This window comes from Pongo pygmaeus, chromosome 15 (genome assembly GCF_028885625.2).
Source record: "Pongo pygmaeus isolate AG05252 chromosome 15, NHGRI_mPonPyg2-v2.0_pri, whole genome shotgun sequence".
NCBI lineage: Eukaryota > Metazoa > Chordata > Mammalia > Primates > Hominidae > Pongo > Pongo pygmaeus.
Genome location: NC_072388.2, coordinates 41,767,604 through 41,911,782, shown reverse-complemented (window position 1 = coordinate 41,911,782; position 144,179 = coordinate 41,767,604).

The following is a 144,179-nucleotide window of genomic DNA, read 5'->3' as shown; positions in this document are numbered from 1 at the left end:
ACAGAAAAGGAAAGTGGTGTACAGAAAATGGAAGTGAGGTATAGAAACAGCTAGATTGATTACAGCTTGGCATTTGACTTGTTTGAATACGGTTTGAATTCTTGGCCACCTTTGATTGGTCAATATTCAGTGATTGGTACAAAATTAATCTACAGTGTGTTTGGAACTCCATTTAGCTTTTAGTTCACAATGTACAAAGAAACCTTTAGTCTGAACTTAAAATATGTAATGATACAGCTTTAGGCTAAACTCTATTTAACACTGCTTACTTTTTAAGTGCCCTTAGACTGTATCATTTTGGACAAAATGTCTCTACTGTTGACGAAAAGAGTCAAACTAAAATATTCGAAGAGATTTATTCTGAGCCAAATATGACTGGCCCATGGCCCATGACATAGCCATCAGGAGATCCTGAGAACATCTGCCCAAGGTGGATGGGGCACAGCTTGGCTTTATATATTTTCGGGAGACATGAGACATTAAATAATATGTGTAAGGTGTATATTGGTTCAGTCAAGAAAGGCAGGACAACTCAAAGTGGGGCTTCCAGGGAATGGGTAGCTAAGAGACAAATGATTGCGTTCTTTTGGCTGTTTGATTAGCCTTTCAATGAATACACAATTTACATGTGACGTCGGGTGGGGGGTAAAGGAATACTCATTGATGCCTTAATCTGGCTCAGTGAATCTGCATTTTTACATAAACAATAGGGCTGAGAAAGCAATTAGATATGCATTTGTCTCAGGTGAGCAGAGGGATGACTTTCTGTCCTACACCTGTGAAGATAAGCTATCAATTTACTTTGCCAGGGTGAAATTCAGCAAAACTATTTTTAGAGTTAAAATCTTGAGGCTCACAAGAAATTTCCTTAAAAAAATGGGAGGAATGATTGCCTGATGCAGTTTCCAGCTTGACTTTTCTCTGGTTTAGTGATTTTGGGGTCCCAAGATGTATTATCCTTTCATACTACTATTTTGCATATTGCATTAAAAATACCATTTACCAATGTTAAGTACTGGGTAGATTTTCTCCCTAAAATTTGATTCAAGAAAAATTGGGACAACTAGACCTCAATATAAGGTTACCACATTTTTATGATTATCTCAAGCTCTGCACCCCAGTGATAATCCTCATTTCTCTGTTCTTATCTAAAAACTATAGGCTCCTTAAACATTACTTTTGTTCACTTAAGTTCTCCTGCATTGTGGATTTGTAATGTAACATTCTTTTCAATTGATTTGCCTGTACATGATAGCTTAACTACATATACCTGTGTTGTTTGTTCAGCTGTCTCCTCCGGGGCTGTTAGATTTTTCCTGGGTAATTTTGTTTTATTTTAACCACACTCTCTAGTGACAGCAGATGGCAATGTCAGAGGAAGATTGTGGAGAAAATATGAAACAATTAATTTACAGTGTTTGGAATTATGCTTAATTCAGCTCAGTGTCCCCAAACTTAGGTGAAATCAAAAAGTATAATTATAGTTGATTTATTGAGATTTATGTACAATAACAGCAACAATTAAGATATTTGTTTGGCTGGGCGCAGTGGCTCACGCCTGTAATCCCAGCACTTTGGGAGGCCGAGGCAGGTGGATCATGAGGTCAGGAAATCGAGACCATCCTGGCTAACATGGTGAAACCCCGTCACTACTAAAAATACAAAAAAATTAGCCGGGCGTGGTGGCGGGCACCTGTAGTCCCAACTACTCAGGAGGCTGAGGCAGGAGAATGGAGTGAACCCGGGAGGCGGAGCTTGCAGTGAGCCGAGATCAGGCCACCGCACTCCAGCCTGGGCAACAGAGCGAAACTCCATCTCAAAAAAAAAAAAAAGATATTTGTTTTTTGATCTGTTGAGAAATATGTGTTGTTTTTTAAAAAGATAGATTAAAATATATTCTAGCTGTTATAAACCTGCATTCTGAAAATTCTACTCAGATTTATACTTTGTTATTAATATAACACCCAGAATGTTTCCCTAAAGTAGTACCTGAGCGATATTTTATGTACAGGTCTGTCAATTAAACTAATACACATAAATTAAAAACTAAATACTTAGAACATACTTTGCCTTTTTGATAGTCTCTATTTTGTTCATTGTTTTAATAACATAAATTGATTTGAAATTAGTTGATTTTTTGGAAAAGTTATTAGATAAAATATTTAGGTAGAGTACAACCAAAATAAGGCAATGGTTTTATAAAATTGCTAAAGCTATATGTCTAATGAAACAACTGTAATATATGACTTATAGGTTGCTATACTATAACACTAACATAAAGTATCTATAAATCCTAGATCAATGTATTACTTTTTTTTCTACTTCATACACAATTTAATCACAATAAGGACATATTAGGGCAGCTTGGAGCTATAGGAATGTCAAATAAAACTAATAAAATTGATATTTCAGAAAGATTCATTTGTAACAATTTGCTGGGCAAGATAAATAGAAACTAAGAGAAACAGGGAAGCAAGAGAAAAGATATGACTTTATTATATTAATTCAGGAATAAATTGATAACACTATAATTTTGACCTCCCTTCCAATATTTTCACATCAAAATATACTACCTCTGCATATTTTTCTCTAGTCATAGTTTTCATGAATCTGAGTACTGTTTAAGATCTCCCTAAATTTTCTTGCTCACTATAAATTTCAGAAATGCTTACAGGTTATATTTTCTTCCACTACTTTAAAATTCTCCCCCAAGCTATGACCTTATTTTTAAAAATTCAAGACCACTTTTATCTGTACTCCACAATTCCCAGATTTTAGTACAGTTGACATTTGGCAGTTTGTTCTTAAATCACAAAATAAATTATTCAAATATTGCACTTCTTGTAGACATGGGTAATTATGTCCAACACCAAATCCTCAAAACTAAAGCCCAAAGCAGGCTATTTCAATAGCATAATGGAAAGATATATAGAACAATATCCATTTACATTATATTTAGATTGGGAATTTGATTATCGGTTATAGTGGTACCAAAATGTTAAAGGAGTCATGTGAGACAAGGCGTATTTATCTACATACAAATAAAAGTCTAGGAAAGAGATCACTAGTGTAATGGCTTATTGGTTAACATCAAATGTATTCACTAAAAAAGAAAAGACTCTACACATCATACATTGAAAGAAATAAAACATAAACTAAATGTAACAAATCATAAGAAAAAGCCATACTGGGAAACAAACCATGTTATTTAAAGTAAATCCAATCTTAATTTATTTTTATGTACATTTGGTTGAACTGCTCACTTCATACGGACATAGTATCAACTTAGTGAATACTAGAGCAAATTCTGGTAGGAGTAAGTATGTAAAGACTTTAGGTGCTTGACTTGACATAAGCACAATTACACCAACAAATACAAACTTATTTTTAAAATAAAATAGTCAATTATAGTGTTTTCCCTGAATACACATGATTTTAGTTTATCAAAGTAGTGACTGACACATTTCTCGATGGAAAGGTAGAAAATCTCATCGCTGTTATGAAAATATTCCCAGCAAAATGTGTTCCCAATTTCTTTTCAGCAAAATATGTATTGATGTATGATTTTAAATTTAATGAAGTGTAGAAATTCTTTACCATTGACATCACCATGCTGCATTTTATCATTTACTACCTCCAGGCACAAAAGCAATACCTGAGACCCAAATGTCCATTCTTGGCTAACACTGCCTTATGTAACTAACAACACAAATATGTGCACTTAATATACTTACCTTAAACCAGAACTCCCAATATAAAAATCAACTTTAAATTTGTCAATAATTTTTTTAAAGCAGTGACAAGGTAGACTTTCATTTAAAAATAATTAAAAAAACTCTTCTTGTTATGACGGTTTTTGAGATAGTACAGGTCTACTATCTTTCAGTGTGAATTACTGCGTCCTTCTCTCAGTAGATCTGGTAACACCTCAAGATGTAGTCAGCTCTCATTACTCACGGTAGTTATGTTTTATGAAGTCACCGTGAACATGGAATTTAAAAATATTGAATGACTGCTTCTGGGAAAAAGCAGGGTTAAGTTTATGCAAGCCTTGAGTCACAACATGTTCCTCAACCAAAACGTCATTTGTGTTATATAGGTTAATTTGCCTATGTCCTTATTAAACAAGGCAGTATTTAATTATCAGCACTGAAAACCTGCTCTTCCACCTAATCTTCCTCCTGTATAATATTTATCAGGCATTCTAAATTATTTTCTGAAGTCTCCAGATCTGTAGAAACCACCCTGTCTGTTAAACCTTCAAGTTTAACATTTTTCAGAGTGTGCTGCTTTCAAAACATGTAAGACAGTCAGCATTGGCCAAGAAGGATTTAGCGTTTTCTTGACCCTGATTAACATGACTGTATATACATATATATATATTTGGCTTTAAGAATGACAACAATGCTGTTCATTACACATTTTTATATGTGTCATCTCATGAATTTACAAATTTGGCAGGTTTTCCATCTTTTCCATGTCTTTCTCATGCATTGTAGATGTTATTTTAGCACTTTGTGGATCAGCCTCATGTACAGATCAGCAAATTTCCTCTTTATTTTTCTGGGTATACATAGTGTTGATTTACTAACATTGAGATAACTGTCAACAGCTTATAACTCATGCCTGAATGAAAATTATCTAACATATATTTTCTCCATATGGCACACATGGATATACATGAACATTAAATAGCACTTTAGCACTATGCTTAGGGACCGTTTTAAACAGCAAAATCACCAACAAAAAGCACAAAATGTAGCACCAAATAGACTGTAAAAAGGACACTTGTTTAAAGTATGAAAACTAAAACAAGAAGGCAGAGTGTTACCTTGTTCAATTTCAGTTGAGAATAAGAACATTTACTGATTCAAAATTTTTGAGGTTTTGAGCATGTCTACAAAGGACTGAGAAAATTCATGAGTATTGATTTTGAAGTTACACATAACTTTTAGTGAGTGGGCCAATTCACAGAATCCATGAATAATGAGGATTGACTGTATACAGGTAAAGCAATGTCCATACTAACTAGAACGTCTAATACTCCAATTGAATTATCTTGGGAGGAAAGTGTTTATAGTGAATAATAAATATAACATTTATAATTGTCTCTGTTTTAAGCATTTTAAATTCAGTTTTTAATTAAATCTTTATAACAACCCTATATGTAGGCAGTATTGCATCCATATTTTTTGAAGAAACTGAGTCATAAAAGTTAACTTTTATAAGACCACCTGGCTCATGAGTGATGGTGCTAGTATTTAAACACATGTGGTATGATTTTAAAGCCTACAGTATTTACCACACAGGTACAGTGCATTTAGATTCCTTGAAAACATAAGGGCTGATAGAAACATTTAAAGGCAAAATAATAATAGTGATAATAAAAATATATATTATATTAAATATATATCTATTTAATTACATAACATAAAGGGAATTAGGCCCCATAATGGAAGCAGAGCTTGTCATAGATCAAATTCAATAACCTAATTAATAGGAGATGTCATTAAATAAAATGAGAAGAAAGCATGGACCCTAAAGTCAAAGAGCTAGTCTGAGGTTGTGGCTTGTGGGACTAACAAAATAAGTCAGGCCAGAGAGTATGAAACAACTGTTCTGATGTACCATGTTGTGTTCAGACAAATCATAGCGTTTGCCCTGCAGGAAGGAGTTTCCTTTTGGTACATAGCCTCATATCTGATCAATGTGGCTTTGCTAGACTGGCCCAAGTACTTTATAAACCTTTATGACACAAACCATGTTACTTTAATGATACATGAAATAATCAAATGTACTCATTTCTCATTGCCCCTAGCAAGCAAAGAATTAACTCAGTGGTATTACCATCAAAACTGTCAAGATACCATAACCTGGCATCTGCAGCACCAGATGGTTTTTTGTATTAGGATATGATATTGCTCTTCCAGAGTTGACAAGAAGAGTGTTATCATAAATATTGAACAAAAGATACCCATGTGGTATGTGCTATGATTTAATTATGGTCATGGAAATCCTTAGAAGAATTCTAAAATTAGTACACATTTTAAAAGTACGGTCATGGTTATAGATGTGTATATCCTAAACACCAATTATAACAGCAAAGGGATGGTTACTGTTAGCTTGCTTACCAAAGGTCTATTCTGTAGATGATACTGCTTTTGCATAATACATGATTGATTTATCATTACCATCTGGAATAATCTCTTTAACACATTCAAAGTAGGTTCTATGCTATCTTGAACTCCTATACATATATTTTAGCATAGATGAATAATATTTCTGTAGCAAAATTTGTCAGCGTATAAAAACATAAAGATTTTGCAAGAGTGGCCAATTTTCTGTATCCTTATCAAACATAAAAGTAATGATTTTTCTTTTTGTCAAACTAATTGTCATTCCAAAATAGTGACTCACAGAATTTGTATACCCTTTTTTATGAATGTGGTGGCACATCATCTTTTCATGTTTCATGTTTATTGGGACTTTGTCTTCTTATGGTTCTATTTGTCATGTTTTTCCTAAGCAGATTTTTTTTTGCTTCCCTTATTGATTTGTAAGGACGCTTTATATAATATATTCTAAATATAAGCCATTTTTCTGTTAATTTTAAGCCACAGGTTAAAGCAAAGTTCTGGAAGTTCATGCATTTTGCGGTGGGGAGAAGCCTGGCCCCTCCTCTTCCTGTGTGGAACTGGGGATTGGAATGGCCAGGCGGCAAGCGCTCTTGCAGGGACTCTGGCCTAGCGAGAGTCCCTGTTTCCCCCTTTTCTTCCTTTTCTCCCAATAAAACCCTGCTTTACTCACCTTTCAAACCGTCTGTGAGTCTAAATTTTTGTGGTTGCAGGACTTTTCCTTAGTTCAGCTAAATGCAACCATTGCGTACAAAAAAGTTTGGTAATATCTAAGGAGACTATTACGATAACTAGCATAATAATGACCTAGTAGCTTACCACTACCCACTTCTATTTATTTTCAACCCATTAACAAATATATTCTGTTTGGAAAGTTTCATGTTCTAAACTCTCTCTGTAAAAAGTTTTCCGGATGAATTAATCCTTTCAGTTTATTCCTTGTTCTGTAATATTGGAGCAGTTTTATAGTATTAATTATATATCTTGATTAGTTTTTACAAATTATAAGAATTCTAGTGTGAAGCCTTTACTATGTCTAAATATAGCTAGAAATATGTGGTTTCATGGAATGAGAACAAGAGAAAGCACACACATGAGCTTCTGTTTCCTATGCATGAGATTAATCCTTGGTGTCTCCACTACAGAGGAGAGGATATATAGATAAGAAAAAGAAAAGTCAAGATAGGGAAGAGGCTACAAGAAAAATATAAATTATTGTTGGTGTATCTGTTGAGCCCAGCCAAATGACAATAATTTTTGGAGTGAGAAAGTGTTGAAAGAGATGTAGAATACTGTGTTTTTATATAGAGATGCAGAGACTTACAGCTGTGGGTTTAAACTGAAAAGACCTGAGTTCTTAGATCTGAAGCAGATATGTGCCAGCATAAGATAAAAAAAGAATTTTCACAGTAATTAATCTTTATTTAAATCACAGAAAGGATTTAAAAGGTTCTGAGGTGAACAGAGGAGAAATCACAAGTATTAGGCATTATGGCTATTCTGTGTGTAATAAAGAAACATAACAGATAATGAAAACTTATCCTTATCTCATTTTAGCCCATGGATTCATCTGGCATGAGATTAAACCACTGCTTTTTTATATCTTACTTCTTTAGAAAAGTAAAACCGAAGTGAACTTAATTTTGAAAAGGTCATACTACAACCAAAATGCAATAATCTGGATAACTCAGTTTAAGCATAAAATAATGGTACACTTTAGTTCCTATGACCCTACATAATAAATGTAACAAAAGTCAGGCTTGGCATACTTGTGAAAGAATGAAACTAAAATTTTGATTTTAGAAGAGTACAGCTCCAAGCACAATATCTGATCCTTGAACCATATATATATATTTTAAAAGATCCACAAAAGATAGATAAAACAGTCCTAGACAAAATAAGTTTTGACCCAAACTTTTCCTATTACTTTATTGGAGTTCCAAACATGCTTAGTATATCACTTTTATAGTATTGTATTTCCTGTATTTTAAAGAAAGCAGAGTTTGAAATTGTACTTGCTGGATTTCTGACCCAGTCAATGTACAGACTACTCTAAAAATCTTGAGAATTATAAGTCTTTATCTTCATAGCTTTTATGTAATATATGTATACAGTTGGCCCTTGAACAACATAGATTTGAACTGGCCAAGTATATTTATATAGAGAGTTTCTTCCACCTCTGCTATCCCCAAGACCTGAAACAGCAGGAACAGCCCCTCCTCTTCCTTCTTCTCAGCCTACTGAATGTGAAGATGAGATGAAGATCTTTATGATATTCCACATCTACTTATTCAATAGTAAATGTATTTTATCTTCCATATGATTTTCTTAGTAGCATTTTCTTTTCTCTAGGTTATTTTATTATAAGAATATAGTTTAAAAACATATACAGCATATGTGTTAATTTACTATTTATATTATCGGTAAGTCTTCTGGTCAACAGTAGGTTATTAGTAGTTAAGTATTGGAGGAGTTAAATGTTCTAGGCAGAGATTAGACTGTGTGGGGATTGGTGTTCCTTAATCCTGTGTTGTTCAAGAGTCAACTGTAGTTTTTTCTCTGGAATATATTGACATAGAAAAAAACTAATACATTATTTTCATAATTTAATTATATTCTGTGGTCTTAAACTGACTGTGTTAGTTTTAAAAAGTCACTTAAATTGTCTGAAACTTTTTTTACCTATAAAAGTAAATTAATAATCCTCCTACTGCTCTTTAACATTTATTAAAAATTTACTGTTTGCTAGACATTGTGTTAAGCATTATATACAGATGAATTCATTTAATACTCATATTAAGTCTGTGAAATTAAAAACTACCTTTTTTACAGATGGAGTAGCTGAGGTGCAGAGTTGAAATATTAAACAAAGGTCACATACTAATAAATGGTTGAACAGTATTTGAAATAAAAATATGACTTCTTTTAGATTCTTAGATTTTTAACATTATTTTTACACTTCTTAGTATTGGACTATTGTAAGAATCAAGAAATGAAAAATCTTTTGTAAACTTTGAAAATAGTTATCTGCTATGTATACTGAGGTTGTTGTTATAAAGGCATCAGTTATTAGCCAATTCCTCTAGAAAAATAAAAGGAAATTTTATAAAATAATGACATCCTTTTGCAAAGCATTAGCAAAGAATATGGGATGGAAATATTTAAACTTACAATATAGATGGAGAATATATGTGTTTGTGTGTGTGTGTACGTGTGTGTGTATAAAAGTTACTGAGTTACTTGCTAATTACATTTTGGAGTTATTATTATGAAAAATATATCAATGTCCTTGTGATCATGAAGTCTGCATTCTAGTGTATAAAGAGCAAACACAAATGACCAAAAGGGATAGGCAGATATAGTAAATATGTGAATCAGAATATGTGAAAGACCATCAATTGTTATACATCTATAGAGAAATGGAAGAAGAGGTTTGATCAAATTGGTTCATATTCACTAAATCAACATTAATAAGAATAGATTCTTGACCAATAAATATAACACATCTATCATCTTAGATTGGCAGTGTAAAATTTCTGGCTACCTTAAAAGAGTCCGTGTCATACAAATCTGTTAAAATAAATAACGTATAAGTTTAAAATATCTTAACCTAGGAAACTGTTGATGCCACAAAAATTAATGCATAGTTTAAAAAGAATTTTTTACCTGAAGAATACAGTTTAATTTTTCTTTTTCAGAAATAATAGTTTATTTGAAAATATGACACACTTGAGAATCACTGTACCAGAATTTCATATACATTTTAAAATTTGTAACAATTAAAATCAACTATTGAAAAGCATGCATATAGGAGAATAATTATTTTTTACTGATTATGCTGTTAAGACTATTAGCTTATATAAAACGTGCTTTTTATGAGAAGTTAAAAAGAAGAGATATTATTCAGCCTAGTGAACCAATAACAAGTCTTTCAAAAGAATATACCCCCTATCCCAATAAAAATAGTTCAAGACATTTGCTTCTTGATTTAAAAAATACTTAAATGCTTATTTGGCATGAAAGAATAAAGTTCCAACAGTCAAAACAAATAAGGTAAAAATATTATTGAGAATAATATCAATGCCCTAAATGATCAAAGAAGACAATAAGTATACCATATGATTTTAAGAAATAGAATAAACATGATTACAGATACTGGCAAGTGATTTCAAACCCTTTATTCTATGCATTATGATATAAAAATTTACTTAGGAATATTTTGGAGCTTGTAGCAATGAACACACAAACAATCATTTTTTTTTGAAATATTATTGCCTTGAATTTATTCCATATGGCCCCTGTTGTTATACCATATTTCCTTTACTATCTCTGAAAAAGATTAATCTTTACATTTAATCTTCACATTTTGTTATCAATTCTTACACCATGAAAATTATATAATTAATTATCCTCATTGTCTTTACAACTGATCCACCCTGGTATCCCAGTTGGTCATTGTGTATTTCTTTAAATACATAAATAAAGTGTTAGCTCAAGTTGCTAACACTTTATTAGGAATGCTTTCATCTCTGCCAATGAGGCATATTGGTCTGCAGTTCTTTTTAAATCTGATACAGTTTTCTAGATTTGATATTACTGTAACACTGGTCTTATGAATTGATTTGGCAAATGTTCCAACCTATATTATTTTCTGAAAATAAAAAGTATATGGTTGGTATTTTTTCTTCCCTAAACATTCGACAATTCACCAGTGAAGCCATCTGGGCCTAGAGTTGTCTTTGAAAGTTTCTTATTTTTGATTCAATTCCTTTTGAGTAATAGAAGGTACTCATATTTCTTCTAGGGTATGTTTGCATAATTTGTGTGCATGTGTGTGTGTTTTACAGATATAAGAAGTATTAGTGCAATTTTATTACATGAGGATATTTTCCACAGTGGTGAAGTCTGGGATTTTGGTGTAATCATCACCCAAATAGTGTACTATGTACCCATTAGATAATTTCTTATTCTTTCTCCCCTCTCCCACCCTACCACCTTTCAGACTCGCCAGTGTCTATTATGCCACTCTCTATGTCCATGTACACATTATTTAGCTCCCACTTATATCTGAGAACATGTAGTATTCGATTTTTTGTTTCTGAGTTATTTTACTTAAGGTAATTGTCTCCAGTTTCATCAACGTTTCTGCAGAAGGCATGATTTCATTATTTTATGCCCCTGAGTGGTATTCCATGGTGTATGTGTGTTTGTGTGTGTGTTTATGTATGTGCTATATTACATTTCCTTTTTCCAATAATCCATTGATGGATATTTAGGTTGAACCCATATTTTTGGTTAAATGTATACCAAGGTATTTTTGTGAATGTGGTTATTGTAAACGGGATTTACTTTTGATTTGGTTTTCAGTGTGATTGTTACTGTTGTATTGAATGCTACTGATTTTTGTATGTTGATATTGTAACCTGAAACTGTACTGAAGTCATTTGTCAAATCTAGGCGTCTTTTGGAGGAGTCTTTCTCATCAGCAGAGACAATCTGACTCTCTTTTTTTTTTTTTACAAAGGAACATTTTACTTCTGTTGTGATTAAAAAAAAAAGTCAAATTTTACAGATAAAATGTAGAACCCTGAAATACTGACACATTCTCTTATTGTGCACAATGCTGAGGTTCTCTTATGATTCACTTTTAAACTGCAATTAAAAATGTACAAAAAAGAAAAGAAAAAAAATCAACTCACAAAGCTTCTAAAAAAGGAAGCCGCAGGCAATTCCTCTTGTGGAATGTTTAAAAAGTTAGCTTACTAAAGAAAACAGTCGACTTCTTGTGAAGGTTTTGGAGAAATATGTATCAGTTCGTTTTATTTGGGTATTCAATAATATCCTTGGGGATAATGCTGACTCCATGGCTTCTGACCCCAGAATTGACCCTGCTGCCACTGGTTGTAGCCCTGAGATTGATTTTTGTAGCCACGATTGTTTCCTCGTCCTCTGAAGTTCTGGCTGTAGTTCCCTCTGTTGGGCATTCCACCTCTGTTGTAGTTCCCTCTGTTTGAATAACTACCACAGCCAGGAAAAACAGGGGCATAAGGGTATGGATAGCCGATTCCACAATTTCCGCCGCCACCACCACCTCTCTGTGGCATGTTGCCCCTCCTATTATATCCGCCACGGTTCCCAGGGGCTCCTCCTCTGAAATTTCCACCACGGAGGATTCAATTTGACTTTCTTTTGTCCAATTTGGATGGCTTTAATTTCTTCTCTTGCCTGATTGCTCTGGCTAGGACTACCAATACTACGTTGAACAAGAGTAAAAAGATTGGGCATCCTTGTCTTGATACATTACTTGAAGGAATACTTTCAACTTTCCATTGTTACATATGATGTTGGCTGTGAGCTCATCATATATGACTCCTATTATTTTGAGGTGTTCCTTTCATGCTTTGTTGATAGTTTTTATCATGAAGAAATGTTAAATTTTATCAAAAGTTTTTTTCTGTATTTATTAAGATAATCATATTGTTTTGTTTTTAATTCTGCTTATTTGGTGAATCACATTTATTGATTTGTGTATGGGGAACTCTCCTTGCCTCTCTAGAATAAAACTCTCTAGATCATGGTGAATTACCTTATCAATCTGCTGTTATAATCAGTTTGCTAGTATTTTGTTGAGGATTTTGCTTTTGTATCAGGGTGATGCTGGCATTTTAGAGTGCGTCAGGGAGAATTCCCTCCCCCTTGATTTTTGTCGGATGGTTTTAACAAGATTGATACTAGCTCTTCTTTGTATGTTTGGTAGAATTATCCTGTGAGTTCATCCAGTTCTCGGCTTATTTTTTGTTGAGATATTTTTAGTACGTATTCAATATCACTTGTCATTACTGTCTGTTCAGGATTTTGAGTTCTTCTTGGTTGAATCTTGGGAGCTTTTATGTTTCCAGTAATGTATACATTTCCTTAAGCTTTTCTAGCTTGTAAGTATAGCAATGCTCATAGCAGTGTCTTATAATCTTTTATATTTTTGTGGTATCATTTGAAATGTCTCAGTTTTTATTTCTTATTGGGCTTATTTGGATCTTCCCTCGTCTCAGTTATTCTAACTCGTGGTCTGTCACTTTTATTTATCTTTTCAAAAAACCAACGCTTCGTTTCATTGATCCTTCATATCGTTTTTTTTTGCGGGGTGGGGGGGGGGGTCACAATTTTATTTAAGTCTAGTCTGATCTTTGTTATTTCTCTTCTGCTAGCTTTGGAATTGATTTCCCATTAGATAATTTCTTCTTTTTCAAATTTCTTGAGGTGCAACATTATGTTGTTAATTTATAATCTTTTTTTTATATAGGCACTTAACAATATAAATTTCCCTCTGTATACCACAGGTTTTGATATGTTGTTTTACCTTTTTAATTGTCTCAAACATTTATTTTTAAATTTCTGTCTTAAATTAATTGATCCAAAGATCATTCAGGAGGAGATTGCTTAATTTCCATGTATTTGTATAGTTTTAAAGAAAGTTTTGACTGCATTTTGACTGAAACCCATCATATGAGGTCAGTTGTGAAATTTTTCACTTGTGGCATGACATTGCCCTCAAAAAGGTTCTATTTTGGAGCATTTCAGATTTATGATTTTCTGATTATGGATGGCCAATCTGTATTGCTCATCCCAGAAGACAATATTTTAATCTTCATTTTAATAAGTTATGTGTTTTAAAGCAATTAAGAAAGCAGTAAGGAAATAATTATTTTAATTTACTTAGATATTTACAATGTCTGATACTCTTTTATTCTTATGTAAAAATTTACATTTTTATTTAGTGTTATTTCCATATAGCCTGAAAAAATGCTTTTAGCATTTCCCACAATAAAAGTTCTCTTTCAGAAAGTTCTGTTAGTTCTTCATTTAAAATGTTGTATAATGTCTACATTCTTGAATTATTAAAAAAATTTAACTGAAGTTTATAAATGTTTGGTAAGATAACATTTTTAAAAACATTTTAAAACATCTTAGTCATTTTTAAATGTATGATTCCACTAATTGAGTGTAGAATTTTGGATCAACTTTTTTTTTTCTCTTTCAGCATTGTAAATGTGTTGCCACACTTTGTTTCTGGCCTCCGTGGTTTCTGCCAAAAATCAACTTATCATTCAGATTGTAATTTAACTGGAATGTTAATATGTTACTTTTCACATGTTCCTTTTACAATTTATTCTTACTTTTAGATTTCCACTGTGTATTATAATGTATTTCAGGGTGGGCCTCTTTGGTCTTATTCTGATTGATGTTTAGTACTTTATATTATTTAATTTCTTTTTTATGAAATCTGGAGAACTGTGAGTCATTATTTCTTCTAATTTTTTCTTTTTATTTTTCATTCTTTGTTTTCTATCTTCCTGAGATTCTAATCACACTGATTTTAGGCCACATATTATCTAACAATTCTCTGTGTCTCTGTTCATTTTTTTTCAGTCTTTTCTCTTTTTATTCTTCACTGTGGACAATTTCTAATTATCTGTCTTCAAGTTCGTTTTCTCTTGCTCTCTTTTTTTTTTCTTGTCTTCTCCTTGGATGTTATCCAGATAGCGTTTATATTTGTTTTTAAATTTCAAATATTTTTCAATTCTAGAATTTTCACTTGATTCCTTTAAATCTTTTCTGTTCCATGACTAAAATTTCTTATTCATTGTGGAATCTTCTTATTCATTGTACATCACTTTTAAATTAATTAATTAGAATTATTAAAATAATACTTAAAATTTTTTTAATACTTTAAAATTTTTGAGTGCCACTTCTAACACCTAGTTTATTTCTGATTAAACCCCGCTTTTGTCTTTAATCTAAGACATGCATTCCATTTTCATTTTTTGTACTGAGTAATTCAGATTGATTCCTGAACATTATAAGTGCAAATGATTACTGAATTCATGGTTCATGCATCAGTCAGAAATGTTGGGGGTATTCCCTCTCTGAATTCCAAGATTTCCTGACTTTCTTCAGCAGGCTCAGTTTCTTCAGTACTCTTTTCCTCTTTTCTTTTTTTTTTTTTTTTGTGTGCGTGCGTGTGTGTGTGTGTTTTGTTTTTTGATTCCTAGACCAGAATTACTCTTTTTTTTTTTTTTGCCTTATTGTCACCCCAATTGTCTAATGCACACAGTATACCAATTGTCCTTAGCCCAAGGCTAAAAGACAAAAAACAAATTCATATTTTACAGCCCCTTTTTGCTTCCTCCAGTGTGTACCTCCAATGACTGTGTGTCTCTTTCTACTCTGTTTACTATTCAGTGCCTCTAGGAGGTTTTTTCATTGTGTTCAACATTTATCATCATTTTACTGGAGGACATTTTCTAGCAGTCTTAGTTTGCCAGTAACAGAGTAGAAATCTAACTGAATATGGTAAAATTAGAACTTCTTTAATGTAATAAGTTAGATTCATTTGAAAACGTCTGTAATTGTTTAAATTTTGTAAATTGTCATACATGTGTAAAATTATATAAATATACTTAATGCTATAGAGTAGTATCATAAATTTAATTTTAATAATTTTCTTTCAGCCACACTCCTTAATTTTAAAATGTTAAACTTTATTTCAAGTTGTACTGTCATTATAAAACTAGAATGTAAAATGCTTTTAACAATTATAATTTTTTATATTGAGGAAAATTAAATACTCCCACCTACATATAAATGAAGTGCAAATGTTTAGTATTAACACTTAAGAACATTCACTAAAAACTTCAAAAATAAATGTCCTGAAGGCTATATTATTGAAAAAGTGATTGGGCCTTCTATGTTTTCTTGTCCTTTGATTGGGTCTTGAAACTACTTCTATCTCAATCCTTTTTATAACCTTTTATTTATGTTTTTTTTTATTATTATTATACTTTAAGTTTTAGGGTACATGTGCACAACGTGCAGGTTTGTTACTTATGTAAACATGTGCCATGTTGGTCTGCTGCACCCATTAACTCGTCATTTAGCATTAGGTATATCTCCTAATGCTATCCCTCCCCCCTCCCCCCACCCCACAACAGTCCCTGGTGTGTGATGTTCCCCTTCCTGTGTTCATGTGTTCTCTTTGTTCAATTCCCACCTATGAGTGAGAACATGTGGTGGTTGGTTTTTTGTCCTTGCGACAGTTTGCTGAGAATGATGGTTTCCAGCTTCATCCATATCCCTACAAAGGACACGAACTCATCATTGTTTATGGCTGCATAGTATTCCATGCTGTATATGTGCCACATTTTCTTAATCCAGTCTATCATTGTTGGACATTTGGGTTGGTTCCAAGTCTTTGCTATTGTGAATAGTGCCGCAATAAACATACGTGTGCATGTGTCTTTATGGCAGCCTGATTTATAATCCTTTGGGTATACACCCAGTAATGGTATGGCTGGGTCAAATGGTATTTCTAGTTCTAGATCCCTGAGGAATCGCCACACTGACTTCCACAAGGGTTGAACTAGTTTACAGTCCCACCAACAGTGTAAAAGTGTTCCTATTTCTCCACATCCTCTCCAGCACCTGTTGTTTCCTGACTTTTTAATGATCACCATTCTAACTGGTGTGAGATGGTATCTCATTGCGGTTTTGATTTGCATTTCTCTGATGGCCAGTGATGGTGAGCATTTTTTCGTGTGTTTTTTGGCTGCATAAATGTCTTCTTTTGAGAAGTGTCTGTTCATATCCTTCACTCACTTTTTGATGGGGTTGTTTGTTTTTTTCTTGTAAATTTGTTTGAGTTCATTGTAGATTCTGGATATTAGCCCTCTGTCAGATGAGTAGACTGCAAAAATTTTCTCCCATTCTGTAGGTTGCCTGTTCACTCTAGTGGTAGTTTCTTTTGCCATGCAGAAGCTCTTTAGTTTAATTAGATCCTATTTGTCAATTTTGGCTTTTGTTGCCATTGCTTTTGGTGTTTTAGACATGAAGTCCTTGCCCATGCCTATGTCCTGAATGGTATTGCCTAGGTTTTCTTCTAGGGTTTTTATGGTTTTAGGTCTAACATGTAAGTCTTTAATCCATCTTGAATTAATTTTTGTATAAGGTGTAAGGAAGGGATCCAGTTTCAGCTTTCTCCATATGGCTAGCCAGTTTTCCCAGCACCATTTATTAAATAGGGAATCGTTTCCCCATTTCTTGTTTTTGTCAGGTTTGTCAAAGATCAGATAGTTGTAGATATGCGGCATTATTTCTTTCCAAAGGGTTTTTTACCTCACATTATCCATATTAAAAACTTATAGATTATAGGGTCATTACATTGATATTTTTCATTCCTGCTCAAGATTGATGTGTGAAAATTGGCTTATGTTTTCATACATGAAAACACCAAACATCAATAAAAATTGTAATTTTTAAAAAAATTAGTATTTTCTTTGGTCAAGCTTTCAACGTTTACAATTCTGATTTTTAATTTTTAAGTATCTTAGTCTTTGCCTTTAATTTTTTTGCAAATAGAAACTCATTATCAGGTTTTATTTTGAATATTGTTTTATTTTAGAAGTGTTTATATTAAGACTGCTATGTTATTAACCAGCCCACTTCATATTAACCTCCTGAGGTAACAATATTTCTCATTTGTCTTTGTGTACTTCAGTTTTTAACCAAACCTATTTTTTTATTATTTAATTTTTTATTGAGTGTTCACAGGCATACTTTCACATCAGGACATCAAGATTTACTTTATACTTAAGTCCTGTAAAGTGTAGCTGAATTTCCCAGTGTTTATACTCCTTTATTCATTTTATCACTGATAAAAATTTGGGATAGTTTCAATTTTTGTTTTCTAAAAATACAAATACTTTATTGACCATCCATTACAAAATCTTAAGCATTTTTGTTAACACTAGCATATGTATAGAATCTCCATGTTACAAAATTATTCTCACCAATTATTAGGAAAATATATTAAAGTTGAACAATTATCTTTTTCTGAAATACTCTTCAACTTTTTTTCCATGTATTAGAAGACCTTGTTTTTCTATTTTTTCTGCTGTTGCCATTTTTCAATAACTTTTGCTTTTCTCTCCTCATCTATTCTACCAAATATGGGCAAATCCCAGCATTTAGTCTCTAAATGTTTTATTATTTATTGCTTAGTGATCAACTTTTCTCAGTGATGTCTGATACTGAAATCTTTCACATTTATTGCTCTAGCCGTATATTTTTCACTGAACCCAAATCAAAAGTCTCAATTACCTATTTTACATCTTCTCTTGGAAGCCTAATATGTTTTTCAAATTTTAACTCGCACATCTACACTCTACCCTCTAATTCTGTCCTCAATCTACTCATTCTTTCATCTTTGCTATTTTTCCTTCATGTTCCGTAGGTTAAGAGCTTTGAAATTACCACCAATCCTTGTTTTCTTATGCGCAGCCAATCCTCTCAGTATTACAAAACAAAAACAACAATAAAAAATAACTTACAACAAAACAAGAAACAACAACAATAAAAAATCAAGAATCCTATATTTTTAGTAGAAAATTATTTTGGTCTATGCTTTCATAATCGCTGAACTATAGCAATATTGTTATATACAATTTTTCCTTTTCTGCCCTTTCATCCCTGCAGCCAATTTCCTAAACTACAGCTAAAATATATATTTTTTAAACAACTCTTTTAATTCAACTATGTTAAACTAATTTAGCTTAAAGCTGTCTCCATACATAATAATGACAAACTAACTTGGTATGTAAACAAACTGTTACCTAATTTAAGAGTATATTGTTTGTAACAATCAGAGCAATGGAGATTCAGCCTGTCTCAGGCAGCCAATTGATCAGATCATTTCCATATAAGACAAATCCTGAGCTGGAGCTGTAACCAATGATGCTGTTTCTGTATGTCAATTTCTTTTTCTGTTGGATGAAGATCTCTGAACCTCTCCTGGGTTTTTTTTTTGTTTGTTTGTTTGCTTGTTTGTTTTTTGACACATTTCACTGTGTCGATTAGGCTAAAGTGCAGTGGTACAATCTTGGCTCACCACAATCTCCACTTCCCGGGTTCAAGAGATTCTCCTGCCTCATTCTCCCGAGTAGTTGGGACTACAGGCGCACGCCACCATGCCTGGCTAATTTTTGTATTATTAATAGAGACAGGGTTTCACCATGTTGGCCAGGCTGGTTTTGAATTCCTAACCTTAGGGGATCTGCCCACCTCAGCCTCCCAAAGTGCTGGGATTACAGGTATGAGCTACCCCACCTGGCCCACTCCTGGTTCTAAGTGTGGCCTGACCCATGAATCATTATTTCCTCACATAAACTGCTAAATTTTATTTGTCTAAAATTTTCCTTTTAACCATTACTTCTTCCAATTTCCAATAGCATCTCACTTCAATCAGAAAAAAAAAGCCAAAACCTTACAATAGTCTCCAAGTTTTATATAATCTAGCTCCCTATGTCTGTACTAATATGATGTAACTTTCCTGTTTTCTCACTCTGCACCAATAACACTGATATGTTCTCTAACCTTTTCACCTTGGGGAATTTGCATTTGTTTTTCTGTCTACCCAGAATAATACCCAACATCTACAGTCAGATATTTATTTAGCTGTCTATATTATTTAAAATTATATTCTCAGAGATGATTTTCCAGCTCATAGTTTTTAAATTGCAAATATACTTCCTTTGACAAACAGAAACATATATTCACTTGCCTATAAAATTGTTTAATCCACCTCATTTTTCCGAAACATTTATAATAGTCTGGCATAAATTATATTTCACTCATTTGCTCGTATGTGTTGAGGGGTAGCACTTTTATTATTTATTTATTTATTTATTTATTTTATTTATTTATTTTGAGATGGTGTCTCGCTCTGTAGCCCAGCCTGGAGTGCAATGGCTCAATCTCGGCTCACTGCAACCTCTGCCTCCCAGGTTCAGGCGATTCTCCTGCCTCAGACTCTTGAGTAGCTGGGATTACAGGGGCCCACCACCACCCCCAGCTAATGTTTTTGGTATTTTTTTAGTAGAGATGGGGTTTCACCATGTTGGCCAGACTGGTTTCAAACTCCTGACCTTAAGTGATCAGCCCGCCTAGGCCTCCTGAAGTGCTGGGATTACAGATGTGAGTCACCGCACCCGATCCTTGGAACTTCTTTTTAAAGTCAGATTTATGGAGGCATAAATTGCATACTTTGTATCTGTACTGCACACTAATCTTTGATGAGGTACATAATCATGTAACAATCATCACCACTGTCTAACATTTGGATAATTTCAAAACTTCCCCTTTGGAACTATTGACTCACACCAAGCTCCTAACAGCCACTGTTTGGAAGTATTTGTATAAATTTATCTTTCAATGAATGGAATTCAATAGAACAATTCAGCATTTAGACTTCTTGTTTCTGTACCTCTTCGTTTAGATTAACAAATGTTCTTGCTCATATATATAGTTCATTTGATTTTGTTGCAGAAAACAATTTCATCACATAGATATATCACGATATATTTATTTATCAGTTGATGAACATTTGGGCTGATACCACTTTTGTAAATAAAACTGCTATAATCTTTCTTCTACAGGTCTTCATGTGACAAACAATTTCTATTTTTAATTAATAAATATCTAGGAGTGAGATGACTAAGGCCAATGGGAAATGTAGGTTTAACTTAGTACAAAACTGCCAAAATACCTTTTAAAGTGGCCCTACGATTTTGCATCCTACCATATGCATATAGAAATTTTAGTTGCTTCATAATTATCCCTATACTTGATGATTTTCATAATTTAAAGTGTAGCTATCTGGGAGAAGAGTGTACCTGTATTTCCCTATGATTTAAATTTGTCTTTTCCTAAAGATGAAATTTTTGAGCATTTTTATATGCTAATTTACCATCCATATGTTTTGTAGTAAATTTCCTGTTTCAATCTTTCACCCACTTATTTATTTTTATGTTTGAATTAGCATTCAAAATATATTCATATAATCTATATATAATATAATTAATGGAAGTTTAATTTCCATACAATAAATTTAACTGTATATAAAAGTATACAGTTTTATGACCTTTCACAGATCTATAAAGTCATGTAACCACCACTATGTTTAGCTTGTAGATTATTTCCTACAAAAATATCCCCATTCCATTTTGCAATCTGTTCCCTTTTCCCAGCTCTAGTCTCTGGCAACAACTAATCTTATTTATCTTTATAAAGTTTGCTTTTAGAGAATATTATATAATGGTATCATACAAATGAGGTTATATTGGCTTTTCTAGCCATTATATTTTACTCAGCATAAAGCTTTGAGATTTATATTTTTGTACATATGAATAATCCTTTCATTTTTATTGTTGATGTGAGGGTAACATAGCTTTTAGCCTATTAGCCAGTTAATAGATATTTGGTTTTTGTTTTTATTATCATTTAGAAACTTGTGATAAACACTGACTAAGGTATTTGTGAGAAAATGTGCTTTCAATTCTCTTGGGTAAACATCTAGATGGGGGATTGTTGGGTCATACGATAAGCATGTATACATTTTTACAAGAAATTTATAATTTGTTGTACAAAATGGCTATACCATTTAGCCTTCCCACCAACAAAAAATGCAAGTTTTTAATGCTTTTCATCCTGTTGATATTGCCAAATTTCTTTTTTGTTTGTTAAATATTTCTTGTTTTTAGCCATTCTGATTAGCATTATTAATCACAAAGTAATATAGTCTGCATTTTTTGTTGTTGTTGTTCTTTGGTTTTTCGGTTTTTTTTTTTTTTTTATGAGACTCACTTTCTTGCGCAGGATGAAGTGCAATGGAGCAATCTTAGCTCACGGCAAACACTGCCTTTTGGGTTCAAGGGATTCTCTCACCTCAGCCACCAGAGTAGCTGGGATTACAGACGTGTGCCACAGCACCCGGCTAATCTTGTAATTTTAGTAGAGACAGGGTTTCACTATGTTGGCCAGGCTGGTCTTGAACTCCTGACCAGGTGATACACCTGCCTTGGCCTCCTAAAGTTCTGGGATTACAGGCTTGAGCCACTGCACCCAGCCTGTAGTCTGTATTTTTAATGACTAGGGAAGTTTAGCTTATTTTTATGTTTTATTTGCTATCCATAGCTTTTTTTCAGTGAAGTGTCTGTTTAAATTATTGATTCCTATTTTTATTATCACCTCATTATTAACTTATATACTGTGTCTTTATATATTTGCAACACAGTTTTTTAGAATATATTTGTTTTGCAAATATTTTTACTAAATCTAGGCATATATTTTCATTTTTATAAAAATGTCTTTCAAATAACAATTTTAACTTTTAATGAAGTCTAACATCATAATTTCCCCTTATTATCTGTAGTTTTGGCTCCTTTCTAAAAACAATGCATGAGTAACTCAAGATCACAAAGATTGCTAAATAGAAACATTTCTATAAGTTTTATAGTTTTAGACTTTTGTTTTACATTTGTGCTCCTGACTCTTTCAAGTTAATTTATTATGTGGTCAAAAATAAGGTCTGACATACTTTTTATGTAGATGTCCAATTTTTTCTATGTTGTTTTTTAAGAACATTATCCCTATACATCAAATTGCTTTGGCATCATTGTTGAACATCAATGAGTCATACATGTTATGTGTGAATCCATTTCTGGCACCCGATTGGTTTCTTTGACCTGTCTATTCTTATGCTAACATCATGCTCTATTGATTATTATACCTTTACAGTAACTCTTGAAGTTTGCTGGTGTAAGTCCTTCAAACCAAGATAGGTAAGATAAACAGAAAACAAATGGTAAAAAGGTAGACATAAGCCTAATGTATCAATAAATATATTAAATATAAATAGACTAAATAAGCTAATATGTGCAAAAGTATCTGATAAAAGTTTAAAAACTATATTATTTATAATGGACGAACTGTTCAAACATATAGACACAAAAAGATTAAGAATACAAGGGTAAAAAAAGTTGTATCAGAAAAAAAGAGGCTAAAATAGTGTTGATATATTTGTATCAGGTAAGGTAAACTTTAAGGTAAGAAAATTTAATACAAATAGCATGTTATGATAAAATGATCTACCTACCACCAAGGTATAACATTTTTAAATATTCAGACACCAGTATCAATCACTTATGGCTTCAATAATGTTGTGAAACAACCAAAAACGTAGTGGCACAAAGCAAAATAAAATACCAATAATTTCTTTCGACTCCATGGATTGGCTGGTGGTTATGAATACTTGGCTGGGTCAACTCATCTCTAGTGGGCTTACTAATGTATTTGTGGTAAAGTTGAGGGGGCCTAATGGTACAGAGTGCACTCTGCTGAGTCAACTCAGCTCTTCTCCATGCCTCCCTGACATCCCTCCAGCATGCTAGTTAATGTATATGGTCATGGTTGTTTCAGGGGACCAAATGAGGAAGAAAAAAAGCACAACATTTTTAAGCTCCTGCTTATGCCATGTTTGCTAAATACCCATTGGGTAAGTGATGGCCAAGCCAAGAGTCACTGTGGGAGAGCACTACTGAATTGTGAGGACACAGAGAAGTCTGACAATATGGGGTCATGAGTGTAATCTACCAAAGCATTTAGTGACATAGCTTAACTATAACACACAACTTTAATACCTGTGATAATTGGAGAAGACAATAAGGAATATACCATTCAAAATACAGATAGCTTTTTAAATTCTGCAATAAAGCATAATTGAAAGGAACAGAGAAAATTCTTCACAAGTTCTTCATACTATAAAAGAGTACAATGTAAGTATTAATTTGACAATATTCTATAATACACAAAACATGCTAAAATGGTTAGGTAGCAAAGAGATTGAAAATAAAATTGTAATAAATACATTATTATGTTCAAATTCAAAGTGTTTTTGAAACAAGTAAACATAATATAACACACTGGATATTTTTGTCCACCCAGGTTTCCTAACTCCACAATATGATGATATTAGGAGATGGGATTTCAGGAAGTAATAGGTCATAAAAGTGGAGCCCTCATGAATGAGATTAGTACTCTTATAAAAAATATTCTGGGCCGGGCGCAGTGTGGCTCACACCTGTACTTTGGGAGGCCAAGGCGGGGGGATCACGAGGTCAGGAGGTCGACACCATCCTGGCTAACAAGGTGAAACCCCGTCTCTACTAAAAATAAGAAAAGAAATTAGCCGGGCGTCGTCGCGGGCGCCTGTAGTCCCAGGGAGGCTGAGGCAGGAGAATGGCGTGAACCCAGGAGGCGGAGCTTGCAGTGGGCTGAGATCGCGCCACTGCATTCCAGCCTGGGCGACAGAGGGAGACTCCATCTCAAAAAAAAAAACCAAAAACAAAAACAAAAAAATTCTGAAGAGCTCTGCCTTGCTCTGCCTTTCAACCATGTGAGGATACAAAATGTTGCCAGTCTGTAACATGGAAGAGGGCCCTAACCAGAACTCTACCATGCTGGCACCTTGATCTCAGACTTCCATCCTCCAAAACAATAAGAAGTAGATTTCTGTTGTTTATAAGCCACAATGTCTATGTTAATTTTTTATAGCAGCTGAACTGACTGAAGTGCAATCTAAATAAGAGCATGCTCACATCAAAAAAGCAGAGTCAAAGTACATAAACAGAGATAGAGATAAGTACATTTAACATCAATGAGATATATTGGAAAGTCAATGTCTGATTATTTTCGTAGTGTTGAGCAGAAAAAACAAATAGTTTGCTCACAATTAACAGAACACAAAACAGATCAAAAAAGGATTGTACAAATAACAAAATAACCTAGAATCCATCCATTCTATTAATTATAAACACATGGCAATACAAAGAGATTATTTACAAGCTTAATTTAGGCATGGGGTTAGCAACATTCTGATACTTTCCATCAGTGCAACAGATAGTCCCTAAGAAAAAACTGGGTGACAACATGGGTGGTAAAAATAAATGAAGAAAAAAGGACTTTTAAGGAGGAAATAAATAGCTTTTACCACTGCACCCTATTCAAAGGACTAACAGTTCAGAAGCTGGCTGCAGATAAAACAGGTAAAGGGAAGCACAGTTTACTTATGGTGAATCTTCTCCAGTGGAAATCAGAAATCCTTATTCCTAAGTGGGAATAGAAAAAAATCTGGCAGGTGCTCTGTGATTCTTATTGCTTTACATTCCCAGTCATCTTTATTCTACCCTGGATTAGCTAAATGTCATAAATATACTGGCCCCAAAATGGAAGTTTCCTTCCATGTAATGTAATAGAGAAATTAAAACCATATTCATTTACAATTGTTTCTATAATTTTAGTATAAATAATGTACAATGGAAGATTGAAGAACTTCCTGAATCTGTCTGGAGAGGTCATGGAAACTTCCAAGGAGATATCAATATTGATATGAGATTTAAAAATAAGAATGTACTTTAACTTCAGACAAGTAGCGTCTGCATAATTCAGATAGTGGAAGTATCAAGTTCAGGGCACAGAATCTACAGATATGGAATATTTTGTTTGTTACAAATGCTTAAATATTACTGGAATACATAATGCAAAGAGGCTATTAGCAACAAAAATGTGATTAGAAGTCAGCAAAGACTTCCTATACTTCACTTTCCCCATTTGTAAATATGAGAAAATAACATTACTTCCTCATAGTGTTCAGTGTTAAACCTTAAATGAAGTAATATTTATAAGTTAAAACAGTATGTAAAAAATGTTAAGGTAGGCATTTTTTTGTTAATAAAATCAGAATAGTTTTAAAAGCATATTCTATAAAGGATGTATTTTTCATGTAGTCAATAAATCTAGCATTTCTGTTCAGGAGAGTAATAAGTTGAGATTAGTTGTATATTAGGCAGTTTTACACTGATAGTTGCCTAGAATTCAACATTTCTTCTTTTCTCATTATCTACGTACATTTTGTTCATCATTAAATAATGCCATTTAAATTGCAAAAATGATGAACAGTTTAAGTTCATCATAATTTCTAGTGTGAGGAAAATGCATTCCAGTGCATAATACTAAAAGTATGATAGAGTAATATACATAATTAAAATTAAATAATAATTTATGTGCTAATTTTTAAATGTTTTAACATTAGAATATATTAAAATTAATATATTTTTTCTCTAAGAATATCTCATTGTTTAAGATATGCAATGAACCGTTAGTGACAAATATTGTACATTGATCCACTAGATTAAGTTAGCATGCAAAATAAATATGTGTATAAAACACTATTTAAAACAGTAACTATGGTGAAATTACAATTTTGTAGCCCTTCAAAATCTTGCCTCTTTCCTACCAACTAAAGTAGTATCGTGTGTGTGTGTGTGCGTGCGTGTGTGTGTGTGTGTGTAAAAATGAATAAATGAATTAATATATGAATTAACGAATTGTCTTAAAAGTTCCTAGTTTTTTAAAGGGATTTTTGGTCATGTTATAGATTCAATGTAGAATGAGTTTGCTTTCCTTAAAAAAAAAAGTGAATTGCTGAAGATTAAATTTCATTGGTCAATACCAGTTACCAACTAATGTAATGAATCATCTTCTTTAAATATATCATGAAGATAAAATAGACTTAAATAAAGCCTTTCAATTAATCAAGAATTATTTTCTTTTTTCTATAAGATTAACTTTTATTTTCTAAAAAGAATAGAATAGATTTTGCATCAGCATTTGGTTCTTTGGAGCCTCTGGGGAAGTAGCCATATTATTCCTGAGTCCTAGTTTGGAAATACAAAAATACTATTTTTTTGGATCCTGTTAAAATGTAGAGAGCTAAAATGTAAGAAGTGCAGAATATTTAATGCATATGATAAACTCCTCTTTGACACAAAATTAAAGGGTAGAAAAGTATATTTTAATGAAATTGGCTCTTGTTGCCATCTGTTTTTCAAACTACTTTAAAATACGCTGTTCAAGATCATATTACAAATTGCAGTGCAAGTAATTTGCACTTAATTTTCTTCTTTATTTCTCCATGCTTTACACATTATCTAAAGTAAAATAGATTCTAATTTCAAATCTGAACTCCCAAATTTCTTTTCTGTTATATATTTAAAAAGTATAATATATACTCACTTATTTTATTTACTTCCAACTCACTGTGATGCAAATATGGTTTCTTTAAATGTTTGATATCTATGAATCTCTGGGAACTTGATCTATTTACTTGAATTTAATAATATGTCCTAAAGCTTGCTGATTAACAAAATAAAATCAGTAGGATATGGATAGTTTGTTCCAACTTCTCTATATCATTTTCAACCCCCCTTTTATATTATCTCATACCTGTGATAATGTTTTCAATCCCCTCCTTCTATGTCATGACTCCCCCAACCCTTTTTTTGCAGTCCAAAATTCTACACACCAATATACATGGCTCTAGTGTACACATGCTCTGAGCTTTTCAAACGGCTGAATCTGGTTAAATTAAAAGCAATACAAACACTTTTTTTAGTACTATCTGAACAATTTATTTAATATAATTTTCTGGAAACTCTAGGGTTATGGCACTACTCTGTGGAAACCAGACCTTTCTCATCAAAATAATACATCGCTAAGGACAAATAAATAGCCTTCCACAACATAATTGACAGGGGAGAGACAAAGATTATAGTGCAGGGCACAGAAAAGAGAAAAAAAGGGAGAGAGCTCTACAAAATGACATTAAAAATAAGGAGGAAAAACAAACCACTATACGAATTACAGGAAAAAGATGAATAGTTTAAGAAAGAACAACAACTGATCTGTTTTTATTTGAATAAATAGGTTTGGTTATGTGTACACCATTTTTATACATCAAAAGAGATATGATAATTACATATAATTCATTTACATTATTTTACATTTATGGATAATTCCTATTACTATTATGGGTATTATAGAAAATATAGAAAATATTATGTGATTTGTTCCTTAATTTTTATCATTCTATTGATTTTTTAAAATCATAGACAACTTAAAAACATGTTTTAGTGACTTTTATTATATGCATACATGTTATATTTATACCTTCATAATCTTATACATAAGAAGTATGACTATAAAAAGGGAAAAATTTGCTTCAATTTATTTTTACCTTGGAATTCCAATAGAAATATGAGAATTTATCTTAGTTTAGAATCTCACTATCTCCTAGAATCCACTCAGATAAAATAAAAGAATGAGAAGAAACTACATATTTTTTAATGAAACAAAAAATTAAATATAAAATAAAAAAACAAACTGTTGTAAACCCCAAATAGCTGCTGTTTAAGAACAGCAGTAGCTTGAAATAGCAGAGTATATATGCAGCCACTAGAGAAAATTATAGTGGGAAGAATAGAGAAGAATGGTGACTTGAGATACATCCTGTATGAGTTAGTTGTCTTTTTCTCCATCCCTGTCCATAGGGCCACCAGAAGCAATTTGCCTTCAGCTATCAAACTCAGCAATACACCTTTACTGTTCTAAATCAGCGGTATGTTAACTCTTCAGCTTTAAGTCATAATCTTGTTCGCAGAAATTTTGATCGCTTTTTCCTTCTGTAAGATATCACAATGGTCCATTACATTGGTGATGTTATGGTGATTGGACCTAGTAAGCAAGAAGTAGCAACCGCACTGGACTTATTGGTGAGACATTCACATGTCAAGGGATGGGAAATAAATCTGACTAAAATTCAGGGGCCTTCTACCTCAGTGAAATTTCTAGAGGTCTGTGTGGTATAGGGCCTGTCAAGATATTCCTTTTAAGGTGAATAATAAGTTATTGCATCTGGCCACTCCTACAACCAAGAAAGAAACACAATGCCTAGTGGGCCCATTTGGATTTTGAGGACAACACATTCCTCATTTGTGTGTGTTGCTCTGGCCTATTTATTGAGTGACTCAAAAGGCTGCTAGTTGTGAGTGCAGGAGAAGACTCTGCAATAGGTCTAGGCTCCTGTGCAAGCTGCGCTGCCACTTGGGCCACATAACCCAGCAGATCCAGTCATGGCTGAGGTGTCAGTGGTAAATAGGGGTGCTGTTTGGAGCCTTTGGCAGGTCACCATAGATAAATCACAGTGGAGGCCCCTAGGATTTTGGAGCAATGCCCTACCATCTTCTGCAGATAACTATTCTCCTTTGGTAAGACAGCTCTTGGCCTGCTACTGGGCCATTGTAGAAACTGAACATTTGACTATGGGTCACCAAGTTACCAAGCAATCTAAACCACCTTTTATGAACTGGGTGCTTTCTGACCCACCTACCAATAAAATTGGGCATGCACAGAAACATTCCATCATTAAATGGAAGTGGTATATATGTGATCAGGCTTGAGGAGGTGCTGAAGGTACAAGTTACATAAGGAAGTGGCCCAAATGCCCATGGTCCTCATTCCTGCTACCCTGCCTTTTTTCTCTCAGCCTGTTCCTATGGCCTCTTTGGGAGTTCCCTATTATTAGTTGACAGAGGAAGAGAAGACTAGGGCCTGTTTTACAGGTGGTTCTGTATGACATGCAGGCACCACCTGAAAGTGGACAGCTGTAGCACTATGGTTCCTTTCTGGGACATTCCTGGAGGACAGTGGTGAAGAGAAATCTTCCCGGAGGGCAGAACATCAAGCACTGTATCTTGTTATGCACTTTGCCTGGAAGGAGAAATGGCCAGAAGTATGATTAGATACCAATTCATGAGCTGTAGCCAATGGTTTGGCTGAATGTTCACACACTTGGAAGGAGCATGATTGAAAAATTGGTAACAAAGAAATTTGGGGAAGAGGTATGTGAATGAACCTCTATGAATAGTCAAAAATTGTGAAGATATTTGTGTCTTATGTGAATGCTCACTAAAGGGTGACCTCAGCAGAGGAGGATTTTAGTAATCAAATGGATAAGATAACTCATTCTGTAGAGAACACTCAACCTCTTTCTTCAGTCACTTCTGTTATTGCTCAATGGGCTTGTGAGCAAAGTGGTATGGTAGACGTTATGCATGGGCTTAGCAACATGAAGTTCCACTCACCAAGACTGACCTGACCATGGCCACTGCTGAGAGCCCAATCTGCTAGCAGCGGAGACCAACACTGAGACATAGATATGGCACCATTCCTCTGGGTGATCAACCAGCTACCTGGTGGCAGGTTGATTACATTGGAACACTTCCATCACGTAAGGGGCAGCAGTTTATCTTACTGAATAAACACTTCCTCTGGATATAGATATGCCTTTCCCACATGTAATGCTTTTGCCAAGAGGTACTTACAAAAAGCAAAGGAAATACAGAATGGATAGAAGAAGGTAGTTATCAAATACCAGCTGCAACCATGCAGCTAATTAAAGAAATGAAGATGGTAATTTTTATGAGTATTTCTTCCTTATTTTGTTAAGAATAAATTTGTGCATATACACACCTGTATTAAGCAAATATCTGTGTTTTATTACCTTTATTATTATTTATTATGTAACAGATTTATTGACTTCAAATCAGCATTTAAGTATTGTTAATTTTATGTAATCATATTTAGGTTAGTGTATTTTTGGTTGTATGAAGGATAGTTTTATTATCTTAGCAGAATTATGACCTTGTTATTGTCTTTATTTGGAGATTAAGTATGATTTAAGAAGATGTGTATGGGTGCCAAGCTGACAAGGGATGGACTTGTGATAGTTAATATTAGATGTCGACTTGACTGGATTGAGGGATGCCTAGATGGCTTGTGAAGCACTGTTTCTGAATGTGTCTGTGAGGGTGTTGCCAGAGGAGACTGGCATTTGAGTCAGAAGACTGGGAGAGGAAGACCCACCCTCAATATTGGTGGGCACCATCCAATGGGCTACCAGTATGTTAGAAAAAGCAGGAGGAAGAAGAAGTATAAGCTGGCTTGCTGAGTCTTCTGACTCTGTCTCTCTTTTCATGCCAAATGTTTGCTTGCTCTCCTCCTTCTCATGTTATTTGGCCTTTGGACTCTGGGACTTTCACCAGGAGCCTCCCAGGGGCCCTCAGGCCTTTGGCTTCAGACTGAAGGCTGCACTGTTGGTTTCCCTAATTTGGGGGCTTTTGGACTTGGACTGCCCCATGCTGCTGGCTTCCGCTTTTCCCAGCTTGCAAACAGCCTGTTGTGGGACTTCACCTTGTAATCGTGCAAGCCAGTTATCCCTAATAAGCTCCCTTTTATATATACGTATATCCTATTGGTCCTTTCCCTCTGGAGAACCCTGACTAATGCAAACCACACATAGCTGGTGTTTAAGAACTGTAGTAGCTTAAAACAGCAGAATTATATATGCAGACACTGTAGAAAATTTTAGTAGGAAGAACAGAGAATGGTGACTTAGAGTTATGATTAGATTTAGATAACTAATTAAATCTGATTAAAATGATTAAAACTGATTAAATAATTAGAGTTAGGTAACTAAAATAGCCAGCAAACACACCTTCCCAGAAGTCTCAACCTATAGTGGAAGTTACTTTGATCAGATATACAATTAAACTGCATGCAAGCACCTGGGAGGATTGAGAAAGAAGGGATACAAGTTACTATGGAGTGCCCAGAGATGGTTAAACTCAAGAATATTAGTAAAATGTACTTTCTGAAAGTGAGAGGATCATTTTAGAGGCTAGAAATTGGTAGGGGCTAGTAAAGCAAAGATATAGTTCAGGCCTCATGAGATAAGTCATTTGGAACTAGGTTAGGTTTCTATAGGCGTAAGAGGTGTGACCAGGTAGAGGTACACTGTGTGTGAAAGTATATACAACACATGTGTGTATATGTCTATATCTATATATCTGTATGCATCAGAGTAGCCACAATGGAGAGAGTTTTTTAGTTAAAAAGGCTAGAAAGGAACTTTGGACCACTTTTCAGAAGAGGATAACATGTATGAAAGTGACTCTTCCATCTCTACTAAAAAAAATACAAAAAAAATAACCAGGAGTGGTGGTACATGCCTGTAATCCCAGCTACTCGGGAGGCTGAGGCAGGAGAATTGCTTGAACCTGGGAGGCGGAGGTTGCGGTGAGCCGGAGGTTGCAGTGAGCCAAGATGGTGCCATTGCACTCCAGCCTGGGCAATAAGAGCAAAACTTCTTCTCAAAAAAAAAAAAAAAAAAAAGCAGAAACAAAGAAAGTACCAAGTAAATGGCACAAGTGGAAGAAATTTCATCATGAAATTAAATTTCATGATGAAATTAAAACCAACAAACTTAATGAAAAGAGCCCAGAAAACACACAGGAATTCAAAGACACAGCCAAACAAGTGAGGGTGCCACACATAGGAAACAGCAGACGTTAGAAATGAGCACTAGATTAGAAGGGGCACAGAGCAAATAGACACCAGAGAAAGTACAATAAGAGGCAGAGAAGATAGAAATGGGAAAAAGAAAGAAAATAAGGCAAAATTAAGGAGATGCTTCAAAATCATTTAAAATGCTAGAGGACTCCAGCATAGAAAATGTACTGTAATCATAGTCGGAATCCCTAAAAAATAAAATCAAAGATACAGACACCTTGTTTTGTTCTTGGTCAGGTTTTTGGAACCTATTTGAAGCAAAATCTACCCATTTTTAAAAATATAATCTGAGCTTTAACAAGCATATACGGTTTTTAAACCTACACTAACAACATAATTTATACAAGTTCCGTCACCCATGATTAACTCATGACCCCCTGGTGTCAATATCCTCCCCAATTCCCGGTTTCTGGCAAACACTCATCTATTTTTAATCCCTATAAATTTGCCTGTTTCAGAGGTCATATAAATAGAACTTTATAGCATGTGGTTTTTAGAAGCTGGATTCTTTCACTTAGCATAATGCTTTGAAATTCGTCTATGCTGGATGCATGTATTTGTAGTTCATTTTTTTTATTGCTAATTAGAGCTCCATTGTAAGGCTGTATCACTGTTTATCCACTCACTAGATGAAGAATATTTGGGTTATTTTCTGTTTTAATTATGTACAAAACCTCTATCATCATTAGTATACATGTTTTTCTGTTAACATGTCATTTTTCTTCAAGAAATAGGTATTTCTTGAGTGAGATGGGTGATAACATTTCACTTAGCAAAAGAGAAAAAAACTGATAGCCAGGATATATAAAGAACCCCCACAAATCAGTGTAAGTAAAAAAGCCAAAATTTTAATTAGGCAAATAATGTGACTAGATTTTTCAGCAAAGAATGTATGTGTGTATGTATATATGTACACATACATATATAATAAACACACATATGGGTGCTCAACATCATTAGTTATTAAAGAAATGCAAAGTAAAACAAAATGCCACTATACACATCTATTAGAATATATAAAATTTAAAAGACTGAGAATATTAAAAGCTTATAAGGATGTAAGCAATGTGAACTCCCATCAACTGATACTTGAAATGCAAAATGGCACAGTCCCTTCAGAAAACAGTTTGGCAGTTTCTTCTAAAATTAAACATACACTTATTATATACTTATTGTGATTCAATTGGTTGCACAACCATATAATTTAGAAATTTAAAGAAGGTATCATTTATTATATAACTAAATACAATAAAATTATGAGAAATAAGTCTGACAAAATTGCAAAATCTACATTGATGTGATAAATATATAAAGACTTACACAATTTTTATGGTTAGAAACTCTTATAAAGTTGTCAGTTTCTCCCAAGTTGATCGATAGTTTCTGTGGAACTCTTACTAGTATATCTAAAGAAGTTTTCTAGGCCCTAGAATCTGAAATTTAAATTTGACTCAAGATAAGCTAAAATGCATCTGAGGAAGTGCAATAATAGTTTGGAGATATTGCCCTATTACAGATCAAGACTCACTAAAACATTGTAGAATTGCAAACAATGTGGAATCACACAGAGAAGACAGATGTATCAATTTAACAGAATAGAGAACCAAACATATATTTACACTTATCAAACTTTAATTTATGGCAAATATTGTATTACAGTTCACTAGGCAAAGAGTGGAATATTCCTGAAAATAATACTGGGATAATTAGGTGACCATATAGAAGATCTTGCCTGAAAACTAAACAAAAACAAATCTGTTTAGACTGATTAAAAAATTAAAATTGGCTGGGCATGGTGGCTCACGCTTGTAATCCCAACACTTTGGGAGGCTGAGGCGGGCAGATCATCTGAGGTCATGAATTCGAGACCACCCAGGCCAACATGGTAAAACCTCATCTCTACTAAAAATACAAAAAATTAGCCAGGCATGGTGGTGGGTGCCTGTAATCCCAGCTACTAGGGAGACTCAGGCAGGAGAATTGCTTGAACCTGAGAAGCGGAGGGTGCAGTTAGCTGAGATCATGCCATTACGCTCCAGCCTGGACAACAAGAGCGAAACTCTGTCTCAAAAAAAATAAATAAAATAAAATAAAATAAAATTAAATTAAATTAAAATTAAAAGTCAAAAATATAAAGCTCTTAATAGAGTATAAGGGACAATAAACTTATTAACTGCAGGTTGGAACAATTATTCAAGTAAGAAAATATATAATTTATAAATTAAACAATTTAAAATTTTATCTACTTTGAAATAATTAAGTTCTGCTCATCAGAGACCACCTAAAGAACGATACAAAGCAAATTACAATTTAGAAAAAAAATTAAAATATAAATAGACTAAATTCATAAATATCTCCTATGAGTCAATGAAAATAAAAAAAGGAATTATATGAAAAAAAGATTTATATATAGTGCCTATTGAAAAGAAAATAAGGAAATTGCAATACTTTAACAAAATGAAATTCTATATATAACATTAAGAGAAAATGAACTATCGTAACATAAATCAACAGATATTTTCAACCACACAATATTGTAAAGAGAGCATGTTCAAGGACTTCATACATTATATAAAGCTCAAAAAATAAGAAAATATGAACAACCTATTTTTTGAGAATGTATGCACATATGAGAGAATTAAAGCTATAAAAAATAAGGCACAGGCTAATCATATCAACCCAATTAGTGGTTACTTCATGAGTTTTGGAGAGTTGGAAGGTGAAATAATTAGGAAAAAGTCATGTAGATTAACAATATCGGTGATATTGAGAGAAGAGGAAGGAAGAAACCAGTCAGGCAGGCAGTTAGGGTGGCTCCTTGGCAAAAGTCCTTCCAGCCAAGGACAGCCTAAAAATCAAGCTGCAGGCCTCAGATAAGAAAGAGCACGTGTCCTTGAATGGAAAGGCCTATTTTGTGAGCCCAGATGAGCAAATTCCACTTCTCTTTTGGACACATTTCTCTCTCTTTGGTTCATCTTTGTCTTGCTTCCTCCATATTGGTCCTTACCTTTCATCCATTTTATATATGCCTATCTCCTGTGATTGTAGGCCAAATCTTCATTTACATAAAGTGTAATGTTACATCAGCCCCTGATTGGTCCAGGGCCAAGGCCCTAGGCCAAGCCTTCACTTCAGCCCCTGATTATTCCTGGGCCAAGGTCTCAGGCCAAGCCTTCGCCTCTGCCTTCAATTGATTCTTTTCACTATCATGTCATTTTCTGAGTGGTACTTTCTTCAAGACAGCAGGCAGACCAGTCAGCACACTCTTCCCCTGTCCCACTCCATAAAAACCCCTGAACTTTGCCCTGCAACTGGCAAGCCTCTTTTGGGACACCACTTTTTGCTGAGAGCATTTCTGTCACTTAATACATTTGACTCTGCCTTACTCACTCTCTGGTGTCCGCCTGCCTTATTCTTCTTGGTCTTGAGACAAGAACCTGGAGTTTGCCAGTGGTGAGTGTAACCAATAAACAGGAATGAAAAAGCTGCAACAACATCCTAGTAATTTCATTTGTTGGTGTTCCCCAGGTTACTTCCAATATGTTCTTTTTCTTATTATACTTAACATTTATATAATTATGTAAAATGATTAAATGAAATATGCTTTGGCTTCATATCATCCTTAGTTAAAATATCCAGGTACAATACATGCAAAGGGCGTAATTTATTTTTAATACTAGTAGAAGATTACTCAAAAATTCATATTTCAGATAATCCTTTGATAATGCCAAATGCTGTATCTCATTGCCACTTTTGATATTTCAAATTAGATTGCCATTATTTTTATACCATAATATGGCTGAGAAGAACACTTTAAGGAGTAGCAATACCAGCTCTATCAATTATTTTTGCTTCTTCATATCAGTATCATCATTACATTGAGGCCTCAGTTTCTAAACAGGAATCATTGAAAACTACTCACCTACTATTTAAGGCCAAATTTCAGTATTGTAGATAATGGAACCTACAGTCAATTGAAGCAGTCTTAGGGAGAGAAAAGAAGCATGATAAATTTCCACTGCAATTGTCTATCTTGTAGATCTCTCACTTTACTTTTATTTCATTTCAAGTGTTAGTGTGGCCATGGATTCATCTGCTGCTATCAATTAATGCACTACTTATTTATAAAATTATTGCCTTTCTTATTCCTTAGATAAAAAGATGACTATAAATAAGATCTTTAACAGTTTATTTTTAATCCTCAACAAATCATCTTGAGCACTCTACTCTGGAGACCACTGATATAGCAGGTTGAACTTTTTCATTTATCAGAGTATTTTTACAATTTTATTTTTATTCAGCCTTCCTCTCTGCCTTCTTTTCATGTTTCAGAACTGAGGATAAAAATCAACTCAGTAGATGAACTTGTGTGACTACATTAAGTCAGGGTCTTCCAGTTTTGCTATGATTTTCATAACACCTTGTTTATTTGTCATTACATTTCAAAATCCCAAATTATTCATGTATTTTTTTATTTTTGCCCATAATATGTCTTTCTAATTAGATTACATAATATATGAAGACTAGAACCATGTTTAGTTTATCAACTTTTGTTTCCATAGGACCTAGGTCAATGCTTAGCACATGGAAAACATTTATTACCTATTTATTGGAAATAAATAAATAAATGAACAAAAACATTATTCCCACTGGGAGGTCACTCAAATTTCTTAAATTAGTTAAATACTCAGTGACATAATGCCTGGATTTTTAAAATGAAATTTGACCTTCTGTAATCCTTATGGTCTAAGTAAAATTTGTAACATAGATGAGAAATAACCTGATTTTCTTTAATTACAGCTAGTCTATAAAATTGTTTATGGGGCAATTGTATATGTAATACCCTATGGATATCTTTTAAAGAAGTATACCACACTTTACACTTTTCAAGTAACCTTTTTTTTTTTTCTATGAGAATGCTTTATTAAGCAAAACCACATACTATGAAAATGCTTTAAAATGCAACAAGTTGTGAGGTAAAGACATGAAGAACAAGTGCACAGTGAGACATGGCTATCCCAGAACACACTGTGAATAAATAGAGAATCCCCATACTCCTTCTACTATTTACCCAGTAACAGAAAGATCTAGGCCACCTCCTCCTCAGCACACTCCTCAAACTCTACCTCCTGCTCAGCTGTGGCATGCTGGTAGTACTGTTGGTACTTGGACACAAGATTGTCCATGCTGCTCTTGGCCTCAGTGAACTCCATCTCATCCATGCCCTCACTCATATAGCAGTGCAGGAAGACCTTGCCCCTGAATATGGCTGTGAACTGCTCCGAGATGTGGCCTGAACAGCTCCTGGATGGCCGTGTTGTTGTTGATAAAGGTGTCAGACATTTTTAGCCCCTGGAGTGGGGTGTCACAGACAGCTGTTTTCACATGGTTGGGGAGCCAATAAGCAAAGTAGCAGCTGTTCTTGTTTTGACCATTGAGCATTTGCTCATCCACCTCCCATGTGGACATGTGGCCTCTGAAAATGGCAGGCACTGTTAGGTAGCAGCCATAACGAGGCGGGGTGTCACAAGCAGCTGTGATATTCTTGGTGTCAAACATCTGCTGAATGAGTTAAGCCACAGTCAGGGCGTGGTACTGCTGACTGCCCTGGCTGGTCAGTGGGGCAAAGCCAGGCATGAAGAAGTACAGGTAGGGGAATGGGACGATGTTCATGGCCAGCTTCCACAGGTCAGCATTCAGCTGGCCTGGGAAGCGCAGGCAGGTGGTGAACCCATTTATGGTGGCAGATACTAGGAGTTTTAGGTCACTCTAGGTGGGCATGGGCAGCTTTAGCGTTCTGAAGCAGATGTCATAGGAAGCTTCATAATCAATGCAAAAAGTCTCATCTGCATTTGCTGTGAGACTTGGAGGGTGACATTGTGGGGCTCTAGCATGGTGCCTGACACCTTGGGCAAGAGCAGAACGCTGAATGTGTTTATGATCCTTTTTAAATACTCTGAATAACTATGATGAATTTACTTGTATAATCAGAATTCAGATTAAAAATTAAGACAACTGTTTTGTTTTCAACAGAAAGAAAAATAAAATAAATGAAAAAAAGGAAAAAGGCATTTTTTAACCACCTTTGAAATGTTCCTTGCTCTAGATTGAAAATCTTGTTTTTAGATTGCATAATGACTGATATTTCTTAAATTTCTTTTCCTTTCATTAATATTGCTATTGTATGGGGGTAAACATTGTCTTGCTTTCATCTTAAAGAGTAGATATAGATTACCAAGTATCTGCATTCTATAAACACAGATTTGTATACATAGTGAATATATATGGAAATGTAATTGCTCAGAGAACTTGGTAATTACAATTTACTTTTTATGCAGAATTAAGATAAATTTATTGTATCTGTGTTCACATCAAATACCTTGCTACCTTTCATAACATTGGCATTATTGATTTCAAAACCAAATAATTATTTGTTGGGGTGGAGCATCTTCTGTTTATTGCAATATGTTTCATAGTATCACTGGGTCCAATCTGTCAGACGTCAGTAGCAATCTTAGCCCAAAGTGTGGCAAGCCAGATTTTCCCAGATATTGCCAAATGTGCACTGTAGGGCACAATTGTCCCTAGTTGACAATTGGGGGCTGATTTATATTTATATTTATCTCTGTGTATTCATCTATGTCTGGGAAAATTTGGCTTGTCACACTTTGGGCCAGATATTGCCAAATGTGCACTGTAGGGCACAATTGTTGTTAGTTGACAATTGGGGGCTGATTTATATTTATATTTATATTTATATCTATCTCTGTGTATTCATCTATGTCTGTCTATCCATTGGATAAAATTATAAATGTAGAAGCAGGTTGCTTTCATTTATTTCTATTTTTAGTTTCTCTCTATTTCTTTACTGTATTCTAATTAATTGTTGGTGAGTGTAGGTCACCAAAATATAACGTTAAATTCCTCATTTCACAAATTTGCTCAGGTTTACTCACCTAGGTATACACTAAGATAAGTTTTGAATACTAACTCTGCATAAGCCACCATTGTAAGTTATAGAGACACTTTAAATATTACTGAGAAGTAGTTGTTCCAGTCCAGGAGTTTTTAACATGGTGTAATTGTTGCTATCACTTGTCTTTCCAGCACCAGTCAAGGTGTATGTAGTCTAACAGAAAGATGAAAATTTTAGACATATTTCCACCAATATATTTTTAACTTAGAACAAATGCCAGTATGTAGGGAAACTACTTGAGAAAATATAAAAATATAGCTTTACTTTTTCTGAATATTCATAATAAAGAATTTAAAAGTTAGACTCCTTGAAAATTATCCATGTGGTAATTGTGTTTGCATGGCCTCTGAAATGTGGATAGGCTATTCTGCATACAGTAAGATCCACATGAGCAGGGACCACATCTGCAATATAGTCTTAGCATTTTAACTTTGAGATCTGAACAAGGCCTCAAACATAAAATATTCTTAAATTTTCTTGAATGATTGAATGAATAAATGAGTGAATTAATAAAACAATATTCAACTTAAAAGAAACTGAACTTGAAAAGAAAGGAATGCTTCTACAGCTCTTAGAAAATATAGTTAAAGATATAATTTCCTGTGAAAATTATTGAAATACAAACAATTTCAAATCCCCCCCAAATTTTTTTATCTGAGCAAAGATTTTATAAAAACAGAATTAATGGAAAACAATTGGCAATTTTTCCATAAGTTTTATACAGCTATTTCACTTACACATGAAAGCCTCATAAATGACTTTTTTAGTATACTATTATATAATGATTTTCACAAGTGAAATAGTTATAAAATTTCAGAATCCTTACTGATTTTATAGTTTTATTATAATTGACTAATAACATTTCCCTTTTATTGTTTTACCCTTTCTTAATATATAGTATTTTTATTTGCCAATTTTCATGGGGCTAAAAATATAAAATTTAGCTACTGTTTAATTCACAGTCATTAACTCTATCATCCCCCAAGCCAAATTTTATAGTAAGTGATTAAAAATTTGTTGTTATACTAAATGTTTAAAAATTTTATACTGATTAAAAATTTGTTATACTAAGTGATTAAAAATTTGTTATTTCTTATGTTTCCTGGTTCCTGGAAAATTTACATTAAGTAGATTTTTACTTCTTCTTACCCAATTTCCATCCATTCTTCTCAGCTTCTATTTCAGCATACTCAGTTTATTAACTTCAGCTTGAAATTAATCTGTTAGATTGTTTAATTTGGATATTTCTTGCTTTTTTTTCTTGTACTTGAGCATATTCAAGTTTCTTAGCACTTCCACTGGGAAACATCAAGCTAAGTTCTTATTATTTAAACATTGCAATATCTGTGCAATATACTGTGCAATATACTTCTAAACTTTAGAAGTTGGTTTAAAACTGACTTCTCATTGCAATCATTATATTTCAGTATCTCTGCATTATATTGTTCACTTTAGAAGTCAATTTATGACTTTTCCATTGTGAAAAATAAACTGTATATTCAAGGAGTCAAATAGCTAAAAACATAAAACAGCTATAACTGAAAAGTAGTGGAGACAAATAGTCCTTTACATTTTTTTATGTGTAAAAGTATTCTTTCAATTAATTAGAGAAAAATCAACATTTACAACATATTAGGATGTAGATAAATTTAATTTATTTTATTCCAAATTACCAAGTCTAAAAATATTGTCATTGTTGCAATTTACCACTAATGAAATAATATATTTTAAATTTTTTTTTCTATTTTCCCCCTTCCTCCCATCTTTTCTCTTTTTCTCTGTGTGTATTACCTCATGGGGTCACATCCTATAGAGATTTGCCACAAGAAAGCACCCTGTGTAAAGGGCTGCTTCCTCTTGTTGCCTGCAGTTCCAACACACGTTGAGTCTGTCTGCAGTGTTAAAGCACTTTGTTAAAAAACTTTTAGGACTTTCTTGTGGGCTTCAATAATTTCTTATAAAAAAGACTTACTATATGGACCTGAAGAAATCAGAAAATGAAGCAAATGCATTTAAACTACTTAGCAAGAGTCATCCTCCTCCCAGTCCTATCACAATGGCATAAATCAATAGAAGTTTATTTCTCACTCTCAAAGTGTCTGATGCAATTCTTGTGCCCTTCCTTGTTTTATAACTGGATAGTCTGGACCATTTGTGTCTTAAACGCAGTGTTCCAGCAGAAAAGAGGTAGGGATGAGACATGCACACATTACTTCAACTTAGAGGTGACCGGCCACAATTAAGCCCATGGTTCCAAGACTTCTACAAAGAAGGCTGAAATACACAGCAATAGCATATCAAATATTTGGCTTAGACTGTCAATTCTATATAGGGTTTAACCAAGTTATGAATAAAATTTATGTATTAGCAAATTTTAAATTGGTTTTAAACTGACAGTAAAATAGCATTGTTTTAAAGAAAATACTGATCTCATTTGTATATGTGTTTATGTATGTAATACAAGGATGATACTATCATGATGTTTCTCAAAGTTCTTTGGGATCCAGGCTTCTTTCAGCTTACTGCACAATTATCCTTATTATGTGACCAAAATCACCAATATGGTAGAGAAAGGAACAAAGTAATAGAGAGACAGGTATGAATGCCAACTAGATTTTAAGAAAGTCTATTCAAACTGATATATGACATTTCCTTTTCATCCCATTGTTCACTGTCTTGTCACATAACCAAATCAAGAAGCAAAAGGGTTTTGCAAACATATTGTTGGCTAAAATTTCTATAATTACGTAGAAGTAGAAACAGATACTTAGGAAAAAAGCAATCTCCATCACCATTAATCATAAATTAGTAGAAAATGCAGGATCAAATTCTAAGAGGCAGGAAAATCAAGATATCAAGTTTTAATTTCTGAAAAGTGTGAAGATTATTGTACGATATTAATTAACAAAGAGAATTTTCACATACTATGCAAACAACTAAAGATGTTTATTCCTTATATTTTCTTCTGTGGATGGACCTATATTTTCTTTGACTAAGCTGATAAGTGGTATACATACTTAGAATTTACTAATTATTTTCTCTTAATCTTGAAATTATCAATTTCATCTATGTCTGTATTTCATTTTACTTCTGCATTTTATTTTCTGTACTTACTCTTTAAAATAGGGAAATACTTGTATAATGGCAACCTTTCCTTTCATATATTTGTATAAATCTGTTTTTTGAAAGTAGTACTTTTAAAATAACATTACTATACAAAACCATTTGAATATCAAGTTTTTTTAAAAATAATGAATGAAGATATTTTTAGTTGTTTTTAAAAGGTTACATTTTTGTAAGAGAATAAGGAATGTTGATTAGCGTTCCTTTGTTTTACAGATATATGACAGATTGATTACAGAAAATTCATGTAAAAACCTGCTATTTCTGTTATTATAGTTGAAATTATGACAGCAATCCTATTTTATTGCTTTATTTTCAAAGGACAATAAGTCTAGAAAGTCACAAAATTTGTCAAAGTTGTAAAGTGATATATGAATTTAGAAATTCTCTTGTCATTATCTAGCACTTATCTGAGCCAAAAAAAGATTTAAGCACAAAAACAATAGCGAAAACATAAATGATGATGATGGTAGTAAATACATGGAGCAGTTAATTTCCATTAGGCACTGTGCTAAGCATGTAAAATGTGTCAATTATTTTAATACATTGCATATGGTGGGAAAATTTAGACTTCTGTTTTATGTATGTTATATTAAAGCATATGTAAGTAATTTTTTTCAAATTCCACAACTAATAATCAAGAAAAAAAATGAATAAGTTTGAAGACCAGCCTAGAAAATATGGTGAGACCCCATCTCTGTGAAAAATTTAGAAATTAGCCAGCTACTAAGGGGGCTGGGGCAGGAAGATCACTCGAGCCCAGGAGTTGGAGCCAGCAGTGAGCAATGATTTCACCACTGCACTCCAGTCTAGGCAACAAAGTCAGACCCCCATCTCTAATGTATATATCTGAATAAGTTTCAGAACACAATGGTATTATCTAAGAGACAATAAAAGACCAGAATATGAAATGGACATAAGTTGGGAAAATGGTTCAAAATGTGTACAGCAGAACAAGTGTTTGAGTAGTTGTGCTTGTATGCACATATGGTACAACTTTTAATTATTATTATTATTATTATTATTTTTTTCTGAGACAGAGTCTTGCTCTGTCGCCCAGAGCTAGGTGTGATGGTGCAATCTTGGCTCCCTGCAACCTCCACCTCCCGGGTTAAAGCAATTCTCCTACTTTAGCCTCCCAAGTACCTGGGATTACAGGTGCGTGCCACCACGCCTGGCTAATTTTTTTATTTTTAGTACAGACGGGGTTTCACCATGTTGGCCAGGCTGGTCTAGAGAAACTTTTATTGTTAATATACAAAAATATCATTAATAATATAAAAAAGAATAATTACTTGGGGAAAAAAAAGAATTGTATGAGAAAAAGAGTGTGATATAAAACAGTTCTAACAAAAAGCTGAAGTTTACCAAATATGTGAAAAGTTTAATTCTCCGAGAAATAAAAAGAGTAAAAAATAAGTGAAATTTTAAAATATTATTGTTAATAAAATGATAAATAAAAATAAGATCTTAAAATGTTAAGAAAATAAAATAAAAATAAACAATAGTAATAGGTACGATCAGAGACTGGCAACTTCACATAGGGCTAGAAGTAAACTGGCTGACAAATCCAGTGACTACATATACCTTTGATTATTAATTTTGTATTCTAGAAATTTAATGTATATAATCACTAAACAGAAACAAAAAGATAAATAATTTTTAATTAGCATGTTATAATAATTATATATAATCTTTTACATATTCAAAAACAAGCTAATAAAATTAAGCTTTATTTAAACAATTGATATATAGTATTTCACTTTACCTTTAATAATATGTAAAAGTGCTCTAAGCCATAAGTGTTCTAAACCACATATTAATATAAAAAGATAATCTTTCAGTTAAGATATCAAAGTAAGCCATGTGATTCACACACCACTGGCTAGTTCATAAATAACTAAATGATAGCTGGACACAGAGATAGACATAAATATAGGCAGATAGATGGATATCTAAAGGTTTTTTTTCTTTAAATATGAATCTAGTTCATTGACATTGAATATAGGCTATGGTTTATCCTCCTACCAGATGCATCACAAAAAAATACATAATATAAATATATGTCCAGAAGAAAAGAAGGCTGTATATGCAAGTAAAAAACATAACTTCCAAGAAAAATAGAGTCCCTAGAAAATAATTTAAGAAGACCCAAACTATTAGTATTTGTCCCTTACGTTCAATGACTGAAACATTGTTAATATTACTTATTACAAATTTTTAAATAAGTTATATATTTCCATAAATATTTCCATTGTGTATCTCTATATCCTGCAATTGAATGTATAAAATATATACACATTTTATGTATAGCTATGTGGGAATTTATATGTACATGTACATGCATATGCTCTAGTTTGACTTGCTTTTTATCCCCATAGTGCAGCCCTCATCAAGTGTGCTTGATATTCTTTTCAAATAATTCTTTTTTATAACTTAAATATGTCATGGCTCCTCATATGTTTCAGTATGTCTTTTGTCTTTATTCATGAAAACCTGTGAGTTTTAGCCAGCTTCACTAACGAACACCTATATCTTGTTCTCCTTTTCTTCCTATGCAAAAGGAAAACTTCTTAGCCCTATTACAATTAGATGGAGCTAATTCATTTTTCTCCGGACAAGGAAATGTATTGGAAGTGCTGCATGTCTTTTGGAGGGTAAAACTATAAAACCCCCTGTGAATAGTCCAGTTCCTTTCTTCTTCTTCTTTCATAAATATGGAGACCGTATGTGATGGCTAAACTATTATCAACATAACATGCACAGTATGTAATGCTATGGGCTTGATTATCTTCTTTGCCAACTGTCCTAGAATTGCTGTCATGTTTAATTATTTTTAAACACTCACATTAATGGAAAGTCAAGCTCTGTCAAAATGATCTTACCACTGTTCCTTACATTTCCCCTCTTTTTCTCTTCCAGAGATACTGATCAGATTATTGAAATTATTACTTGCTTTCCAGTAGACCCCTCACTATTCAATTCTTGCAATATATGACTGTGAAAATAAAATTTCTAGACATTGATGTTGAGGTGTTTGTCTCATGATAAAGAAAATTTTTTATGGCTTTCTATTGATTATAATATACAACTCAAATTCCCAAGTAATCATGATCTTCTCAACGTGGCCCCTGTCTACATTTCTAATCTTATTATAACTCACTCCCCCAAAGCCCAGCTACTATAATCTTTATTGTAACTACACAAGAACTGCCTTATATTCTATGGAATTGCTGTGCACTAATACAATTTCAAACCTTGCTATTTCCTTACGCAGTATGCTCCTGCTTCTTTGATTTACCAGTTATAACTCTCACATTCACTCAGATGTCACTTTCTCTGTTAACTTTCCAAGGTTCCAACTCCCATTCCAAAAACTAGTGTAAAAAATTTTCCAGCAGTCCACATATTTAAGAGATGTACACGGTCAAAAAGATAATAAAGCACAGAATTTCATTTTTAGTTTATTTTGAAAGATAAAATGAAGTTCTAAATTATTTTTAATAATTTGATACAATAATTATTGGAACAAACATAATTTCATGTACAAATTCAATGTGTAAAAAGATAGAGTGAAGAAATTGTAACAAAATTAAAGCTATCCCTCGGCCCTTAGTAGAAGGATAAAATAATATGACTTGCGTTTATAGCATAGAGGATGTTTTATCATAATCTCCAACATTTTATCACAAAAATAAGTGAAACATTGAAAAATTTAAACTACAATTATTCATTCTCTTTCAGGAACATATTGTCAGACAATACTCCATATAATAGAAACAACTGTGAATGAGAGTAATAAATCTTCATCCTTGTAAGGAATTCTCACTATATTAAAAGCTGATAGATTAAAATAATATACATATTTCACTTGTCTTTAAAAATCATTTCAGATCCTGTGATCAAGATATGGGATGTGGCATACAATGTAAAATAATAATGCTATGCGGATAAACAAAATTAGGTGTAATTCCCAGTTTGGCAGCTTTTTCATTTGGTCTCTCTGATCTTATTTTTGTTTAAATCTGACTATCGTGAAGTAACTGCTAACTATACCTATCTGTTGTTTTTGTTTTATAAAGCACCACATTTCATTTATTTAACACAGCAGTGAGTCTAAGTAGCTACTTCAAGCATCTCTGCTTTTACAATTTTTTTTTTACTTCAGCAGGCTTCTTTGGTGCTGTTCCATCTCAGAAGTCCTTGCAATCTTTATAATGTTTTCAAAGAAGAAACAAACAAACTCAAAAAACTTTGAATACACTTTAAGAAAAATGCTTATTCTTAAAAGAATGCAGACTTTTGAATTTGGTCTTTAAAAATAAGATGAGTTCTTTTTGATATAATAACCTGACTACAAAACTGAATGTAGGTTTATATTGTTGTAAGAAAAAAATAACTTAAAATGCCTTGTCACTTCTTCTAAGATAATGAAAGGAAAGTTCATGGAAAAGTTTTCTAAAATAAAAAAACACATTAACAGCTTGCATTTCTCACAAGCACACTCAACAGTGCTCTCTCAAGTATCGCTTTGTCATGATGTTTGTATACTGGTGAAAATAGTTGTTTTTAGAGGAACTTGTTTCGTCCCCATTGAGCAAGTTTGCCACAGTGAAATAGGTGCAGATAATTGTAATGTAGCATAAGAATCACTGTCCCATTTGTGGATTTAAGATAATTGCATAATTAATGCAGAGTCTTAGCTTATTAAAATTTAAAAGATAGTGGGGAAGGTGAATAGAAATGCTAACATTTAAAAAATTGCTCCCTCTATTTATATTTTTCTACCTTAAGTTATATAAAGACAAGTCCTTGATTTACAATTAATTTCAAAAACAAACACCAATACATCAAAATGTATGTTAACAAGAAAATATGCATGCTATTAAATTACATTAGTACATAGAAAATGAGATACCAGAGAAGATATTATAACCAATTTGAATACTACACACTGATATTTAATACCTCTGTAAGTAGTAAAGCTTATAAATAAGTCATGGATAATTTATTTTCAACAAAGACATTTCTATGTAATTTCATTCCACTAATGCAAGCTATAAATGTTCATTTCTACTAAGAAGGTAATGGCATTTATTATTTCCGTAAGTGAGAGCGTATGCTTGATGTCATCTAGGAAATAGATAAGTAAAGGTAGTGCTTTCATGGCACGCTGGGCCTGCATGTTCCCTTTTGAAATAACACCATAGTTTCTTAAGTTTCAAAGTACTTGACATGATACTCAAAATTTGCAATGTGGAACACCATTTTATTTTTTATTCTCATAACCTATAATCACTCTATATTGTTCTTGATTCAAAAACAGTGTTGCAATTACGTTATTCAGCTAAGCCGAAATATATTGAACATCTACTAGGCTTGCCAGTCATATGGTTCAAAGTAAACAAGATATTGTTACCCGTTAGAGAGATGTAATTTAACAGGGAGACTGACATCTAACTAAATTATAACTATAAAATTATATGTGTTATAATAAAAATATATTAAAAATTACAGTATAAATGTGGGGGAAAAAACCCTTAAACTTTCTGTGGGAGTTTATATCAGACTTTACAAAAGAAATGGATTTTGAGTTGAGACTTGAAGTGAAAATTCATGAAGAGCATGAACAGCTGCTTTATCAAGTTGGAATCCCTATGAAGGAGAGATGCTTATACAATGGCTTGACGTTATCAAATAAATTTCCTTATTTCTCAAACTGCTGTAATGTTAATTGCATTAAGTGGCATATTTTTAAAAGATTAGGCTGAAAGGGCAGGGAGCGAACTGCAAAGCCAAATCTCCTAGATCCCTCCTCTTCCATAAATTAAAAAAAAAATTAGTCTGGGTAGGTAAACTAAAACAAAAATACCTATTAATCATTCAATTAAACTTTACGGTTTATGAACACTGTTTTCTTTGACTTCTGCTACTCCTATCCTGGCCAAACTGTCCCTGAAACATAAAGGTTGTTTCTATCTGAATAATTTGCATTTGTGCTCTCTGTACCTGTTCTGTTCTTACATCTGATAGTCATGTGTCTGGCTCCTAATCACCATTAAGGTTTCTCTTGCCCAATATCTTCTGTAGTTTTCCACAGACAAGCATACAGTATTGTACTCATGGTTTGTATTTTCTTAAGAGTCTCTTACCAGTGAATCCATTTTATTCATTTGTGTGTGAAAATGCTTATTGTCTACATCTTTGCCGTAAGCATAGGGAGAAGGATATGCTTAGTGTCAGTAGGTGATTAGTTTACATCATTGTCATGTATATTAGACAGTCAAACATTTCTGTTGATAACATCTTGGACAGAATAAAATCAATTTTTTCAGTTAAATTTTTAAGGTCAATATAAAGATGGGTATATTGTTCCTTAACCTAATGAGAATAAATTTAAAATGAAAAATATTTTATTTTTAATCTTTTAAAAATTGTTTTTCAATTCCTAAATGAACATACTCAAGTTAATGACTTACTTCTACTAAAATTAGTAATAGAATATATCAATATTTGAATGATAGTAATGTAAAATATATATTAATAAAATGTTTTTAACATATTGTAAAAGCATTTTAATTCATTTTCAATGCCAATCAGAAATATAATTCTGACAAGCTTTATGTTTCCAAGAAGCATATCATAAATTTTAATATTATTATGTATGAGTAGTCAAGTCTGATACCATTTCACACATAAATAATTATAATCAGGAAATCAAAATTCAGAACAAAAATATATCCTCTTCCTTATGCCATTTAAAAGAATAAAATCAAGGGAAACATCATTTATTCCACATATGATCTTTCCTTCATCTATGAATATGTGTATTGCTTAAGAAGATATTAGGATTCTTTTTTTTATTATTATGATTATACTTTAAGTTTTAGGGCACATGTGCACAATGTGCAGGTTTGTTACGTATGTATACATGTGCCATGTTGGTGTGCTGCACCCATTAACTCATTTAGCATTAGGTATATCTCCTAATGCTATCCCTCTCCCTCCACCCACCCCACAACAGTCCCTGGTGTGTGATGTTCCCCTTCCTGTGTCCATGTGTTCTCATTGTTCATTTCCCACCTATGAGTGAGAACATGCAGCGTTTGGTTTTTTGGCCTTGCGATAGTTTGCTGAGAATGATAGTTTGCAGCTTCACCCATGTCCCTACAAAGGACATGAACTCATCCTTTTTTAGGGTTGCATAGTATTCCATGGTATATATGTGCCACATGTGCCAGTCTATCATTGTTGGACATTTGGGTTGGTTCCAAGTCTTTGCTATTGTGAATAGTGCCGCAATAAACATACGTATGCATGTGTCTTCATAGCAGCATGATTGATAGTCCTTTGGGTATATACCCAGTAATAGGATGGCTGGGTCAAATGGTATTTCTAGTTCTGGATCCCTGAGGAATCACCACGCTGACTTCCACAATGGTTGAACTAGTTTACAGTCCCACCAACAGTGTAAAAGTGTTCCCATTTCTCCACATCCTCTCCAGCACCTGTTGTTTCCTGAATTTTTAATGATCACCATTCTAACTGGTGTGAGATGGTATCTCATTGTGGTTTTTATTTGCATTTCTCTGATGGCCAGTGATGATGAGCATTTTTTCATGTGTTTTTTGGCTGTATAAATGTCTTCTTTTGAGAAGTGTCTGTTCATATCCTTTACCCACTTTTTGATGGGGTTGTTTGTTTCTTTCTTGTAAATTTGTTTCAGTTCATTATGGATTCTGGATATTAGCCCTTGGTCAGATGAGTAGATTGCAAAAATTTTCTCCCATTCTGTAGGTTGCCTGTTCACTCTCATGATGGTTTCTTTTGCTGTACAGAAGCTCTTTAGTTTATTTAGATCTCATTTGTCAATTCTGGCTTTTGTTGCCATTGCTTTTGATGTTTTAGACATGAAGTCCTTGCCCATGCCTATGTCCTGAATGGTATTACCTAGGTTTTCTTCTAGGGTTTTTATGGTTTTAGGTCTAACATTTAAGTCTTTAATCCATCTTGAATTAATCTTTGTATAAGGTGTAAGGAAGGGATCCAGTTTCAGCTTTCTACATATGGCTAGCCAGTTTTTGCAGCATCATTTATTAAATAGGGAATCCTTTCCCCATTGCTTGTTTTTCTCAGGTTTCTCAAAGATCAGATAGTTGTAGATACGTGGCATTATTTCTGAGGGCTCTGTTTTGTTCCACTGCTGTATATCTCTGTTTTGGTAACAGTACCATGCTGTTTTGGTTACTATAGCCTTGTAGTATAGTTTGAAGTCAGGTAGCATGATGCCTCTAGCTTTGTTCTTTTGGCTTAGGATTGACTTGGCAATGCGGGCTCTTTTTTGGTTCCATATGAACTTTAAAGTAGTTTTTTTCCAATTCTGGGAAGAAAGACATTGGTAGCTTGATGGGGATGTCATTGAATCTATAAATTACCTTGAGCAGTATGGCCATTTTCACGATATTGATTCTTCCTACCCATGAGCATGGAATGTTCTTCCATTTGTTTCTATCCTCTTTTATTTCATTGAGCAGTGGTTTGTAGTTCTCCTTGAAGAGGTCCTTCACATCTCTTGTAAGTTGTATTCCTAGGTATTTTATTCTCTTTGAAGCAATTGTGAATGGGAGTTCACTCATGATTTGGCTCTCTGTTTTTCTGTTGTTGGTGTATAAGAATGCTTGTGATTTTTGCACATTGATTTTGTATCCTGAGACTTTTCTGAAGTTGCTTATCAGCTTAAAGAGATTTTTGGCTGAGACGATGGGGTTTTCTAGATATACAATCATGTCATCTGCAAACAGGGACAATTTGACTTCCTCTTTTCCTAATTGAATGCACTTTATTTCCTTCTCCTGCCTGATTGCCCTGGCCAGAACTTCCAACACTATGTTGAATAGGAGTGGTGAGAGAGGGCATCCCTGTCTTGTGCCAGTTTTCAAAGAGAATGCTTCCAGTTTTTGTCCATTCAGTATGATATTGGTTGTGGGTTTGTCATAGATAGCTCTTATTATTTTGAGATATATCCCATCAATACCTAATTTATTGAGAGTTTTTAGCATGAAGGGTTGTTGAATTTTGTCAGAGGCATCTATTGAGATAATCATGTGGTGTTTTTCTTTGGTTCTGTTTATATGCTGGATTATGTTTATTGTTTTCATATGTTGAACCAGCCTTGCATCCCAGGGACGAAGCCCACTTGATCATGGTGGATAAGCTTTTTGATGTATTACTGGATTCAGTTTGCCAGTATTTTATTGAGGATTTTTGCATCGATGTTCATCAGGGATATTGGTCTAAAATTATCTATTTTTTTTGTTGTGTCTCTGCCAGGCTTTGGTATCAGGATGATGCTGGCCTCATAAAATGAGTTAGGGAGGATTCCCTCTTTTTCTATTGATTGGAATAGTTTCAGAAGGAATGGTACCAGCTGCTCCTTGTACCTCTGGTAGAATTTGGCTGTGAATCCATCTGGTCCTGGACTTTTTTTGGTTGGTAAGCTATTAATCAGGTCCTTAGTGACCTACGAAAAGATTTGGACTCCCACACAATAATAATGGGAGACTTTAACACCCCACTGTCAACATTAGACAGATCAACAAGACAGAAAGTTAACAAGGATATCCAGGAATTGAACTCAGCTCTGCACCAAGCAGACCTAACAGACATCTACAGAACTCTCCACCCAAATCAACAGACTATACATTCTTTTCAGCACCACACCACACCACATCTATTCCAAAATTGGCCACATAGTTGGAGGTAAAGCACTCCTTAGCAAATATAAAAGAACAGAAATTATAACAAACTGTCTCTCAGACCACAGTGCAATCAAACTAGAACTCAGGATTAAGAAACTCACTCAAAACCGCTCAACTACATGGAAACTGAACAACCTGCTCCTGAATGACTACTGGGTACATAACGAAATGAAGGCAGAAATAAAGATGTTTTTTGAAACCATTGAGAACAAAGACACAACATACCACAATCTCAATTCTAAGCAGTGTGTAGAGGGAAATTTATAGCACTAAATGCCCACAAAAGAAAGCAGGAAAGATTTAAAATTGACACCCTAACATCACAATTAAAAGAACTAGAGAAGCAAGAGCAAACACATTCAAAAGCTAGCAGAAGGCAAGAAATAACTAAGATCAGAGCAGAACTGAAGGAAATGGAGACACAAAAAACCATTCAAAAAAATCAATGAATTCAGGAGCTGGTTTTTTGAAAAGATCAACAAAATTGATAGACTGCTAGCAAGACTAATAAAGAAGAAAAGAGAGAAGAATCAAATAGACGCAATAAAAAATGACAAAGGGGACATCACCACCGATCCCAGAGAAATACAAACTACCATCAGAGAATACTATAAACACCTCTACACAAATAAACTAGAAAATCTAGAAGAAATAGATAAATTCCTCGACACATACACTCTCCCAAGACTAAACCAGGAAGAAGTTGAATCTCTGAATAGACCAATAACAGCCTCTGAAATTGAGGATTCTTTACTTTTATTTAAGATTTTTGTAAATTAAATATCCTCTGTAATACATATTTACAAAAATTATGCTAAACTTATTTTCCTGTACAATCAATGATTTTTTTAATGATTAAAAAAATTAGAGGCTACATTTTCCTCCAGAGTGTTAGACTTAGCTAGTTAAATAAATATAATATTTGTATATCAACACATCATACAAAAGCATGAGAATAAAATTTAACAAGTATGCTTTGGAATATAAGAAAGTTTGTGAATTTTAAAATCTGTAAGGTTAACTTAACCAGAATCCATGTAAACACTACAAATTAAAATCAGAAAAGAACTAGCTGAATGTGATGGTGATGGTAAATAAAGCCCATAGACTCAGCATAATCCTGAAAAGTAGGCTTTTTACAATAGGCAATTTAGCAACACATTTTTTTTTTTCTATCTGAAAGCAATGAGGGATTTGAATGGGTCTCTTCCAAAAATCAGCATTCAAAATACTCTGATCAGCTCAACACTGTCCAGCTCATTCTCTCTGGTCATAAGTGGGGAATTTTTAACTGAAAGGTGATTTTTTTTCTTATAGAATCCATCTGTTTTGTCTGTCACTTACTAAACAGTGAGTAGGCAATTATTCTCAACAAGTCTGCTTTTCATTCTGTATATCTCATCATAGGATTTTGAAGTCAAGAAATCTAGATGTTATGAAAGACCATGACATTATTAGATCCATTTCTTTGCCTTAAATCAATACTCATTTAAATCAATTATAAGAAAAAGAAAAAGAAACATTGTCACATGTCTACTCACTGGCATTATCCCTTATTATTCCTTATCATGATTCATTTTTCCTGCTTTATGAACAAAATTCATCACTCAAGTGTCTGATATTTTCTTCTGTTTTTCCTACTTAAGAAAATCCCTGCTGTACTCCCCTTTGTAGAAACACTGTGATAAGTAATGAACCACATCATTTCTCTTGTTTTAATTTATCACCAAGGTTGTTCACACATATAACAACAACTATAGTCACCATGATTTAACATCACGGTTCCAATGTGCTAGTTATAAAAACATTTATAAAAGAAAGGAAAGATTATTAGAATAATACTTAATCTTTACATAAGTAGCCTTGTAATAGAATTTTTTTCTCCTGCATTGATGCATTGGGCAATATGATAATTGAAATAACCTTAGTGACATTGTTTTTCTGTGCGTTGGTCATATTGTTTAGAAAAAATATTTATAAATAATTTTTAAAATTAAAAATAGACAAATTAACAAAGTATGGCCTATCATTTTTTCAAATATCAGAATAAAATGCTCAATATATTATTGCAATATAAGTTAAATATTTTTTCTTTATAAAGTGTATATAATTTTTTAATATTTACTAGACATCATTATTTATAACGGCATCAGATAAAAGGCATACCTTGGCAATATTGTGGGTTTGGTTCCAGACCACTGCAATTTATGTGGTTTGGCTCTGTGTTCCCACCCAAATTTCATCTCGAATTGTAATCCTCATAATCCCCAAGTGTCAGGGAAGAGAACTAGTGGGAGGTGACAGGATCATGGGGGCAGTTTACCCCATGTTGTTCTCAGGATAGTTAGTTCTCAGGATATCTCATGGTTTTTTAAGTGTTTGATAGTTTCTTCTTCACATGCTCTCTCTCTCTCACCTGCTGCCATGTAAGATGTGCCTGCTTCCCACTTTTGTCATGATTTTAAGTTTCCTGAGGCCTCATCAGGCATGCAGAACTGAGTCAATTCAGCCTCTTTTCTTTATAAATTACCCAGTCTTGAGCAGTTCCTTATAGCAGTGTAAGAATGAACTAATACACTAAATTGGTTCCAGTAGAGTGGTGTAGTGCTAGATAGATAGCCTGAAAATGAGGGAGCGACTTTGGAACTGTGTAATGGGCAGAGATGAGAACTGCTTGGAGGGCTCAGAAAAAGAGAGGACAATGTAGAAACTTTGGAACTTTCTAGAGACTTGTTGAATGGTTTTGACCAAAATGCTGATAGTGATGTGGACAATAAAGTCCAGGCTGAGGTGGTTTCAGAGGAAGATGAGAAAGTGTTAGAAACTGGAGTAAAGATTGTTATTGCTATGCTTTAGCAAAGAGACTGGCAGCATATTGCCCCTGCTCTAAAGATCTATGGAAGTTTGAATTTGAGAGAGATAATTAGAGTATCTGGTAGAAGAAATTTCTAAGCAGCAAAACGTTCAAGAGGTGACACAGTGTAAAAGTTTGGAAAATTTGCAGCCTGAACACGTGGTAGAAAAGAAAAACCTGTTTTCTGGGGAGAAACTCAAGCTGGCTGTAGAAATTTGCTTAAGTAATGAGGAGTCAAATGTTATATTCACCAAGAAAATGGGGAAAATGTCTCCAGAGCATGTTAGAGATCTTCATAGCAGTACTGCCCATCACAAACCTGGAGGCCTAGAAGAAAAAAATGGTTTTGTGGGCCAGGCCCAGGATCTCACTGCTGTGTGCAGCCTTGCATCCCAGCCAATCCAGGTCCAGCCATAGCTATAAGGGTCCAAGATACAGCTTGGCCTGTTGCTTCAGAGGGTGCAAGCCCCAAGCCCTGGTGGCTTGCATGTGGTATTGGGTCTGCAGGTGCAGAGGAGTCAATAATTGAGGTTTGGGAACCTTAACCTTGATTTCAGGAGATGTATGCAAATGCCTGAATGGCCAGGCAGAAGTCTGCTGCAGGGATGGAGCCCTTATGGAGAATCTCTGCTAGGGTAGTGCAGAAAGGAAATGTGGGGTTGGAGCCCCCACATAGAGTCCCCTATGGCTCATTTCCTAGTGGAACTGTGAGAAGAGGGCCACTGCCTCCAGACCCCAGAATGGCAGATCCACTAACAGCTTACACCATGCACTTGGAAAAGTTGCAAGAACTCAAAGCTAGCCTGTGAAGGCAGCTGCAAGGGCTATACACTGCAAGGCCACAGAGCTAAAACTCTGGGCTCTGGGAGCCCACCTCTTGCATCAGCGTGCCCTCAATGTAAGACAGTGAGTCAAAGGAGATCATTTGGAAGCTTTAAGATTTAATGGCTGCCATACTGGGTTTTGGACTTGCATAAGGCCTGTAACCCCTTTGTTTTGGCCAATATCTCCCTTTTGGCATGTAAATTAGTTCATTTTCACACTGCTGATAAAGTCTTACCTGAGAATGTGTAATTTATAAAGAAAAAGAGGTTTAATGGGCTCACAGTTCCACATGGCTGGGAGGGCCTCACAATCATGACAGAGGGCGAAAGGCACATTTTACATGGTCAGGCAAGAGAGAATGAGAACCAAGTGAAAGGGTTTTCCTCTTACAAAGCCATCAAATCTCGTGAAGCTTATTCACTACCATGAGAACAGTATGGGAAACACCACTTTCGTGATTCAATTATCTCCCACTGGGTATCTCCCACAACATGTGGCAGTTATGTGAGCTACAATTCAAGATAAGATTTTGGTGGGGGCACAGCCAAAAAATATCAGAATGGGAGTACTTACCTAATGCCCGTACCCCCATTATATCTTATAAGTACCTAATTTTCTTTTGATTTTACAGGCTCCTACACAGAAGAGACTTGCTTTGTCTCAGATGAGACTTTTGACTTCGACTTTGGGTTAATGCTGGAATGAGTTAAGACTTTGGGGGACTGTTGAGAAGGCATGATTGGTTTTAAAATTTTTTTAAAATGTGAGATTTGTGAGGGGCCAGGAGCAGAATGATACAGTTTGGTTCTGTGTCTTCACCCAAATCTCATCTTAAATTTTAATCCCCATAATCCCCACATGTTGAGAGAGGGACCTGGTGGGAGGCGATTGAATTACGGGACAGTTTCCCCCATGTTGTTCTCAGGATCGTGAGTTCTCAGGAGATCTGATGGTTTTATAAGTGTTCAACAGTTCCTCCTTCACATGCTGTCTCTTGCTGCCACCATGTAAGATGTTCCTGCTTCTGGTTATGTCATGATTGTTAAGTTTCCCGAGGCTTACCAGCCATGTGGAACTGTGAGTCAATTAAACCTCTTTTCTTTATAAATTACTCAGTCTCAGGCAGTTCCTTATAGCAGTGTGAGGATGGACTAATACAGCAATAAATCAATTATCACATTAAAGTGATTCACACCTTTTTTTTGTTTATCAGTGCATATAAATGTTATGTTTATACTATATTTTGGTCTATAAAGTGTGCAATAGCATTATGCCTAAATAAAAATGTGTATATCTTAATTAAAAATACTATATTCTTTAAAAATGCTAACAATCAACTGAGACTTTGGTGAGATATAATTTTTCTGCTGGTAGAAGGTACTGCCTAGATGTTGCTGGCTGCTGACTGATCAGAGTGAGAGTTGCTGAAATTTTGTATGGCTGTGGAAATTTTTAAAATTTAGAAAAATGAAGTTTGCCACATCAATTGACTCATCATTTCATATGATTTGTATCATAATGCTATTTGATGACACTTTACCCAAGGAAGAACTTCTTTCAAAATTTAATTCAATCTTCTCAAACTCTACAACTGCTTTATCTATGAATTTTATGTAATATTTTAAATTATTTGTTGTATTATAACAATGTTCACAACATTTCAGGAGTAGATTCCATTTCAAGAAAGTACTTTCTTTGCTCATCCATGAGAAGCAACTACTTACGTCTTAAAGTTTTATCATGAGATTTCAGTAACCCATCATATCTTTAGGTTTTACTTCTCATTCTAGTTCTCTTACTAGTTCCAACACATCCCTAGTTACTTTATCCATTGAAGTCTTAAACCACTCAAAGTCATCCATGAGGATTGAAATCAACTTCTTCCAAACTCCTATTCATGTCGTTTTTAGACCTCCTCTCATGAATCATGAATGTTCTTAATGGCATCTATGTAACAGTAAGTAGTCAGTGGTGGTTGTTAACTGTCTCTCTAAAATAATAATTGGTTCCAGCCAGCACCAGGGAAAGGCAGTCTCCTACTAGATTTCTACTGACCAGAAACTGTTGATAAGCAGCTTCCTGATAAGAGCTCAGGAGTTGGGTGAATAGGCTCAAGCATACTCACTAGGAAGAATAATGGTGGAGTGTAACTGATATAAGGTCTTCTAAAAAAATATTCTGCTGGTAAGGAAAGAACACCTCAAGTGAGGATATTTAAAACTCTAGTAAATGCACTGCACGTTCAGCCCCACCCCAGTGCTGGCAGGCTACTACACATGCAAACAGCCCACCCCAAGGAAAGAATCAGGGGAGAAGGGGTGCAAGACCATGGAAGTGTGCCTATGTATAAAACCTCAAGCCAAAAGGTCAGACCCTGCACTTGATATCTCAAATTGCTCACATGGCCCTCTTCCAAGTGTATTTTAATTCCTTTATTTCCTGCCCTAAAACTTTTTAATAAACTTTCACTCCAGCTCTAAGATCTTCCTCAGTCTCTTACTCTGCATTGTGCCCCTTGGTCAAATTCTTTCTTCTCAGGGGGGAAGAAATGAGGTTGCTGCAGACCCATGTGGATTAGCCACTGCTGACATCTAGAGTAGTGAATTCTTTCCATGTTTTTAATTTTCTCAGATGCATCAGAGGAATTACTATATTTGACAGGTATAACTTTGCAATGTGTTTCTTCAGTAGTAGGAAAATCCAGACTTTATTGTCTTATGTATGGAGCCCAGGCAGAATAGATGGCATAATTCTAGAGGGCCCTAGAACTTTTAGAATGCTAAAGGAGCATTGGTTTCAATTTAAAATCACCAGCTACCTTAGCCCCTAAAATTAAGTCACCCTGTCTTTTGAAGTTTTGAGGCCAGGTATTGACTTCCACTCTTGAGCTTTGAAAGTCTTAGATGGCATCTTCTCCCAATGTAAGACTATTTTGTCTACATTGAAAATCTCTTGTTTGGGATAGGAAGCTTCATCAATTGTCTTAGCTAGATCTTCTGGATAACATGCTGTAGCTTCTACATCAGTATTCTGCTTTGCTTTGAACTTTTATATTATGAAAATGTCTTTTTTTCCTTAAATATTATGAAGCAACTTCTGCTAATTTCAAACTTTTCTTCTGCAGCTTTCTCACCTATCTCAGCCTTCATAAAACTGAATAGATTTAGGGCCTTAGTCTGAATTAGGCTTTGGTTTAAGTGAATGGTTTTTGGTAGGCTTTGGTTTAAGTGAATGTTGTTTGATATTGAACTTTTATATTATGAAAATGTCTTTTTTTCCTTAAATATTATGAAGTAACTTCTGCTAATTTCAAACTTTTCTTCTGCAGCTTTCTCACCTATCTCAGCCTTCATAAAACTGAATAGATTTAGGGCCTTAGTCTGAATTAGGCTTTGGTTTAAGTGAATGTTTTTTGGTAGGCTTTGGTTTAAGTGAATGTTGTTTGATATTGAACTTTTATATTATGAAAATGTCTTTTTTCCTCAAATATTATGAAGCAACTTCCGCTAATTTCAAACTTTTCTTCTGCAGCTTTCTCACGTATCTCAGCCTTTGTAAAATGGAATAGATTTAGGGCCTTAGTCAGAATTAGGCTTTGGTTTAAGTGAATGTTGTTTGATATCACCAAAACTGTCTCGAAATCAGCAATAAGGTGGTTTGGCTTTCTTATCATTCATGTGTTTATTGGGTAGTCCATTTAATTGTTTTCAATAACTTTTCCTTTGTATTTGCAACTTGGCCAACTATCTGACACAAGAGGTGTAGCTTTCATCTCATCTTGGCCTTGACATGCCTTCCCCATTAAAATTAGTTATACCTAGCTTTTGATTTAAAGGTGAGATAGGTTTAATTATTTCTTTACTTGAACACTTAGAGGTCATTATAAGGTTGTTAATTTGCCTAATTTTAATATTGTTGTTTCTCAGGGAATAAGGAAGCCTGAGGAGAAGAAGAGAAATTTGAGAAGAGTCAGTTGGTAGAACAGTCAAAATGCATACAATATTTAGCAAGTAAATTAGCCATTTTATATGGTGGCAATTCATAGTTCCTCAAAGCCGTTATGACAGTAATATCAAAGATCACTCTTTACAAATCACCTCAACAGATGTAACTATAAAAAAAGTTAAAAATATTTGAGAATTAACAAAATGTGACATAAGACATGAAGTGAGCGCAAGTTGTAAAACTGGCACTGGTAGGCTTGACACAGGCCTGCCACAAACTTTCAATCTGTAAATATGCAATGTCTACAAAGCACAATAAAGTGAATTGTGATACAATGAAGTATACTGTAATATGAAATTACTAAAATAATAAGAATTGTTATCCTTTAAAAATGCTCCCAAGTTTTAATGTCAGGTGTTTTCCTGATCTCTTTATATAACTCATATACTACAATAATCTTGTGAGGTAGGTGTTATTATATTTTATAGATGAGGAAACTGATATGAAAAAATTAAAAAATTTGTCCCAAATTCCATAGCTGTAAGTGGAAAAAACTTTATTCAAACCCATATAGATTGCATGCAGAATCTACACATAAGAACTGAGCAGCAGTACGGATCACTAGCCAGATATTAGTTTATATTTTAAGAATTGTTTCTGAAATACTTAAAAAATTGTTTGGTACCTTTTAGAAAGAGACAGCTTTTGTTATATACCATACTCTCTATAAAAATATGCTTAATTACTGAAAAATTGAGAAAATAACATGGGGATGTTGGCAATTGCTGACATGAAATATTGCCATTAAAATTGTAATTTGGGTCCAGGCTTGGTGGCTCATGCCTGTAATCCCAACACTTTGGGAGGCCGAGGCTGGCAGATTACAAAGTCAGGAGTTCAAGAACAGCCTGGCCAACATGGTGAAACCCTGTCTCTACTAAAAAAATACAAAAATTACCCGAGCATGGTGGTGTGTGCCTGTAGTCCCAGCTACTCGAGAGGCTGAGGCAGGAGAATTGCTTGAACCCAGGAGGCAAAGGTTGCAGTGAGCTGAGATGGTGCCACCGCACTCCAGCCTGGGTGATAGAGCAAGACTCCGTCTCGGGAAAAAAAAAAAAAAAAATTATAATTTTGTTAATTGTCTTCTTTTCTGATTGAGAGTTTTATCAGTGTTTCTCATATACAACTTAAACTGTCTATGTATCACAAAATATGAGAATTTTCATCAAATTGTTATTTAAATAAAATATAATGACCTTGAAAAACAAAAGTTGGTCAAATTTGCTTTAAGTCCATCTCTGCAATGATCAAGAGGTGTTTGTCTGTAAGAAAATATTAGATAATCTTACTATGTAATGGAAACTATCAATGGAGCCAAAAAGAGAAAACAAATGTGGTAAATATTTTATAGTGGCCTAAAGAGGAGCTAGTAGAGAATTTTAAGACTGACCACCATAGATGGGTTACAATTTGATTTTACAGTATTAAAATGATAGAAAGTAAACTTGAAATTAAGAACTGTGTTAAAATATGGGCAGTTAACAAAAAAATAGACATTCGTGCATTTAAAAGCATCTCTATATTTACCTTGTTTTACTCACTTCCGTGTGAAGAGACCACCAAACAGGCTCTGTGAGCAACGAGGCTGTTTATTTCACCTGGGTGCAGTCGGGCTGAGTCTGAAAAGAGAGTCAGCGAAGGGAGACAGGGGTGGGGCTGTTTTACAAGATTTGGGTGAGTAAAGGAAAATTAGTCAAAGGGGGTTGTTCTTTGGGGGGCAGGGGCGAAGGAGGGGTGGTCACTATGTGCTCAGTGGGGGAGCTTTTGAGCCAGGATGAGCCAAGAGAAGGAATTTCACAAGGTAATGTCATCAGTTAAGGCAGGAACAGGCCATTTTCACTTCTTCTGTGATTCTTCAGTTACTTCTGGCCAGCTGGATGTATACGTGCAGGTCACAGGGGCTTTGCTTGGGCTCAGAGGCCTGACACCTTGGTACACTGGAAAAACAACTAGAGATCAGATATGGCATCCTTGAGTAGATTTTTCTACAAATATTTTTAGGGCTAACTTTTTTTCTGTTTTGCATTTGTCTTGATTCATTAATTTTTTTTCAGCAACTATTCAGTTGTTTCACAAAAACAGAAAAAATATCCTAAAATGTATATGGAATCAGAAAGGACTCAGAATAGCCAAAGATATCCTAAGCAAAAAGAACAAAACCAGATGAATCACATTATCTGACTTTAAATTATACTACAGATCTATAGTAACTAAAATAGCAGATACATGCATAAAAATAGACACATACACCAATGTAACAGAATAGAGAATTCAGAGACAAAGCCACAAACCTACAGTGAACTCATTTTTGACAATGGTGCCAAGAACATACACTGGGAAAAAGACAGTCTCTTTAATAAATTCTGCTTGGAAAACTGGATATCCACATGCATAAGAATGAAATTAGATCCCTATCTCTCACCATATACAAAAATCGTATCAAAATGGATTAATGACTTAAATCTAGAACCACAAACACAAGCAACCAAAGCAAAAATGGACAAATGGGATCACATTAAGTAAAAAGCTTCTGCAAAGAAAATGATATAATCAGCAGAGAGATTACCCACAGACTGGGAGAAAATATTTGCAAAGTACCCATCTGACAAGGGATTAACAACCAGAATAAATAAGGTACTCAAACAACTCTATCGGAACAAAATCTGATAATCTGATCAAAAAATGGCCAAAGATTTGAATAGATCTTTCTCAATACAGGATGTACAAATGGCAAGCAGGCATATAAAAAAGCATTCAACATCATTAATCATCAAAGAAATGCAAATCAAAACTACAGTATCATCTCACCCCAGTTAAAACTGCTTATGTCCAAAAGACAGGCAATAACAAATGCTGGTGAGGATATGGAGAAAATGGATCCCTCATCCACTGTTAATGGGAATGTAAATTAGTACAACCACTGTGGAGAACAGTTGAGAGCTTCCTCAAAAAAACTAAACATTGAGGCACCATATGATCCGCAATCCCATTGCTAATTACATACCCAAAATAAAGCAAATCAGTATATGGAAGAGATAACTGGAGTGCTGTTTGTTGCAGCACTGTTTCCGATACCTAAGACTGGGAAGCAACCTAAGTGTTCATCAAGAAACAAATGTATAAAGAAAATGTCATATATATACACAATAAGTATTATTCAACCATAAAAAGAATGAGACCCAGTCATTTGCAACAACATAGATGTAACTAGAGATCATCATGTTAAGTGAAATAAGACAGGAACAGAAAGACAAATAGACAAATATTGCATGTTCTCACTTATTTGTGGGATCTAAAAATCAAATCAACTGAACTCATGGACATAGAGAGTAGAAGGACAGTTACCAGAAGCTGAGAAAGGTAGTGTGGGGCTGAAGGGGTTGGAGGTGGGGATGGTTAATGCATGCATAAAAAATAGAGTGAACAAGATGCCAGAGAAGCCAAAGGAGTAACCACATAAAGTCTCCACATTTACTTCAAGGGATAACAGGACCATTAGCCAGAACTCAGAAAATATCATTTAATAGATACATATTGCTTACAAGAAGAGACATGAAAATACCCCACATACAATATTAGCAAAGTATATAAAGTAGAATACCACTGTGACTGATTATACTTTATCCAAGAAACTCTCATATTTCATCATGCATTAAAGGGGAGTTTAGAGGAGATAGCATGTATGATCATCTTAAAAGGCACTCAAAAGGAAGTTGATAAAATCAATACTTATTTAAAACTTTTAAACTAGAATGTAGACATATAACCACACAGTGAAAATAATCATGAACAGAAAAATACTAGTCCATGATCTTCCCGTTGGAGTGAGACCCAATCCACAAAGGTTCTGATGATCCTAGCTGATAAAATGAAACAGTAATTGGAAAAATTAAAGGTACACTATCTCTACTTCAAAACTGCATGACTGTCTGCATAGAGATATCAAGTGAATCAAAAATAAAGATGAGCCAGCATAAATATAAAATAAATTAAACTAAAATTAATAAGTTTCTAGAGAGAGAGAGAGCCATAATAACTTATTTGAAATTAAAATTTAGGAATATGTTTTTCATAGTTCTAAAATAGGAAATAAAATACTAAATAAAAATAAGTATGTTACAGTTTCAGATAAAAACTGTAACGTTTTCCTGACTATCATTAAAAAAAAAGAGAGAAATATACCATATCTCTGAAAGGAGAAACAGACTGAAATATATACAGCTATACATACATGCAAAGCTATGGAAATTTTGGCACAAGCAATATTTTTCAAAATTCTCAAAGAGTAAATAAATATGATGGGTTAGAATAAGACTAGTCCTGCGAACTTGTTTTTATTTTTGCTATTCTAAATTAATCTGTGGGAGTAAAGAAATGATGATAGGTTGGATCAAAGAATTAGGCCACCACACACTAAAGCACATTTTATAGCTCTAGTAGGAAAATAAGCATGATGTGTAACAAAAGAGTCCAAGAAAAAAGGATGAAAATATTTATAAACATATACTAGTGTATATTTAAAAATGTATATTATATATAATACCATTGGACGAAGAAAGGACTATCGAAATGGACATAAATTGTAGTTGCTTGAAAAACTAATATAGGTATATGTTTTGTTGAAAGACAAATACAAAAAAAGATTTGATGGACAAATCCTCTTATCACATAACAAATCAAATAAACATCCAAATGTAAATAAGCGTGCAAATATGTTAAATATTTAAATATAAAAACAAATTTAAAAACTAAAGCTGAATATGTCTTTAATTGAAGAATCTTGTCAACAAAGCAAAGTAATAAATCACAAGTAGCTATGGAATATATTACATTAATTTATATATTACATATAGAATATACAGGTGTTTACATATGCATATGTACATATATTTATATACTTTATTTGCTTATTTTTGGATAATTTATAAATTAATAAAAGAAATTATCTCTGTATTAATATATGTATGTAAAGAGATACGGATATATAGATATGTATCTTTAGTGTGTTTTTATGTATATGTAAATACACATTTTCTCTAAAAATATGCAATTTCTCTAAAAATGTATATTTACATTTATCTAAAAACTGAAAAAATGCAGCTAGTATTATAAATAGCTGTTATAATTTATATATGACTTCATAATACAATGCTTCTTTTAATATGCATATAGAGTTATTATGTAATTATAGATTCCCCAGAAGTACAAATAGGAATTAGCATGTGACAAACATTCATAATATCAGCAAATTCAAAATCCAAGCAAAAATCTATTTTTAATAAAAATACAACATACACAACATTTAGGATTCAACATACAAAATAAGTACAGATTACTTCATTTATTTGTAAAAGTACTCTTTTTTACTTTTACAAACTGTCACAGAGTACTTTTACAAACTCGGAGTGCAGATTGATAATCATTCAAACTGCCATTTTACAGAAAATAATCAAAATTAAATAATTTAAAAGTCATATATTTTCTTCACATAACTGGAAGAATAAATATTAATAAAACAATTGGCCAAGCAGGGTGGCTCATGCCTGTAATCCCAGCACTTTGGGAGGCTGAGGCAGGTGGATCACGAGGTCAGGAGTTCAACACCAGCCTGGCCAACATGGTGAAACCCGGTCTCTACTAAAGATACAAAAAATTAGCTGGGCGTGGTGGCGGGCGCCTGTAATTCAAGCTACTTGGGAGGCTGAGGCAGGAGAATCGCTTGAACCCGGGAGCCAGAGGTTGCAGTGAGCCGAGATTGCACCGTTCCACTCCAGCCTGGGTGAAAGGGCGAGACTCCATCTCAAACAACAACAACAACAACAAAACAATTATCTGAAATAAAATCGCTATGAATTATAGCACTTTACCTTTGAGATTTTTACAGAGAGATACACTTTTATGGAAGGAGAAAAGCATTTCAATAGATTCAAAAAAGTATCTGTCTTTCTCTACTAATAGAAATTAGCGTCCTTGGAGAAATAACTGAACCCAAGGCTGGGACACGGAAAATATATGAATTGGTAACATATCTGGTGACACAAAGTATGGAAGTATTCAAACATGTTGAATGCATTTTAAAAAGACAAAAAGTCAGCTTGAAGATGTGCCTATGGTGAAAAAGGAACACTTTGAATAACTAAAAGAATATAGTCAATGATGTATAGTAGTAGATTTTTGAAAAAGCTGTAATTATACATCCAGTTCTATACAAAAATATAATTAGGTTGGTAGGTATGAAGGAATGTAGAGATATATATATATACACACACACATACATACATGGATAATAGGTACATGATAGGTAGGTAGCTAGATAGTGGTCAGAAAAGAAAGTGATTATTTATAATCAAATTTTTGCACTGTTTTGTAATCATAATGATACTTGATTTAGGCAAGGTTGTTGTAAGGATGCTAAAATCATTTTATCTTAGTTTACTGAAGAACGAATTATTAATATGGTTTAAAAATCTTTCTAAGTAGATTATGTATTAATTGCAAACATTTAACAAAATCTTTTCTATAAAGTCATTTGGGCTTTATTGAAGTAAATCTCATACCAAGTGATTGAAGTTAATATCATCAATAATGGGGCAAACTGACATCCCGTGCTTCTTTGTGTGACACACTGAGAAATGCAATATATCAATCACTTAGGTAAGATTCCTGCTCAGAATGCATTATCTGAGTTTCTTTATAAAGAAGCAATTGATCAAAACCAAATTGATGAAATTGGACTCAATTCTTAAAAAATACTAGTGTCTTGAAAGATGAAGAAAGAATGAAGAACAGCTCTAGATTAAGTGAGAGTGAAAAGTTATAACTGAATGCAATTTTGAATCAAGTTTGGGATTTTGAAGCAGGAAAATAGTGTTAGAGTATCATTAGGATGAATGATGAATTTGAATATTTACTATTTATTAGGTAAAAGTATTGTGTTGATGTTAAATTCCCTGAACTTTTAAATTAATGTTGGTAATGAAAGAGAATGCTTCTATTATTAGGAAAGACCTGCTGAAATAGGTTAACAATCATGACATCTGCAGTTTACTTTCCAATGATTTAGCACACAGACACACACACACACACACAAACACAGACACAAACATAACACAGAAAGCAAATATGCTATGTGAATGTAAATATATCAACATATACATAGCATATGTACCATTGCATAATTATATAATGCATTGGATGTTTTAATATTAATGTATTACATATATTATATATTATATGAGGTGTATGATATACACTACCTGATATTATATATTCTATTTCTATATAAATATAGAAGCAAATACAACAACATAATAAGAACTGATTAACAGGTTAAAATCATACAATACTGTATCAATATTATTTCAAATTTTCTGCTAATGTAAAATATTGTTTTCAAAATTAATTTGTAATAGATTAGGAAAGAAAAGGAAGAGTTTGGATTGTAGGTGAAACTATGATGACAATTCAAGTGTTGTATAAGTTTTGTAATTTAAGTTTTCTGGAATATTTATGTATTATTTTATTAAAATATTTTTATAATAAGAAGTGTTTCTACTTTTAGTATATAATTTACAGCTCCTTTATATGCATAATCAAGTTGCTGGAAAAGTAATATTTCATTCAGTTTCAAATTTCGTATCTTCTGTTCACTCTTCAGCACACTGCACTATGAATTTTTCCCTAAATATTCTGCTTAAAATGCTCTCACTAGTTCTTACAAGTAACTTCCTTTCACATCATCTAAATTGCTTTCCCTTTTGAGATCAAAATTTTAGATACACTTCACTCCACCAAATCATATGATTTATATTGGATAAAGTAAATATAATTTAAGGAAAAGCACATTTGGGAAGGCAAACTTTTTAATACCAAATACACATATTTACAATACAATATGTGTGTGTACACAACACATTTGTACTTAAACTATAATGTCAAAATATTTTCAGCTTTGAAAAAAATTCATAAACTTATTGATGTAAAATAACTTCCAGATGAGCATACATTATCCTTTACACTTACAAAGTTCATGATACATTTTCAAGCAAAATATAAGCCAGTCTGTTCTCTTTTCCGTGATAAATGGCCCAAACCAAGTAAAAGGTATCTTCAGAGTATACATTATAGTGCTCCTCAAGTCCAACAGACAGCATTATTGGTCAGGAAAATCAGAGAAATTACAGAAGAAACTTTCTTTTAACCATAAATTTGCTATAGCAATTTAATGTATACGCCATAATATCTATTCTAAAAAATTAGAGACACCTGTATGTATGCCAATATTTAATTTAAATAACATTTGGACTATTCACTAATTTTTATTATGCATTGCATGAATTACATAGCACCTTAACACAAATAACAAATAATTGATTGTATTTTTATTAGGAATTACGCAAAGTTCTAATTTGGGTGTTTAAAGCAGGAAATGAAAAATTCAGCCATTTACTATTTCTATTATGACTATGAAACTTTGCCACAAAATATTTTATCTTATGTCCTATTACAAATAAATAAACTAAAAATACATAACAGCTTCAGAATCACAAGGGTGCCAAGGAATCATTCTCTTGATTTCAGAAACCATTCTATTATTTACTTGCTATTACCTCCCATTGTATATGTCCATTCTATGAGAATATATGACTTCATGTGGTAGACCTAATGGGACTATGGATAAGTGGGTGATTTTTCAGTGTTATGTTATGAGTGATAACAGCCTGCTAAATTGTTTAAGAAAGCTGGAACAATAGACTGCTGTCAGCATGAGTTGGCTGCATTGATGAAATCTACATATCAGCTTTAGAACACTGAGTAATGAGGCAAAAGAGTAGTTTCCAACCCCTAATGGACTTAATTATAATTTGTTTTAGATTCCAGATTAAACTCCAGACCAAGACATGACATCTAAAATTTTATTCCATGAGCAGCTAGAGACAATGGGAAATGGTGTGCGTTCTTTGTCTTATTTCTTCCATAACTAACTACCTAAAACTTAGTGTTCCTTTTTTCTTTGCTGACTGTCCTCACGTGGCTATCCTTAGCACCAAGAGCCTTCTCGCCATTTTCGTAGCTTGATCTTTACAGTTCAGAGCCAGCAATAATGCATCAATCCTCCTTAGGATAGTTAAGTGTAAAGTTTGTGATATACTGTTATTCAAGATTATCTTTCATTTAAAAATTGTTGAAGGTATGATATTCTACACAGTTTATCTATAAAAATCAAACAAGGCACATCAGTGAAAGTCATTTTATATTCATTAACATCTTCCTGATAAAATAAATTGTATATATGTCATAGAAAAGGTTTTAGTTACTTAATGAGTAATTTGTTTTAAAATGTAACTTTATATTATTTTTCTTGACAAGATGCAGTAACAGAAAACTGATTTGTACTTCTATTGGAAAAAATTGTAAAACGAAAGTATATATAAAGCAACAGTATCCAAAATATTTAACATCAGAAAAAGAACAATGATTGCTGAGAGACAGCAAGCAAAGAGAGCACTATGATTGCTCGGTTCTTGGCCTCCAGTTTACTAGGCGGAGTCCAGGAATATTCCTGAGTTGAAAAGACATTGCTGAGAGTATGAAGAGGCCAAGGAGAAAAAAACTTAATGCAAAGAATAATAGAAGGAGAAAACCGCACAAAGAGAATCTTTCACAGATTTGAAAATTTTTCTCCCTCTTAATATTAATTGAAAACTTACTGGAGCATATATGCCAAAAAAAAAAAAAAAAACCCAAGGCAGGAGGTAGAAGAGTGAAAAAACTCCGGAGCTTAGTAGCTTGAAAAAGTTACTGGTCCCAGCAGCCAGTTGGAAACCCTCTTAATTAATGAGGCATCAGGTAGAATAAACACCATAGTTTGGCGTCAGCAGTAAGCCAAAGTTTTCTCGAGCAAATATTTCTCTGGTCCCACATACCACAACTTAAGAGTAAGACCAAAAAGAAAAAGAAAAATAATTGTAATTAATCCAGAAATAGTATAGATGACATAATTAGTACATAAAGACATTAAAGCAGTTAAAATAACTTTATTCTATATGGCCAAAAAGCTACAGAAAGTTTGACTGTGCTAAGTCAATAAATAAATATATTTAAAAGACCAAAATCATATCCTTAGATATAAAATATCATATTAAATTACATGAAAAATAAAAATTATAAAATTTATTCCATATGAAATATTCCAGATAAAAATATTAGTAATTCTGAAAATATAGCATCAAAAACTCTACAGACTGTAACCTAGAAAAAAAGAAGAATGAAAAAAAAATAAACAGGTTCAGTGAACTGTGAGACAAAGCATGCAAAGCAAGTAGCCTAAGGCATGTGCAATTGGATTCCCAGAAAACAGGGTGTGGGCAGAAAATACCACAAGAAATAATGGATATTTTTGCATATTTTATTAAAACTATAAACTCTCAGATCCATGAGCTCAATAAAATATGACATAAACTAAAACAAAGTACATCTTTATTGAATTGCTTAAAACTGGCATTAAAGAGGAAATTTTAAAAGCAATCAGAAAAAAAAATACACAAGACACAGAGAGAAAGAAATTAGAATGATAGATTACCTCTCATCAGAAAAAATGCATCGTGGACAGTAGGAAAATATCTTTAAGTAACTGAAAGGAAAATAACAAAAACGAGCAAACAATACAAGTCAACCTAGAGTTGTATATTCAATGACAACAATTATTCACAAAAAATAAAGGCAAAAACAAGACACAGGCAATTGATGAAATCATTAATTACCAATCATCTTACATTATGAAAAATGTGAAGAAAAGTCCCCCAGGCCAAAGGAAAGTGAGGAAAATGATAACAGATTGAAATCTGCATTTATTAAAAAAAAGAGCCTCAGATGCCATGCCTAAGGGCGGATATAAAAGACTTCTTTCTTAACATTATTATTTTTAACAAAAGTAATATAAAATGTAAATTGTCTAAACAACAAAACTAAAACTTGTGGATTGTTAGAATGAATACAGAAGCAAAATGTAATTATCCACTACCTACAAGAAACTCACTTTAAAGAAACAAAGGGGTTCAAGCATATGAACAGATAATGACATCTAACAATAATCATACTAATATTAATTTTTGAAAGTTGATATTAAAAGAAAGCTGGAGATGCTACGTTACTGCTTAACAAGTTTGATTTCAGAGAAAAAATATTGTCAGGGAAAAATAATATTAGAGGGTAAATTCATCAAGAGAGCATAACAATCTTAAGCAGTATACACATAGTAACAGAGACTCAAAATATCTAAAGCAAAATCTAATGGAATGTCAAGAAGAAATACACCAATCTGAAGTTGCAGTGAGAGTTTTTAATACTCTTCTATCAATAATTTTAATTAGAAAAATTAATTCAACTATAGTAAACTACCTATTATTTTCAAGCACAAATGAAATATTTATGAATATAGACACAATTATGAGCAATAAAACAAGTCTCAATATATTTGATGAATTAAATCATAGAAAGGAAAGAAAGAAGATGAAAAAAAGAAAGGGAGGAAGGATGGATGGATGGATGGAAGGAAGGGAGGAAAGTAGGGAAGGAGGGAGAAAGGGGAAGAGAGAGAGAATAGGCCTTACTTTGAAGACCCAACAATTATTTTTGGAAAAAAAATAGAATTTATACATTGCTGGACTAAAAGCAATATATAATCTGAGGGTAATATAAACTAATTGGAGTAAACCTAGTACTACCATCAATAAGGTTGGTATGAGGGAAGAAATTTGAAATAATCATTTTGAAGACTCATGTCTCTAATGAAATATCATGTCAGGATAGGAATCATTTTATATTCTATTAAATATTTTTTAAAATTAACCAAAATATAAAATGATTAATATTTTTTGAATAAAAAGAAAATAATCTATATGAAGATAATTCTCTCAGGTACCATGCAGATGTACATTTCAGTTAACAATTTATCTGAAGTTCAATTACATAATAATGTTGTTTATATGAGTTAATGTCTAAATTTAATTTCTTATCTGATTCTATCATGTAGATAAAATAATGCAAATAGTATACCCTCATTGGTAATGCAAAATGGTACATTCTTAAACTTAGTAAAACCTTATGAAAACAGGCTTCATTCAAAACAAATTGTAAGTTAATAAAAATCTAGAACTTTTTCAGTCCTCTTTCTGTTCCATCATTTTCACATGTACAACACGTTGACAGTAACATATACATTTTTCTTTTTTGATACGGAGCCTTGCTTTTTTGCCTAGGCAGGAGTGCAGTGGTGTGATCTCTGCTCACTGCAACCTCCGCCTCCCAGGTTTAAGTGATTCTCCTGCCTCAGCCTCTTGAGCAGCTGGGATTACAGGTGTATACCACCACACCCAGCTAATTTTTGTATTTTTAGTAGTGATGGGGTCTCACCATGTTGGCCAGTCTGGTCTTGAACTCCTGGCCTCAGATGAACTGCCTGCTTTGGCCTCCCAAAATGGCATCCCAATTCAGGACACAAAGCTTCCACAGCGTGGAAGTGTGTCCTGAATTGGTTCCTTCCAGTGGGTTCTTGGTCTCACTGACTTCAGGAATGAAACCGTGGACCCCCACAGTGAGTGTTACAGTTCTTAAAGATGGTGTGTCTGGAGTTTGTTCCTTCAGATGTTCAGATGTGTCTGGAGTTTCTTCCTTCTGGTGGGTTTGTGGTCTTGCTGACTTCAGGAGTGAAGCTGCAGACCTTCTCAGTGAGTGTTACACCTCTTAAAGGTGGTGTGTCTGGAGTTGTTTGTTCCTCCTGGTGGGTTCGTGGTCTCACTGACTTCAGGAATGAAGCTGCAGACCCTCCTAGCGAGTGTTACAGCTCATAAAGGTAGCGTGGAACCAAAGAGTGAGCAGCAGCAAGATTTATTGTGAAGAGCGAAAGAACAAAGCTTCCACAGCAAGGAAGGGGATCCAGCTCCTGCTGGATCTTGAGTGGCCAGCTTTTATTCCCTTATTTGGCCCTGCCCATGTCCTGCTGATTGCTCCATTTTACAGAGCGCTGATTGTTCCATTTTACAGAGTGCTGATTGTTCTGTTTTTACAGAGTGCTGATTGGTGCGTTTACAAACCTTTAGGTAGACACAGAGTGCTGATTGGTGCGTTTTTACAGAGTGCTGATGGGTGCGTTTACAAACCTTTAGCTAGACAGAAAAGTTCTCCAAGTTCCCACTCGACCCAGGAAGTCCAGCTGGCTTCACCTCTCAATATGGTAATATGAAAACCCTGAAGACGCCACCAAAAGATATATTTCCATTTGTTTGTGTTATCTTTGATGTCTTTCAGCAGTGTTTTGTAGTTCTCCTTGTAGAGACTTTTTAACTCCTTCATTAAGTGCATTCCTAGATGTTTTATTATTTTGTAGCTATTTGAAAAGGAATGAGTTCTTGATTTGATTCTAAACTTGGTTGTCATTGGTGTGTAGCGGCAATACTAATTTGTGTAACATTGATTTTGTGACCTGAGATTTAACTGATTAATTTATCCCAAATACTCCAAATCCAGGAGTATTTGGGAGAAGTCCATAGGGTTTTCTAGGTATAAGTTCATATCATCACCATACAGAGATCATTTGACTTCCCTTTTTTCAAGTTAGATGTTCTTTATTTTGTTTTTCTCTTGCCTGAATGCTCTCATTAGGACTTTCAATAGTTATGTTGAATAGAAGTGGTGAAAGAAGATATCCTTATCTTGTTCCACTTCTTAGAGGGAATGCTTTCAGCTTTTCCTTGCTCATTATGAGGTTGGCTGTGAAATATCATATATTGCTTTTATTATTTTGAGGTACTTACAGATTAGAAGAATCAATAATGTGAAAATGGCCAAACTTCCCAAAGCAATGTAGAGCTTGGATGCAATTTCTATCAGAATACCAACATCATTTTTCACAATATAAGAAAAGACAATCTTAAAATTCATATGGAAGCAAAAAAAGAGCGCAAATAGCCAAAGCAATCCTAAGCAAACAGAACAAATCTAGAGACACCACATTACCTGACTTCAAATTATACTACAAGGCTATAAAGTAATCAAAACAACATGATACTGGCATAAAAGTAGATATATAGACCAATGGAATAGAATAGAGAATACAGAGATAAGTCCAAATACTTACAACCAACTGATCTTTGGCAAAACATACAAAAATATAAATTGGAGAAGGGACACTCTATTCAATTAGTGGTGCAAGGAGTGTTGTATAGTGACATGTGAAAGAATGAAACTGGATTCCTATCTCTTACTGTATACAAAAATTATCTCAGGATGGATTAAAGACTTAAAGCTAAGACCTGAAGCTACAACCATCCTAGAAGAAAACCTAGGAAACACTTTTCTAGACATTGTGACTAAGATCCCAAAAGCCAACACAACAAAAACAAACATAAATAAATGAGACTTAATTATTTTGCTGCACAGCAAAATAAACCACCAACAGAGTAAATAGACAACCTATAGAATGGGAAAAAATATTCATAAACTATGCATCTGACAAAGGTCTAATATCCAGAATCTATAAGGAACTTAAAAAACATTAAGAAGCAGAAAGCAACACCATTAAAAAGTAGGCAAAGACATGAACAGACACTTCTCAAAAGAAGACATACAAGCAGACAAAAAACTTATGAAAAAGTGCTCAACATCACTAATCATCGGAAATGCAAATCAAAACCACAATGATATATTACCTCACACCAGTTAGAATGGCTAATATGAAAAAGTTAAAAAACAAACAAACACACACATGTTGGCAAGGCTTCAGAGAAAGGAAATGTTCATATACTGTTGGTGGGATTGTAATTTAGTTCAGCTCCTGTGGAAAATGATTTGGAGATTTGCCAAAGAACTAAAAATAGTATTATCATTTTATCCAGCAATCCCATTACTGGATATATACTCAAAGGAAAACAAATCATTCTACCAAAAAGGCATCTGTGCTCACATGTTTATTTCAACACTATTCACCGTAGCAAAAACATGAAATCTACTTAGGTGCCTATTGATGGTGGATTGGATAAAGGAAATGTGGTACAAAAACACCACGGAGTACTATGGAGCTATAAAGAGAATGAAATCATGTCTTTTGCAGCAATGTAGATGCAGCTAGAGGCTGTTATTCTAAGTAAATTAACATAGGGACAGAAAACCAAATGCTGCATGTTCTGACTTATAGTTGGGGGCTAAACATTAGGTATACACAGACATAAAGATGGGAATAATAGACACTGGAGACCCAGAAACGAGGAAGGGAAGAAGAAGGTCAAGGGTTGAAAAACTACCTATTGGATACTATGTTCATTATTTGGGTGATGGTTTCAACTGAAGCCTAAACCTCAGCATCACACGATATATCCATGTGACAAACCTGCACATGTACCCTTTGAATCAAATATTTAAGAAAAAAATAATAAAATAATACTTTAAAAATATGATTGCTGCCTTGTATGTAAGGTAGTAATCATATTTTACTACCTTAGAGTTTACTACATTGTATGTCATGATCCTTCCATTTATTTCAGAATTTTCTCACTCTTTTCTTCAATTTTATTTTACTGTTTAGGAATCAGCCCTTTTCTTCATTTCTGCTGACGTTGCTCCTTTCTACTATTTAGTAAGCTCATATTAGCTCCATCTTCTGTGTAGCTGCTGCTTTTGTGACTATCTCAGGAATATTGTTTATAGATATCTGTTATTTCCAGATAAATCCATTACTTCAGTTTGTTTCATGCCTAACATATGCCTTCTCAATAGAACAACCTTTCTCTGTAAACAGTTGACAGTGTTTTCTAAAATTTTGAATTTTTTTTGTTTATGTCTTATATTTGATATTTTCACTTCACTGAATCTGATCACCCTAAATCTCCTTGGTATGTGAAGCAGGTGGCTTAAGGTTATCTCTTTCACCATTTTTTTTTTTTTACTAAATAAATCAGTCAAAAGTATTCTGAGTGGGAAGGCTAAACAATTAGCATATTGATGTGATGAAACACAAGCTCTGTTACCACAATTGTCTAGTAGAGTGGTTCATTCCTCAAGTAAGTTTATGCTTTTACTATTAAACTTCACTAAATAAATAGCTGTTGGGTGCCCTCCCAATTAATATCACAATTATTTTTCTTCTATGAGTGTTTTTATGTCCTAAGAACATAAAAACTAATATTTAATAAGTTGCATTACATTTGGTAACAGCAATAATAACAACAATGGTTAATAGTCAGCTTATGTTCTTTTCTCACAGAGCTTGCGTATACATTTTGGTTTTCTTCTAATCTGGGATAAACCATTATCTTCAACAAGCTTAAAATTTTCTAGAATAGAAACAACAATGAGACACTTATATTTATATTAAAATATGTTGAAGAAGAAATACAAAATAATCAAACACAAGCTTAATGGGGAAGAAAACTTTTTTCATACAGTATGTTTTGAACTGGTCAAGAATAAAATACTACTGTTTGTATTTTGTTTCCATGGAAAAGATGCATTCTCTAATGTTTAGATCAAAATTTACCTAAGAGAAAAATAAAACAATTTTCCAAACATCAGAAATGCATTATTATTTCAATATATTTGGTTTAGCAAAACATAATATTGACATATTTTTAATTATTGATAATTAACATATCAATATATTTTTATCATAATCAACATATTAGTTTTTAATATAAATTTAACATTAACATAATATTAATTTTGGGTAGTGTGTGAAAAATAAAAGGTTAGGCAATGTCTGAGGAGCTAGGTTCGACATAAAAAAGAGAAAAATTTTTACGAAAATTTTTACTAAAATTTTGTGGATTTTCAAAACTAAAAAAAGAAAAACCATGAATTGTGGATTGCAGTGGGAAAACAAGCCTGAGCACAATACAATAGGATGGGATTAAAAGAAAAAGATAAATGCTGGACACCTCACCAAAGAATATATGCAGGTGGAAAATCAACATATAAAAAGTTAATCTACTTCATATGTCATCAGGGAAATGCAAATTAAAACAGCAATGAGATACACATTGACTTGAATGGCCAATATCTAGAACAATGACACTAAATGCTGTTGAAGATGGAAGCATCAAGAACTCTCATTCATTGATAATGGGAATATAAAATGGTATGGCCACTTTAGAAGATAGTTTGGCTGCTTCTTCCAAAACTAAGCATACACCTACCATATGATATAGCAATAGCACTCATCATTTTTTTTTCCAAAGAGGTTAAAAACATATGTCCCCACAAGAATCTTCAACCTGATGTATATTGCCACTTTATTCATTGCCCAAACCTGGAAGCAACCAAGATGCCCTTCAGTAATTCAATGGATAAGTAAACTCTGGTACTTCCAGACAATGAAATATTATTCAGCACTAAAAATAAATTATTTATTAAGCTACGAAATGTCATAGAGAAAGCTTCTATGTATATTGCTAAGTGAAAGAAGTCAGTCTGAAAAGCCAATGTATTCAAACATATAACATTCTGGAAAAGTAAAACTGTGGTGAGAGTAAAAAGATTGGTTGTTGCCAGGAGTTGATGGGAGTAAATATTACATAGTATAGGGTTTGACCAGAAGACTGACATTAGAGGAAAGGAGGTTTGGGAATGGGTCCATTACCACAGGATCCACTGGTCATCCAGAATAAGTCTGCCTGATATAGCAATGGAAACACCTATACAAAACAGGTTTGAAATGACAGCTAAAGGGAAAATCCTCTGAAAAGATGCTTTCCATCTTTCAAAATACAATATCTGTAATATATGCACTTTGTGCTGCACATGGACTATAGAAAGAATAACTGTGTCTGGAAACCAAGAGGAGAAATTCCCAGTCACTTACTAGAAACTGCAAATTTGGAAGTTCTGATCTCTAATGTAAGTACATACTTGTCAGTGGACACAAGAGGTACACTATTTAATTTCAAGCCATATTACCATGTGGGCATATTGTACTCATGCCCAGGGACCAGTATTTATAAGAAGAGCCAAAATTTTGATGAAGATAATTGACTCTGATCAGCAGAAGCATATAGTTGTTTTTACAAAAGAGGAATGAAGGGAAAGTGTGTGGAATCCAGCAAATTTCATTCAGACACTTGATGTTCCTCCTTCGTGTAATTTTAACTATGAATGTATGCATAGAGGAAACTTAGTTTGAAATTATCAAATCATTACCAAAGCGTCAAGACCTTTAGAAATGAGTGTTTAGGTCATACCACTATCTAAACCATCAATACCTGCTGAGCAGAGAGTAAGGGACATTTCAAATGGATCATGGAGAAGCCAGCCATATGTAAATGGCCCTGAGACCAATTGCAGCAAAAGGGATTTTAATTTTCTCTAAAGGGATTTTAGAGAAAGGGATCCCAATTAAAATTAAATTTAAGGGATTTTAATTTTCTTTACTAAATTCTGTAGTCTAGGTTTCTCCTGGAAGAAATACCTCACAGGAACTGTGGAAGAGCTCCTGCCTGAATCTGTGTGGTAAAAAAGATTTTTATAGAGAAGTGGAGTGGAATTGATGGGCCTTAAAAATGTCCTACTTGGATTTTTTATCAATGGGGGATCCCACTTAAAAAGTGTTGCTTAACAGCCTTCAACAACTACCCATGTAGTTGCATGTATAAAACTTTTAATATCATTTATTAAATGGCTATTTTAAAATATTAAATATAATTTATTGATATATTAAAGGACATATGTGTTTATCTGTGCCTATTATTATTTTTATTTGTGTTGATAATTGTTATTGGTCTGATATTTCAGGAAGGGAGACTGTCATAATAGTAAAGAGTAGAACATCTTGGCGGGGGGATCTGTAAATGATAATAGCAAGGAAAACTGGGTCACATGAAAAAAGAGAAGACTATAGACTGAGCAATGTTTTGTAGATTTAGACTTTTCCTGTAGATATTGGAACTCCTTCATCTTTTAAAATGTATGTAAATAATTCACACAAAAAATTATTTCAGTTAAAATTCTCTGGTTTTATCACTCAGCATCATGGCCACCACAATATAGTGGTTAAGGGCATGGGTGTAGTAGCTACATAAAACTGAATCTGAGCTATGAATCTGGCACTTAGTTAACTATGTAACTTTTGAGAATTTCTGTCATTTCCATAAGCCTCAGCTTTTTCATTTTTTAATATTTTAGTAATACCACCTTCACAATATTGTAATGGAGCTATATTAAGAGAATGCATAGTAATTTACATTTACATATTGTATGTTCACAATACATTTTCAATATTTGGAATAACAACAATGACAACAGTAATAGTAATTTCAATAATTTGAAGTTATTTCTTTTGGTCAATCATTAGTCTATTGAAGGAAGCATTAAAATACTGTTATATATTGTGACCTAAAATTTGTGATGTCTATCTTTAATGACGTATGACTAATTTGGAGATAAGAATAATGCACGTAAGGATATAAGTACATATATTATATGATAATAACATTGTTTTAAGTAGTAAAATTTCAGTAAGCATGAATACAACAGTTTACTGACAAGGATTTACTGTAAATTGCTAACACTAGGGACAAATTTGAAATACTACAGATAAGTAAACTAGACTCAGATTACGGAGTGCATTCACATCCCCCTAGATTAATTTCTACTAAACTCATTGAAAAGTTCACATCATTATGTTTTGAATATATTTTAGAAAAGCAAGTTGTGAGAAGGGATAATCCACCAGAATATGTGCCATTATTGAGGAAGAAGGACAATTTCAGGTTAAGTACCTCTAATGCTCCTAAAACACTTAGTCAGAAAGAGATTAACATCCAGTCTACATTAATGGGAGTAGTAATAAAGAATAAAATGTGTATCTAGTATATTGATGATTTAAATAAATTAGAAGAAATAATTAGTGTTTATTGTTGTATCATAAATGCTACTGTTTTCAAGTACTGTCAAATTATAAAATCATAGAAAGATGATGAGTAAAAGAGTTACCTTATTGCCAGTTACTGGATCCATATCTGAGAAAGAGAGGCTTGACCTACAATGAAACAGAAGGGGATCTAAAGGATAGAAGAAATGGAGTAGGTTTGTCCAGCAAAATTTTGAGGATAGAAAATATAAATGATAGTTTGAAAATGCCAGAAAAATAAAAGATACTTAACAATATATACAATTTTAATAAAGAATAACATAAGAGACCAGTGTATTAAAGTTGCCTAAAACTGATTATCACTAATAATGACAGGTCTGTGATGTGTTTGGTTGCAGAGGAAGAGTAAGGTGGGGGTAGAAAGAAAGGCACATAAAATGGTAGAGTGATTTATCTTTATCAACAACTAGGAAGACAGCTGGTTACAAATAGCTAGCTCATACTGCAAGCAATTTAAACAATTCCCTAAATATAACAGCAAGAAGATGAGGTTTTTTGAAACCTAAATTCAGATCAAATATGTAGACAATCTATCATAATTATTTATGTCACCATCATCTTTTATGTTGACATATGCTGAAAACCTGTTCCCTAAAATGATCACTCTGAACAAAATACTTCAGAGTCAACTAAAAATAAATAATACATGCATTGAGTATTATGTAATATATTTCTTCAAAAATGGCGTTCAAATCATGGAGTAGTGAAGAGGGGAAGTAACTAATAATTTGGTTTCTTGGGTATAAACTTTCCTCTGAAGCAAGCTTGTATAATTTAAACACTTAACCTTTGAGCCTGACTTACCTGATTGGTAAAATGGAAATAATGACCCTGCCTTGAAAGCATGTTGAAAATTAAAAGCTTCATTATTATTAATGTTATTCATTTTAATATGTTCAATTAATGCAGCGTGGCCACTTAAAAAAGAGAAACTACAAATAAAATTATAGTAAATTTTTATTCTAATTAAATCTGGCTAGCAAAATAATACAATTTAATATGTGAAATTATTCTTTCAAACTGACAAGAGGGCATGTCCATTATAAAAGTCTATTGGTCTGAATCTTATATATGCATGAAATATATTCATAATAGATATTTTTATATATGTATTACATAAACAGATGTGTGGTAAATTTCTATATAAAGTCAATTGCAAATCCACACAGATGTATAAGAAGATATATTAACAAAATATAAGTCACCATGAGAAATCAGACAAGTTCAATTAAAGATATTCTTTAAAATATGCCACTAGTAAGAGTTATTAGTTAGGTAGAATTACATTCACATAACAAGTTTTAAAAAGTATGACCTTTAACAAAGGAACTCACCTCTAAGTTTCCTCACCAAAAGAAAAGAAAGGGAGGTGGAATGGATATTTGTATTGTGGACTTATAAGAAGGGAATGGAATGAGATAACATCTGAAAGCTGCAAAGACTGACATGTAGTAGGCAGCCTATAAACTTTAGCTTTGCTTCGTCTCATTTTAACTTAAGAAAAACTAAAGGTGGAAAGATTTAAAAAGTTACAATTGTCTTAACCAAGAATGTGACCTACCTTATATTATCATTCCATAGTAAGAATCTACAAAACTTTAGGAATGAAATATTTGTTGTAGGAGGGATCTGTTTAGATCAGTAATTTTCAATGCCCTTGGACTTTCCAAAGTCACATAAGAGAGCATGGACCTAGACTTTTTTTTTTTTTTTTTTTTTGATACGGAATCTTGCTCTGTCCCCAGGCTGGAGTTCAGTGGTACAATCTTGGCTCACTGCAACCTCAGCCTTCTGGGTTCAAGTGATTCTGCTGCCTTGGCCTCCCGAGTAGCTGGGACTACAGGCACCCGCCACCACGCCCAGCCAAGTTTTGTATTTTTGTAGAGACGGGGTTTCACCGTGTTGGCCAGGATGGTCTCCATCTCTTGACCTCGTGATCTGCCCGCCTCAGCCTCCTAAAGTGCTGGGATTACAGGCATGAGCCACCGCGCTGGCCGGGGCCCTAGAGTTTTTAACCCATACCTCACTGGTGCCCTTTTTTTTTTTTTCCATCTCCTCCTCATTCTACTTATCTACCACCACTAATTATTGTGATTGTGAAGCACCCTGATCTTTTGGAATACTGCATTGCTCAGTTTTACTGCGTTGGATTAAATAGAGAGGACTCACTCCAAAAATTAAGACTCTTCACTTTCTAGTTGATAAAATTCACAAACATCTCTTCAAGAAAAGTATTTTTTTGGTTCACATAGCTTATTCTCTACAAGAATTTTCCGTGTTGAGTAGGTTTTTTTCTCTTTACAATGCTTGAGTTTCTACTGCGGCATTAGTTTGGGACTGCTTGTTAGTTGGCGGGTTGGAGTAATTCAGAAACTAAACATAAACATTTCTTCTTTATAGAAAGATAAAATCTAGAAAAAAAGTCACTTCTTTCTCACTAAAGACTATGAAATCTAAAGCAATCATGTTTTATCCACTAGTGCCTTAAATCTATCTGAATTTGACAGATAAATATTTTGAAATTTATTGTATATTTAAATAATGCTTTTTCCACTCACTAATTTTAATCTATGTTAACTTGAAAAGATTTAAATTGGAAGATCAACTTCAATTTATACATAACTAAGTGAATTTGACAACTTTGATTATGACATTTACTGCAAGTGGATGGCAGAATTGAGGACTAAAATGATAAATAGTTAACTATAGGCAAATTACAAATGTGTTCACAATGATTGTGTTAGAGTGGTATTCCTTATTTCTTTTCTTAAGCTGAAAAACATTTTTAATTACTTCTGACTTCTATTATGTTCCGTTGTACATATGTATCAATAGTGCTTTAAGTTTAGTTTCAAATATGGCATAAACAAATAATATGGCAAAATTTTATCAGTTTACACACTAGTTATTTAAACATAAATCCAAAAGAAATAAAACTTCATTCCAAAGGGCAGATAGCAAAATGTTAACACCATTAAAATTTCTACCAACTATCCTAATGTCTAGCATGTAATAAGTATCTGTTGAGCTATTAAACAAAGTTTTTGAAAATGCATGGCTATGCCCAAAAGGACAACTATTTGCTGAAAAATTATACAACTATAACTCAATGAACAAAATGTTTCCGTTTTGAAAATTAATATGTAATATTTCCTACTGTCATTGATAGGCATGCCTGTAATTCTTTGTCTTAAATTAAAAATAATTATTAGAACTTATTAAAAGCTTGGTAACTGTCATTGATAGGCATGCCTGTAATTCTTTGTCTTAAATTAAAAATAATTATTAGAACTTATTAAAAGCTTGGTGTTACTTTATACTTACAAGCCTCTATAAATGTAGTTTCAGTTTAGATATTGTATTTTTATTTAATTAAATTAATCCATAAGAATTTCCTTTTATAATATATAATGTCTAATACCTGAATTTCAATTTAAAACTTCTTTTTCTATCATATGAGCATGTCCATATGTTATTTGACATTTGGATATAGCAAATTTATACTTCAAGTTAATGTTTTAACATATGTTTTTTTTTCTAAATAGGGCCTTTTGTAGTTCAGAAAACTAAAACTCACATATTACATGTATTGGTGTGCATGTTTAGAGAAACCGTATTTAAATATAAAAGTATTTTGTTCTTCACTAATATAAACAATTTCAAAACTAAAAAACTTTGTATTACGAATACATTCTATTTGATTTTCTACAGATTAATGATGAATATTTTAAAATTATGGGATTTTTGCATTTATTATGCTTCAAGTTATTAGTGAAAACCTTCAAGAAATAAAACTTAATTATCCATTAATTTTTTATCCAAAAAATTAAAAGATTTTTAACTTCATTATTAGTTAACTCTTTAGGAAGGTCTAAATAATGTTTTAAATCCATATTTGCATGTAGAAAAGTAATATAGTAATCATGTCAAATATTTCAATTTGACAAGTATAAATTAAATTGCATTTAATTTTTGATATCTTTGCAATCTTAATCAAACTGAAAATAAAATGTCTCAGGTAAATATGATAATCTTGTTTTCAAGTTTATCTGAAAAGAAAGAAATATACAATAATTCAGAAGGAAAATGATGTAACTGGACCAAAAAGAAAAGGAAACTTGTAGCAAAATTTAAATATTGAGGCAAATGACGGAAGCTTAGAAGAAGTAGATTACTTTAAAAAAAGTCTGTGTTCAAATTATATATGTACACAGTGGCAATGATGCTGTACGCTTATTTGAATTAGTTGTAGTTTGCCTAGATCCTAGTTAGACTCTACAGTTTTACAGTACATACTTTGCTATAAATTTAAATCTCAGCTTAGTTGTCATCAAGTTAACTTAACTGAAAATTTCCAAAAGTAACTTATTGAATTTTACCTAATTATCATGCATTCTCATAATTTATATAATGTTACTTTTATTTGACAGTAAAATAAAACCACCATCAGTATCTTAATTTCCCTTTCAAGACAGTTAGAGGCTTTGAACACTCTCAATTTTATGTCTTGGTCTGGTGTTTATCTACCACAATGACTTGCACAGAATCCCATTAAAACTGACACAATCCTTTGATATTTCAATTTTTTAAATTTAAATAATAAATTTACCAAATGCATATGGTACAGCAAATCAATACCAAAACTTAAAAAAAAAATACTAGAGGTCTCTATTTTCCTTCTCTTACTCAGTCAACTCAAATATAAACATGTTTTTAATCTCTTATTGAAATATACAAACAGAAATTACTTAAACATATTGCTGTGCACTTTACTTTTTCACTTCATAATATAACACATTGTGGTATATATATTTTAAAATTTATTTGGCTTTATAAATAAATTTTATCTTTTTTAAAAACATGCATAATATTTGATTTTATTTTACCTATTCTACTTTTGAGCCGAATCGATTCCAGTTTTGTTTTTGCAGTACAAACTACATTGCAAAGAACATCTTTCAGAGTACATATTTGTGGACATATGAAAATATATCATTAGGCTACATTGCTGCCAGTGAAATAGATTAGCCAATGAATTTGAGTGATGTTGTTAAATCGACCTTTGAAAATAATCTCACTTTCTACTGCCATTAAGCATATATGGGAAATTCTGTTTTCTTCCCACCAATCTTAACTTTACAAAATTTAATTAGACTGCCTGAATTTAAAGTATTCTATATTGTCATTATAAATCACCATATACAGATCTTTCATAACTCTGTAAGTATCAACTCAGTTTGACATGGTTGAAAGGAACCACCAAGTCATAACTGAGTTTTTAACCATTCATTATTTCTGGAAACTCGAATTATAAAACTAATTGTAGCAGAGGAAATTTCAGCCTAGTAAAAAATGAGCAGTATAGAGATTAATGTGAGTTAAAGCACAAGTCATCAGTTGAATGTTTTGAAATAATACTGAACTGAACATGTACTCCTGATTGAAGAAATTAGAGAAATAATTGAAGAAGTCACAGGAAACAGGTTAACATGTGCCAAAATTTAGAGAACATAAAAGATTATTTTCTTATGCAATTCTTCACTCTCTAGTACTTTCTCACCTTTCTCACCAACTACTCTCCTCTATCCTCTTATCCTCCTCCATGGTCTTCATCATTTAAAAATATAAGTGTGATTAATACAGGAATGTCAGCATAGATGTCCAATAAATGTTTCTAGTAAGACTTTTTATTGTACTTCACCTCAACTTTAGGACTACCTTGTAAAAGAGCCTGACTGAATACTATACTATGCAGAGAAAAGATCATAGCCATAAATGAACCAAAGTAACAAGCAAGCTTAATTCTGCATTATAGCACCACCATTGAGCTCCTATCTCATTCTGCCTCCACCAAAAATAAAACAAACTGGCCTCTCATACAAGGTGTCCAAAGAGTAATACATATAGATGGATAGATATTCATATCCAGTCTAACATTTTTAAAAAATAGAATAATAAAGACACAACAGGGAAATAAATCTCTGATTGGGTATGTTAATTTACAATACAGGTATGTGTATTTAAAAGTCTACATCTCAACTTTTTATAAAAATAGTAGGCTACCTTATTGGGTAGCCTCATCTGTATCACCCACGTGTCATCTACTGGAAGAAGTAACTAAATTTGATAAAAGTCTTGTTCATTTAGAAACTACCTTTAAGCCTTCAATACAGAGAAAAATCATTAAATGTAATTGAAATTAAAGCTTCTAAACAGATATATGATGCATTTGTTTATGTTTAAGGTAGTAACAAAATCTCTCAAGTTAATGTTTATACAGGTAAAATATTATAAAGTGAAAGCCAGACGTTTTGTTTAAGATCCTTTTAGCATTTTGAAATGCTGAAGTAAATGTTTATTTTCTATAATAAACTTGATGCCTAATCAACACAGGAACAGATAATTAAATGCCTCATGTACTCACTCATAAGTTGGAGCTAAACATTGGGTACTCATGGACATAAAGATGGCACCAATAGACACTGGGGACTATTGGGTGGGGAGGAGGGAAGGGTGCAAGGGCTGAAAATCTGTTGCATACTATGATCAGTACCTGGGTGAGGAATGATTTGTATCCCAAACCTCAGCTTCATGCAATATACTTTCAGATAACAAACTCACTCATGTATCCCCTGAATCTAAAATAAAAATTGAAAATTAACAAAAAGTAAAATAAAAGAAAAAAGAAAAAAGCTTGATGCCAAAGCTTGACGCCAAAGCTTGGCGCTCTTTAAATTAAGTTGTTCAAAATCATGATCAGTTATAGTATGAACAATATTATATTAAAGACTTTTTTTTTTTTTAAGACACAGTCTCACTCTGTCACCCAGGCTGGAGTGCAGTTGCAAGATCTCAGCACACTGCAACCTCTGCCTCGCAGGTTCAAATGATTGTCATGCCTCAGCCTCCCTAGTAGCTGGGATTACAGGCACCTACCACCACACCTGACTAATTTTTGTGTTTTTACTAGAGACAGGGCTTTTCCATGTTGGCCAGGCTGGCCTGGAACTCCCGACCTCAAGTGATCAACCCACCTCAGCCTCCCAAATTGCTGGGATTACAGGTGTGATCCACCGCACCCGGACTGAAATCATTTTTAGAAACAATTTTCCACCAGCTTAAAGCAAATAAACTTATCATAAAGTAAATGATAAAGAAAAAGATCATTTCGGTGAAATACTTAAATATATTCTCTTTATAATTTAAGGTACCTTTGTATGGTTCAGTGTTCTGAATAAACATTTCTATAGATAAAAAATACTTGTATAAATTTTTTGTTGAATGGTTAAATAAATTAAATTTTTGTTAAATTACTGTGGCTTTAGGGAATATTTACTATATTAAAAGTATATTTTAAATTTTCAAAATGGGGATTTGGTAAGCAGCATTTTCCCTGCTCTGTTTATTATCATACCTTAATCATATCTCTTACTAGTTGCTACCTATTAACAGCTCTTGAAAACGATTTCTAAACAGTTTACAAAATGCTCATCTAATTTTCTTCAGAGTTTCTGCCATATTTATACCAAATATAAATTGGTTTTGCTTTTTAGAATGACCATTGTGCCCAATTCAGTAGACTTTTTATCAAGTGATTATGTTTTACATTGAACGTATATGAATTTCTATTGAAGAAACTCATAGAATAATGTCTGAATATATGTAAATCTAACATGCAACAACATAATTCAATTTTCATTTTATTTTATTTTTAGTTTTATTTTTGAGATGGAGTTTCACTCTTGTCCCCCAGGCTGGAGTGCAATGGTGCAATCTTGCTCACTACAACCTCTGCCTCCTAGGTTCAAGCGATTCTCATGCCTCAGCCTCCTGAGTAGCTGGGACTATAGCCATGAGCCACTATGCCCGGCTAATTTTATAGAAACAGAGTTTCACATGTTGGGCAGGCTGGTCTCAAACTCCTGATCTCAGGTGACCTACCCACCTTGACCTTCCAGAGCTGGGATTACAGGCATGAGCCATCACACCCAGCCAATTTTCATTTTAACAAAGTCATTTTTGCAAAAAAATGCCCATTAGAATCAGCAAAGATTTTTCTAAATACACTGTCCCTTGCTCTTTTTTGTGTGTGATTGAAAAATTTTGCGAGGGCATCTGTTAGCATGTATATGTGTTAGAATTCCATGCTAAAACAAGAGAAACCAATTTGCTTGCTTAGTGCTTGCAGAACCTAATGAAGGAATAGACCTTAGGAAACATTGGAATGAAAAACTTAAACATTGACATTACTCTCTTCATTCATTCTTTTTTTTTTTTTTAACACATTAATTCATTTGTATTGTGACTCTTCTCTGCTCCAGGGACAATGGTGAGACATTTGACATACAATGGTCTGATGGTCAGTAAATTGTCTGGCTTTTTATGTTTTCTTATGTTTTGGTTTTGCCTTAATTTATTATTTCTTAATCTTCTGTCATTTTTTTCTACTCCCTTTTCCCTCTCTTCTTTGGTTTTTCTTCTTCTTTTCTTCCTCTCCAATTTTTATTGTCCTTTTCTTCTCTTAAGCAGAAAATATGATTACTGATAGGGCCTGAAGAAGATACAGATTTGGCTATCTGAGAGAAAATTTTTGTGCTTCCCCAAATAAAGTAACAAAATGTCCAAGAAAGAGAATATATGGTTCTATTTGGCTGAGGCTTATCTCTAGACAATCAGCTGTGGCTGGTGGGTGATAATTGGAGTTGAGGACTACTGAAGTTTGAATTGTGTTAGATGACTGCTATTAAAGAAAATATCTAGAATGTCATAGTCCTAGGTACAATAATATGTCTTAAAAATACTCATAATTTTTGTATAAGGTGTAAGGAATGGGTCCAGTTTCAGTTTTCTGCATATGGCTAGCCAGTTTTCCTGACACCATTTATTAAATAGGAAGTCCTTTCCCCATTGCTTGTTTTTGTCAGGTTTGTCAAATGTCAGATGGTTGTAGATGTGTGGCATTTTTTCTGAGGCCTCTGTTCTGTTCCATTGGTCTATATATCTGTTTTGGCACCAGTGCCACGCTGTTTTGGTTACTGTAGCCTTGTAGAATAGTTTGAAGTCAGATGAAGTGATGCCTCAGGCTTTGTTCTTTGTGGTTAGGATTGTCTTGGCTATACAGGCTCTTTTTAGTTCCATATGAAATTTAAAGTATTTTTTTTTCTAATTCTGTGAAAAAAGTCAATGGTAGCTTGATGGGGTTAGCATTGAATCTATAAATTACATTGGTTAGTATGGCCTTTTCATGATACTGATTCTTGCTATCCATGAGCATGAATTGTTTTTCCATCTGTTTTTGTCCTCTCTGATTTCCTTGAGCAGTAGTTTGTAGATCTCCTTGAAGAGGTCCTCCACATCCTTTGCAAGTTGTATTCCTAGGTATTTTATTCTCTTTGTAGCAATTGATAATGGGAGTTGACTCATGATTTGGCTCATGGGTTGTCTATTATTGGTGTATAGGAACATTTGTGATTTTTTACACATCGATTTTCTATCCTGACACTTTGCTGAAGTTGTTTATCAGCTTAAGGATATTTGGGGTTGAGACGATGGAGTTTTCTGAATATACAATCAAGTCATCTGCAAAGAGAGACAATTTGACTTCCTCTCTTCCTATTTGAATACCCTTCATTTCTTTCTCATGCCTGACAGCCCTGGCCGGAACTTCTAATAATATATTGAATAGGAGTGGTGAGAGGGCATCCTTGTCTTGTGCCGGTTTTTAAAGGAAATGCTTCCAGCTTTTGCCCATTCAGTATAATATTGGCTGTGGGTTTGTCATAAAATAGCTCTTATTATTTTGAGATATGTTCCATCAATACCTAGTTTATTGAGAGTTTTTAGCGTGAAGGGGTGTTGGATTAAAGACTTAAACGTAAGACCTAAAACCATAAAAACCCTAGAAGAAAGCCTAAGCAATACCATTCAGAACATAGGCATGGGCAACGAATTCATGACTAAAACATCAAAAGCAATGGCAACAAAAGCCAAAATTGATAAATGGAATCTAATTAATCTAAAGAGCTTCTGCACAGCAAAAGAAACTATCATCAGAGTGAACAAGCACCCTACAGAATGTAAGAAAATTTTTGCAATCTATCCATCTGACAAAGGGCTAATATACAGAATCCACAAAGAACTTTAAAAATTTACAAGAAAAAACCAAACAACCCCATCAAAAAGTGTGCAAAAGATATGAACAGACACTTCTCAAAAGAAGACATTTATGTGACTAACAAACATGCAAAAAAGCTCATCATCACTGGTCATTAGAGAATTGTAAATGAAAACCACAATAAGACACCATCTCAGGCCAGTTAGAATAGCGATCCTTAAAAAGTCAGGAAGCAATAGATACTGGAGAGGATGTGGAAAAATATGAGCGCTTTTACACTGTTGGTGGGAGTGTAAATTAGTTTAACCATTGTGGAAGACAGTGTGGCGATTCCTCAAGGATCTAGAACTAGAAATACAATTTGACACAGCAATCCCATTACTGGGTATACCCAAAGAAATATAAATCATTCTACTATAAAGACACATGCACACATATGTTTATTCCCACATTGTTCACAATAGCAAGGCTTGGAACCAACTCAAATGCCCATCAATGATAGACTGGATAAAGAAAATGTGGCACATGTATACCATGGAATATTATGCAGCCATAAAAAAAGGATGAGTTAATGTCTTTTGCAGGGACATGGATGAAACTGGAAACCATCATTCTCAGCAAACTAACACAAGAACAGAAAACCAAACACAGCATGTTCTCACTCATAAGTGGGTGTTGAACAATGAGAACACATGGGCACAGGGAGGGGAACATCACACACTGGGGCCTGTTGGGGGATGGGGGGCTAGGGGAGGGATAGCATTAGGAGAAATATCTAGTGTAGATGATGGGTTGATTGGTGAAGCAAACCACCATGGCATGTGGATATCTATGTAACAAATCTTCACGTTCTGCACATGTATTCCCGAACTTAAAGTATAATTAAAAACAAAAAGAAAATAGCAGTAACAACAACAAAAAGAAAACAAAGAATGTAAATCATCACATTAATGATGTCTGCATTGATTACATGTTGAAATGATAATATTTTGGATATACTGGGTTATATTATAGATGTTATTAAAATCAATTTCACTTGTCTTCCTATAACCTTAAAAAACACTCATAATGCACCTTCAGTTATAGATGACTGTGTGAGTGGTAGTGTAAAGGGAAAAGAAAGTATGATGGTTCATTTCAGGTATGATATTGACTGGAGCAAGGGATACCCAGACACTGGTAAAGTATAATTTCTGGGTGTGCCTGTGAGGGAGTTTCTGGAGAAGACTGGCATTTAAATAAGCAGATTAAGGAAGATCTACCCTCACTCAATCTTGTCAATCAGTGTCTCGCCACTGAAGACACAGATAGAATAAAAAAGCAAAGGAAAGGCAATTTTTCTTGCTCTTTCAAGGCTGGGACACCCATCTGCTCCTGCCCTTGCTCATCAGAGCTTCAAGTTCTCTGCCATTTGGACTCCAGGAGTTACACCAGCAGCTTCCAGATTGTCAGGCCTTTGGCCTAAGACTGAAAATTATACCATAGGATTCTCCGGTTCTCGAGCCTTCAGATGTGAATGGAACAATGTTACTGACTTCTCTACTTCTCCAGCTTGCAGATGGTCTATTGTGGGACTTCTTGAGTCGATAATTGTGTGAGCCAATTTCCCTAATAAATCCCCTCTCATATACCTGTGTATATCTGAAACTATTGGTTCTGTTTCTCTCGAGAACCATGAGTAATACAAAAACCTTAATAAAACATTATTTTAACTCATTCACTGATGTAGTATACATCACAGAAAATCATAAAAGTGATAGATTTATCTTAAGCATTATACATCTCCAACATGTCCAGTGGCCTTATATGTGCATTGTGGCAGCGTAAGTTCTTCATTGTGCCTGCTACACAAAGATGTGCTACTAATATAATGACTATGCCTTCAAGGAAGAAAACTTACCTTCCTATTGCTTCAAATCTGTCTTACAGAAAAAGTGTGGAGAAATCTACTCCAGCACATTTCCAATTACTGCATAAAAATGACTGAGATGTGTATAAAAGCAGTTTCTGCCCTGAAGTAATGATTTCCTCAATAATATATTTTATGCAACTGGAATTAACTAGTATAATTTTCAAGTACTTTTAATTATTTCCTAGAATCAGATACCAAAATTGAGAAATAGAGTTAATCAAAAATACTAAATTTATTAAAATATTTCTGTTTGGAAATGGGTCTAAAGTTATCTGATTTATAAATGGTTCCAAAAATTTTTGTGCATTTCTTACCTTCAGCTCAATGTTAAACTAATTTTTTTGCTAAATTAATATTTGTTGATGAAATATTTTATAAAAATAAATGATAAGATTATTACCTTACAGATAATAATATAATACTGATTAATAATTCCATATTGGGAAAAAGTTCCATTTTGTGATGTATGAATAAAAATATCTCTCATTGAAGTCCATTCTAAGTAAGGCATACACAACAATTCCTGAACTGTCTAGAGAAAGCATAACGATATTATCTCATATTGATTTGAAGGGAATGGTAGCCCTGTTACCAAATCAGCTTCTGTACCCATGATATTTTTTTAGAGAAACATATTCAATTATCGGTCATGCCACACTTGGCTTCGTTTTTTAGATGGACTGCATTACACTACACGAATTTGGATGTGCCCCATTGCCTCTGCTCTGAGACTTTTGCACGGAGGTACAGTAACAAAAGCAATGCTAACCTTCGGAAAGAGCATTCCCAAGGATTAATGTTAACAACCTTTGGCTATATTGCAAACTATCACCTCTAGCCATGCGGTCATCAATCCAGAAAAAATACTTTGACCTTTGGGTATTACTATTTAAGTTGTAAAAAGTAAAGAAAATAAACAAAAAGTAAAGAAAATAAACTACACGTGTAGTGTAATGCAGTCCATCTAAAAAACGAAGCCAAGTGTGGCATGACCGATAATTGAATATGTTTCTCTAAAAAAATATCATGGGTCCAGAAGCTGATTTGGTAACAGGGCTACCATTCCCTTCAAATCAATATGAGATAATATCGTTATGCTTTCTCTAGACAGTTCAGGAATTGTTGTGTATGCCTTACTTAGAATGGACTTCAATGAGAGATATTTTTATTCATACATCACAAAATGGAAATCACAAGCACACCCAATGAAGTTATGCCTTTCTCCAGGCAATGCAATGGCAAAGTTGAAACTTACTCTTGAATATAACTACATTATGAAGACCACTACACTTGAACAATTAGGTTATTATTTACTGTGACAACATGATGGCATTAGATCAATCTCATTCACATTTATGCTTAAAGTAAATGAATATTTATTGGTAATTCATTTTGTTTCTGTTTCTCTTGAAAAATGCATTCTCAATTAGTATCATCAAAACTCTTTTTTTATGTGTTTAATGTTCAAATAACTGACAATAGGTAAAATTCTGTTAAATGTTCTACAGAACAATAGTTTCTATGGGTAAGTGGGAATCAGCATCATCTATGGAATATATTTATAACATAGATTCGTTGAGTCCTCCCAATAGATTCCATTCAAATAGGTTAGAGGTAAATTCAATCTTATGAAAAATATTTAATATACTTACAGGGAATATTAATTCATAGACGGATTATGAGGCTATACTGTTTTACAACTCTAAACTAGAATTGAAATTTTATTTCTTTATTTGTGATAGAATACATTTTATAATTCTTAAAGACAAGATCTTGAAGAAAATATTTTCTGTTTCTTTGAGCTTTACACAGCTCTACACTAAAATCTAGAAGAACTTTACATTTTATAGTATTATATTATATATCCAAATTAATTATATTTAATAGAGTTGTGCCATATGGTATTAGAAATATGATTCAATATGTGACATGAAAATGACATTTTCATAGTTGACTTCCTGAACAACTTATTAAAAATGTTATAATACCAATGTTTTAGAAATTATTATAAACTAAAAAATAAGATGAAATATTCGCAAACCGTCTTAGAAAAATAACAAAATTAATGTCACAACACAATACTGATAGTAAAATATGAAAATAAATGGGACAAACTGTATGAAAAGTGTGAAGACTATACTAAATAAAATGTAAAAATTAAGCAATGTAACAAATAACATCAAACTTTGATAACTTTGGATTTACGCCAGGAACTGAAGAGAAGTGTGGTAGTAGAAAATTTAGTAACATTAGTTTATCTCATAAAAATTTAAGAAAATAAAGCAAATAATTATATTTATGAATGCTAAAAGGGCATCTGATAATCTTTAGAAATATTTCCTATTCAAAAAGATAAAAAAAATCAGTTTATAAACATTATTTAAAAAATGAAAAAACAAATATAAAACTCACAGATTTTAACTGAACTTAGGTAATAAAGAGTAATTCTTGCTACTAAAACGTCACTCAGATTGATTGAAGGTAAAATTTTGTGCAAGAAAATGATCCACATATAAAGAATTAAAACGTTATTTTGTTCATGATATGGCCTTACATCTGCTAGAAAACTCTAATATTCTAAAAATAACAAAAAAATAGGAATCAACCTTTGAAATACATTTATAAATATGTAAATTATATATTGACATATTGTATAATTCTTTGACTACTGTTTCTCCATAGCAATAGACAGATAAAAATCAATAGAGAAAATAGCTCTTTCAATATAGTGACAAAATTATGAAAAGTCTAGGTATAACATGTAAACAACTATAATACAACATTGGGGAATATTTTTAAATGGAAATATATTTTTAAAATGCAATATTATTTGCTAAAAATATTTACTATCATAAACTGTGAAGTCTCTGCATTTTGATATTTAAATATAAGTAATTGCAGTCAAAGTTATAAGACTTTATTTTTTATACAATTATTTAAACATTTATTGGAATAACAAAGGCTTTACAATAGTTGAGGAAATGGTGAACGGTTTCAAAGAATGGAGAGATAATCTCTGAAATTTTATTAAAGTGTTATTTGCATACCACTAGAGAGATTACTTAGCTATTTCATAAATAGATTCAAGTATGTATCAGTGGTTAACGTATGACAGCAATAGCACTTCTGTTTAATGAGGAGCATACGTTAGTATATATTGCTAACAAATTTAGCTGTCCTTTAGGAAAATAGTAAAGATTGTTTCTGATTTTACCCAATTTAAAAATAACATATTGCAAATAATTTCTGATTTAAACATAACAAGATGATTTCAAAAATATACTAGATATATGGTCTTCATTCCTGGGTCGTATATCTAATATATTTAATATGACCCAGGAATGAAGACCTAACTTGAGAGATAGTTGAACTTTATTATGGGATAATCTTTGGTATGGCTGGAAATTGATTTATAAAACCAAAGTACCTATGATAAAGTCAGGCAAAAAGTTTGCAATGGACATACTAATTAGCTTTTACAAATTTACAAATAAATAAATAACTAAAATATGCAAAGGTATGGGAAAACATTATGCTTACAAAATGTAAAAAATGATAAATAGAACTGACAGCATGAAAAATTGGTTGAGTGCAGTGGTAATTGTGAAAAAGCAACTTAGAGATAGCATTTATTATTAGGTTTCAGTAAAAGTAAATAAACTTTCCATGTAATCTCTGTGCATATATACCAAGGAAGATGTGTAAGGATATACTGTGATTTTTTAAATTATTGGCTTAGGGAAGTGAAAATTGGAGGAGTCAGGGTTTCAAGTGAGATGATTAGCATTCTGTTATATATTGTACTGTAGTCATTTAGAAAAGGTTTGTTAGTACCTATTATAAGCTGATTGCTCTTCCATTTGCTAAGTATATGGCATTGAACAAAAATACAAAAATGACTGCTAACAGCTGTGATTATAACAAAGTAAATATAAAATATAAAATGACCAGTATTAATAATGGATGTTACATCGTTGTATTATAAAATGTAAAAGGAAAATTAAATATAAAATTCTATAATTTCACATAAATAAATTAAATATCAAATGATGTGTTTCGTTCAAAAATGTTTTCATCATTTCTTTTCTCTCCTCAAACTACAATGTGGGGTTATATACAGATCTGCATAAAAGCAACCAGTTTTCATTGCTTCTCACCACTGATCATAGCTGATATTTTCCCATCATGTTATAAGCTCCAGAAGAGAATGCCAGGGTTTTAGTTGCCTGTAAAACTCAAGTTCTGTGTTCTACAATTAATTCTATGTCTTGACTCTTCTTAACTGTTGTTGAACATTGGTAGTTGAAAGCAATGCTGAAAACTTGGTAGAAAGTGTTTTTCTACTGGGATTTCTTTGTTATCTTAAGGAGATACTGTGCTTTGCTTTTGGAATTCAAAGCCAATATAAAGAAAAAGTGTTCACTTCTATATTTTAATTTACACAGTGTAAAATGCCTTAATAATTTTTTTTTAAACAGAGATGATAGAAGTATAATTAAAGACCTAAATTAGGAATAGTTGCTTTTTCTCATATAAAATTATATATGTCAATATAAAGCTGATCTTCTAAAAATACCTGCCATTACTCTTTAATAATTGGTAAAATAATACATTTTAAAATATTGTATAACAATATCTATAAATATTACAATATTTTTTCACAATGTAAGATGTGTCTAACAATTGTCTTCTCATATTACTACTAGGAGTTTACATGTCATGTGTTCTCATTTATTTCACTTACTATAGTTCACAGTACATATTTATCAGATACTGTAAATGAAGTAGAGATCTCAATCATTAATCTTGATGTTTCATGAAGGGGAGACCCGTTTTGTGTTTTCGCAAATATCATATTCCCAATATCCCTATTCTACTCCTGCAATGTCTTATTTATCAACACTATTATCCTCTCCTTCCTGTGAAATAATTATATAATCCCTGAGAAATAAAAGAGTTGGGGGATAAGAACTTCTTTTCATTTGCTATCTCATTTTAGTATACCTAACTCCAAGCTTCTACACCTAATGGAGAACTTTGCAAATTAAAGATTTGCAATAAATCTTGTGTTATTAAAATAAGGAACTTCAAAGGAGATTTACTCATGGTATCTCTTTTTGTTTGTTATATTTAGAAACTTCACTCTGTTGAAGAGAACACGTTTCTTTTAAATTTTAGATGTTTCGAATTCATATTCACATCAGTACAGAGTACAGAGTTAATGAGGGATAATATATTAATACAAATTTAATTATGGTAATTGAATGCCATTGTCTTTTCCTGTTGCTTTCTAAATAAAGTCACAAAAGTAAAAAAGATTAATATTTATTTCTATTGTTCAGTCAATCCATGTGTCTTGCCAAGATTCACTGAAGATTTTGAAATTTAATTAGCCTTAAATTAGCAATACAAATTTGATATAGATGTTGTATGTACCCTAGTGGAAGGAACTATAAAATTATACTTTATAAATTTTAATACAATCAGGAGTTTGCAAGTTTTAACTTAATTACATTAATGTGCTTAACACCAATCATAAAATGCCTTTGTATTCATGCTACATTGTACTTTGAATATTCATCTTTAATGAGAAAAACTGAAAAAGATGTGGAGGTCATGGCTAAAATTCAGTAATAAAAATGAGTGATAGGTTCACGTATCTCAACTTTGAAGGTTTTTTTTTTTTTTCAAGTTGGTCATACTGTTCTCCTAATATAATTATTGTACATTAATAGGCATATCTTGCTCTCACACAAGGAAACCACACTTCAACAGAATTCTCACACATTTACAACTTACTGTCAAATTCTAGAACCTCATTGAAAGAAAGGTATTTGCAAGTAAAATAAGTTTTTACATGTTCACTATTATTATTTCTCACTTTTTTGCCACATACATAACTATTGTCTAGAAATCAGAACAAGGCTAAAAGTTTGTGTGTGTATATATATATATACATATATATATATATGTTACTTTCAATAATTGTACTAGCTACATGATAGTTGATTCATTATACTCTTTTATGATCTTGTTTTTCAAAATTCATCAATGGCATTTTTCACAGACACAGAAAATAATAATCCCCAAATTTCTGTGGAACCACAAATGTAAGCTGGATAACCAAAGCAATACTGAGGAAGAAAATCAGGAAGTATGATGGAAGAAGAATCATGCTCCACAGACCAGTAGTACAGAACAGAGAGCCCAGAAATAAATCTAAACATACACAGTCAATTAATTTTTGACAAGGGCACCAAAAGGACACAATAGGGAAAGGATAGTCTCTTTAATACATAGCACTAGAAGAACCGAATTTGTACATGCAAAATAATAAAATTAGATCATTATATTGCATCATGCACAAAAATTCACTCAGAAAGGATAGAAAACCTAAATGTAAGATCTGAAACCATAAAGCTCTTAGGAGAGAATAAAGGAAAAACATACCTTGACATTGGCCTTGGCAAATATTTTTTGGATAACAAGCCAAAAGCTAGGCTACAAAAGTAAAAATAAATAAATGGGACTGCATTAAACTAAAAAGCAACATAAGCCTCAGCATATAGGAAACAAGTAACAAATGAAAGAGCAACCTATGAAATGGAAAAAAATGACTGCACACTATCTATCTGATAGAGGGTTAATATCAAATATTTATAAGGAAATTTTACAACCAATGGCAGAAAAACAAACAAATTGATTTAAAAAAATGGCAAAGGACCTGAACAGACATATATCCAAAGTAGACATAAAAATGGCCAACAGGTACGTGGAAAGTGCTCATTATTACTAATTATAAGAAGATGCAAGTTAAAGCCACCATGAGATACCACCTCACACGCATAAGGATAACTGTTACAAAAAATACAAGAGAAAACAAATGTTGGCAAGGATGCAGAGGAAAGAGAACCCTAGTACACTGTTAGTGGAAATGTGGATTGTTACTGCCATTATAGAAAATAGCATGGTGGTTCTTAGAGAAATTGTTAATAAAACTACCATATGACCCAACAATCCCCCTTCTGCATGTATATCTAAAAAGTTGAAATCACCACCACGTAAGTAAAGATATCTGCATTCCCATGTGCACTGTAGCATTATTCACAATTATCAAGTCATCAAAAGCATTACATGCCTATTGATTGGTAAATGGATAAAGAATGAGTAATATACATATCATATATATAATATTTTATACACATACACACATACACAATGAGATATTATTTAACTTTAAAAAAAGAAAGAAGATTATGCCACTTTTTGCAAAGCAGATGGACCTACAGGACATCATGTTAAATGAAATAAGCCAGACACACATACAAGAAATTATGTGACCTCACTTCTGTGTGAAACTTCAAAACAAAAGAGTTCAAATACAAATAAACAGAGTATGAAACAGAGGTTACCAGTAGGGATGGTGGAAGGAGGGGTAGAGAAGAAATGAGAAAATATTTATCAAAGGATACAAAATACCAGATATGTAGGATGAACAAGTCTAGAGGCCTAATGTACAAAATGAGGAAGTTAATAAAATTGTATTACATTAGGGATTTTTGTTAGCAATTATATTAGGGATTTTAGTTATGTAGATTTTAGCTGCTGTTGTCACCAAAAAATTAACTATTTGAGGTGATAGATGTGTTAATCTGCTTCACAATAATAATCATTTTACTAGCTATATGAATCTGATAGCATCGTGTTGTAAATTTGAAATATATGTTAAGTAACATCTATTAAATAATAAAATAAGTTGATTCAGAGAGGCTTTATGTCAATTACAATATTGGCCATGATAAAAATTGATGACTTATAAATTAAAGAATTCCTAAAGCATTCCTGTGTAAAAATTCAAAAACAATGAAAGCATATTGAACAGGAGGAAATTTAGATCAAGTTACGAGTTTCATAGTGAAACCTACCAAAGGCAAACAAATGTAATTTTGTTTTGTACTTGTATTTATCATGCTTATATAAGTAATTTGAAAAGAAAACTATTTCTGTGGATTATTGTAACAAGTTGCAATTACCCAAATTTTATCGGGGACCTTTAAATGAGTTAATAAATAATACAATTATTTGCCATTAGTGTTATTTGTGAAATGAATGTTAAATATTATCCTTTAAAACATATCTGTAGGTAAATTTATTATTGGCAATAGCCATATTCTGCATATTCTTCAATAAAGTAGAGGTTTCTGCTTGGTAATTCTTTATAATGGATTCTATTTTGTGGAAAACATTGCATCAATCAATAATATTTTATCAAGTCCATCAATACAGTGGGAATTAAACACGTAAAAAACTTGCCTGCAAACATAACTTGAGAAATTAAGCTGCCTAATGGAAACGTACACGAACTACATATATATCTTTAACTTTTCTAGTAGCCACACATATTAGGTAAAAAGAAAAAGGTAAAATTAATTTCAAAAATAGATTTTAACACATTATATCTAAAATATTTTTATTTCAGCATTTAATCAATACAGAAAGTATAAATAAGATATTTTACTTTATTTTTGTGCTATCTTTAAATTTGGTAGCTTACATTTAGAATATATTTAAATTCAGTAATAAATTTTTACTAGAAGTAATATATCTTTATGTGAATTTCATAAAATTTGCATTTTAAAAAGTAACCTTAAATACCAAAGGTTTTGCAAACAACATAAATGTTTCCAATATTATGTTTTAAATTTAAACTTAAATTAGCTAAAATAGAGTAATTTTTTAATAATCAGGTTTAGAGTCACACTAGTCAAATTTCAATGGCTGACAGGCCATATGCCACCAGTGCGTTCCATCTAGAACATTACACATCTCTAGTTTGTAAATCTGATACACAAATGGTATTATGTTTTACTCCAAGGTGAATTGAAATTCAATGAAAAATTATTTGTGAAGTTATATATACTGACACTCTACAACATAATCGTATATGCATTTTTCTTAGTTTTTTACTTAATTTTAATGGACTGGTTCACTATTTCTATAAAATTTATTTTATAAGATAAAGACTTAGATTAAATATATATGACAAATTGGAACAGTCTCTGTAATTAGAGATATGTAAACCAGGACTTTAGTTTTAGGCAACTGTTTAAGACAATTTCTTTCTATTCTGTTGTTCTGTTTTCTTTTGAATTATTTACTCTGTAGACTTAATCTTGAAGGCCCTTACAAATACATTTGTCAAAACTTTAATAGGCCTACAAAACAACAGTTGACAAGACAAAGTATAGAATATACTTTTCTATATAAGATATAGCTCATTAATAAATATGAACTGGAGCCTGGTTCTGGTCATCCATCAATATTTATTCATTTTATGCTAAATTTTTCTCTACTTGATAATTTCCCCACGATCACACATATCTCTAACTTGTAAATATTATGTAATTAAATATTAATAAATATATTAAATTGTATAAAAATATACACGTAATTTTTATTTCATAGAAATTTTATGAGATTGTATATATGTTTTGAATGAAAAATAACTTACAATATAGGAATGAAAGATATGCATGGCTTTTGATATGATGGAAAGAATATCCAGTAAACTTTTTTGTTTTGTTTTTTACATCAGAAACAGTTAATAACATTATCCATAACATATATTAAAGGCTATTTCATGAGAACTATATATGATTTCACATTTGAAGCTATCAAAGATACTTTATATATATATACTTATATAAAATTCATTTTTTGTTAATAGAAATTCACATTTAAATATTACCTCATTTATTGCCATAATATTTTGTTTTTTTAGCAATATTTAGTATGTGCTCAGCCTTTTTAGAGTAGAAAAAGAGATTAGAGCAGAGGGCTTTGGCAGAGAAAATATAAAAGATATAAATATATAAAAGGACTCATCATAAAGGAAAAATTAACAGGAATTATATCTAATCTGGGATGTCGCATTGCACTGAAAGCCTAAACTTGTTAGCCATTTTTCTGATAGTTCTGGCTCGTGGTAATAACACAACCTCAACCTGTGATCAATATGTTGAAACTATATATTGGCTTGAGTTTCTGATACACTAAAACAAGAAATATTGATCAAATTAATAAGTTCATAAAATCAACATATCAGTATTCACACATGCATATACATTTTTATAGAACAACATCTGAAATTTGAAGTAAATGTATTTTAATGATTGCTGTTTTATAAATAGATAGGCTCTGAGTGTGTAACTATTGATCAGAACAGGTAGACAATTAAATAAGGGAGGATGATCTTAATGCGCATATATTTTTCAGAACTAAATCTTAGGGCAGTGATATGGTTTGGCTGTGTGCTCACCAAAATATTTTGAATCCCCACCTGTTGTTGGAGGGACCTGGTGAGAGGTTGAATAATGGGGGCAGGTCTTTCTTCTGCTATTCTCCTGAGAGTGAATAAGGCTTATGAGATCTGAAGGTTTTATAAAGGGGAATTTGCCGGCACAAGGTCTCTATCTTTGCCTGCTGCCATCCATGTAAGCCATGATTTGCTCTTCTTTGCCTTCTGCCATGATTGTGAGGCCTCCCCCAGCTGTGAAACTGTTCATTAATTAAACTTCTTTCTTTTGTAAATTGCCCAGTCTTGGGGTATGTCTTTATCAACAGCATGAAAATGGACAAATACAGTAAATTGGTACTGAGAGGGGAGGACTGCTCTAAAGATACCCCAAAATTTGGAAGCGACATTGGAACTGAGTAACAGAAGAGGTTGGAACAGTTTGGAGGGCTCAGAGGAAGACAGTGGGAAAATTTGGAACATCCTAGAGACTTATTTAATGGCTTTGTCCAAAATGCTGATAGCGATATGGACAATAAAGTCCAGGCTTAGGTGCTCTCAGATGGAGATGAGGAAGTTGTTGGGAAGTAGAACAAAGGTGATGTTTGTTATGTTTTAGCAAAGAGACTGGTGGCATTTTGGCCCTGCCCTAGAGATTTGTGAAACTTTGAACTTGAGAGAGATGATTTAAGGTATCTGGCGGAAGACATGTCTAAGCAGCAAAGCATTCAAAAGGTGACTTGGGTGCTGTTAAAGCCATTCAGTTTTACAAGAAAAGCAGAGCATAAAAGTTGGGAAATTTTGCAGCCTGACAATGTGATAGAAAAAAAAATCCCATTTTCTGAAGATAAATTCAAGGCAGCTTGAGGAATTTGGATAAGTAACAAATGTTAATCCCCAAAACAATGGGGAAAATGTCGTCAGGGTATGTCACAGGTCTTCATGGCATTCCCTCCCATCATAGGCAAAGAAGCCTAGGAGGAAAAAATGGTTTCATGGGTCAGGCCAAAGGTCCCTGTCAAGTGTAACCTAGGGTCTTGCTAGGTCTTAACTTAGCATCCCAGTTGTTCTAGCCGTAGCTGAATGGGCCCAATGTAGAGCTTGGGGCATAGCTTCAGAGGATACAAGCCCCAAGCCTTGGCAGCTTCCACATTGTGTTGAGTCTGCAAGTGCACAGAGGTCAAGAATTCAGGTTTGGGAACCTCCACTGAGATTTCAGAGGATTTATGGAAATGCCTGCATTCCTAGGCAGAAGTTTGCTGCAGGGGTATGCCCCTCATGGAGAACCTCTGCTAGGGTAATGCAGAAGAGAAATGTGGGGTTAGAGCCCCGACAAAGAATCCCTCCTGGGGCACCACCTAGTAGAGCTGTGAAAAGGGTCCTCCGGACCCCAGAATGGTATATCCACCTATGACTTGCATTATGTGCTTAGAAAAGCCACAGACACTCAATGCCAGCCTGTGAAGGCAGCCAAGAGGGAGGCTGTATCCGGCAAAGATACGGGGGCAGAACTGCCCAAGACCATGGGAACTCACCTTTGCATCAGCATGACCTGGATGTGAGGCATGGAGTCAGAGGAGATCATTTTGGAGCTTTAAAGTTTGACTTCCCCACTGGAGTTTTGACTTGCATAGGCCCTGTAGCCCCTTTGTTTTGGCCAATTTCTTTTATTTGGAATGGCTGTATTTACTCAATGCTTCTGTCTCCATTGTATCTAGGAAGTAACTAACTTGCTTTTGATTTTACAGGCTCATAGGCAGAAGGGACTTGCCCTATCTTGGGTAAAACTTGGGACTGTGGATTTTTGAGTTAATGCTGAAATGAGTTAAGACTTTGGGGTACTGTTGGGAAGGCATGATTTGTTTTGAAATGTGAGAACATGAGATTTGGGAGTGGAATGATATGGTTTGGCTGTGTCCCCACCCAAATCTCATCTTGAATCCCCATGTGTTATGGGAAGGGCCCCAGTGGGAGGTCATTGGATCATGAGGCCAGGTCTTTACAGTGCTGTTCTCATGATAATGAATAAGTCTGATGAGATTTGTTGCTTTTATAAGAGGGAGTTTCATTATAAACTCTCTCTCTTTGCCTGCTGCCATCCATGTAAGACATGGCTTGCTCCTCCTTGTCTTCTGCCATGATTGTGAGTTCTCCCCAACCATGGGCAACTGTAAGTCCATTAAACCTCTTTCTTTTGTAAATTGTTCAGTCTTGGGTATGCCTTTATCAGCAGTGTGAAAATGGACTATTACATGGAGAATACTTCTTATTGTAAACCAAAAAAATGAAACTGAATTAGTAAAAGGGACTAAGTATTTTATACATTTTTCGATGTAAAAAAAACCCACCAAATATGCAATTCAGCCATTGAATCATTTTAACTTGATATTAATAGCAAAGGTAAAATGATCACTTTATTTTGCATAATCATAGAAGAAAGTGGCATCTTAAAAAACCATTGTAACTAAAGACTATATACACTGATGATGTTAATATACAGAATCCTCAGTGGTTATGAAGAAAAAAATCTTTCTGGTTACAAGACCATTGTAGATGGATGTTAGCAATGTAAATATTACCTGGATGTAGTTTCCTTAGGAGACTGATTCAGCTGAACAGGCTTCCATAATTTAATGCAACTTGTATGTTTCTTATGGTGATTCAGATTTGCACCTTCTGAGACTATGTTGCAAATAAATAAGTTTATATAGTTTATGGAAAATGCTGAACATGTCTTAAGAAAATGTGTTTATCTATTTTTTCTGTATTTTTCCCAACTTACTTTCAATTCATTCTAATCTAACTAGAATCTTTTAATTTATAACTGTGTTAGTCTGATTGCATTGCTATAAAATAATACCTGAGACTAGATAATTTATAGCTAAAGAAGTTTATTTGGCTCACAGTTCTGGAGGCGCTACATGTTGCATGGTACCAGCATCTGATTCTGATGAAGGTCTTAGGAATATTCCAGTCATGGAGAAAGGCAAGGAGAGCCAATTTGATGGGGGAAGGGCCAGGCTCTTTTAAATAGCTCTTTCGTGACTTCACGGAGGAAGAACTCACACATTGCCATCAGCAGGACACCACATCATTCATGAAGGATCTTCCCCCATTACCCAAACACCTTCCACCGACCTCCACTTCCAACAATGGGAATGACATTTCAACATGAGATTTGGAGGAGACAAATATCCAAACTATATCCATAACATATTTATGATAAAACAGAAAGAAAAATATTCTGAGAGGTAGTACTTTTATTATCTTCTTTACATATTAAAAAGTATTTTAGTTTTAAAACATATAGAACACATGAAAATCCAAACAACACCCTTGTAAATTTGATAAAATATTATCTGATACTAAAAAGGCAACAACAATCAGAAATTACACAGAAGTATGCTTTACCTGAAAAGGAGATAAATATATAAGATTATAAAAATATATATATCATTATTAATTTATATTGTTCATATTTGGTAACATTTTCTTAAAATGTAACTATAAAAACATGTTATCATCTGTAGAGGATTTAACATATTAGTTATCAAGACTCTTAGTGTCAGTTCACTCACATTAATATTCCTACAACTTTTCCATAAATAAATTTTAAAATATGTAGAATTTAATGTTGGTAAGACTGTGTTTGATTCTAATTTTGATCTTGCATTAAAATACCATAGAATACAATGCATGACATTTAACTAAGGGTGGGAAATACAATGTGAATGAAGGAAGCTTTTAGTAGGACTGAATAAAGAGAGTTCCCTGATACAAGATTAGGCAAAAAGTTATATAGATTAATTATTAATATAAATAAGTATAATATAAATACTTCTTAATCTTTAGCCTCTAAACTTTAATAACGAATTATACTTCTCATTTAGATATAAAATATCAATGGCTTCTCTAAAAATACAGATATAAAATAAATATAAATATCCATTATATTTAAAATAATTATTTAATCATACTAATAAATGACTGGTTTATTCAAAATAATTCTTCATAAAATAATAGTGATATTAACATGACATAATATATGTACATATGTATATTATGTTATAATCATACCATCATATTTCATAATATAATTTGAATGTCACACTTTATTATAAAATAAATATATATTATACAAATATAAAACATAATTTAGTATAAATATGATTTCATAATACAAAATGATTATGTTAATAAAAATACACCATGAATACAATTAATTATAAAAATTTATAATCTGTTGTTATATTTACTCCTAAACATAACAAGACTATATTGGACTTTAAATTTTTAAAGTTATGAATAGAACAAAACTGTCAATGTAAAACAATTTTACAGCTCTTATTTGCCAAAATTATTTCCTAAATTCAATAACCTGACAGTAACATAGAAGGAAAAATGTCTGATTTGCCATAGAAAATGAAGTACCTAAAAATCCTGATCTTTGTAGGACCCTTGGGGTAGAAAATCATCAAAGGCAACTAGAAAATGCAGTGTCAACATGATATAATATAGCCCATAGGGAATCTGAAGCAATAGGGAGAGAAAAATGAGCAACAGCAGATGTTTTCCTGTAGGGACAATTATAGAGCAATAATTAAAGACCAGGATAGGATCTAGAAAAGAGTATAATAATTCTACCTGGAGGAGAAAATTAAAAAGAAGGATGAAACCATTTACAGCAGTTACTCCACTATTTGCTAAAGTGATATTCGTAATCAAAAACAGACACACAAACACACAAACAATACTGAACCAAATCAACAAATGCTCCAGCAATCCAGAAGAGTTGCTGTTACAGAACACAGCCAGAATTAATTTCACCAATTATTTTAAGCTGAAAGGGGTATATACACAAAACAACTTTTTATTGGGGTTATTGTATTTATATCTTTCTCTTTATCCCATTAATCCTGCCTGGGATAGTCATGAAACAACAGAACCTGATTTAGTTTCTAGACAAGCCTACACCACTAATCTGCATTCCTCCTGGAACTGCTTTCTCACAGTCCTTGAGACTCAGCTTTTTTTTTTTTTTTTTTTTTTTTTTAATCAAAATAATTTATTTTATTTTTTTCTTTTTCTTCTTCTTCTTCTTCTTCTTCTTCTTCTTCTTCTTCTTCTTATTATTATTATTATTATTATTATACTTTAGACTCTATGGTACATGGGCGCAACGTGCAGGTTAGTTACATATGTATACATGTACCATGCTGGTGCGCTGCACCCACCAACTCGTCATCTAGCATTAGGTATATCTCCCAATGCTATCCCTCCCCCCTCCCCCCACCCCACAACAGTCCCCGAAGTGTGATGTTCCCCTTCCTGTGTCCATGTGTTCTCATTGTTCAATTCCCACCTATGAGTGAGAATATGCGGTGTTTGGTTTTTTGTTCTTGCGATAGTTTACTGAGAATGATGATTTCCAATTTCATCCATGTCCCTACAAAGGACGTGAACTCATCATTTTTTATGGCTGCATAGTATTCCATGGTGTATATGTGACACATTTTCTTAATCCAGTCTATCGTTGTTGGACATTTGGGTTGGTTCCAAGTCTTTGCTATTGTGAATAATGCCGCAATAAACATACGTGTGCATGTGTCTTTATAGCATCATGATTTATAGTCCTTTGGGTATATACCCAGTAATGGGATGGCTGGGTCAAATGGTATTTCCAGTTCTAGATCCCTGAGGAATCGCCACACTGACTTCCACAAGGGTTGAACTAGTTTACAGTCCCACCAACAGTGTAAAAGTGTTCCTATTTCTCCACATCCCCTCCAGCACCTGTTGTTTCCTGACTTTTTAATGATTGCCATTCTAACTGGTGTGAGATGGTATCTCATTGTGGTTTTGATTTGCATTTCTCTGATGGCCAGTGATGATGAGCATTTTTTCATGTGTCTTTTGGCTGCATAAATGTCTTCTTTTGAGAAGTGTCTGTTCATATCCTTCACCCACTTTTTGATGGGGTTGTTTGTTTTTTCTTGTAAATTTGTTTGAGTTCATTGTAGATTCTGGATATTAGCCCTTTGTCAGATGAATATCCTTGATGAACACTGATGCAAAAATCCTCAATAAAATACTGGCAAACCGAATCCAGCAGCACATCAAAACGCTTATCCACCATGATCAAGTGGGCTTCATCCCTGGGATGCAAGGCTGGTTCAATATACGCAAATCAATAAATGTAATCCAGCATATAAACAGAACCAATGACAAAAACCACTTGATTATCTCAATAGATGCAGAAAAGGTCTTTGACAAAATTCAACAATCCTTCATGCTAAAAACTCAACAAATTAGGTATTGATGGGACATATCTCAAAATAATAAGAGCTATCTATGACAAACCCACAGCCAATATCATACTGAATGGGCAAAAACTGGAAGCATTCCCTTTGCAAACTGGCACAAGACAGGGATGCCCTCTCTCACCACTTCTATTCAACATAGTGTTGGAAGTTCTGGCCAGGGCAATCAGGCAGGAGAAGGAAATAAAGGGTATTCAACTAGGAAAAGAGGAAGTCAAATTGTCCCTGTTTGCAGATGACATGATTGTATATTTAGAAAACCCCATTGTCTCAGCCCAAAATCTCCTTAAGCTGATAAGCAACTTCAGCAAAGTCTCAGGATACAAAATCAATGTACAAAAATCGCAAGCATTCTTATACACCAATAACAGACAAACACAGAGCCAAATCATGAGTGAACGCCCATGCACAATTGCTTCAAAGAGAATAAAATACTTAGGAATCCAACTTACAAGGGACGTGAAGGACCTCTTCAAGGAGAACTACAAACCACTGCTCAAGGAAATAAAAGAGGATACAAACAAATGGAAGAACAGTCCATGCTCATGGGTAGGAAGAATCAATATCGTGAAAATGGCCATACTGCCCAAGGTAATTTATAGATTCAATGCCATCCCCATTAAGCTACCAATGACTTTCTTCACAGAATTGGAAAAAACTACTTCAAAGTTCATATGGAACCAAAAAAGAGCCCGCATCACCAAGTCAATCCTAAGCCAAAAGAACAAAGCTGGAGGCATCATGCTACCTGACTTCAAACTATACTACAAGGCTACAGTAACCAAAACAGCATGGTACTGGTACCAAAACAGAGATATAGATCAATGGAACAGAACAGAGCCCTCAGAAATAACGTCACATATCTACAACCATCCGATCTTTGACAAACCTGAGAAAAACAAGAAATGGGGAAAGGATTCCCTATTTAATAAATGGTGCTGGGAAAACTGGCTAGCCATATGGAGAAAGCTGAAACTGGATCCCTTCCTTACAACTTATAAAAAATTAATCCAAGATGGATTAAAGACTTAAACGTTAGACCTAAAACCATAAAAACCCTAGAAGAAAACCTAGGCATTACTATTCAGGACATAGGCATGGGCAAGGACTTCATGTCTAAAACACCAAAAGCAATGGCCACAAAAGCCAAAATTGACAAATGGGATCTAATTAAACTAAAGAGCTTCTGCACAGCAAAAGAAATTACCATCAGAGTGAATAGGCAACCTACAAAATGGGAGAAAATTTTCGCAAACTGCAATTTATAAACACACATAAACTTGAAAAATGGTTTTAATATGAATCAGTGAATTCCATTTTAAAATATGCTATAGTTAAAATAACATTTCAAGAATTTACATTAGGTACATTTCATGTTTCCTAAGATTTCAATAAAATACATATCAGGTTAACAGAGAATATGAGGGGCTTTTGGCTATTTTGAGGTTTCAAATAAATATCTAAATTTGAAAATACTGAATTTCCATTTCAATTTTCTATCTCATACAATTTACTATGTAAAAAATGTTATATTGTGACCTCAGTTTTTAAATGTAATAGTTTATCTTAATATTATTTTAATATTTTATCATGTATTTTTAAATTTTATTTTTTATACATAATTTTCATCAATTTAGTTTCTTTAGAATTTAAAGTCCTATGTTTTTTAGTTGCTTCTTTTCAAATTGATTTCTCTTCATGTATAGCCCTTATTAATACTATTTTTTGGTCTACTCCAAATATTCAAAAGAAGTCATACAAAAAGTTTTAAGGTTCAATTATTTGAGGCATATTTAATATGAGACACTTACAGTAGATTATTTGTTATAATGAATAAAAGAGCTAATACTATTATAAATACATCTGGTTAGATATTTAACATGCCTGTCATTGGAAATGTAGAAAATACCCTTGGAATTTGCCTTTCAAGATATAGTACACCTTAATTAGAGCTGAAAAATTCAATGGTTTGAGCAATTGATATCAGAAAGATAACACTTTAAGTCTAATACATTTTGTTATTTTTCTAATTAAAAATGCATACTTTTTTGAGATAATAGAGAAGATATGAAAATATAAGAACTATAATTCCAATACCAAAGATACTAATTGTCTTCTTTTCTAGACTGAAAACTAAAAGAGGAGTGGTCAGATCCTCCCTGTCCAAAAGCATACTTTTAGGTTCTCATACTGTGCCTGGAACAAAGTTTCACTAAGTAAGTGTTCATCCAATGAAAGAATATATGAGTTATATACATTCTTTCTTTTAGTTCCCTCTCTCTCTTTATACACACACACTCTAAAGTGTTTGAGGTCTTTTTGTGTGTGTGTATATAGTGTGTATACATTTCTTAATTTATATCAGCAAAATAAACTTAGACATCTGTGCTACTATTAATAACCAGTCTCCAGCATCAGCAATTCTCAGTGCTGTCTTGGTTAGTCCTCTGTGTCTGTATCATCCACCTACCTCTCCCACTCCACTCCATGAGATTTTAATACCTCCTTGCTGTCTCTTATCCTATACCAACTGCCTCTGACAACAATCCTTCCATTCTCAGCAAATAATCTCACCATCTCTTACCTTGTAGCTGCTCATAAGCTTCTCAGCAGATAAGTCATCTTTTCTTCTTCCATCCAGTATGAGTGGATTCAGCCCTCTTCTTTAATTTCTTGGTTTTCTCTGTCAGAGGCACGAGAAGAATAATCACTGTAAAATACACCCAGAGAGTTCCCTATTATAAGTGGCTTCTCTACAGAGGCTGATGCATTTGCCAGAGACTTTTCCTATTGGGAGAAGTAATTGCTCTGAGTCCAGTGCCTTCGAGCTTTTCTGTCTCACCTAAGGGTGAAAAAATAGTTTAACCGAAGGTCAGGGCTTCAAATAAATAGATTTGGAAAATTGCAGAAAGGGAAGAGAGTGAGGTACCGGAAGGAAAAAGCTATCCCAGTGGGAAAACACTTGTAAATTCACAGCTTCGAAACACAGTCCCACTGAAACAATGAGATGTAAGTGGACGATTATTGACATTCCATCTCCTCAGCATTTGTCACCACACAAACAGGGCTCCAATATAATATCAGAGGATTATAGCCGAAAGAGGTAAAAGACAAAGACTATATCTGTAAAAGAAGTATTTAGGTAAGACAAAATCAAGAGTAGTGACAAAAACAAGGACACTGGAGGAATTTGAAGTCAACAACACCCAGAGCTACAACAGATATTAAATACAGTTCAACTGCTGGGGAATTCCTAATAACTCTAACACTATAGGCCTACTTGATTCAGTGGTTATTATGCAATAAAATACACATGACTTTCAACAAAAATCTAAAAGGTATGCCAAAACACAGGGAAAAACCATCTAAAGAGGCAAGGGAATCAACAGAATCAGACTCATACATGATGCAGATATTACAAGATACAGAATTTAAAATGACTGTGATTAATATATTAAGGAATACCATGGAAAACAATTAGAAGACAGTCAATAGTAGACAAGTATTGGGAGCAGAGAGATGGAAACATTAAGAATCAAATAAGGGGGGGAGGAGCCAAGATGGCCGAATAGGAACAGCTCCGGTCTACAGCTCCCAGCGCGAGCGACACAGAAGACGGGTGATTTCTGCATTTCCATCTGAGGTACCGTGTTCATCTCACTAGGGAGTGCCAGACAGTGGGCGCAGGTCAGTGGGTGAGTGCACCGTGCGCCAGCCGAAGCAGGGGCGAGGCCTTGCCTCACTCGGGAAGCGCAAGGGGTCAGGGAGTTCCCTTTCCGGGGTGACAGACAGCACCTGGAAAATCGGGTCACTCCCACCGGAATACTGTGCTTTTCCGACGGGCTTAGGAAACGGTGCCCCAGGAGAGTATAGCCCGCACCTGGCTCAGAGGGTCCTACGCCCACGGAGTCTCGCTGATTGCTAGCACAGCAGTCTGAGATCAAACAGCAAGTCGGCAGCGAGGCTGGGGGAGGGGCGCCCGCCATTGCCCAGGCTCGCTTAGGTAAACAAAGCAGCCTGGAAGCTTGAACTGGGTGGAGCCCACCACAGCTCAAGGAGGCCTGCCTGCCTCTGTAGGCTCCACCTCTGGGGGCAGGGCACAGACAAACAAAAAGACAGCAGTAACCTCTGCAGACTTAAATGTCCCTGTCTGACAGCTTTGAGGAGAGCAGTGGTTCTCCCAGCACGCAGCTGGAGATCTGAGAACGGGCTGACTGCCTCCTCAAGTGGGTCCCTGACCCCTGACCCCCAAGCAGCCTAACTGGGAGGCACCCCCCAGCAGGGGCAGACTGACACCTCACATGGCCGGCCAGGTACTCCAACAGACCTGCAGCTGAGGGTCCTGTCTGTTAGAAGGAAAACTAACAGAAAGGACATCCACACCAAAAACCCATCTGTACATCACCATCATCAAAGACCAAAAGTAGATAAAACCACAAAGATGGGGAAAAAACAGAGCAGAAAAACTGGAAACTCTAAAAAGCAGAGTACCTCTCCTCCTCCAAAGGAACGCAGTTCCTCACCAGCAACGGAACAAAGCTGGACGGAGAATGACTTTGACGAGCTGAGAGAAGAAGGCTTCAGACGATCAACTTACTCCGAGCTACGGGAGGATATTCAAACCAAAGGCAAAGAAGTTGAAAACTTTGAAAAAAATTTGGAAGAATGTATAACTAGAATAACCAATACAGAGAAGTGCTTAAAGGAGCTGATGGAGCTGTAAACCAAGGCTCGAGAACTACGTCGAGAATGCAGAAGCCTCAGGAGCCGATGCGATCAAATGGAAGAAAGGGTATCAGCCCTGGAAGATGAAATGAATGAAATGAAGCGAGAAGGGAAGTTTAGAGAAAAAAGAATAAAAAGAAACGAGCAAAGCCTTCAAGAAATGTGGGACTATGTGAAAAGACCAAATCTACGTCTGATTGGTGTACCTGAAAGTGACGGGGAGAATGGAAACAAGTTGGAAAACACTCTGCAGGATATTATCCAGGAGGACTTCCCCAATCTAGCAAGGCAGGCCAACATTCAGATTCAGGAAATACAGAGAACGCCACAAAGATACTCCTCGAGAAGAGCAACTCCAAGACACATAATTGTCAGATTCACCAAAGTTGAAATGAAGGAAAAAATGTTAAGGGCAGCCGGAGAGAAAGGTCGGGTTACCATCAAAGGGAAGCCCATCAGACTAACAGCGGATCTCTCAGCAGAAACCCTACAAGCCAGAAGAGAGTGGGGGCCAATATTCAACATTCTTAAAGAAAAGAATTTTCAACCCAGAATTTCATATCCTGCCAAACTAAGCTTCATAAGTGAAGGAGAAATAAAATCCTTTACAGACAAGCAAATGCTGAGAGATTTTGTCACCACCAGGCCTGCCCTAAAAGAGCTCCTGAAGGAAGCGCTAAACATGGAAAGGCACAACCGGTACCAGCCACTGCAAAATCATACCGAAATGTAAAGACCATCAAGACTAGGAAGAGACTGCATCAACTAATGAGCAAAATAACCAGCTAACATCATAATGACAGGATCAGATTCACACATAACAATATTAACTTTAAATGTAAATGGACTAAATGCTCCAATTAAAAGACACAGACTGGCAAATTGGATAAAGACTCAAGACCCATCAGTGTGCTGTATTCAGGAGACTCAGCTTTATTATTATTATTACAAAATAAAATGTACAGTATGTGATCTGCAGTTGCCTTTTTGTATTCTAACATTCTATATCTGTGAAATACATTTGTTGTCAATTTTCATTTTGAAAAATATTCGTTAGATAGTCTTATATTACAGAGATTTCCAATGTAGGTAAATTATTATATTCTCCCCAGGGAATCTGAAGTAACAGAGAAAAATAATTTTTTGTGAATTGCATTTTTATGAATTACATTAAATATTTAATTGTATTACTATTTATCATAATAACAGGGAACTAAAGATACCTGGCAATTTAACAGTTATAATTTAGTTAACTATTTTTCTTAAACACAGGACCGTAAAATCTTTCAGATTATACAAATAAGTCAAGTTAGAAAATTTATAGTCTACCTCTGTTATTAAATATCTGATTTACATTGACAAAGTCAGGTGAAAATTTTCATATATTTTAAAATATGTGAACTAAAAAAGAATAGTCATCCTATTGTCACTTCAGTTATAAAGTTCCTCACTTTGTATTGAACATAGAATTTTTGATGACATAAAATCTTGATTTTTTTTTGTATAGCATGGTATTTAACAAAAGATGGAAATTTCACAAACAGTTGGTGAAAGAAACAGGAAGAAAGGAAGGACAGAGAAACTGTGTTACTGAATCAAACATAACTTTAAGTTCCTTTTTCCAACAGAAAGTAAACTATACATTATATGCCCCCTTTGGAAGGAAACCAAATGAAAGACATGAAAGAAATTCACATGTGCTTCATGTTGAAGTTTAATTGGTGAAATGTGAATTCTCTTTTAATCTGCTCTAGTGAAATATAAAAACATGTATGCAATCACATACAATCTTATTACTGACTTGCGAACTTGCTTAAACTCTACTTTTACAAACCAGGTATTAGCTCTGTTTCACATGCTCAATTCTGTTATAATAAAGTCTGTGGTTTGCTCATGATTGGCTATAATATATGGCCTTACATTCCTATGAAATTTCTTTAACTGAGTATTGACGTTATCATAGCACCTTCTGCTCAATTTCAAAATTTTTATTTAAGGGCATTTTGACAGAGTTCATAAATAAAAAAGTTGTGTTTAAATTCTCCAATGAATATTGGATTTCTCAGTGATGTAAACTGAACAATGCAGTATTCAGACTATGATAACTGATCCAGTGATGGGAAGAGGTTAAAGATAACTTCCTCCAAAAAAGCTGGCTCAGTGAAAGAATAAATAGCATTCTAAATAGATTGTAATGTTATAATCCACAAGCAAATATAAATCTAATGCAAGTAAATGTGTAAGTTTTGAGGATAATTTTAGAAAAGGCAAGTTAGAGAAAAGTTTGTCCAAAAGAATATTTCTGGCCAGCCATGCTGGCTTATGCCTGTAATCCCAGTACTTTGGGAGGCCAAGGTGGCAGGATCGCTTGAGCTCAGGAGATAGAGACCAGCCCTGGGCAACATAGCAAGATCTCATCTTTACAAAAAATAATAAAAAAAAATTAGCAGGGCATGGTGGCACATGCCTCTAGTCCCAGCTACTTGGGAGGCTCACTTGAGTTCAGGAGTTTGAAGTTGCAGTGAGTTATGATCACTGTACTCTGGCCAGCACCAGAGTGACAGGGCAAGATCCTGTCACTAAACAAAACCAAAAAAAAAAAAAAAAAAAGAAGAAGAGAAAAAAGGAAATAAAATAAAATTCTGAGTGCTTTTTTGTCTCTAGTGAATGCCTGTTAATCTTTTTTGTCTCAATTTACAGGAACATATTCTGAATTCCTAGATTAGATTTAATGACAAGCACTCAGAATTTTTCCACTGAGTTTAAATGAGCTAGTGAAATACTAAATTTATATGAAAAATTTTATTTCATTACCTAGGAAATGCTGTAGACATTTTCTTAGCAATCCCTCAAATTAAAATCCATATTATTTTTACTTTTTAAAATAATTACTCTTACGTTAATATCAAATCCACAAATAAAATAGTATAATTTAAGCATCTGTTTTAGTCTGTCCAAGCTTCTATAACCAGATACCATAAACTGAGTATGTTAAATATAAAACAAATGTAGTTTTCACAGTTTTGGTGGCTGTCAAGTCCAAGATCATGGCACAGACTGATTCAGCGTCTGGTGAGGTCCCATTGCTGATTCACAGAGGTCACTTTCTTATCATATTTTCAGGAGGTGAAAATGGCAAGCTAGCCATTTTATAAGGGCACCAACCTCATTCATGAAGGCTTCTTGCCCATGACCTAATCACCTACCAGTGTCCCACCTCCTAATACTATCATTTGGAGGTTGGATGGTATGGTGGCAATGTTTCATCACATCCTCAGAAATCCAATGATAAGTCCTGCTTATCACTGAAAGGCTATCTCTAGATTACAGGGCTGTTTCCTATGCTGTCGAGGAACTGTAGAGTAACTAAAGTTATAGGGAATAAAGTAGAAAAAAGAATTAAAAATGGACTCTTATAGATGGAATTGTGTCTGCATAAATTATATGATAAATTATTTTCCTTTAAGGCTAAAAATTTTAATGTTTATTTTAGACAGTCAATTTCCTAGCTACAAATTATTTTATTATCACATAAAAATTGGGAAAAAAATTGAAAACATAAACTAAAATATCTGATAAAATATTTGTTTTAGTTTTAACTTAGCTTCAAATGTTCTGTCTATGATTTCTTATATATGTTTTGTTGTAAAGAGATGCCTATGGCAACTATATTGATTGGAGTTCTTGGCTGCACACAGAAAAACTCGGCTAGTTTGAGCATAGAGATACTTTTTTATGGGATTTAAAAAATCTGATCAAATCTTTGTAGGGCTAGAGGAATAGGCTTTAAGATTTGATGCCAGAAACAGCTCCCAGAATGACTACGCAGAACTGTCAAGCTGAAAGGCACTGCCGCAATGGCTCATTGAAGAACCATGTTGCCTCTAATCCAAACTCAAAACAGGTTGTTCTGAAGTGATTGAGAATTCCTTGCCACCAATACTGCAAACAACAGATATAAGGTGACTTTCACAAATCCAGTTTGACACCAGATAATTCTCACTGATCCTAATTCCTCAAGTAACTTACATTCAAACAAACTGTATGTAATGGAACTTATTTCACATGTCAGGAGAGTAATGACAAGACAAATTAAAAACCATAGTTTTTTTTGCATCTACACCTGGTATTTTGCAATGTATGGAACTGGAAAATTATGAATAATATTTCTGAGTATTTGGAAGCATCATAGATGCAGATTTTCTGATAATACTATTATCTTTTAAAACATGAAAAAAGAAACTTTATTTAAAAGAAACTTTTAAATCAATAAAATTAGTCCCAAATAGGTTCTTCTTAGTGGCATGGTGATATTGTAATTCACATGTGATTTTCTGTTTAATGCAATTCAATATTTTTATAAATATTTTACAAGCTTTATTGGCTTTTGTTTTTCCAAACATATGGTTACTAATTAAATTTTTTTCCTGGTGAGTATTCTATTCACAGTATATTAAATTTGTTAACAGTTTGTATGTGTTACAAATTTAAGAAAAGACAACTTAAAAAAGAAATATCTCAAAGGCTGCATGCAAGAGCGTAAGACTATTATTTATAAAAGGGAATCTGATGAAATGAGAACCAAATATGAGTTCTATCCAAAAATAAGCCCCATTTGTCTTTGAGCCTTTATCAGATACCAAAAAATGAAATTCAAATAGAAATTATGAATAAAAGTATTAAGTAAATTTTTATGCTGGTTACTTGTGGACATGAGTTTTCAAATCGATCGAGTAAGTATACAGCAGCACAGTTTCTGAACTTCACTTTTTATTTTGTAAAAATCTGTCAAATTGTCAGCCAAAGTGGCTGTATTATTTTACATTCTCACCAGCAATGCATAAGTTGCTTTATATGGTTGCCACGAGTTGATAGTCAATTTTATTTTTGTATTTTATTTATTCTAATAGGTGTATTGTGGTATCTCATTTGTGTCTTAATATGTTTTTTTCTCATTTCTTTAAATGACAAATTATGTTCAACATGTCTTCATATGCTAACTTGCCATCTGTGTATATTTTAGAGTGGTATCTTCAGATTTTTGCTGATGTAAAAATAAGTTATTTATTTTTTACTACAGAGTTTTAAGAACTATTTGTATGTTTTAGGAGTGACATAAGCAATATGGCAGAATAGGAGGCTACTGACTCTCCCTTCACCCATGGACACACTGAATAAACATCTACACAAGGATCAACGTCATCTGAAAGAGAGTCATAGACAAACTTGAGACTCCACACTCCAGGCAACTGAGAAAATATCCACAGCAAAAGTGTAGAAAAAGCTTAGGCACACTTAGGTATGAACCTTACCTTGGGAACTACCTCAAAAAATTGGGAAGAAATTTTCAAATCCTAGCTTCTCCTTGAGGAGAGAAGAGTTTGTAACAAACATTTAGTACCCCAACTTTAAGGCCCCTCCTGAGTTGGCACAATTCACCCAGCTCTGGAAGCAGAAGGGATTAGGTATACCTGAGTTTCCCTTGACTACTAAACAAAGTCATGTACAGGTATGTAAACACTTCCTGGGGCTTCATTCTCCCTAATATCAGGAAAAAAAAGGGACTAAAACTCAAAAGGTCCCCATTTCTCACTGAAAGGGGTTTGCCAGTGTACTCTGCCAGTTGCTGCTGCTGACAGTTAAACTCTTAAGTAGCTTACGTCAGGGAGTTAATTGGGCTGACAAACTATAGAACTGCAGAAACCTGAAGAGAATTTCGGGTATTTTCTAAGCTTTCTTCTTGGCTTACCCAGTGGACAACCCCAAGACTACCAATTCTTCCTGGTAAAAGTTTGCACACACATGGAGTTTCCCAACTTTTACAACTCCCACCCAAACAGTCTGCATCCTATACCTCGTAGTGCCACTGTGGAAAGTGATTTGGTGATTTCTCAAAGAACTTAAAACAGAGCTACCATTCAATCCAGCAGTCTCATTACTAGGTATATATCCAAGGGAAAATAAACTATTCTACAAAAAAGGCACATGCACTCATATGTTCATTCCAGCACTATTCACAATAACAAAGACTATAGATTCAACATAGATTCCTATCAATAGTGGATTTAATAAAGTAAATATGGAACAGGACACCATGGAATATGACACAGGCATATAATAGAATAAAATCATGTCCTTTGCAACAACATACATGGAACTGGGGGCCATAAACCTAAGTGAATTAATGCAGGAACAGAAAACCAAATACTGCATGTTCTCCCTTATAAGTGGGAACTAAATATCAGGTACCTATGCACCTAAAGATGGGAAAAATAGACACTGGAGACTAATAGAGTGGGGAGAGAGGGAAGGGGACAAAGGCTGAAAAGCTACCTATTGGGTTCTAGGCTCACTACCTTGGTGTCAGAATCACTTACACTACAATCCTTAGTGTGACACAATATACCCATGTAACATGTGCGTGTGTACCCCTTGAATCTAAAATGAAAGCTGAAAATGTAAAGAAGTATAAGTATATAATTATAAGTAATGTTAAAAAAATGAGAAATATGATAAAACAACTTTAAATGAGCAGCAATGAAACGACAAATAAGGGCATTATGTAATGATAAAATGATCAATTCCATAAGAAGGTTTAACAATACTAAATATATATGTACCCAACACTGGAACAACTAGATTTATAAAGCAAATACGACTAGAATTAAGAAAAGTGCTAGATAGCAATATCATAATAGTGTGAGACTTCAACACCCCACTGGCTACTGCGCATTAGTAAGATTATTAAGGCAGAAAACTAGAAAAGAAACTCAGGACTTGAACAGCAATCTTGACCAAACAAACCTAATGGATATCACAGAACATTACACCCCACAGCTGCCAAATATACATTTTTTCTCACCTGTGCTTGGAACATTCTCCAAAATTTGTCATATGTTTGGCCACAAAGCAAGTCTCAATATGTTCATAGAAATCTAAATCAGATTAAGTATCTCCTTGGACCACAGCAGAATAAAATTGTAAGTAAACACCAAGAGGAACTCCTAAAACTATAGTAGTATGTGAAAACTAAACAACTTGCTCATGAATGACTTTTTGGTAAACAATGAAATTAAGGCAGTAATTTAAAAATATTTAGAACGGAATGAAAGTAGAGACACAATATACCCAAACCTCTGAGATATAGCAAAATCAGTACTAAAAGGAACGTTTATAACACAAAATTCCTACATCAAAAGATAAAAAGTTCTCAAATTAATGACCTAAGCTCTCTATGTGCACAATCTAGAAAACCTAGAAAAAAAATGATAAATTGCTGAAAACATTACATCTCCCAAGTTCAAACCAGAAAAAGAAAATAGAAATGCTGAACAGACAAATAAGAAGTGATGAAACTGAATCAGTAATAAAAAAAGTCTACCACCACCAACAAAAAAGCACATGACCAGAAAGACCTACATCCAAATTTTATGAGATACACAAAGAAGAACTAGTAACAATATTATGGAAAGTATTATAAAAAAATGGAGGAAGAAGGACTGTTCCCTAACTCATTCTAAGAAACCACTATCATCCTGATAACAAAATGTGATTCACCACATAAGCAGAATGAAAAACAACAAAAAAAATAATTTTAAACATGTAGAAAACCTTTCAATAACATTCAACATCTCTCATGAAAAAAACCCAAGCAAATTAGGCATCAACGAAACATACCTCAAAATAATGAGACATATGTGACAAAACCACCACCAACATCATACTGAGTGAAGACAAGTTTAAAACATTCCCCTAAGAACTGCTCAAGACGAGGATGTACACTCTCACCACTCTTGTATCCAACATAGTACTTGAAGTCCTAGCCAGAGCAATTGGGCAAGAGAAAGAAATAAAAGGCATGCAAAAGGCATGCAAAAGGCATCTTTCTAAAAAATAGAAAGGCAAATGTTTTGTTTCCTGATCACACAATCTTAGAGGCAGAAAACTAAGACTCCGTCAAAAGACTCTGAGACTTAATAAAAAATGTCATTAAAGTTTCAGGATACAAAATCAATGTAAAATTAATCAGTTGTAGTTTTGTTCAATAAAAATACTCAAGCTGAGAACAAAATCAAGAACTCAATCCCATTTGCTATAGCCACAAAAAAACTAGAAATACACTTAACAAAAGAGGTAAAATACCTCTAGAAGGGAAACTAGAAAACACTGATGAAAGAAATTTTACATGACACAAACTAATGGAAAACCATCTCATGCTCATGGAAGAATTAATAATGTTAAAATGACTTTACTGACCAAATCAATCTATGGATTTGGTGTAATTTTGAACAAATTACCAACATCGTTTCTCACAGAATTAGAAAACACAATCTCTAAATATATATATGAAACCAAAAAAGAGTGAAAGCAATCCTAAGCAAAAAGAACAAAGCCACAGGCACCATATGACCTGACTTTGAACTGTTTTGTAAGTCTATAGTAACCCAGACAGCATGGTACTGGTACAAAAATAGACTTATAAATCAATGATACAAAGTAGAGAACCAAGAAATAAAGCCACTTATCTGCCACCAAGTGATCCTCAACAAAGTTCACAAAACTAAACCATGAGGAAAGGATACTTTATTCAATAAATGGTGTTGGGAAAATTGTCTCACCATATGCAGAAGACTCTAACTGGACTCCTGTCTTTTACCAGATACAACAATCAGTCAAAGATAAATTAAGGAATTAAAGGTGTGACCTGAAAATTTAAAAAATCTTATTACAAAACCTAGGATGAACTCTTCTGGACAGCAGTCTAGAAAAATTACTTATTTGTACAATGTTCACTATTTGAGTGTTGGGTTCACTAGCACCCCAGATCTCACCATTACATAGTATATTAATGTAAAAAACCTGTACATGTACCCATGAATCTAAAATAAAATAATATTTTTAAAAAATGTACTCCACTCTCTTCCTTCTGTAGTTTCCAATGATAAGACCCTGGAATTATTACCTTTTTTTCCATATGTAAGATTTTGTATTGTTTTCCCTTGGCTTTTTAAAATATTTTTTCTTTGCATTTGGTTTCTTGCAGTTCAATTATGATATGCCTAGGTGTTTTACTTATTTGTCTATTTATTTGGTGTTTATCCTGCTTGTGGGTTTCTCTACTTTGTTTCCATTATTAACTCGGGGAAATTATTTAGACATTATTACTTCAAATTTTTTTGCACCATTATTTTTGTTTCTGTCCCAATAGCATGTACAATATATATTTTACAGAATTGCTTTTCATTCTTAAGTATTCTATTTGCTTATTTTCATTCATTTTTATCTTTGCATATGGATATTGTTTCTATTGACTTATTTTCAAGGTCACTTTGTTTTCTCACATGTCTATAGTATGTTAATATTTCTATTAAAGGCATTTATTTTTGTTGTAGCATTTCTTATTCCTAGCATTTCATTGTGATTCTTTGTGCATTTTTATATCTGTGTTTACACTAGTCATCTATTCTTGATATTGTCTACAGTTACACTAGAATCTTTAAAATATTAATCATAATTATTTTTACTTTCTTATTTGATAATCTAACATTAGAATCATATCTGAGTCTGGTTCTGATGCCTACTTTGTCTCTTCAGATTGTCTTTTTTCTTGCCTTTTGACATTCCTGTAACTTTGTGTTGAAATCCAAACATATTGTAATGAGTAACAAGAACCAAAGTCTTTACTGTGTAGCTTTATCTTAATCTGTCTAGGAATCTGACTCTGCTTAGTGCTTTGTGTAGCTGTAGTTGTCACTGGCTCAAATTCCTACACTGTTTAGGTTTCTTCTCCCCTATTGACTTGGAATTTCCCTAAGTAGTCTGCCTCAGAGAGGCTGACTTTTGCATCTCTTTCTGCTTTCATCTTGTGATGACTTCAAAGCTCTTTACATGTCATAACTGAAACTAAAGGTGTCTGTACTCTCATAAATGCAACAATTATATTTTTCATGAAAAATATTTTAATTACAAAATATATAAGTATATTCATAATATCCTAACGTGGATTTTATTTGACTGTTATGTATATCAAATATTTTTGATACTTTAATTTGATAAAATATTAAATAACATATTGAACCTCAATTTAAATAATTTAATCCTGATACAGTTTGGCTGTGTGTCCTCACCCAAATCTCACATTGAATTATAGCTCCCATAATCCCCACGTGTTATGGGAGGGACCAGGTGGGACATAATTGAATCCTGGGGGCAGGTTTTTCCCATGCTGTTCTCATGATAGTGAGTAAGTCTCATGAGATCTGATGGTTTCATAAAGGGCAGTTCCCCTACACATGCTTTCTTGCCTGCAGACATGTAAGGCATATCTTTGCTCCTATTTTGCCTTCTGCCATGATTGTGAGTCCTCCCCAGCCATGTGGAACTGTGAGTCCATTAATCCTCTTTCCTTCATAAATTACCCAGTCTTGGGTATGTCCTTATGGCAGCATGAGGATGGACAAATACAAATACCATTATTTAATAATAAGTCTTTAATAAATATTACTTATTTATTTTGAAATACTCAGGAAGTGGAATGCACCCTTTCCATTTCAATAAAAATAAGAAGCATGTTTATTTGTGTCATTCTTTGGCAAAAGAAATGAAGTGCTTGTTTGGAGATCTCAGGATATTTTTATTTCTGATCAATGTTTTCTACCTTATTATACATGCCAGCATACAAAATACAAGTTTCTATCTTGAAGAAGGAGTACCAGGTAAGGTCACAATAGTGGAGGGCTACCCTTTTCCAGGTCAAACATTTATTTTGTGTGTGTGTGTGTGTATATATATGTATACATCTGTATATATACATATATACACACAATAAATGTATATATGTATATACATGTATGTATACATACGTGTATCTACATATACATATATACATATACATATAGCAAGAAAAATATCTACCATGTGTTTTAGAAACATTAACTCAACTTTACTGAGACACTTCTCTTTAAAGTTTTCATTAGCTTTTTTTCTGTAATATAAGAAATACAGATTACAAACCTATATATTTAAAGTGATATATTTATGTCAGTTATGTTTGTTATATTACTACCAGTTTATACATGATTATGTTTGTAATGGCCATTTAAATAAAGGCCTATGAGTGGTTATTTAATTAGCCAAAAGAAATGAGAATATAGAATTAAAAATAGCTATGCAAAAGTAAAACAAAGGATGAGTATATATTAAAGTTTTGGTTTCTCAGTTTCACCCTGTATTATAATCAGATAGGTTCAATACAAGGAGATTTGGGGTATAGGACACTTACACCTCCTGAACATCAAGATTTCACATAAAAATACCCCTAGAAAGTTTCAAACTGGACAATAGGCATTCAAATCTGCTTTAGGGCATTATAAATTATCCTGTTAATTAATAGTGACTTTTCTAAAACACTGGCATGGTATTAAAAAATAATACTTCAGAAATGAAAACTGCCATGTACTCTTCATGAGAAACTACATGTAATTTTGTCCTTTCCTCCTTAACCTGTGGTTGCCAATAATTAGATAGTGGATTTCTACATTAGGATGAAAACAATGCTTTATTATGATTATTATGAAAAATCATTAACTTACATGTTGAAGGACAATAGAGTTCAGAATGTGCTTGCTGTTTACTTTATCCCAACTTTAGCCTGATGGCACAAAACATATGCCTTCGGTCACTCTAGGCTTTTAAACAGCACCAGAGCTTCTAACCTGCCTAGACCTCACAAAGCACCACCATCTAAAAGAGATTCTCTCCATAAATAACAAATTTGTTATTTGGAAATCACTTCTCCAAATATTATTATTATTATTTTGTATTTTATTATTTTCTATCTATTCAGCATTTTGCTAAAGGATATCATTACGTAACATTAAATACATCTTTCCGAAGGTCTGTGAGCCAAGGCCAGGAAATTTAAGGAACTGCTTTCTAGATTTTGAAATAACTTAGTGCCCCAAAACTTTAGGCTGGGGAATTGGCCAATGATTTCTGAGTGACAACTGAGAGCCTGGCAAGTATTTTCAGCTGAATAATTTATATAGTCAAAAACACTAGCCCTTGGTCATCCCAAAGGAGTCATTTGGAATGAGCAATCCATACTTCTGTTGAAAGATGAATGTAACCCTGGATAATTCACCTTTAAGCTGAATTATTCTAAAGGTTGTTGACTTTGGCACATCAATAAAGATGTAGCTATATAGCTGAGATAACACTCAGGGCTGTAGTATTTTCCATTTGGTTTCCCATTTGATGATTGAGAACAGTTGTATCCAAAGGTCCTGCAACTCCTTGAATTTCAGGGAACTGGCATGGGGCTATGTAAGGCGCTGACAAAAGCAAGAGGATAACGTTTCTGCTTTTCTCAAAAAGGGCTTATTTCTGCGTGAAAGTTTGATGAGATATGCATTACTAACCAGAGTAAAGGGGCTCATATCCTTCTTGAACTCTTCTGACTGCCTCACTGACAGATACTCTAATCTCTGAAACAGATATTTCAATAGTTAACAAGGACCTTCACAGGATGCACCATAATTTGAAATTGTTTAATGCACATTGTTTCTCCTATTCAATTGCAAAAGCCCCGAGAACAAACTTTCTCATGTATTTATTCATTGTAGTATTCCAGGGCCTAGAAAAGTGCATGGTACATGCTAATTACCAAAAAGAAAATGAAATTTAAGTTTTGGATATTTTGTGTGAGAGTGACAGAAGCCTGATCCTCTATATAGTTTAGTCTCCCAGGGGATTTGAATGGAAAACAGAGAGTTTTTAATTTGAATATCTCTAAGTTGGTAGAAGTGATATGGCTAAGATCTGAACATTGTACAAAAATGTTTAAGGCAGACTGAGGGTCCTGAAACATTTAAATACAGGGAGAAATTATTGATTTTCTAAATGGCATAGTGTCATAAAAAATTGCTAGAGTTCTTCATGTGTTTTATTTAGTTTAGAAATAGTTTATGACATAAACTATGTCTTATATAGGTGAACATACATAAAAACCCTAAAAAAAGAAGATCAAATTTAGGCTAGTTGAGAAGTATAGTACACAAGATTAATTACAGAATCAGAATCAGCAAGCAGGAAGACTTACACACTAAATAATTTTTAATTTTTTTTAGTTATTGAATATTATATGGGGAAAATTAGTACCAAAATATCAGAAATTATTATATGCAGCATTAGATATTTAAGGACATTGATCTTTAGAATCATTTTATAACTCAGTTACTTTTGAGAAATACTAGGTATTCCAACTATATTATTAAGATCTGCACTTTTGTCAACATTTGATTTGTCAGACACATAAATTTCTATTTCTGGGCTGTCAATTTTTTTCTATTGATCTATATGTCTATACTTTCACCAATACATTGTCTTATTTTTGCTTTATAGAAAGTCTCAACATAATGTAAGTTTTGTAACTTTATTTCTTTCAAAATTGTTTTATTCATTCAGTTTCTATGACTTACACATTTTGAAAATCAGCTTATCTATGATAAAAATATATCCTGCTGTGATTTTGATTTAAAATGGAATACATCTATGGATAAATTTGAAAAGAATTAACATCTTAATTGTTTTGAGACTTTGATAAACATAGCAGTTCTCTGCTATTATTTAGGTCAGCTTGAATTTTTTCTCCAGCATTTAGTAACTTTTAGCCTACAAATCTTCCACATGTTTAGCTGTATTTACAAATGACTGTTGAATTTTTGAAGCTAATTTAAATGTTTACTTAATAAGTTTCATTTTCTAATTATTGCTGGTAAATATAATTATGATTGCTTTCTTTATGTTGCCTTTATATCCTCTGGTTTTGTTAAATCACTAATTAGTTGTGGAAGATTTATTGTGGCATCTCTGGAATTTTCTATGTATACAATCATGCTATCTTTGAATAGAGACTTTTACTCCTTCTTTTCTATCCTGTATAAACCATAAATCTTTTACTTCTCTTACTGCACTGGCTACTACTTCTGATATGATGTTGAATAGGAGTAGCCAGAGTTGACGTCATTTCCTTGTTCACAATCTTAGGAGGAAATCATTCTTTTTTTTTTCCGTTACGTGTTTTAACAGACATGAAATTTTAAATGTCTTTTATCATGATAGAAATTATTTTTCTATTCCTAGTTCGCTGAGAAAGTTGTTTTTGTTTTTTGTTTGTTTGTTTTTATCGTGAATGTAAGGTGTATTTTATTAAATGCATTCTTGGTGTCAATTGCTAGGATCATGTGGTTTATTTATTTTGTGTGTTAATATGTTGATTGAATTAATTAATTTTAAGGTTTGGACTGAGCTTGCATTCCTGAGAAGTTCTCCTTGGGCATAGTGTATTAAATATTGTATATGTTACCAGATTCAGCTTATTTCTATTTTGTTTAGAATTTTTGTGTTTATGAAAAATATTGGTCTTTTTTTTCTAGTTCTATTTTTTAATCCTCTATTTTGTTTGATGGCAATATTAACCTTATGATACAAGGTTGCAGTCCTTTCTCTCCTATATTTTCTGGAAAACAAATTGTATGTAATTGATATTATTTTCTGCTAATATATCTGTTAGAATTCACCAATGAAACTATTGCACCTGAAGTTTTCTTTTCTAGAAGTTTTATATCTAAGAATATACTTTCTAACGTGATTTGAAAACTGAAATTCTAAAAATATTTTGCATGAAAACTATATCTCACTGGAATGAATGTGAAGGCTTAACTTGACTATTTTGAAGATATCAAACTCATTTAGTGTATAAGAAAAAATTAATTCCATAGTTATCACTTTTAAAAGACTCAGAAATAGCTAAGTGAGGAGATTTGAATGCCAGCAAAGCCACTTTGTAACTCCATGACATCAACATTAAACATTACATTCCACCCCTACCTGTAAAATTTTCACATTTTTTCTCATATTCTCTTAAATGCAGTTTTCTCTCTGTATTTAACAGGAGCAAAAGTGCAGTTGATTTGGGGAGGAAAACTTATTCTGAGTAACAGTAGTAAAAAGAGGATAGTTTTACCCATTTAAAGGGCAAAGTGAAACATACAATATAAGATTGCTTTTTAAGAGTAACTCAGAAATTTCAAAATACAAATTTGAATAGCAGCATTAGTGGTTTAAACGTGTAGTGTATTAATCAGGGTTCTCAGAAGGGACAGAAGCAATAGGATACACGTATATAAAAAGAGGAGTTTATTAAGGAGTATTGATTCATACAATCACAAGCTGAAGTCCCACAATAGGCCATCTACAAATTGAAGAGCAAAGAAGCCAGTCCGAGTCCCAAAACCTCGAAAGTAGGGAAGCCAACAGTGCAGCCTTCAGTCTGTGGTTAAAGGTGCAAGAGTCCCAAAGCTGAAAAACTTGGGAGTTTACCTGATGTTTAAAGGCAGGAAGCATCTAGCATGGGAGAAAGGTTTAGGCTGGAAGACTAAGCTAGTCTATTCCTTCAACATTCTTCTGCCTGTTTTTATCCTAGCTGGACAGGCAGCTGATTAGATTGTGCTCACCAAGATTGAGGATGAGTCTGCCTTTCCCAGTACACCGACTCAAATGTTAATCTCCTCTGGCAACACCCTCACAGACACACCCAGGAACAATACATTGCATCCTTCAAGCCAATCAATTTGACACTCAATATTAACCATCACATCTACCAAAGGAAAAACTGAATCTGATAAATAAAATAAAAGTCTGGTATTTGTGTTTTAAAATACTCTTTGTTAGTCACAGCTTGTATTAAGCCTTATTCCAGGTTTCCCTATTTTCAGGATATAATGTTTAACTATTACTATATACCTGATTTAATCATTAAATTTAAAATTCTGCGCCATGGTGTGTATGTTCAAATTCAAAGCATTTTAAAATGTGACAGATGAACTTCATGCAAGTTGGCAATAGTTCTGGTACTAAAAATTGTAGTTGTTGGTGCTGTGTATGTAAGCTGCTTAGTAGTATATCTACCAAAAGTCTTTTTAAGAATGCCATCATTATTTACCCTTATGTCAACAACTTGTGACATGAAATTTTTAAACTGACTTATGTGAACTATGATATTGTAATTTTTGTAAGCATTTTAAAAAGAGTAACAAAGTTATGTTTATGTACTAATTCTAATCAGAAAAGTAAGCAAGTAAAAGTTGATGGTCAATTCATTAGTCTTTAACTTAATGGGGAGGTTCCTTATGACAGCAATTGTTCAGGAAGGATAAAACAGTAACTTAATGTATATTTATTTGAAATTGTTATATATTTTTAAATTGCCAAGAAAAAGAAATAGCTTGATACATTTGAAAAGAAATAATATTATTTCTAACATCAGTACTCAGTAAATATTTTCTACAAAACTAATAAGTAGTTTAAGGTTTGCTGGCCAAGATGCAACATTAATGATATATAGTTATATAATGGAAGAGAAAATAAATTTATGTAATTTTTATTGACAAGATTTATAAAACAATGAAACTTTACCACTTTTTTGTGATGCTGGTCTACTCATAAGAATAACTTGATTTTATACTTTTAGAGAGCAAAACATTTTGCTTACTGGGGTTCAGAGTTAATGTTTGCTGTAGTCAAAATCCATTGCAAATTTTTAACTATTAATATTCATCTATAATTAGATTTATTTGTATTACATCTTAAAATTTCTTTTCTCACAGTTAGGAACTGCAAATTTTGGTGTCAGTCTCTGAAAACGTGATTTTTAAATTAGTATATCTATAGCCTGGAAACCATATAGAATTCTTTCTTTTTTTTAATATTTACCTTTTAGTATGTCACTATGTTTCAGATAAATTGCATCCAGTTGAAAGCTAAGTAGAAGCTCCTCAATTGTGGAGGTAAACGAAGTTTGAAATATCGAAATAGCCTTTTCATCGGCCTCATGGGCAGAAAAACGTGGCTAGAAATAAAATTTGAGCTTGAAAAACATTTACTGCAAATTTGTCTAGGAATTGAAATTCCATTTCTGCTTTTAATTTTTTTAACATCACAGAAATGTGTAAAGCAGCTGACATAACTTATAATTAAAATACATAAGTTGTTATCAAATACTTTATATTTAATCAGTGTTTTGCCTTGGAATTTTAGATTAAATTAATTAAGAATATTATCAAGTCTGCAGCAAAATTAATTTCCAAAGCCATTCAGTAATTGATAACAGTGGTTGAGAGTGTTTTCACTCATTCATAAACATTTAAATAGCAAAAGTGATTTCCAAAAGTCACAATAAAACTTTACTTTCACTAAGCAATTGAACTGCTGTGTGGTTAAGCAAGTAAGAACATTCAGCTTGTATTTCTCACTAAAAATTAGAGAAGTTATGATGGTTAATTCCCTGAGAGTGACTTGAGTTTACTATTGTCACTACTGGCTTAATAAAATATTCAAATATTTTCCACAAAGTACTGGCTGATAAAAGATGCAATGAATAAACATCAAATTTAAATGGCTTACATTTTTACCACCTTTGTAAATTTATCTAATTAAGCCTTTTGGGCCCAACACACACCAGTTTTAACACATCTTAGCAAATTCCATTTCAGGTTGTATCTCATTAGTGTTTTCTCAGCCTTCTTGAAAATAGACTCCCCTACACTTGTTCCACATAGACTCCAGATAGAAGCTAGTTCTATAGTCATTTCTAACTTGACATTAAGGCTTCAAATAAAAAACGGTAACTAAGTAGTATCTGTAATATTTGACACAAGGAAAACTACTTGAAATTTTGTTTATTTTACATGCCTTGCTTTTTACTTTGAGCTGTTCTTCATTATTTATGTTGCTTAGAATTTCCACAACTATTCAAACAAGTGTTCTCATCAAAAGCCTAACCACTCTTAAAAAGTTTGTTTTCTCTGGAAACATTTCTTCAGTTGCTTCAGTGAAATATGATTTAATTAACTCACTATTGATAAGTGGTTTAAATTGTTTTTAAGTTTTATTTTAAGTTCAGGGACATATGTGCGGGTTTGTTACATAGGTAAACTTGTTTCATGGGGCTTTGTTGTACAGATTATTTCACCACTCATGTATTAAGCCTGGTATCCATTAGTTATTTTTCCTGATCCTCTCCCTTCTCCCACTCTTCATGCTCAGATAGGCCCCAGTGTCTGTGGTTTTCCATTGTGTGTCCATATGTTCTCATCATTTCCCTCCCACTTACAAGTGAGAACATACAGTATTTGATTTTCTGTTCCTGTATTAGTTTTCTAAGGAAAATGGCCTACAGCTCTACCCATGTCCCTGCAAAGGACATTATCTGTTTCTTTTTTATGGGTGCATAGTATTCTATGGTATATATGTACCACATTTTCTTTAACCAGTCTATCACTGATGGGCATTTAGGTTTTTTTTCCCTGTCTTCTATTGTGAATAGTGTTTCAGTGAACATACACGTGTGTGTGTCTTTATAACATCACAATCTCTATTCCTTTGGGTGTATACTCAGTAATGGGATTGCTGGGTCGAATATTACTTCTGTCTTTAGGTCTCTGAGGAATCACCCTCTGTCTTTCACAATGGTTGAACTAATTTACACCCCCACCAACAGTGTATAAGCATTTCTTTTTCTCCACAACCTCGACAATATCTGTTGTTTTTTGACTTTTTATGTAATAGCCATTCTGATTGGTATGAGATGGTATTACATTGTGGTTTTGATTTGCATTTCTCTAATGATCTTTCTTTCATGTGTGCTTTTTTTCATATACTTGCTGGCCACATATATGTCTTCTTTTGAAAAGTGTGTGTTCATGTCCTTTGCTCACTATTTTATGGGGTTATTCATTTTTTCTTATAAAATGGTTTAAGTTCCTTATAGATGCTAGAAATCAAACCTTTGTCTGATGTATAGTTTGCAAAAATGTTCTCCCGTCCTGTAGCTTGTCTGTATACTCTGTTGATAGATTATTTTGCTATGCAGAGCTCAATAACAAATGTGTCACAGAGAAAACAACTTTGGTTACAGCTGCATTTTCTTTTCATTTGAAAAATTTGTGAAGAAATTATACTGTGATGAAATATCTTGTTTTATATTTTCTAATATTTCCAGCCAAAGGGTAAATTAGGTGGATACAGTGAGTACAGTTCCTTCTGCAGACACGGCCTCTGTAAAATGATGAATGAACAGTGATTTTTTTCTAGGCCACCCTAAGAATTACACACAATTAAAAAGCAACTCTGGTTTGGGGGCTTCTTTTGCATTTCTATTAAAAAATACCTGAGGCTGGGTTATTATAAAGAAAGGAGGTTTAATTGGCTCACAGTATTTCAGGCTGCACCAACATGGCTCCAGCATCTGCTTCTGGTGACAGCCTCAGGAACAATTATGGCAGAAGGTGAAGCAGGGGTAGTCACCTCACGTGATGAGAGTATGAGCAAAACAAGGGGGAGTTGACACACACATTTTTTTTTCTTTTTTCAACTTTTATTTTAACTTCAGGGGTACATTTGTAGGATGTGCAGGTTTGTTACATAGGTAAATGTGTGCCATAATGGTTTGCTGCACAGATCATCCCATCACCTAAGCATTAAGCACAGCATTAATTGGCTATTCTTTCTGATGCTCTCCCTTCCCCCACCTCTACCCTGACAGACTCCACTGTGTTTTGGTCTCCCCTGTGTGTCCATGTGTTCTCATCATTCAGCTCCCATTCATACGTGAGAACATACAGTGTTTGGATTTTTATTTCTGCATTATTTTGCTGAGGGAGATGTCTTCCAACTCCATCCATGTCCCTGCAAATGACATGATCTCATTCCTTTTCATGGCTTCATAATATTTCATGGTATATATGTACCCTGTTTTCTTTATCCAGTCTATCACTGATGGGCATTTAGGTTGATTCCATGTCTTGGTTACTGCGAAAAGTGCCACAATGAACATACATGTACATGCATCTTTTTAATGGAATGATTTGTATTCTTTGTGGTATATACCCAGTAATGAGATTGCTGGGTCAAATGGTATTTTAGCCTATAGGTCTCTGAGGAATCACCACCCTGTCTTCCAAAATGGTTGAACTAATTTACACTCCCACCAAGAGTGTAAAACTCTTCCTTTGTCTCCACAACCTCACTGGCATCTGCTATTTTTTAACTTTTTAATAATAGCCATTCTAACTGATGTGAGATGGTATCTCATTGTGGTTTTGATTTGCATTTCTCTAATGATCAGCGATGTTGAGCTTTTTTTTCATATGTTTGTTGGCCACATATATGTGTTCTTTTGAGAAGTGTCTGATCATATCCTTTGCCCACTTTTAAATGGAGTTATTTGTTTTTTTCTTGTAGATTTGTTTAGGTTCTTTGTAGATTCTGGATATTAGACCTTTGTCAGATAGATACCTTGCAAAAAATTTCTTCCATTTTGTAGGTTGTCTGTTCACTCCAGTGAGTTTCTTTTGCTGTCCTGCTCTTTAGTTTAATTAGATCCCACTTGCCAATTTTTGCTTTTGTTGCAATTGCTTTTGATGTTTTCATCATGAAATCCTTGCTTATGCCCTGAATGGTATTGCCTAGATTTTCTTCCAGATTTTTTGTAGTTTTGGATTTTAAATTCAAGTCTTTAATTCATCTTGAGTTGATTTTTTTATATGGTGTAAGGTAGAGGTCCAGCTTCAGTTTTCTGCATGTGACTAGCCAGTTCTCCCAGCACAATGTGTTACATAAAATATCCTTTCCCCCTTGCTTTTGGTCAGGTTTGTGGAAGGTCAGATGTATGTGTGTGGTCTTATTTCTGAGTTTACTATTCTATTTCATTGGTGTGTGTGACTGCTCTTGTACCAGCACCTTGCTGTTTTGGTTACTGCAGCACTGTAGTACAGTTTGAAGTCATGTAGCCTGATGCCTCCAGCTTTGTTCTTTTTGCTTAGGATTGTCTTAGTTATTTGGGCTCTTTTATGGTTTCATATGAATTTTAAAATAAATTTTTCTAGTTCTGTGAAGAATGTCAATGGTAGTTTAATGGATATAGCATTGCATCTATACATTAATTTGGGCAGTCTGGCCATTTCTAAGACATTGATTCTTTGTATTCATGTGCATGGAATCTTTTTCCATTTTTTTATGCCCTTTCTAATTTCTTTGAGAAGTGGTTTGTAGTACCCCTTGAAGATGTCCTTCACTTCCCTTGTTAGCTGTATTCCTAGGTATTTTATTCTTTTTGTAGCAATTGTGAATGGGAGTTCATTCATTATTTGGCTCTTTGCTTGCCTGTTATTGGTGTATAGGAATGCTAACAGTTTTTGCACATTGACTTTGTATACTGAGAATTTGCTGAAGTTGTTTATCAGCTTCAGAAGTTTTTGGGCTGAGACAATGGGGTTTTCTAGATATAGGATTATGTCATCTGCAAAAAAAAAAAAAAAAAAATTGACTTCCTCTATTCCTATTTGAATACCCTTTATTTCTTTCTCTTGCCTGATTGCTGTGGCCAGAACTTTCAATACTATGTTGAATAGAAGTGGTGACAGACATATTCTTGTCTTGTGCCAGTTTTCAAAAGGAATGCTTCCAGCTTTTGCCCATTCAGTATGAAATTAGCTGTGGGTTCGTCAAATATGGCTCTAATTATTTTTAGGTGTGTTCCTTCAATACATAGTTTATTGAAAGTTTTTAACATGAAGGGATGTTTGTTGTGGGAAGTCAGGAACCCTGAACGGAGGGACCAGCTGAAGCCATGGCAGAAGAACGTGGATTGTGAAGATTTCATGGACATTTATTAGTTCCCCAAATTAATACTTTTATAATTTATTATGCCTGTCTTTACTGCAGTCTCTGAACATAAATTATGAAGATTTCATGGACACTTATCACTTCCCCAATCAATACCCTTATGATTTCCTATGCCTGTCTTTACTTTAGTCTCTTAATCCCATCATCTTCGTAAGCTGAGGGGGTTGTATGTCACCTCAGGACCCTGTGATGATTGTGTTAACTGCACAAATCGTTTGTAGAGCATGTGTGTTTGAACAATATGAAATCTGGGCACCTTGAAAAAAGAACAGGGTAACAGCAATGTTCAGGGAACAAGAGAGATAACCTTAAACTCTGACTGCTGGTGAGCTGGACGGAACAGAGCCATATTTCTCTTCTTTCAAAAGCAAATGGGAGAAATATAGCTGAATTCTTTTTCTCAGCAAGAAACAGCCCTGAGAAAGAGAATGTGTCCCTGAGGGTAGGCCTCTGAAATGGCCGCTTCAGGGGTGGCCGTCTTTTACGGTCGCAGCTGTAGGAATGAAATAAGCTCCAGTCTTCCATAGTGCTGCTAGGCTTATTAGGACGAGGAAATTACTGCCTAATAAACTTTGGTCAGACCGGTTGTCTGCTCTCAAACCCTGTTTCCTGATAAGATGTTATTGATGACAATGTGTGCCTGAAACTTAATTAGCAATTTTAATTTTGCCCTGGTCCTGTGGTCCTGTGATCTCGCCCTGCCTCCATTTGCCTTGTGATATTCTATTACCTTGTGAAGCACATGATCTCTGTGACACACACCCTATTTGTACACTCCCTCCCCTTTTGAAAATCACTAATAAAAACTTGCTGGTTTTACGGCTCACAGGGCATCACGGAACCTGCCGACATGTGATGTCTTCCCTGGACACCCAGCTTTAAAATTTCTCTCTTTTGTACTCTGTCCCTTTATTTCTCAGACTGGCCAACATTAGGAAAAATAGAAAAGAACCTATGTGAAATATCACAGGTGAATTTTGCCTGATATCTGAATGAATTTCCCCTGATAGTTGTTGAATTATATTGAAGCCCTTTTCTTCATTTTTTGAGCTAATCATGTGGTTTTTATCTTTAGTTCTATTCATGTGATGAATCACATTTATTGATTTGCATATGTTGAACCAAGCTTACATCCTGGGGATGAAGCCTACTTGATTGTGGTGAAAAAGCATTTCGAAAAGCTTATCTTTGAAAAGCTGGATTCAGTTTGTTTCTATTTTGTTGAGAGTTTTTGCATCGATGTTCATCAAAGATATTGGCCTGAAGTTTTGTTGTTCTTGTATCTCTGCCAGGTTTTATTATCAGGATGATGCAGGCATTATATAATTAGTTAGTCCCTCTTTTTCAAGTTCTTGGGATAGTTTCAGTAGAAATGGTGCCATCTCTTATCTGAATTGTCTGGTAGAATTCAGCTATTAATTCCTCTGGTTATGGGCTTTCATTGGTTAGTAGGCTATGCTATTTATTACTGTCTCAATTTCAGAACTCGTTCTTGGTCTATTCAGGGATTCAATTTCTTCACAGTTCAGTCTTGGGAGGGTATATGTGTCAAGAAATTTATGCATTTCTTCTAGATTTTCTAGTTTATATGCATAGAAGGATTTATAGTATTCTGTGATGGTTATTTGTATGTCTGTGTGGTCTGTGATGATTTCCCCCATATTATTTCTTATTGTGTTTGTTTTATTCTTCTCTCTTTTTTCCTTTATTAATCTAGCTAGCAGTCTATCTGTTTTATTATTTTTTCAAAACATCAGCTCCTGGATTTGTTGATCCTTTGAAGGGTTTTTTGTGTCTCTATCTCTTTCAGTTTAGCTCTAATCTTGGTTCTTTCTTGTCTTCTGCTAGCTTTGAGGTTTGTTTGCTCTTGGTTCTCTAAGTAGATTGTTAACTTGAGATCTTTCTAGCTTTTAGGTGTGTGCATTTAGTGCTATAAATTTCCCTCTTAACACTGCTTTAGCTGCATCCCAGAGATTCTAGTATGTTGTCTCTTTGTTCTCATTAGTTTCAAAAATGAGATTTCTGCCTTAATTTCTTTATTTACCCAAGAGTCATTCAAAAGGAAGTTATTCAGTTTCCATGTAGTTGTGTAATTTTGAGTGAATTTCTTAATCTTGAGGTCTAATTGGATTGTCCTGTGGTCTGCAAGACTATTTGTTATGATATCAGTTCTTTTGTATTTGCTGAGGAGTGATTTACTTCTAATTATGTCATAAATTTTAGAGTAAGTGATGTGTGGCAATGAGAAGTATGTATATTTTGTTGTTTTGGGGTGGAGAGTTCAGTAGATATCTATCAGGTCCACTTGATCCAGAGCTGAGTTCAGGTCCTGAATATCTTTGTTAATGTTCTGTCTTGATGATCTGTTTAATATTGTCAATGGGGTGTTAAAGTCTCCCATTATTATTGTGTGGGAGTCTAAGTCTTTTTCTAGGTCTCTAAGAACTTGCTTTATGAATCTAGGTCCCCGTGGATTGGGTATGTATATATTTAACATAGTTAGCTTTTCTTGTCAAATGGAACCCTTTATTATTATGTAATACCCTTCTTTGTATTTTTTTATCTTTGTTGGTTTAAAGTCTGCTTTATCAGAGACTAGGCTTGAAACCTGTTTTTTTTGTGTTTTCAATTTGCTTGGTAAAGTTTCTTCCATTTCTTTCTATTCGGCCTATGTGTGTCTTTGAATGTGAAATAGGTCTCTTGAAGACAGCATACCAAAGAGTCTTGGCTCTTTATCCAGCTTGCCTACAGTCTTTTAATTGAGGAACTTAGCCCATTTACATTTAAGGTTAGTATTGTTATGTGTAGATTTGATTCTGTCATCATGTTGCCAGTTGTTTACTTTGCAAACTTGTTTATGTGGCTGCTTCATAGTGTCACTAGTCTGTGTACTTTAGCGTGTTTTTGTAGTGGCTGATACTGGTTTTTACTTTCCATATTTGATGCTCTCTTCAGGAGCTCTTGAAAGGCAGGCCTGGTGATAATGAATTTGCTCAGCATTTGCTTATCTGAAAAATATTTTATTCTTCTTTCACTTATGAAGCTTAGTTTGGCTGGATATGAAATTCTGAGTTGGAAATTATGTTTTTTTAAGAATGTTGAGCATTGGTCCCCAATCTCTTCTAGCTTGAAGGGTATCCACTGAGAGGTCCACTGTTATTCTGATGGGTTTCCCTTTGTAGGTGACCTCGCCTTTCTCTTTGGCTGTCCTTAACATTTTTTCTTTCATTTCAACCTTGTAGAATCTGATGATTATGTGTCTTGCGGTTGATCTTGTGGAGTATCTTACTGGGGTTCTCTGAATTTCCTGAATTTGAATGCTGGTCTCTCTTGCTAGGTTGGGAAAGTTTTCCAGTATGATTGCCTGAAGTATGTTTTGCAACTTTGTTGCATTCTTCCTGTCTCTTTCACGTATCCCAATCAGTTAGTTGTAGGTTTGGTCTCTTTATATAATCCCATATTTCTCAGAGGTTTTGTTCATTCCTTTTCATTCTTTTTTTTTTCTATTCTTATATGCCCCTCTTATTTCAGAAAGATAGTCTTCATACTCTGAGATTCTTTCCTCCCCTTGGTCTATTCTGCTGTCAATACTTGTAATTGCATTGTGAAGTTCTCATAGTGCTTTTCAGCTCTATTAGGTTGGCTCTGTTCCTCTCTAAACCGGCTATTCTGGATGTCAGCTCCTGTATTGTTTTATCATGATTCTTATCCTCTTTACATTGGGTTACAACATGCTCCTTTAGCTCAGCCAAGTTTGTTATTACCCACCTTCTGAAGCCTACTTCTATCAATTCAGCCATCTCAGCCTCAGTCCAGGTCTGTGTCCTTGCTGAAGAGGCATTGCAGTCATTTGGAGAAGCAGCATTCTGGCTTTTTGAGTTTTCAGCATTTTTGCATTGATTCTTTCTCATCTTTGTGGGCTTATCTACTTTCAACCTTTGAGGTTGCCAAACTTTAAATGGGGGTTTTTTGGGGTCTTTCTATTGATGTTGTTGTTTTCTGTTATTTTGTTTTTCTTTTAACAACCAGGCCACTCTTCTGTAGGGCTGCCACACCTTTCTGGGGGTCTGCTCCAGACCCTAGTCACCTTGGTTTTTTCTGTACCTGGAGATATATGCAGTCAAGTGTGTGAAACTGCAAAGAATTCCTTCCTATGGAGGCTCCTTCCACTGGAGGCTCTGTCCCAGGGAGTACTGACGTGTTGCCAGCCTGAACACATCTGTAAGAGGTGGTTGGAGCCCCTGTTGGGAAGTCTCACTGAGTCAGAAGGAATGGGATCATGGACCCACTTAAAGAAACAGTCTGGCTGCTTTTTGGTACAGCAGGTATGCTCTATTGGGGAGGACCCTTTCTCATCCAGATCTTTTGGACTTTCAAAGCTGGCAGGCTGAAATGGTTGAATTGACTGAACCACGGAGATGGCAGCCACCCCTCCCACCAGGAGCTCCATCCAAGGGAAAGATCAAAGCTCTGTCCATATAATTTTTGCAGGTGGCTGAAACACCCTCAGGGAGGTCTTGCCAAGTGATGATGAATGAATCACGGTCCCATTTAAAGATGCAGTCTAGCTACAATCTGGCAAGGCAGCTGTGCTTTGTTGTGGGGTGTCTTTCCTTGTCTGGACGATTAGTATTCCCAAAGGTGCAGGCTGGACCAACTAAGTCTACCAAACTGAAAAGTTGGTGGCCACCCTGCCTTCCCAGAACTTGGTTCTGACTCAGGCAGACTCCAGCCTGTTGCTGTTGGCTGGCTGGAATTCTAAGCAAGTGGGTCTTAACATGTGAGGTGCTTCAGAAGTGGGGCCTGCAGAATAGCCCTGCTTGGCTCTTTGGATTTCCTTCTTAGGAGCTGTATGGATGGACCTCCTGCCTTGTGGGGGATCCTGGGGCTAGAGTATGTAAAATTCCTGGGTCTCTGCACACACATTTAAACAACCAGATCTCTTGGGAACTCTCTAACTATCATGAGAACAGCACCAAGGTATTCATGAGGGATCTGTCCTTATGACCCAAATGCCTCCCTACTAGGCCTCACCTCCAGCACTGGGGACAAACATCTAAACTATATCATACTCTAACAGAGTACCATAAACTCAAGATTCTCAGAGATTCTCCAGTAGCAGCTAATCTCTGGAAGCAGATATTTAACCTAGAACCTTCAGAACAAGCTAACGACTTCAGTAGTGTATGGTTTCCACCCAAGATTCCAAACCAAAATCCTTATCTAATTTTTTTTTCTATTAGCTTATAATCACTCTTCTCACTTTCTGTAGACCGCAAATTGTTGTCCACCCAATAACGTACCTTTTCTTTTTTCCTCCCTCCTCTTGTTATAATTGTTCTGGTACAAAACAGTCATTCTAATGGCATTTTTAGAATATCCTAAATGGTAGTCAATGTATTCAGGCTTACTGACTGCTAGATATGCCATCCCATACCACATCTTTATGAATAAGCAATCTGGGAAATCCTAGTGTCATCAAATGAGACATAAGAGAATTTCAGCCAATGGTATTTTACCTGCACTTACGTGGCCAAATAACCTTATACAGAATGACCTGTGATATAGTCAGTGGCCCTCTCTCCCACAGGAAAAAAGATATACTACATTTGATTGATCATACCCTAGGTAACAGTAAATTTATATTCAATAAACTTTGTAGGGTGATGGGTCAAATATTTACTCATTAAAAGAGACAAAGATAGGTACAAATATGTAACCTAGCTAATACAAGGCCTTGGTTCAGACCTTTTGTCATAAATAAATCATTTTTTTTTTTTAGATTTCTGTGTGCTTCAACTAAACTCTACTTTTTTTGTAGCCAGGAGACCTAGTTCTGCTTATGTAAGATAAATACCTTATGGACTTTATAAATATTACTCTGAAACCTTCCTGTACACAGAGACCCTACTTCTATAAATCACCAAGGCTAGAAATTCAAACTCTGATTGAGACTTAAAATGGGATTACTTTTGAATGTTTGGGTATTATGGCTACTCTGCTTGGGGAATTATTAATTCAAGTTTTTATGTGAATAATTACAGAATATTCTTCTCAATATGAGAATCATACAAATAGGAACAATTATAAGAAACTTATCACTTACTCTGACAGAATTTATTGATGATACAACCTCTCTGCCTTAGGTCAAATTAATGTTGTAGCATATGAAAGGATTTCCTTTTTGTGAGGATAAATAATATTCCATTGTATGTATATACCAAATTTTTGTTTATCTATTCATCCCTTGAATGCCATTTAGTTTGTTTCCACCACTTAGCTATTCTGAATAATGCTGCAATAAAGCTGGGTGTGCAACTATCTCCTTGAGACCCATTTTTTCAATTTTTTTATATATAGTCAGAAGTAGAATTACTACATCATATGACAATTCTATTTTTAATTTCTTGAGAAGTTTCTATTTTGCCTTCCATAATGATTGCATAATTTTACATTCTCCAAGGCAGTGCACAAGAGTTCTACTTCTATACATCTGTGCCAATACTTATGATTCATGTATGTTATTTTATTTTATTTTGGTAACAGCCATCCTAACAGGTATGAGATTATGGCTCATTGAGGTTTTTTATTTGCATTCCCCTGATAATTAGTGATGTTGAGTATCTTTTTATAAGCTTTTGGCCATTTATGTATCTTCTTTTGAAAAATGTCTACTCAAGTCCTCTGCTCATTTATTAATAAAATATTTTTTGTTGTTGTTGAGTCATACAAGTTTTTTATTTTCATGAGTATTAACTCCTTACTAGATACATGGTTTTCAAATATGTTCCCCTAATCTTTTGGTTACCTTTTCACTCTAGATTGTTTCCTTTGCTATACAGAAGCTTTTAAGTTTGATGTAGTCACTTTTGTCTATTTTTGCTTTTGTTGCTTGTTTTGTTTGTTTGTGTGTTTGTTTTGGTGTAATATCCTAGAAATCATTGCTAAACTCAATATCATAAGGCTTTTCCTCTGTGTTTATTCCTAGGAGTTTTACAGTTTAAGGCCTTAAGTTTATATACTTAATCCATTTTGAGTTAATTTTTGTATGTTGTGCAAAGTACAGGCCCAATTTCTTTTTTCTTATGTGTGTGTACATAGACCTTCAGTTTTTTTCAACATCTTTTTTTTTTTTTAAACTATCATTTTCTCATTTTTTGGCTTTCAAACTCTTGTCAAAATCATTTGATTTTATATGTGACAGTTTATTTCTGGGCTTTTTATTTAGCTCCATTGGTCTGTATATTTTTCTATATGCCAGTACAATACTGCTTTGATGATTATAGCTTTGTAATACATTTTGAAATCTGAAAGCATCATATCTCCATGTTTATTTTCTTTCTCAAGATTGTTCTGGCTACTCTGGATCTTTTAATAATGCATATAAATTTCTGTATGATTTTTTTTTGTATTTCTGCAAAACATGCCAATGGGATTTCGATTGGGATTGCAGTGAATCTGGAGATTGTTTTGGGTACTATAGATATTTCAAAAATATTAACTATTTTAATTATGAGCATAAGTTGTGTCTTCTTTAATTTCTTTAAGCAATGTTTTTCAGTTTTCAGAGTACAAGTCATTTTGTTCCCAGAGTAAATTTATTAAAAAATATTTTATTTTTTTTCATGCTATTGTAAATAAGAATGTTTCTTTAATACTTTTTTGTATTGTTCAGTGTTGGTGTGTATAAACAAAAGATTTTGCCTACTGATTTTGTATTGTCCATTTCTACTGAATTTGTTTATTATTCTTAACAGGGATTATTGTGGATTCCTGAGAATTTTCTACATATGAAATCATGTCATCAGTGAACAGAGGTAATTTTACTTCTTTCTTTACAGCTTAAATGCCTGCTATTTGTTTTGTTTTGATTTGACTTGTTTTCCTTATCACTCTGGTAATAACTTCCAGTACTGTTTTGAATAGAAGTGGCAAGAGAGGGTATCCTTGCTGATATGGCTCCGATGACTGAAGGAATACCAGGGTCCTTGGTCTCACGCCCATAGGATTAATGACACAGACACACATGGAGTGGTTTCAAGGAGCGAAAAGTTTAATAGGCAAGAAAGAAGGAAGAAATAAACAGCTCCCCCATACAGAGACAGAGAAAGGAGGGATTTTAACAAAGAGAAAACCCCGTGTGGGGCAGAAAAGTGGCTGCTTCTATGAGGAGGCTGGAGGAGGTGGTGTCTGATTTGCATAGGGCTCAGGGGATTGGTTTGACCAGGTATCTCATTCACATGGCCAGTGAAAAAACTGGCTCTCACACCCTAGCCTTTTAATATGCAAATGCAGTTCACCATGATATTCTAGACACATGGGGATATGTAGGGGTGGTCATGTGGCCAGGCACATGTTGGGGCAAGGGCAAGAAGAAGGTGGCGGAAATCACCATGTTTGGGTGGACCCAGTTTCTAAGGGCTGGCATTTGCATATTAAAGTTTGCCAGCATGGCTCTAAGAGCCAGGGCTTTCCTGCTAGACAGGAAACATTTCTGGAGCTGCTTTAAAAGAAACAAAAACTTCCCAAGGACCCTTTTTCCTCTCTATCTGCCTAAAATAATTTCTTAATAACTCCTATAACATTTCCTTGTTCCCAATCTTATAGGAAAAAAATTTTAGTTTGCTATAATTGAGTATAATGCTAGTTTCCTGCTTTTCATATATGACCTTTATTATACTCCCCTTATTCCCAGGTTGTTGAAAGTTTTTAACACAAAATGATGTCAAAGTTTTTCAAATGCTTTTTCTGCATGAATTGAGATGATCGTATTTTTTTTCTTTATTCTGTTATTGCACTATATTACATTGAATGAATTTTACATGTTGAAACAACCTTGGTTTCCAGAATTAAATCTCAATTAGTCATGGTGGTATAATACTTTTTAATGTGCTGTTGAATTTGATTTGCCAATATTTTGTTGAGGTTTTCTTGCATCAATGTTTACAGTTTTCTTTTCCTGTGGTGTCTTTGTATATCTTTATCAGAATAATGCTGTCCTTAAAATAAGCTTGAAAGCGTTACTTCCCTTTTATTTTTTAGAATATTTCTTTTTTAATTTTGTAGGGATGGGTCTTCGTATGTTGTCTAGGGTGGTCTTCCCAGCTTTTGTTTATCTGGGAAGTTTTAATATTGTTATTATTACTTCTTCATTTTGGCTGGTAATAATATTCTTGTTTGGTGGTGTTTTTGTCTTTTAGCACTTTAATTTTATCATCTCATACCCTTTTGACCTATGATGTTTTTTCTTAGCAACCCACTGATAAATCTCAGGAAAACTCTTGTAATAATACCATGGGGTTTTCTTTTGTCCTGATGCTTCAACTTTTTTTCTTTGTCTATGATTT